Below are 144,179 nucleotides of genomic sequence, written 5' to 3'. Positions count from 1 at the left end.
CCAAAGTTTACCTATTTTGAAACTTTTATAACATAAAGTAGTCTTGGGTTTGAAGAGATCTGACAATCATGTAGTCCAACCTCACACAGGTCATGATGGAGGACACATATTACTTATGTTGAAAAGGAAATTATCCACAGCAAGAATACTTTGTGTGCTTGTCAAAGTCATTCTCCAGCTGTGTGGCGATATGTAGCCTCTGCACATTTGTCCTTGTTTCAGCCTCTGGCATTGGTAGCATGATGTAAGAAAAAGAAAAACCAGAGTCTAGTGATTGAGAATATAAGCACATCACTGTCTTTTATGATTCAGTTTCATAGATTCTGCAGAACCAGAGTTATCACTCAAAAGTAAAGTGGTTGGCTACCTCCCGGTTTTGACTGTCCTTAGATAGATATAAAGTCAGCCAGTAAATACTGAGTTTGAACAAGAATAAGTCCCTAGTCTTTATCTCTTCTCAGATACCTCTTCAACATCTAATAGTATCATATCCCTAGCGTCAAGTATTTTAAGTTTTAGGAGCAAAGAACACAGTGTAGGTACCGTGATGGATGATGAGGAAAGAAATGTCATCATATCTGAATGACACAAGCTTCCATGTAAAGATCATCAGGGATCTGTTAACCACACAAAACTTAGTTTATTAAGTTGACTGAACAAGGAAAAAGAGAACATTTACCAGAGTACCCATATTTCTCATAGAAAATTTAGCGAAAGGTACTGCTAGGTTTTTTGGTCGGGGAGAAGGTAGACAAAGTAGTTTTAGAGTAAAGTTAGTAAGCATGGTCTGGGCAGGTGTTGTTCAAAATTGATCAACAGGGAAATTAGTAGAATAGTCATAGTCTTTTCTTTGAAACACATGAGTTCAGACTGAGGGTATAGCCACTTATCTATGCTTTTATCTTGGAACGTGTGGGTCTGAATAAGATGACGTTAAAACATTTTGGGCTTAAATAATTTGTGTTGTATGTCGTGATTTAGTACAGTTTATACATTATGCAAATCATAGCACAGTTTGTTTTGTAAATTGTCATTTCTACTTTAACTTCTCAGAATGTATGTTTTTGCCTCACTGCAGTGGTAGCTTTCTAATAAAAGAGACTAAGAAAAAATATTTTTGTATTTGAAGGGAGAAATGCAAACTTTTATGTGAAAAAGCAATGCTGTTACTGCTTCACTCATTCCATCCAGGCTGCTTACTGGGAAAAACACATCAGATACAGACAGATTGAGGGTAGTTTTCATTTCTGGAATATATCAGATATATTTTCTTTTCTCTCTTTTTTTTCTTTTTTTTTTGAGACAGAGTTTCACTCTTGTTGCCCAGACTGGAGTGCAATGGCGTGATCTCGGCTCACTGCAACCTCCGCCTCCCGGGTTCAAGCAATTCTCCCACCTTCGCCTACCAAGTAAACAGGATTACAGTCATGTGCCACCACACCGGCTAATTTGTATTTTCAGTAGAAATGAGGTTTCACCATGTTGGTCTGGGTGGTCTCGAATTCCTGACCTCAAGTGATCCACCTGCCTCAGCCTCCCAAAATGCTGGGATTATAGGTATGAGATATTGTGCCCAGCCTCTAATACATTGTCATAAGAGATTTATTGCCAGGAACAACTAGCATTGTAAATGATTCAGCCATAGTTTATCATTCTGTTTCTTAACAATGTCATCAATGGCTGGAAATGCTGGCCATCCTGAATCTAAGTACGGTACCATAAGCATTCCAGAATATGATAGAAGCTATGACATACACATTGAGGAACAATATAAATAGAACTTTTTACTCCTAGTGCACTGGCAGGAGAACTTGAAATATTTCAGAAAAGAGGTAAGATAGGAAGTGGATGTAACAAAGACACTGCAATACCAGGGAATCCCCTAATTCCCTAACAATAACAACAACAAAAAAGCAGGAAACACGGAGATTTAGTTTGTGACTGAATCATCATAAACACCTCTGAGGAAGCTTGACTACAAAAACATGTCTATAGCTTTATTATAATAATCATATTAAAGAAAACTAATTGACCAGTCTCCCTACTCAGAAACTGTTGTTTCAGAGAGTAATTAAGTATATTTGGCCATAAGTATTTGAATAAACATACTACTTGCTGGCTTCAAATACCAGTAAAAACAAAGTATGATATTTACACAAAGCCCAACACAGAGGCAATTAGGATCATTTATGATTCCAAATCACAGCATAAGCAAAAATCTATTACTGTAGTTTATTTCATGAAGAGTATAACTTACCACTATTTCATGAGAATAATTGTTTTTATTTTTTTCTCTGTGGCCAAATAATGATTCAGGTGCTCTTTAGAGCTTACAATGAATTATATATTTATGACAGGGTCTCACTGTGTCACCCAGACTGAAGTACAGTGAGATGATCATAGCTCACTGCAGCCTCAAACTCCTGGGCTCAAATGATCCTTTTGCCTCAGCCTTCAGAGTAGCTGGGACTACAGGTATGGACCATCAGCCTTGCCAGATTCTTATAAATCTGATCTTTACAATAACCCTGTGAGCAGACATAATTACTTACATTTTAATCAAGAATATTTTAATTTCAAGAAACTTAACTCACACTATTTAAGAAAAAAGGGAAAATAATTAGCTCATATAACTAGGAAGTCCACCAGTGGCAGTTGCTTTGGGCATGGACAGATCCAGGGACTTAGATAAAACTCTCTTTCCTTCCCTTTACAGTGTTTTGTTTTGTGTTTTGGCTTCATGTTCATTCTTCACTGGCCACTGAAGCAGCCATTAGTCTATCTTACAGCTTCCCTCAAAAAGTTAGAAAATCACTTTTCTCTGACATGCTCATATCAGATCTCATAATAAGTCTCTGAATGGCCTTGCTCAGATTAATTTCTTATCTCTGAAAAGTTTCTATGGCTAAAGGGATGAAGCACCTTGATTGTCCACCCTGAGCCATGTGGTTATGCCTGTAGTTGGGGGATGGAGTGGTGATATTTCACAGTTGCACCATTACCACATGATATAGGGAAAGATTAATTCTTCAAGGAAAGCAATACTGAGCAAAGTAAGTTCAATACAACTTTCATTGTGCAAATGAGAATACTTCAGCCCAGAAAAATTAAGAAAACTAATGATGAAGACTAGATACTTTTAGCATCAAGTTTAACCTCCTTTAGTCAGGTAATAATGTTTATCATGATGTAACTCCAGATTATCTCTCTCTAAATTCACCTATTGTACTCTCTTAAATACACTCTTCAAACAATAAATATATTTTGGCTTTTCAGATCCCATAATGTCACTTGTCTTCAGATTTTCTACCTCTTTTCCACTGGAGTGTTCACACTTATCCATCAATTTTAACTTTTATGTCTCTTTGCCTTTCCTCCCTTATAGGGAGAAAACTAATCTAAAATGAGAGAACAGATACAAGGGACCAAAATAATCATGGCAGTATTTGAATCCCTAAGGTTGGGTCTTTCCAAAGACAGCTACACTCCTATCCTTCCTTTAACTTGGTTGTTTAATGTTTATTTGTATTCCATTAGTCAATAAAGTGATTTTCTTCTTTTGAATAAATCAGTGAGAGCTGGCTTTTTGTCACTTAGAAATTAACTATGACTGATGGTTGTTGAACTATTATAGCTTCTAGCAGATAGAGTATGAGAGAGAGTCCTTGAAGATAAGGACTATGTGTTTCTTCTGTCTGTAATCCTATCAAATTAGCCACAGGCATTCAGTATACCTAAGTCAAGCCATATATGGTCATGATTATTTGTTGGGTACATACTAAGCATATGGGACTGCGTTTATCATTAGGGAGATACCATGGCTGTCCTTATTTACTTCTTCAATCTCATCTCATAGCAACTTTAGTCTTTCTTCTTCAGCCACATTGCTAACTTCCATCTATGCAATTTGCAAAGGTTGGACTATTCTTTCTGACCATTTTTCCTCTTAACTTGAGAAATCACCTCACTCCTTCAGGGAAGCCTTTCCTTACCTTCTTGATTTGATCAGGTCTCCCATACACAAATAGATTCTCAGAGGACCATGCATCTGGTATCTTTAAATAGCATTGGTTAGAACTACACTTTGATATTTATTACATTGATTATTTGCTTAATTTCTTTTTCCTCCAGTAGTTTAAAAGCTTAAAAAGTATAAAGCTTCTGTTCATTTTCACACACTGTTACATCTCCAATGCCTAATAAAAATGCTTGGAACAGTAGAAGTCCAATATATATTGCTGGATGTTGTGAATAAGATTGGGTCCTACTTTAAAGAGCTTGTAATCAAGTTAGGAAGTTGACCTATACATGTTTTTTAAATGCCAGCATTGAGTCCTCTATTTTTATTTGCTAAATCTGGAAACTGTAGATGAGTCACAGAAACACTTAGAGGAAGCTTTATGAAGGAGACAGTACAAGAACTAAATGTTATTGCAAGAGTATCAACAAGTGTGTTAATCTTCTTTTGTTGCAATAATAAATGTTTCTATTATCTCAGTGTTTTATAAGAGCCAATATTTATTTCTTACTCGTATTACATGAAGGCTACGATATGGCTGTAGCTCCAATGAGTTCAATGCTGCTTGGCTAGGCTTGGCTCAGTTCAGCCCCACTTGTTTTCTCATTCTGGAATGCAGGCAAGAGGAATAACTAATATCTAGGATATACACAGGCAAAGTGAAATTATTATTACAGTCCAGCAAATTGATATATCCATCACACTCCCTAGACACCTTTTTCGTTGTTGTTTTTTGCTATTTATTTACTTATTTCTTACTGATTGATTGATTTGTGGATAGGAGTGTAGCTGTCTTTAGAAAGACCTGGCCTTAGGGATTCAAATACTGCCAGCATTATTTTGGTCCCTTGAATCTGTTCTTTCATTTTAGATTAGTTTTCTCCCCATAAGGGAGGAAAGGCATAGAGATATAGAGCCATGGAGACCTAAAAGATATTCTCTGTTTTAATGGTGGTTCTAGTGGGGCTAAGCTACATCATGCTTGCAAACTCTTCGCAATTCCATTAGTCAAGACTAGTCATGAGGCAAGTCAATAGGGAAGGAAACATACTCATCTACCATACAAAAGCCATTCATGAACTTTTTTCCCCCTTAAAATTGCTTTGGTTATTTGGTGTCTTCCTTAGTTCCATTTACATTTTATGATTTTTTTTTTCCTGTTTCTTTGAAGAATATCATTGGTATTTTTATAGAAATTTCATTTAATCTGTAGATCGATTTTGGCAGTATGGTCATTTTCGCAATATTATTTCTTTCAAACCACAAGATATCTTCCATTTTTGTGACCTTTTCAATTTCTTTCATCAGCATTTTATGGTTTTTCATGTAAAGGTCTTTCACTGCCTTGGTTAAATTTATTTCTAAGTATTTTATTATTTTGTAGCTCCTATAAATAGAATTCCTTTCTTGATTTCTTTTTCTGCTTCTCTGTGGTTGGTATATTACCGATTTTGTATGTTAATTTTGTTTCCTGCAACTTTACTGAATTTGTTTATTAGTTCTACAAGTTTTTTTGATGGGCCTTTTAGGATTTTCTATATAAAAGTATTATGTCATCTGCAAAAAGGGATAATCTGACTTCCTCCTTTCCAATTTGGATGCCCATTATTTATTTCTCTTGACTAATTGTTCTGGCGAGGACTTCTAGTACTATGTTGAATAAGAGTGATTAGAGTGGGCATTCTTGTCTTGTTCCAGTTCTTAGGTAAAAATCTTTCAGCTTTTCCCCATTTGGCATAATACTAGCTGCTAGTTTGCTATATGTGGCTTTTACTGTATTGAGGCACACTCCTTCTATACCTAGTTTGTTGATGGTTTTTATCATGAAGTGACGTTGAATTTTTTCAAATGCTTTTTTGCATCTATTGAGATGATCAGCTAGACCTCTTATGTCTCACTATATACAAAAATAAAATCAAGATGAATTAAAGACTTGACTTCAATGAAGACCTGAAACTCTGAAACTACTAGAAGGAAATATTGGGGAAACACTTCATATTATTGATCTGGGAAAAAGTTTTTTAGAAAAGACTTCAAAAGCACAGGCAACAAAAACAAAAATAGACAAATAGACAAATGCTATTACATTAAGCTAAAAAGTTTCTGTGCAGGAAAAAAAAAAACAACAGAGTGAAGAAACAACCTATAGAATGGAAGAAAATACTTGCAAATGATCCATCCAACAAAGAATTAGTAACAAAAATATACAAGGAACTCTAACACTCAATAGCAAAAAAAAAAAAAAAATCCAGTTACAAAATTAGTAAATAATCTGAGTAGACATTTCTCAAAAGAAGACACACATGTGGCCAACTGGCATATGAAAAAATACTCAACGTCACTAATCATTAGGAAAATGCAAATGAAACACACAGTAAGATATCATTTACCCCAGTTAAAATGTCTATTACCAAAAGGAGAAAAAAATAACAGATGCCGATGAGGATGTGGAGAAAGGGGAACTCTAGTATCCTACCAGTGGAAATGTAAATTAGTACAGTCACTATGGAAAATGGCATGGAGGTTCCTCAGAAAACTAAAATAAATCTACCATGTGATCCAGTAATCTCACTACTGTGTATATATATATATATATACAAAAAAAGGAAATTAGTATATTGAGGAGAAATCTGCATGCCGATGTTGATTGAGCACTATTCATAATAGCAAAGATGTGGAATCAGCCTAAGTGTCTATCAATGCATAAACAAATTATTTTTAAATGAGAAAGAGAGAGAGAGAGAAGGGAAAACAAAGAGAGATTGGTTAAAGCAAAACAGAAGGAATGAGTTCTAGTGTTCGATAGCACACTAGGGTAACTAACTACAGTTAACAATCATTTATTGTATATTTAAGAATAGCTAGAAAAGAAGATTTTAAATGTTCCCAACACTAAGAAGTAATAAATATTTGAGGTATGAATATTCTAATTACCCTGATTCGAGCATTACACATGCTATGCATGTATCAAAATAGCACATGCACCCTATAAATATGTACAATTATTATGTATCAATAAACAAAAGATCATGGAAAGGGGAATTGTAAATAGTAACAAGGACAAAAATACAAATGCAAGAATGTTCTTGTTAAAAACATGTTTGGGGACTTCAACTTATTTTTTATTAAACTTTCTATTCCATAGTTTGTTGGGATATCCTTGTATTTTACCCATTGTCTGTTCCCCATGACCAGGATCTTATCTAGGATATCATATATTTAGTCACTATGTCTCCTTGGGCTCCTTTAGGTTATAACAGTTTTTTCAGATTTTTCTTATTTTTGATTACCTTGTTTTTTAAAAGTTATTTTTCTTGTGTAACAAACCTGCACTTATACCCCGAACTTAAAAATAAAAGTTAAAATAAATAAATAAAACTTATTTTTCTTATTTTTTCTTATTTTTGATAACCTTGACTGTTTGGAGGTATACTGGTCAGGTATTTGTATAATGTCCCTCAGCTGAGGTTTTACTGATTTTTAAAAAACCATAATTAGAATAAAATTATGGTTCTTTTTTGGAAGAATGACCAAAGGCATGAAGTGCCATTTTCATCAGAGTACATCAAGGATACACAGGATCAAGGTGACTAATAACCATTAACATTTACCTTAATCTCTTCACTGAAATACTGTTTGTCATACTCACCATTATAAAGTTAATCTTTTCCACCTCTTTCCATACTGTGTTCCCTGAGAAAATGTCACTATGAACAGTCCACACTTAAGATGACAGTTATTCTCTATCTTTTTAAGGGTAGAATATCTACATAATTATTTAGAATTCTTCTGCAGGGGAGAGTTGTCTCCTCTCCATCATTAATTTGTTTTTTAAATAATTTGTGTCAATATGGACTCTATTTTTTTTTAATAAAATGTTTTATGAAGTTAAACTCTCAAATTTGATGCCAACTCAGATTATTTGGAGTAAAAATACAAGTAAATAAATAAATACACGTATACTTACATGCATGCATAACATAAAGTTTCTAGATATGCTAAGCTCTTATTTTGTTTATTTTCCTATATGTTTGCAAGGAAGGCTTCTCTAATAGCATATGAGCCTTTCTCCCCCACATATTGCAACTTTTTAAATAAAAATTGTATACAGTCATGGTATAGATATATATATACACACACACATATATATAATTTTTACAGTCAAGTAATGAATATATTAATGTCTTCACATAGTTACCTTTTTGCATGTTGTGTTGTTAGGGTACCTGAAATCTACTCTCAGCAAATTTCCAGTATACAATACAGTATTATCAACTTCAGCCATCATGCTGTACATTACATTTCTAGACTTATTTACTCTTTGACCAGAATATTCCCATTTCCTCCACCTCCTCGCCCCTGGTAACCATTTTACCCTGCTTCTATTTACTCATTTTTTTAGATTCCCCATGTACATGAGATGGTGCAGTATTTTTCTTTCTGTGTCTGGCTTATTTCAATTGGCATAATGTCCTCTAGGTTTATCCGTGTTGTCATAAATAGCAGTATCACCTTTCTTTGAAGGTTGAATAATATTTGTGTGGAACACCACTCTCCAAATGTCTTCCCTCAGTGACTTCACATGACACTTTAAAGCTCTTGGAGTTGGAAATTCACTCTTGGGAATTCTCTCTCTCTCTCTCTCTCTCTCTCTGCCCCCCCGCCCCCCGCCTTTTAAACAGAGTCTCACTCTGTTGCCCAGGCTGGAGTGCAGTGGTGCAGTCTCAGCTCACTGCAACTACTGCTTTCCCGGCTCAGGCAATCCTCATGCCTCAGCCTCCCAAGTAACTGGGATTACAAGTGTGTGCCACCAAGTCCAGCTAATTTTTGTATTTTTAGTGGAGACAGGTTCCGCCATGTTGGCCAGGCTAGTCTTGAACTCCCAGCCTCATGTGATCTGCCTGCCGCAGCCTCCCAAATTTCTGGGATTACAGGCGTAAGCCACCATGCCCACCCTGTCTTAGGAATTCTCTATGTCTTCTTCTATATTCATATTATCTTCCATTACCTACCCCCCCCAACACACACACAATCATAAGGAAAACATAAAGAATAGAGAAATAAAGAAAAGATCGTTTCTTCAAATGTCCAATAAATTGTCATATAGAAAAGGCATTAAAGCCTGTATCAAAATATCTAATGTACCCCATAAGGATATATACATCTACTATGTACACCAAAAAATTAAGAATAATTTTTTTAAATAACAAATAAAAATGTGAATAGCTAAAAAGAAAAGAAAAGGCATTAAAGCCACTATCTTTTGCTCCATAGAACTGAGATAGAACTGGTAGATACAATTTCGAAGTCAAATTTGGCATAACGTAAAAATAAAAAAATAAAAAATAAAAAACCTTAAACAATTTACTCAATGCATTCTTTAAATAAATATTTATTAAACAACTATTGCATGTTAACCATTCTTTTTGAAGTGGGAATATAACACTAAACAAGATGGAAAAGTTGCCTCCATATAGATTTTGTATTTTCAAAAAAAAAATTTGAACAATTAAACTAAAGGAAGTTTATTTCAGAGACCGCTAAGTGTTGTAAAGAGAATAAACAGACTTTTATAACAAAGTATATTGATGGAGAGGGCAGAAAGATCATTCTAGAAATGAAAACTTCTAAAACTAGTAAGAATCACCTATCAGATAATGAGCACTCTGCCACCGTAAACATTCATACTGTATAGTATCACGGACATTAATCGAGAACATCTATCTGCTCAGCGTTCTCCTAAGTGCTTCACAATTCATTTAATCTTCAAAAACAAGATAAAACAATACAAATTTAAGGAAAACTATCTTGTGGATACAACTATGGTTCTGATTTTACAAATGAAAAAATAAAAGAGTAGAAAAGTTAATGACCTCATCCAGTGTTACAAACTGGGAAGCAACTGAGCCAAACTGAACTCATATGGTCAGATTCCAGAGCAAGTGCTCTTTTTCATGACACTCAGAGGCCACTAGGTTTGTTGACCATAAGTATGGATGCTGTTCATTCATTCAACTTTCAACATTCCTATCCAGTGCCTGCTTTATGTCATCTGCAGAGCGCAACACTGGAAATAGAGCCCTGAACAAAGCCACCGTTAGTCCCAGCTCTCACAAAGCTCACAGTGTATGCTTTCAGGATGTCACTGGTTGGGTTCTCTGGGAAGATGACACTGAAGCAGAATCATAAGGGAAAAGGTTCATAAAAGTAGGAGACCTGTGTGAGGAAAAGGGAAAAAACATACTATAAAACAAATGGAAAACATCAGATTAAGCCTTGAGAGACAGACTAGAACCCTTCAGAAAGAAGCAACTCTTGCCAATAAATGAGATTTTAATAAAACTTATGTGCCTTATGTTGTATTTGATTTGCTAAACACTTTGATTTCTCAGAGACGCTGAATTTACTTTTATAACCATATTGCTCTCCTTTCAGTAAGGGTAAGGTTGAAAGAATCACTACTTCAGATTTGAACAACAACAAAAAAAAGCCAATGTTAAGATTCTCAATTCAAACAACTTAGTGCAGGTTGGTGAGAAGAAATATCAACTCTTTCCAAATCAAAAGATAAATACAATATTCCAAAAATCAGATTTTGTAAGTAATATTTGTGTAATGGAATTCATTTTATTGTGATCTTGTTGTACCCAAATGCAGAGGCTGGAAATGGAATGAAAATTCTCTTTGAAACCACTACTGGTCAAGAACACTATCCTGTGTTTCCAGACCTTAGAAATTTCCTGGGAAGCTTAGAGGAAGCTACTCAGACAGTGCAGGGCTAGTAAACAAATCTCATGGCACAGGTAAGCAGTATTTCTGCTGGAAGTTCCTCACACATGGAGAGGCAAGTGATGATGGTTTGTTCTGTCCGATGGTGCTGAGTACAGCCAATATGTACCCTTGACAGAGGTTATGTGTGGAAATGCCTATGTAAATAGCCACACTAGGACTACGAGGCTTATTGTGGCATCCATATGGCTTCCTGGCTGTTATGACTGATAGGCGCTTTAGAGTCTCTTGATGATAATTCTGCTTCTGTCCTCATACCATGTCCCCTTCCCCAGTGCTCCTTCTTCTTAGGCGCCTATGACTTCTTCCATGCTAAGTTTCTATCCAGATCTACCTGCTCTATTCCAGCTTTCCACGTAGGAATTTCATCTGGTCTCCCCCAGGAGTGGGGCTAGTCTGAGACTTATCATAAAAGAAAGAGCTAAGGTCATATGGTACAAACTTTCAGTTATTAGATGAACAAGTTCTGGGGATGTAATGGACAGCATAGAGACTGTAGTTATTAACATTGTATCAGATACTTTATATTTGCTAAGAGAGTGGATCTTAAGTGGTTTTACCACAAAGCAAAAAATGGTAACTACTTGAGGTGATGGATATGTTAATTAACTTGATTGTGGTCACCATTTCACAATGTGTATACATATGTCAAATTATCATGTTGTACACCTTAAATATATATAATTTTTACTTGTCAATTATACCTCATTAAAGCTGGGTGGGGGGAAGAGAGCTAAACTAATGAGTTTGGCCCACTGTCCATCAGAATTTGGCTTTACCAAGAAACATTTTGGTTGTTACGTATCTGCCTGTAGATAAGTTTCACTCAGATGGGTCTTCTATTCAAATGTCCCATGGGCTCATTCTTTTGTTAAGAGGTGGTGGGGAAAGTAAGCAGTGTAAGTGATAACCTAAAAGAGCTACTTCACTATAAACTTTGTAAATTATTGAGACACAAACATAAATGTCTTATGCTTGTGAGGAATACAGCCAAGGTAAAATTGGGAAAGAGATATTCTTCCCACTTCTCCATGAAGAAATGCCGCTCAATTTCAGTCATTGACTGAGGACCATAGTGAGATCGGTTGGGTGTCTCCAGGACTCTCACATAAAAGGGGTACCTGTACTCAATAGTGAGTGCCAGTTATACCCAGCATATCCAGGAACAGAGAGCTGGAGCATATGGGGAGAGGAAAAAGACTTGAATAGAGAAAATGAGGCTGTTGACCAAATACAATTTTGCAATAGAACAATGGTGGGGACTTTATTTGGAGACAGGCTGATGACAGGAGGTGAGGACAAAGGTGAAACACAGACTGCGGACAGGTGAATAGGAGAGATGAGCAAAAGATAATGTAATGAATCTTAAAATTGCAGATGTACTGAGACAATAACCAACAAACAGAACGCAAGTAGACATTCAATCACAGGGTAAATCTGGCCAAAATGGTCATATCGAGGGGTGATGTGGAATTAAGAAAATAATAAGTCTGAGTTTGATTGCTTGTGCTTGGCTACTGTTAAGACCTTTTGCAGAATGAACTTGCCAAAGATAAGATGAAACAACATAAAATTTAGTTTTCTGGCATGTACTGCCAACAGGAAGAAATAGAGGTGCTTTTAGGATGCTATCTTGATAACTTATGTTCCTGCCTGAGCTTGAACAGTGAAAACACAAAGGCAACAGCTTTGCCCATGAAGATGTACCTATTACAGAAGTGAAGCACAGGACATTGGAAGGCCAGGCGCAACCTCAATTCTCCAGGAAATGTGTATTCACTGCAAAACAACTATTATGGGATGTAGTATGTTCAAAGGGCAAGGATGTCTGCATGCATCATAGGAAGCTGAGTGTTTGGGATTTAAACGTGGACTTTGACTTGAGTTCTGATGATTCTACTTCCTGACTGTAAAAAGGGAAAAGTGTTCATCATTGTTTCCATGAGATGTGTCGTTAAAGTTCCTCTTTATTGACTGTAAGCTTGACATCTATTTGTAAGACTGCCTGGGGCTCCCAAAGTTAAAAATATTACTCTTAGTACTTTTGATTTTTGTGGCTCTTGAAGAGGTAGTGAAAATAAATTCTTAAAAGCCTCTTTTCATTAAAAACAAATAATGGTAGAAGGAGAGAGGAAAAATTGCAACTACAAAAAAGAAAGAAGCTGTTAATCTAACCTCTTGTGATGGTCGAGAGTGTTTTGCTTATGCGTCACATGTTTTGAGAGCACATAAGGATACCAGAAAATAGCAGAAGGCTATCTAGTGGCCAGGGAATTCTTAGAAGGCAGGAGGTGCAGAGATGAGAATAAGCAACAAGAAGACAAGTAGAGGAGAGATCTCATCATGGGTACCAGGAAGATGGCTTCAGTGGTTCTAACAAGGAAAAAAACATGACGGGCATGGTGGCACATGCTTTTAGTTCCAGCTACTCAGGAGGCTGAGATGAGAGAATTCGATTGCTTGTGCCCAGGAGTTCAAGGCTGCAGTGAATTATGATTGCATCACTGCACTCAAGCCTGGGCAACAGAATGAGATCCTGTCTCTTAAACAAATAAACAAACAATCCTATGCTGAAAAGCCTCTTTCTGTTCTGGTACTCCCAAGTAAGTTAACTCACAAAAAGCCAGGGACATCACAGCAAGGTTGTAGAGTCAGGGAAAAAATTAGGGGAGGGTATACATCAACTTTCCATATAATCCTCTGTGTTAATCATAAAATGTGTGGTTTTTGTTGATACATGCTGATCTTCCTCTGTTCCTATAGTACCTTATATATGTGCTGTATAAGAATGCTGCCTAATTTATGCACTGCACATGCACTACTAAAACACTTACCCAAAGTGAGATTATTTATAATATATGCTGTTTACAACTTTCAAAGTCATACAATGTGAGATAGAAGTTGCAAGCACAATTAAAATAGTCCCTCTGTACACTTTGGAAATTTGTGACAAGGAGCTAATATTTTACCCAAATTACTAGGTAAAATAAACTTTATTCAATATGTAGATATGTAACCAAACAAATGTATCAGTGGGATGCTACAGGATTAGTTCGCTGGGAAGCAGATTCTGAGAAGCAGTTTAGCTTGCAAGATGTTTATTAAGGAGTGCCCATGGAGTCCACATCTGTTGAAGGAACGGGAAGGAAGCAGGAAGCAGCAGGGAGAAGGTAATGGGCAAAGTAATCTCAACAGCAGCCTCCACCAACCCTAAGGGGAGCTCTGAAGCTATCAGGGCACTTCAGTGTTGTCCAGACTCGGGCCAACTTGGCCAGGCCCTCGATATGGAGCTGTCATTTAATGCAGGCCACCCCTATGGAGGGTATGTGCTTGGTTATGGCAGCTGTGCAGCTGGGGCAACCTCTGAAGGGGCTGACAACATTCTCACCTCTTAGAGCACCAAGTCCTTCATTATTGGAGGATCTGGGAAGCACATCAAGTGTCCACCCCATGGGATGTCTGTGTGCCCAGGACTACACCAGATGATATGGAGAAGATAAATTAGTAATGTATCTAAGATACAGTTATCTCTCTCAAGTGAAAGAGAAGGAAAAACCATATGTCACACACATTCAAGAGGAAGAAGAGCATATTTAATAGCATCAATTCTGACACTTGCAAGTTGTGTGAGCTTAACTCTTGTATGGCTCCAATTTTTGTTTGGAAGTTATAGATAATAACTTTACTAAATTGGTTTATCAGTTCTAGTAGCTTATTGGTGTAGTCTTTAGGTTTTTTCAACTATAAGATAACATTATCTGCCAACAAGGATAATTTGACTTTTTCCTTTCCAATTTTGATGCCCTTTATTTCTTTCTCTTTTCTGATTCCTTAGCTAGGACTTTCAGTACTATATTTAATAACAGTGGCGAAAGTGGACATCCTTGTCATGTTCCAGATCTCAGAGAAAAGGCTTTCCGTCTTTCCCCATTCAGTGTGTAAATACCTAAGGTTCTGTTGGATATGTCTTTTATTATATTGAGGTATATCCCTTCTATAGCAAGTTTTTTGTTAAAGACACATGAAAAAATAAAAAAGAAAACTGCAGGACAGTATCTCTGATAAATATTGATGCAAAAACCTTCAGTAAAATACTAGCAAATTGATTTCAACAACACATTAAAGAGATCATTCATCATGACCAAGTGGTATTTATCCCAGAAATAAAAACCGTATTAGTTTTCTATTGCTGCTATAACAAGTTACTACAAATTGAGTAGCTCAAAAACACAAATTTGGCAGGGTGCATTGGCTCCCACCTGAAATCCCAGTACTTTGGTAGGCCGAGGTGGGCAGATCACCTGAGGTCAGGAGATTGAGACCAGCCTGGCTAACATGATGAATCCCCATTTCTACTAAAAACACAAAAATTAGCTGGGTGTGGTGGTACACGCCTGTAATCCCAGTTACATGGGAGGCTGAGGCAGGAGAATCATTTGAACCCAGGAGGCAGAGGTTGCGGTGAGCTGAGATTGTGCCATTGCACTCCAGCTTGGGCAACAAGAGTGAAACACCGTCTCAAAACAAACAAACAAACAACCCACAAATTTATTTTCTCACAGTTTAGATCCATAGATCAAAAGTCTTGGCTTGTTTGCTTTGGGCCCCACTAGGCTGAAATCAAGGTGTCATCAGGGCTGTATTCCTATCTGGAGGCTCTAGAGGAGAATCCATTTCCTTGCTCATTTGGGATATTGGCAGGATTCAGTTTCTTGCAGTTGTAGGGCTGAGCTCCCCATTTCTTTGCTGGTTGTCATTTGAGGGCCAATCCTAGCTTCTAGAGGCCACCTACATTCCTTTGCTTATTGCCCCTTTGTTCATCTTTAAAGTCTGTTACAGTGGGTCTGGGCCTTCTTGTGCTTTCGATCTTTCCTGCAACTTCTTCTGTCACGTCTCAGATAAACAGTTCTACTTTCCTCTTCCACTTTTAAGGGCTCATGTGAATAGACTGAACCCACTCAGATAACTCAGGATAAGCTGTGTATTTTAATGTACATCACCTTAATTTGTACATTTTTTTGTCATGTTACATAACTACAGATTTCAGGGATTAGGGTGTGAACATCTTTGGGAGCCATTATTCTGCCTACCACAACAACTTCCAGAGTTATGTGAGGAGATGTGAAATGCCTATGTGGCTGGCATGGAGTAAACTCTCAATAAACAAAATTCATGTCTGGAATTTGGAAAAATACATTGAATAATAAGTGCTAGAGTCATCCTTAGGGCTTCATGGAAAAGAAGGGCTGAGTCTTGAAGGAAGGAAAGGACTCAGATAAAGGAAAGGACAGAAAAGAGGCTACTATGTCATGCAAATAATATAAACAAAAGAACAAATGCTTCAAGTTGTAGCAGCAAGACACAGGCCTTGATGAAAAATTGAACTGAATTCAAATGCTCACTCTACTTGTTATGAGGTTTGTTATCTTAAACATTTAAATATAACTCTCTGGGTCTCAGTTTTCCTGTGTTTATTTTTTTTTTTTTTTCTTATCCATTGAATGTCTATATTCTAGAAGAAAAGCAAGGCATTTTCATATCCTCTTTCTGGCCCCTCAGTTTGACTAGTTACTGTAAACTCACATTGGCTTCACAACCATATTCCTAGTTATTCCAGGAGGCTAAGCAGATTCATCTGTAATCTGCTCATGTCTTTCTAAAATGTTGAAGTGAATAGTTCTGCAAGGTTCAATGCTTCACCCATCAGAGAAAATTTTGGAAAATGTATTTATGATACATGAATAATGAATATGTGTTAATCTATTATAGTAAATATTATACTACATTAAATGATTATTCTTATATAAAAATGTTAATGTTAATATTTGTATTTTACATTGTAATTTATTGCTTTGCTTATATAGTCTCCAAAGTGATTTTGGAAGAGCAGTCTTCCTAAATCCAGTTCCGAATGCCAGTCTGTACTTTCTGACAAAATTTGTCTCTATAACACTTGCTCTTTGTTCATAACCTGATATATAATCCTTTCTTTTTTATTTGGTTAAATAACTATTCCAATATGGACCTAAAAGGGGTATGTTTGGTTTTATGGTAAAAGACTGAACTGAGGTGCCTTCTACTTAACGGTGCATAAAAAAGTATGCAGATCAAGAGAACTTTTTGAAACAGCCCAAAGCTGCTTCTGATCAAAAATTCAGTGAAACTTGTTCAGGAAACCCTGGAGATTAGAAGGGAAGGCAGTGTACGATCAGCTAAGTGTGCATTTTCCCTGAGGCAACCCCACCTGGCTGAAGCAGCTGGGTCTCAGTCCCCAGAAACTGCCAGGTGACCTGCCAATGTAGAGAAGAGAGTCCTTGGGAAGTTCCACCTGTGCCTTTTTCTTCTAAGAGAGTTGTTCTACGGGTTCAAGTTTCTTTTCTGAGGACAAGACTGCATCCTGCCTCCATTGCTTCTTGTCCCCCTTTGTCATCATCCAGTATGCCTCTGACTTTAATATTAGGATTGGATCCTTTCCTGAATCTCCCTCAAAGAACACTTACTCCTCCAATTTAAAATCTTAAAATTGCCCTATTCATACCTTCCCTGCCTCATTACAATACTAGTTCATAGGGTTTGATTTTGTAGAGCTTTGTTAAAGAAGTTTAGATTTAATACTTTTTAAATGAGTCATTGATTATTTTGTTCTAATAAATTAATATTTTAAAGTGATGTTCTTGTTCATGGATTGAACAAGCATGAAAATTGTGGCTGGAATTGATTGGGAGTAGAGAGAAGAACTCAGAGTTGTACTAGCCAATAATCCAGCCATGGTGTAATGAGATATTCACATGGCTCCCCTATCTATGTCCTTTTTTGGAATGAGAAAAGAAAAAGTTGTATCAGTGGTTTACAATATTGATGGTGGCTATCGGCAATGCACATTGAATGAGCAAACTGCTAGATGCTATTCTTCATTCAATGTGCTTGCTTAAGCAAATAATAAGAAAAATATATTTGAAAAGGGAAGACAAAGTTTGATCACAAATATATTCTTTCTGAATTTCTGTTTCTGGTCATGTAATTCACTTTGGGAATTACAAAGGAGAAGTGAAAGTAGAGTTAAATTATTAAGTAATGCATTATTAAAGAAGTCAGATGTGTCAGGTTGGGGATGTTCTGGCACATAGTTAAAAAATAACTTATGTCCTGGTCCTGGTGCTGGTACCAATTGACTGTGTGATATTTGGCAAAACACTTAGGTCTATAATTTTTTCAGCTATAAAAAAAGATATTCAATAATATAAACTTTAAGATTTCATCTTGTTCTAAAATTCTATGATTGTAAAATACATAAATAATGGCTGAATTTAGAGATAATTCATTCTTTCCTCTTGTATTCAAGCATTATGCATCATTCTTCAACTATTGTCAATTTTTCATGTGTTCTTATATTTTATTAATCTATTGCATATGTGAGCCTATCTCAAAGTCTGTTTAAGAGGAAGCAGCATATGAATAAATAGTTACTATATGGTATTTAACTGTAATACAGAATAAAATCAAAGTTAATAATAATCATTCTTTCTTAATAAAATGCATATGATCGAAATTACATTTTTTTTTCTGGAGTTGTAATATTGCAATGTTTTGAAAGCAATAAGATATTTTCAAACTAAAGAAGCCAAGTTCAGTGGTTTGTTGATAATTTGAGGAAGTACACATATAAGGCACATATAGAAGGCACAATTGTCTGCTATGGTGGACAAAGGCATTAGTATGGGGAATTCGAAAACAATTACGTTGTATCTTACTCTGAAGGGAGCTTTCAAAATTATGCTTAAACATGTCAGTGTTTAGTGTCTTAAGGACTAACAACACTTCAGATTAAATAATGGCATTCCAATCCAAGAACAGAAAGTGTCTAATTTCACATACAACCAAAGCTCTGAAGACATTGAAAATTATCACTTCTAATTACAAGCAAAGCTGACTTGCTTATTTCTTCAAGTTTGCTTTCTCTAAGCAATCAATATTTTCATTTAAATAATACTTTTTGTGGATTAGAGTAAGCTTGGTGTCAGAGACCTGTGTTTAAATTCTGACATCTTCTTTTGCTAGCCATGAGACATTGAACAAGGCCATAAATACTTTGAACCTCAATATCATCATTTGGGACGTAAAATTTATAATAGAGTGATAACTGTCCTATGTTCTTCAAAGGGGTATGGCTAAGATATAACAAAATTGTTAGTGTGGAAATTATTTTGAAAACTAAGTTTATAATCACTTACCAGGGATAAAATAAAACAAAACGTAACAATATAAAGAAACAAGTGACATCTACTTAATTAACTTTATATTAAATGCAAATGATATGAAGTAAACTGAATTAAGCAAAACAAAACATGACTTTACCTTCAAAGATGACATGATCTCCCTTTGAAAACATATAGGCAAGAACACCTAATATTCTTCAACTAACATCATAAAAGTTTGCATAAATCTCTAAAACTCTCTGGAGCTCAGTTTTCCTTAACTATAAACAGTGGGTATTGGTTTGGTAGTCCCTATGTTTTCTGGAAGTCCTTAACATATGATCTGAGGAGATGATTTGGAAGAAACCTGACATTTTTAAAAAGATTTGGCATTAATATAAGAAAACGTTGTAGTGTACCTTAATTGCGGAATCAAGAATTGAAAAGAATAGTATCTTTAAATCATGTCAGTCTCTAAGAATAGCGAGTAGATTGATTGACTAAATAACCTGCAAATGGATAACACTTGAGAGTGACTTGAATGTTTGTGATAACCATGACAACAAAACACCATGTTGCTAACCTATTAAGACTTTCTTTAAAAATGTAAAGTACCGTGAGACATCATGAAAAACTGCTAGGTTTTCAATTAGACTCTCAACTTTGGCATGTGTGCTTCGTAAGACCATAAAATGGGTACTGTACTTTGCACAGTGCCATGTGATTCTGTTTTCAGTAACCAGAGCACTAAAATTCTGCAAGTAGCATCAGTCCTAGGCTGTCAGGCAGAACAAGGCATGGGTGCCGAATCTTGAGGGAGTGGAACCCTGCATTTTCAAATCAAGCCTGTAATAAAAATGATCCTTTAGACCTTATAGTGCTATATATATATATATTCTCATGTGATGCTGCCAAGTAGGTACAATAGATAGAATTCTCCAGTTATATAGATGAGGGAAAAAAACACATGTGACTGAGGTTACATAGTAAATAAATGATAGAGCCAGAACTAGACCTTGCATTTTTTAACCTACAGTCTAATCTTGTGTTTTGTATGCTTGTTTGTTTTCCTGCTCCAGACTTGTCAACAATAATTATGGCTATTATTTTCCGAGCACTTAACTACGTGTCAGGCATAATGCCAAGTTTTTCAGCTACTCCCTTTCATGTAATCAATTTTCTGTCTTTGCTGCCACCTCTGTCAGAAAGAATAAAAAACTCATTATTTGCATTTAATAGGCAAGGAAACTGAAGCTTGGGTAGAAGAAACACAGCACCTTGCTGATGGTCACATAGCTACCAAGAGGTAGAGCCAGGACCCACAGTCATGTCTGCCTGGCTTCAGCTTTTCCTAACGCCTCACTTAGGCAGCTTGTGTGTCTCTGGCAGCTGCCATCTCAGAAGTTTCTTCCTCGAGGGGTTTTGTTTCCTTGAAACAAAAAAGCAATTTGACTTGGAAATATCAAGATAGTGCAGTGAAAGACCTTGCACTATTGCTCTTTTAGGTTCTGTGATATCTAAGATTTGAATGTGATATTATTTTATGTAACCTATACATGCTGAGTTTAAATCCCATGCCAATTATTTTGGAGCCAAGCTCTCTATAAGGCAGTTTTTCTCAACTTCTACCTTACTAAACATACTCAGTAACTATGGATAGGGTTCTATGCATATCTACCTTGGGTCTTCCTCTTGTTTCACATGCTCAGAAGAATTTTTCTCCTGGACATTGACAAATATTACTTCAAAACTTTCACATAATTCAGGATGCTCAAATATATTTTTCATTGTATTTGAGCATCTAAGAAACTAAGATACTCTTGAAAAACATTAATTCCATCTTCCACTACAAGCGCTTATTCTGCCCCTACTTTCTTTTTTCCTTCCTACCTTCTTTCCTCCCTCCCACCATTCCTGTCTTCATTCCTGCCTTCCATTCTTCCATGTAATAATAATTTAGTGTGGCTGCTAATCATGAATGTGACCTTTGAGAACTCACTGTCTAGCTGAGGCAAGAGCCCATACAGGTGTTAAACAACTAACGTATAACAGTAACAATGTGTCACAGAGCATACACAATGTATATTTTATGTCAACTCACAGAGATCATAAAGAATTGTTCCCGGCCGGGTGCGGTGGCTCAAGCCTGTAATCCCAGCACTTTGAGAGGCCAAGACGGGCGGATCACGAGGTCAGGAGATCAAGACCATCCTGGCTAACACGGTGAAACCCCGTCTCCACTAAAAAATACAAAAAACTTGCCGGGCGACGTGGCGGGTGCCTGTAGTCCCAGCTACTCGGGAGGCTGAGGCAGAAGAATGACGTAAACCCGGGAGCCCGAGTTGCAGTGAGCTGAGATCCGGCCACTGCACTCCAGCCCGGGCGACAGAGTGAGACTCCGTCTCAAAAAAAAAAAAAAAAAAAAATTGTTCCCTAAGAAACACCTGAACTGACTCGAGTAGAACCAAAATACGTAAAGAAGGAAGAGAAGAGAAGAAAATTTTGTAAATTTCAAAGAGAAATAAATAGATTAATATTAATTCAGTCTCACCTCCCAGCAAATCATTCCCCTCTCTTACTAAGCAGTAAGCACAGACCATATGCACTTCTCCTGTTTAATATGTAGTCTCAAACCTCTTTTTCTTTGCCTCTGCTGCCCCCTCTGCCAGGAACAGACTCCCAACCTCCCATTCAAACCCTCCTGACTATATTTGAAGGTCAGCTCAAGGGTAAGTCTACACCATCCTCTGTGAAGCCTGGCTGCCTTCCTCTAGCCTCCCGCTGTGTGTTGCACATAACTCCACTGTAACAGTCACCATTTTGCTGTGTAAATGCTTGTTCCTGCTCTCTCTGTGCCACACTGTGTTATCTGTTGTCTCAATCCCAGAACATCGACAGTGTGGAGCATTTAGTAAATACCTCAAGATATGTTTCAGGATTAAATAGTTCCATAAAAGCATGTGTCAACTTGTTCTATATAATAATTTGGGTGTTAGGATAGTGCCTCTAAGTGTTAAAGGCTCCATGTAATTCAGACTATTCTCAAAAATATTTACTCTGTGGTTTGACTCTGAGTAAAATAATGACAAAGAAAATGGCTGAGAATACAAGAACCCACACTACAGAAGGAACTACATGCAATGAAAATAGTTAACTGAAACATAAATATGCACAGAAAGAGATAAATGAGGCATTCATACAACAACAGTGTCTGAGTCTACCACAAGTGGGTTATGATTGCAGGACGCTGTGGAGCAGCATGAATAAAAGATTAAGTGGTGCGTATTTTAGGTAGGTGGATGGGTGAACATTGCAGAGAACTGGTTTTAAAAAAAGCAAGAATATTCAGATTAGGTATTCAGAAATACCTAATATAAATAATTCATTTTCCTCTGAGAGTGAAACCCCAAAATGACACAGTCACTAAAAGTATATTTACACGACACCTTAAACAAATTTTGTGTAATGTTTTTATAATTAAAAAAAGAAGCAATCTCTAGATGGAAAAGGTATTTCACACAACAGGTACCACCAATATACAGAGACTGTGTAGAAGTGAGAGTGACCACAAAGCTTTCCCCACTTCATGATAGGTCAAAACCTAACAGAGACTGTGTTTAGAATAGAATAGAATATGCAATAGGTGCTCATTATTCTCACTTACGCTGGCTTTCCAAATCATCCCTGGGAGTGAAGACCTCTGGCTACTTTCCAAGAAATTAGCAAAAGAAGGGAATAGAATCACCAGATGTTAGAGCTTGAAGGTTTTGAGGTTCTTTGGCCGCCTTTATTTTCAGATGAGGATATCTTTCACAGCCCAGAAAGGTAAAGAAATCTACCAGGTGGTCAAATATTTTTAAATGAGAGAATTGGAGCTAAAATCCAGGATTCCTGATTCCCGGTTCAGTGCTCTTTCTTACACACTAAGCTATGCCAAAATCCGCTCTAAAATAAAAACCTAAAGCTACTAGCCTTAACATTTATAAGGTGTTTCTACAAGGTCATAGGTTTTGCTCTATGCCTCATGTCAGGTCTTTGTTTCTTTCTTAAAGAAAGAGTTGCCTGGACAACAGTCTCATAGTGACATCTGGTGACTAAGTCAGGGTAATACAAAACATAAGAAGAAGAAAAATAAAGTATCAATGTGCTTTTGTTTGTTAAGATTTAGGTAGGACGATTAAATCCAAAACTTAGAGACATTGTAATGCCTTAAGATTGTATTTCATGGTTCTCTTCCTCTTTAATATGTGGTGATGTTTTATATTGATTATCTTTTGTAATAACAGTGAATTATTGCTGATCTTGTGGCATCTGAGTCTACATAAGCTATTCAACAAAGATTTATGAGAACCTACTATGTGACAGAAGGAGTTGTAGCTCCTGGGGACACAAAGCCTAGCTGTGGAATTAACCCAATACAGCGAACTATGAAATAATTTGATAAGAGCTGGAGTTAAGATATACATAAAATATACTGAGGAAAGAGTGAGTGATTGGTAAGTCAGAAATGCTTTAGAGAAAATGAGACCTTTTTAATTTCACATTTAAAAGTTATTAGGAGTCCACCTGACTTGAAAAAACAAAAATTCTCAATTCATTCTCTCAAATATAACAAAAAGCGTCCAAAATAAAAAATATTTTTATTTAAATTCATTCCATGAGTGTGATTGTCAGTGACATTGCTTCATTATTGATTAGCTTAGTCCTTGTAAAGAAAAAGTTTATGTTGCTGTTTCTGGTCAATAACACAGGTAGAGAATACTTAGTGTCTTCTATTTCCTATTTCAATTTCTGGTACAGAGGTCTGGGGAAGAAACCCTAGAGCTGCCTGCCTTTAAGTATTCAATTGTTACTTATATAAGGTCTTCCATATATCAGGTTCTCCTTATGGTGCTGGAAATGAAACAGTAAACAAAATCCATGCCTTCATTGTACATATATTCTAGAGGGGAAAGCAGTCAATACATAGCTACGTCACATATGTAGTAAGTCAGATGGCTATAAATAGGAAGAGAACTGTGCAGGGGTGGGGTTAGATAGTGCTGGGGGAGGAAAGTGTAATCTTAGATATGGTTGCCAGTGAAAACCTCTGGCAAATGAGAAATTGGCATTTGAGGAAAGGACTGAAGGATGTGATGGAAGAAGATAAGCAGATATTTTGCAGATATTTAAGGAAGAGATCTCCAAGCAGGGGGACAATCAGAACAAAAGCCCTGTGCTGGGAATGTGCTGAGAGTGGAAGCACACCAAGGAGGACAGTGTGGCTAATGAGTGAGGCCTGAAAAAAGTAGAAGAAATTAGGTCTAAAAAGAAGTGGGGACCAGATCGTGTAGGGCCTTGTTAGCCTTGATAAGGAGGGTGCTGGGAATTACTGTAGACTTTGGGACTCAGAGGTGACATGACCTGGTCTGACCCAGATGCTGTGTTCAGAATGGATAATAAGGAAGCAAGTGCTGAATCAGTAATACCAAAAGTAATGCATTGTATTTATCCAGGAGATAGCTGATGGTCATTTGAAGAAAAGTTAGCAGTGAAAGAGGAGTAATTAGATTCTTGACACATTTAAAAGGCATAATTAACACGATTGATGGATCAAATATGCATGGGGAAATGAGAAAAGTCGCTTCGAGAGTGACTCTGAATTGCTTAAGCAGTGGGAAGAAATAGACATTTAATGAGATAGAAAATGTGTAAGAGGACCAGGTTTGGAGGAGCAGGACATCAAGAGTCCAACTTAGGATATACTAAATTTGATATGTCTATTAATTGTGCAGGTAAGGATGCCTAGTAGGAGTTGAATAGAATCTCGAGTTCAGGGGAAATAACATTTGACCATCATCAATATTCGGATACTATTCAAAGGCTGTGTGATATCACCTTGTGAGTGAGTGTTGATAGAGAAAGGATCTAAGGGCTGAACCCTGGTGAACTCCAGTGGAGGGATGAGATAAACAAGTAAAGAGAGCTTGGGGAACATCTAAAGTGAATTGAAAAACTGAGAGTAGCTCCCAGAAGTCAAGTGAAGAAAGTATTTCAAGAAGGAGATAATTACCTACTGAATCAAAGATACTGAGAGGCTGATTAAGACAAAGAGTAAATTTATCACTGAATTTAGCACTATGGAAATCATAGGTAATCTTGAGAAGAGTTCTTTTTTCTTAGCGTGGTAAACCTTTTGAGGTAGATTCAAATGAAAATGGAAACAGAGAAAAGGGGGAGAAGCAACATAAGAAATCTCTTTTAAGGACTTTTGTGTGTAGAGAAACAGAGGAATCAGGTGATAGTTGGAAATTATTTTAAAGAAAATGGGTTATTTTAAAGAAAAAAAGTATTACAACATGTTTGCCCTATTGTGGGAATAATCAAGTTGAGACAGAAAATTATTTTTTAAAGAAGAGTCTAATTGCTTAAGTGAAAGAGAATGAGACCCTGTGCATAAGTGTGATCAGGTAGGATCATGTACAGCTCAAGTAAGAACAGGAAGGAAGAGACAATAAACATGTACAGATAAGATGGGCTGGTCGATATGGTGGTGAACAAGCATGTGAGTTATCCACTGATTAGTTCTATTTCCTCAGTGAAATAGGAAGCCAGGTTCATAAACCAAAATGAAGAGGAGCAAGGCAGTATTGGAGGTTCAGGAAAAGTAATAGGTGTAAAAATACATAAAGTAGAATTGCCAGGGAGTGTTAAGATACATTTCCAATTAAGGATGAAGAATGTAAGGTGAGGCCAGCCAACACCCCTGCTTTGCTTCAGCTACATCAGCTGCATAGAATCAGGCACAGAATACATGGAAAAATTGCATTTAAGTATGGCCTGGATTTTACAAAAGTAACACAATGAAGAAGAGATGTGCGAAGCTATTTGAGGGTGTTGTGGGAGAGTAAGATTGTAACATATTAGCTAAGTAAGAAGAGGACTGAGAATTTTGGAGTATAAACGAATGAGGAAAAGTGTAAATACAGTGGGGTCAAAGAATGTTTGGAGCCAAGGCACTAAAGGCAATGAGCTGAAAATTTAGGTGATTATCAGTTAGTGACATGGTTTAAATGAAAAGTATAGAAGGGGACAATCATCCATCATGAAAAGTTCTAGGGTACAGACAAGATCTGAGTAGCTGAAGTAGAATGGAAGTAGAATGGACAACCTTTCCACATCCGGGTTGAGTGACAGAAGAGGGATAGGCGACAAATTATCAACCACTTGAGAGAACATATCCCCTAAGTTTGTTATTGCTATTTTTCTTTCAGCACATATTTGCTGGAATGCCAACTATATTCAGTTCAATTAGTATGGGCTTCTTAAATAAGGACTCCAGCACTGGATAATCCTGCCATTTATTTTGATAAATTCCATCCTGCTGCTCAGATCTATTGGCATCTACAGCGTGTCTTTTGAGAAGACAGGCATTCACATCCCTATGTCCTAGCAAATTTCCAACTCAGAAAATCACATTAGGCTTCTCTGTATATCTTCCAACTATTTCAATGGAAAATACAATTCTCTGATTTCTTCCTATGGTATTTACCAGTGAGAATGTTGCCTACCAGTTCTAGGGTGGGGGAACCCAACACAAATCACCAAACTTTAGGTGACACCGTGTCTTTAAAGTGCTTTCAAAGTCTAGAGAGAAAAAGTTCCCAGTGGCTATAAGACCTAGGAGTTAAATCATGCATTCTAAGTAGCAGATCACTCGAATATAATTGGCTAGTGAGTTCATTTTACTCTTCTCTTCTTGGTCACATGTTACCGCCCTTGTACCCTGCATGTTCCTTTTCCCAGACTTACAAAGCATGTATTCTTGAATTTGTTCTCTTTTTAAATTCACACAGTCCTAATGATTCTTCCTTGACAAGAGTCTTTCACTCTTACAGTTCAATTCAAGTCATCCACATGCTTATTATGAGCAAGGGTCTGGGACCTAGGGGAAAAGGGAATAAAAAGATGAATGAAATTTGATCCCTACAGTCCAAGAGCTTGCTGTGAAGAAGGAAGCTTGGCTTACATTGCCTCCCTAATCCCTTGGCTAGGCAAGAACAGAATATTGTCTAAAACCTCCTCACGTCAGCAGTCCTCTGGGGTGGTGACTGGAAGCAGAATTTAAACAAAAATATAATTGACACACAATAATTGTGCACATTTATGGGGTACAACCTGATGTTTCAATATGTGTTTAAATGTGTGCATTGTGTAATGATCAAATTGAGGTAATTTATGCACAACCTTGAAGAGAGATTTTTGAATATTCTTATTACAAAGAAGTAGGAATTTTTAACAGACAACTGAGATGATTCTTGTGCACACTAGAGTCATTCCGATGATGGATTTACATTTCTTGTTTTGTTTTGTGTGTGTGAGAGAGACAGAGTCTTACTCTGTCACCCAGGCTGAAGTGCAGTGGCACAATCTCCACTCACTTCAACCTCCACCTCCAGGGTTCAAACGATTCTCCTGCCTCAGCCTCCTGAGTAGCTGGGATTACAAGTGCGTGCCACCACAGCTGGCTAATTTTTATATTTTTAATACAGATGAGATTTCACCATGTTGGCCCTGCTTGTATCAAATTCCTGGCCTCAAGCGATCTGCCTGCCGCGGCCTCCCAAAGTGCAGGGATTACAGGTGTGAGCCACCAAGTCTGGTACATTTACATTTCTTATCAGGATTTTTCTTTCAGTAAGTGCTTAGGAATCCTACTTCCCCCAATATTTTTTCCTATTTCAATTTTTTTAGCATGTATATCATGTTTCTACTCTGCAGACATTTGATTTTTTCTCTTTTGTTTACTGTAAAGTATATTTTTATATTCTTTGATTAGCAATGGAAGTATTCTAAAATCTCCCTGCAACCTCTCTTTCTGACTCTACATTTTAGGGAATAATTCTCTGCTATGGAATGAAAAAAAAGCAACAGAGCCTGTGGAGTCAGAGACTTCATTTCAAGTTATAGTTATCCCTAGGAATAAATCTGAGTGACAGGTGGTATGGTGTAATAACAAGTACAAAGATATGGTTAAGCAAAGCTCAACAACCTTATGTGTAAATTGGGATGACAACAGCCTACCTCAAAAAATGTGAAGGTAAACGACATAATGTAAGGCTGACACTTAGTAAGCATTTTTAAAAACCCCAAAAAACTATCATTGCCATGATTACTCTAGTTATTCTATTTCTCTGTGCTCCAGGCAAATGGACTACTAATGACCCAGGGTTCCTTCCCCATTCTCTTCTTCACAAGGAAATGTTCTCTCTCTGTGCCTTTTATTAAAATCTACTACCCCTTTTAGACTGAGCTCAAGTGCTCTCCCTTAGAAGGCTTTCCAGATCATCCCATGGCCAAGAATGATCGCTGCTTCCTCTTCTTTACATACAGATGTTTCTCTCCTTCTTGATAATTATTTTTGTGCAATTATTTTCTTTTTACCTGTGTTTTAATGTACCCCCACCCCACCATTTTCCAGACTGTTTGCTCCATGAAAGAGGAGACCATCATCTCTGTGCTTACCGTTGTATGACCAGTATCCTGAGGAGTGGCGGTTACATAATTACATCAGGCACTCAATAAATATTTGATGAATAAACACTGGATTTTAAGGCAGGTATCATATCTTACATAGTATATCATATCTTACATTTTATGTCCCTCACACAAATACCACGGAGTGAAGTATATGACAGGTAAGGTCATTTCTCTTGATGAGTACATAGTCCAGTCTGAAACAGATATGCCAAAAACCAAAACCAAAACAAAACAAAAACTGGAGTAAACAGGTGAATTGTTTTAATAAAGGCACTGTATTAGTTTCCTAGGACTGCCAGAACAAATCACCTCAAACTTAGTGGCTGAAAACAACAAAAATTTATTGTCTTACGGTTATAGATGCTGGAAGTATAAAATTAAGATGTCAGTAGGATTGGTTGCTTGTGGGGGCTGTGGGTGAGAATCTGTCCCAGGCCTTGCTCCTTAACGTTTGGATGACCATCTTCTCTTTACATCTCTTTACATTATCCTCACTCTAAATGTCTCCAAAGTTTCCCTTTTGTATGAAGACACCAGTCATATTGGATGAATGCCTATGCTAGTGACCTCATTTTAACTTGATTATCTATGTAAAGATCCTACGTCTAAATAACTTCACATTGTAGAGTAGAGTACTGGAGGGATAGGACTTCACCTTGTTCTATCTCAGAGAGAGAGGAGCCATTTCTTGTGAATTGGGAAGAGGGATATATTGAATCCATAATAAGCACATAAAGAGTTGGCTGATTTATAGAAGTGACACGTTTCCCGCTCTAGTAAAAAACAAATTGAAGTGGCATATAAAAAGGTACAGAGCATGACATAATAAACAATAAATGAACAAGAATATAGAGAGGATGTGGTAAATTATCATGTTTCCCTAATATGTTATTGGACACTAAATGGTACTAGAATTATTAATCAATAATAATTCTCAACTGTTGCAATTGAAAGAATATATTAAGTGGTGTTATATGAGAAGTGCCAGGGCATCCTCATTTCTGTCCAATGGGAGAAACATTTTCGTTTGAGACCTCCATGAATAATACAATCTTTTAGTTAGGAGAGCTGCATTTTGAGTGGTGCAGGCAGAATGGTGATCTCTCACACACAGACACTAAGAGAGAGAAAGAGAGAGAGACAGAGACAGAGACAGCAGAGAGAGACAGAGAAAGGAAGTACAGGTACTCACATAGAGATAAGCTATTTCTTGACATTAAGAAATAAAGTAGAATCCAATGGAGGGAAATAAAACCACGTCAGGAACATAGTTAATTCACATACACATGCAGGTAAACACACACTGCTTGATACTTACTGTGGACTTTGAAAATTATGAGTGTGTGTATGTGTATACATTTGGCTCTCTGTATCCACGGATTTTGCATTCATAGATTCAACCAACCATGAATTAAAAACATTTGGAAATAACAAACATTAAAAAATAATGCAACAATAAAAAATAATACAAATAAAAAATACAGTATAACAACTATTTACCTAGCATGTATGTTGTATTAAGTAGTATAAGTAATCTAGAGATAACTTAATGTATACTAGAGGATGCATAGGCTATATGCAAATACTATGCTACTTTAAACTAATAAGAACAGATATAAACTTCATCTTGCCAAAAGTCAGAGAAACGATATAACTATGCCATTTTCTATAAGGGACTTGAGCGGAGCATCCTCAGATTTTGGTATCTTTGGGGTTCCTGGAAACAATTCCATATATATATATATATATATATATATATATATATATATATATAAAATAGCTACTGAGTGACAGGTGATATACCATACCACTTGTCACTCAGTAGCTATCCTATATATATGTGTGTATATATATGTTTGTGTGTATATATATACACACACATATATACAGGATACCTAGGAAAGACAGCATATATATACACACACATATATATGCACATATACGTATATATACATGTGCGTGTGTATATATTTCACCTAAAATAATGATATCCAGTTCCATTCATGTTGTTGCATATTTCTTCCATGTGTCTTTATCTTCTGTTCTGGTACCATACCCATCTGTGTTCAATTTTTTTTGTACTGGAAAGTACACAGGGAATTGGATATATACACACACACACACACACACACATATACATATATATGCTGTCTGTCCTCGGTATCACAGGGAATTGGAGAGACATATATGTATATATATGTGTGTATATATATACTTTTCAGTACAAAACAAATTTGAACACAGATGGGTATGGTATCAGAACAGAAGGTAAAGACACATAGAAGAAATTTGCAACAACATGAATGGAATCGGAGATCATTATTTTAGGTGAAATAATCCAGGCACAGAAAGACAAACATTATTTTATTTCAGGTAAAAGACAAACATTTTATTTTAGGTGAAATAATCCAGGCACAGAAAGACAAATATTGCATGTTCTCGTTTATTTGTGGGATCTAAAAATCAAAACAATTGGATGCATGGAGATAGAGAGCAGAAGGATAGTTACCAAAGGCTGCAAAGGGTAGTGTAGGCTATGAGGGTGAGGTGGGGATGGTTATTGGGTACAAAAAATAGTTAGAAAGAATAAATAATACCTAGTATTTAAAAGTACAACAGGGTGACTATAGTCAAAATAATATAGTTGTACACTTTAAATGTGAAATTAAATATATATACCAGACTAGGACACCGAGTTGAATTACCCCAGCATGCAAAACCCACATTGATCACCATGCTTGCCTCACGGGAAGCTGTACAATGTCTGGCTCATCCAACACCCCATCATTTATCACTAGCAATCTGTTGTCCATAATCATGTTTGAATTAATAGCATTTTAAAAGTACAAAGATTTTATTTTTAAAAAACAAATAATTATTTAATTTGCCTTTTAAAAACTTTTTGAAAACTTTAAAAAAAAACTTTTTGAAAACTTTAAAAAAAAACTTTTTTAAAGTCCTGAGGAGTATTTTCGTTAAAGTGCTGAGTTATAAAACTCCATATATTGGGCTATGATAGCCTTACCTGATTCTTGCCAAGAATCTAGTATTCAGAAAATGCAAATACAAAGTAAGCAACTCAAAAACAAACAAATAAATTGGAGCTATGCTACCTGTTGAAATATGACCTAGCGCAAACACCTATGGCACTTGCTTGTGAATCACACAGGTTTTCGGTGTCCTGAGTTTTGATTGAATGAACGAGTTTACGCTGGACCACAAGGAGCTCCCTCTGTCAATAACATACTCCATTTATGTATTAAGTCAATAATGAAGAGAAAAGAAACATCGATGACCCCAAGTCTCTTTAACTGAATGGAGGTAAAAGGGAAACAATGAATGAGAAAAGTACTCTGCCCTTTTAAGAATCTTGGATTCACATTCCTGATGAAGTTATTTTTCCTTCTTTCACTGATTCCCATTTCACTCTATTATATAGCACCATGTTCCCCAGAAGCTCCTGAATGAAGGGCATCACTCAGCTGTGTTAAGTATCTGCAACAATAAATATACTAGTTTCAATGTCTAGGCTATGGATATTCCTTTTTACTGAAGGTAAGACATATAGCTGCCCCGGTTTGACAAAATTAGTAATAATAATAATTAATAATGGCAAATTTTTATTCTATTGAGTTACTTGGCTTGACTTGTAGAAATAGCAACATTCATCTGAAATGCCCCCTCCTACACTTATGTCTAAGGGCAAAGCATACCAGTGATCCCACATACACCACAGATAACTTCATTTTACGTATTTTATTCTGTTACCAACTAAATTTTTATCACATAGATCTACCATCATACTTTGTTGCTCACTGAACACTTCAGTAATTCTCAGCATCCCATGTAAAGCATTAAGCACAGTCCCAATGCAGAGCAAATAAGCAATAACTGTTAGTTATTATAACTCCATATGTCTTTTCAGTGCATTAAACCACTGCTCTGATTCCTAGCCCAACATTCTATTAAACCACAAAATCCAGTTGAATAATATATAATATAATAAAACGGCGATAAGTGCTAAATACTCAGATAGTAACACAGATGGAATCAGACAGCTTTCCCACAAAATAGAGAAAATAGTAGACAGGAGATATAGTCCTGAGCACTCTAAGCAGAAGCTAAGTTATCACAGGATATCCTGGCAATCTGTGGCATGTGAACACTTTTCTTCTGGAGTCTGGAACTATGTTGCAACTCTCACCTTCTCCCTTTCTAGAGACCCAGTTTGTTCCCTTGTGATTATCAGCAGTTGAGAAATCCTTAGACCATCCGAAAGGACTACTTTTTATATGTATGATGAACAGAGTGTAAAGTGTAAAGGATTATTTTGAAGAGAAACTCCTGGTTCCCACTTAAAATCCTTTCTTGTTTCTGAGTTTTTCAAATGGAGCCCTCTTTACCAGCTTGCCCCCTCAGAGATAAGCTGTTCCCCTACTTATTCAGATCGGAGATTTGAAAACATTCCTTTTCCTGTGAATTCAGCTAGGACAAAGCCGGAGCTTTTTGAAAAAATTTGAAAAACACATTTTTTAAAGATGAAAATTTTTAAAAATTAAAAAAAACACATTTATAAAAAGAGACTTCTAATCCAAATTTAACTTCTCAAAATATGTTTTGACCGGTTAGTACAATGTTTCAGTCTTTCCGGAGAATGCCCCTTGAAACTGTTTTCTTCTACACAACTTCCTCCTTTCCTTTGACTTTCCTGCTCTGGAAGGGAAGAACTGGAGCAGGACAGATCAAATTGCTCACGAGGAAGGACAAGAAATAAGGAACTGAATTATCAACAACTGGAGAAAGAAAGCTGATGTCAGTATCATTTCAAATATGATTATATCAGAGTCAGGTGGATAAGCCAATCCTGTTGAATAGCATACTTTTCCTGCTACTCCTGAAGCGTAAAGAGGTCTTTCTCTTACAAAGCCGTCCTAGCTAGTAATCTTACAGGACACAAAGAGCTTGTTTTCATGTTATTTCTTAGTAACTCAAAATACCTCTAAAGTTTTGCATATTATGAAAGTACTATAGTCACAGTGCTGAGAAAAGGAGTAAATAAGACAATGTATATAAAAACACATGGCTCAGTCCCTGGCTCTGTGGTTGATAAATATTAAGTTAGTATTAATTATTATTATAATATCCAAAGAGTCCATTGCAAGATATAGAAGAATGGAGGCAGCCATAACACTAAGAGAAAAGTCCATTATCTCCAACGATTTATCCTCTAGCCCAACATAATTGCCATTAGGATGAAAGAGCAACTTTAACAAAAATTTTAAGTTGCAGTAGATGTTCAACTTTAAATCCATCCCACAAAACTTTCTAACCAAAGGAACATAGAAGATTTAATCTTATTTTCTAGGTAGTATACTTAATTGTAAGAACAAAACAAAAACTTCAGGAAACGTTAGGGAAGAGAAATAAGAGGTGTGAAGAGCTGATTATTACAATTCCTTCTTTCCCTTCTTGACTTTTATTGCTGATGGGTCATAAAATATGCAAAGAATGTGCTGAAAAATAACCTAAACAAATAGGCCAGTATACCACGAAGATCATTTAAAATTTAAACAATTAAAATAAGATACCATCTGCTAAAATAATAACTGGCAGGGCTAGCACACTTTCTTCTTTCATGTATTTCTTCCTTCATTTGAAGAATAGACATACAACTGTGTGTCAAATCGTGTAGTATACTTGAGTCATTCAGAATTAATTGGGCATCATTCCTGCCTTTGAGTCAGTCTAATGAGGAAGAAAATCTTTCAATAATGATTTCATGTCCTTCATGTCATTACAGATGGGTAGATACAGTACTATGACAGCACAAAAGATAAAATAAAAATATCTTCCTGCAGTAGGTCCAAATAAGTCCAATGCAAAGGTGATATTTGAGATGAGCCCTAATGTATGCCTAAAACATTTCCAGAAAGTTAAGTGGCAGTTAATATCACAGGCAAATGAGACAGATTTTTTTAAATCCTAATGCCTCAAAATAGCCAACAATATTCTAGAAACCATTTGAAGTTCTATGTATCCAGTTTTCATATGTGATGGCAGGAGGGAATGGGGGAGTACTAGTGAATTAGAGATGAGGCTGGAAAGCTTAATTATTCAGAATTCTATACAATAGGTAAAATAAACCAATTCCAGTTGTCTTAAGCAAAAAAGAGAGGGATTAAGGGTGGTAGGGGCTTATTATAAAGACACAAGAATGTCTCACAGAAGCCAAAGGTAGAAATGACAATAGGTCTCAGAAAACGCAGGAATTAAGGTCTTGGAGATTATAAATTGAAGGAGTGCTCCATTTCTAATATTGTTTCTGCTACTCTCTGGGCCCTTGCTTTATTCTGCTTTCTACTTAATCCTGCTTTCTTTGTTATTCAATTCATATGGGAGGTAGAAGCTGGCTAGCCACTCAGGTAATGCTTCCAGTCACTTTAAATTTTTAATTCAACAACTTAGTGCAAATATTCTCCAAAGCTGAATCAAATATCTACTCTTCATCAATTTCACTGTGACCAGGGGCATGAGGTTTTCAAGGTAAAAGTTCATCACAAGACTAGATTTGTATGAGATTCTGAAAAGATTTATACATCTCGATGAAAAGTTTAAACTTTGTTTTGCAGAGAAAAATAAAGAATAAAGGCAAAGGTTTACAAGGAAAATATGACTTTTTTTTTCCTTTTAGCACTAAGTAGAGGTAGCTGTTGGTTATGAGTAAAATAGTCAAGAGTGATGGGATTTTAGCCTGAACTGCAGTGAAGAGTGGTGTCATCATTTATCCAGGTAGGACAGCGAGGGAAGTCTGGCAATAGGCTAGGTTGGTATTGGGGAGGCACAAAGTAAATTTGTTGGACAGTGGGTTGTAGAGCAACTTATCTTTCACTGTGTGAAGTTTGAGCTGTCTAATAGGCTTCCAGTTGGAGACTTCAATTAAGCAATTACACATTTAATGCTGTATCTCAAGGGAGAAGTCTAGGTTGACAACAAATATGAATAATGCGGGTCTCAATCAAGATCAGAAGTGTTTAGTGCACCAGCTTCTGTACCAAATCAACCCACTCGGTTAAAAAAAATAATGTATTCTTTTATTGCCATAAAGTTTATTTGGGTGTTATTGATTGCGCCTAGCAATGATTCAGTAATCTGGGCTATTTCTGTCTGTGTCTGTATCATTCTCCAGGGCCTCTGAATCCTCTGCTGGAGCCTCTGTTCCAGAAACCATTAAGGTAAACAATGAGAGGGAAAAATTGTATAGGAGGTTTTGGAGGGGGGATAAGCTTGGAAGGGGCATATATCACTTCCTCTCATATTTTATTAGCTCTTACACAATAATGAGGACACCCCTACTTTTAAGGGAGACTGACATGCAGCCTAGCTGTATTCCCAGAACAACAGGGAAATGTGATTGGTGAACCTCTAGCCAGTGGCAGTCAGATACAGATGGTACTTAACTTTCTAGAAGTTACGTCATGATTATAGGCAAGTATGCTATAGTTATACATTACAGGCAAGTATGCTGGAAGTTAAGTCATTATTATAATAATAATTAATACTAACTTAATATTTATCAACCACAGAGCTAGGGACTGAACCAAGTGTTTTTATATACATTGTCTTATTTACTCTTTTTCTCAGCACTGTGACTATGGTACTTTCATAATATGCAAAACTTTAGAGGAAGTTATTCGTGAGTTTGAAATCACCTCAAGAGACACTAAAGAATGAAAAGAGTAGGGCCAAAGGGAGAGCCCTGGGACACTCCAACATTTAAAGGTCTGGTAAAAAAAAAAAAGATGGGCTGGCAAAGGAGACTGAAAAGGGACGCCAGTCAATTTCAGAGGACAATGGTGTCACACAGTTTGGAAGAGAAAGAGTTAATGAGGGAATTAGCAATTAACTTTGTTAAAGTCTCTGAGTGTGTGCACTGACTTTTTTTATATTCTTGAGGACAGATTTATATATAGAAAACTCTTCAGAGTTTTACTTTAATTTTTATAATCAATATTTAAATAATTTTTATAATCAATATTTAACTGATTGAACCTAGATAAAAAAAAAACTCTGTTCTTTAGCTTCTTTATGTTCAACATACATACTTATCTACTCTATTTAGAAATCTAATAAATTTTAACAATAACTTACAGGATATTTCATAGTCTTCATCTTATTTTACATAGTTAATTAAATACTGTTAAGCATTTTAAGCAACATTTATAAATGTATTCTATTAATTTTTAATTTTTAGGTAGTTCAATGGTCTGTCCAGCAAATATTTCTAAGTACTTAAAATTAATTCTTGTAAGTCTAATATATTTAATTTATAATTATGAGTAATCTTAACTTATTTTTTCTTTTCTTTCTTTTGTTTATTTTTTTTGTTTGTTTTTGTTTTTGTGTTTTTTTTTGAAACAGGGTCTCACTCTGTCACCCAGGCTGGAGTGCAGTGGCTTGCACTCAGACTTACTGCAGCCCCAACCTCCCAGGTGTGAGCTATCCTCTCATCTCAGCCTCCCCAGTAGCTGGGACTATAGCCGCAAGCTGCCACGCCCAGATAATGTTTCCATTTTTTGTAGAGACAGGGTTTCACCATGTTGCCCAGGCTGGTCTGGAACTCCTGAGCTCAGTCAATCTGCCCACCTCAGCCTCCCAAAATGCTGGGATTGTAGGAGTGAGCCACTGTGCCTGGCCCAATTTTAACCTCTTTTCCATATTCCAGTCACAGTGCATATAAATACAGTAAGTACTTTGAATTTAAAACCCAAAAGGTGGCCGGGCACGGTCTCTCATGCCTGTAATCCCAGCACTTTGGGAGGCTGAGGCGGGCGGATCACAAGGTCAGGAGATCGAGACCATCCTGGCTAACACAGTGAAACCCCGTCTCTACTAAAAATGCAAAAAATTAGCCAGTCGTGACGGCAGGCGCCTGTAGTCCCAGCTACTTGGGAGGCTGAGGCAGGAGAATGGCATGAACCTGGGAGGCAGAGCTTGCAGTGAGCCGAGATCACGCCACTGCACTCCAGCCTGTGCGACTGAGTGAGACTCCGTCTCAAAATAAATAAATAAATAAAACCCAAAAGGTGAGCTCAACTACTTAATTTATATAGCTTACATTAGAAACAAATTTCACTGAATAGTCAATATTCTTTTGAACAGTACACATCATGTTTTCGAAATACTAAATATGCTTAAACTTATTTTAACTAATGGGTTTAATTACCCCAATATTTCTATGTTACTTTAAATATTTTAATGGTAAAAGTAGGCTTTCCCACAAAGGAAACAACAGTGTTATCACAGTCTTTAAGGATACTCTCTTAGATAGTTGGAATATGCATATTTGCCTTAGATACTGACCAGGGACTCTGGTATCTGTTATTGTGATAGAACAAACTCAGTCTTATCTGTAGTTACCGTATCAACTCACTCAGTGGTCTTGCAGATCTTATAGCCCAGGTACATTACATGCTTCAGTTTGGATTTCACCTGTAATATTTTTTCTCACAGAACTCTGCAAACTCATCCAGTGGTTACATCACTGGATATAATTTTCTTCGGCTTTTATATTATTTAAAATATCTTATTTCATAGGTCAAAATACCTTTGATCTTGATGGAAACCTACACCTTTGTCATGTTTTCCCTATTTGGTAAGAATATATGTTCTTATGGGTCTAAATAATTCTTATGGCTATACCATGTCACATGATTCAGTCATTCCACTGAAACACAAACACACATACACACACACAAAACAGAATCAAAGAGAACTGATCACTGCCTTTGACAAGACGTAGACCATTGGTGTAAAGGTAAACTGAGGCTGGAGCCAAACCGGGAACGAAGACACAAGGCAAATGGCAGTGAGAATAGCCTTTATTAGGACTTGCGGGCGAGGTTCCTCGATCCAAAGGTGCGGGCCGAGGAAGTCACACTGAGGGAGGAGGGTAGGGGCTTTTGTATAGCCCGAGAGGTAGGGAAGCTGGTTGTAAAAACAGGGCCTGGGGGGTCTTGAAACTACTAGGGCAGGAGTCGAGTAAGGGTCATGAGGAAGGGGTCTTTGGAAACTGTTAACCGAAACTGCTGTTTAGGAACTTGTGGAATGCAGGTGAGCTGCAGGTCATGGGGGAGTATGGTTGCCCAGCCGGAACCTCTGACCTATGCAAGTCTGCGGCTGTGTACACAGAGGAAGGGAAGTCTTGAACAAAGGGCCTGCTACGCCGGGTGGCGCCGCCATGTCGGGTCTAGATCCCTGCCTAACAATTGGTAACTTTGAGAAGAGCCGTTTTCTGGGAACGGTAAAGATTATAGATGAGGTAAAATTGAGCAATTTGCCTATATTTGCATATATGAGTTACTGACATAAATTTAACATCAGGTATGTATGATTTCATACACCTAACCCATTGAACATTATAACTGAACCTCACCTGATGTAAACATCCAGAACACTTACATTAGCCTACAGTCAAACAGAATCATCTAACACAAAGCCTATTTTATAATAAAGTGTTGAATAGCTCGTGTAATGTATTGCATACTGTACAAAAAGTGAGAAAGCAAAATGATAGCATGAGTACTTGAAGTATGGTTTTTGCTGAATGTGTATCACTTATGCACCACCATGAAGTTGGAAAATCCTAAGTCAGATTATCATAACTCAGGGAGCATCTATTAAATTCTTGGTGAATCAGGTATATGTAAAAAATTTGTTTTAAGTACTCATGTGATATTACCAAGAAAGTGAAAAGACAACTATAACATCAGAGGAAATGTTTGCGAGTCACATATTTGAGAAGAATTTTGATTTGAATAACATGAAATACCCCATTTTTATGTCTATTCTTTGAAATATTATAAATATAATATTCTATAAATATTACAAAGTGACAAAATGAAAAGCTAGATCTTTTATATGCTCATGTGAAATTCTGCCTTATGGAATAAAATAAATTACAAAATTAGAGTCATAATATATACAAAAACTCCTACAAATCAAAAAGAAAAAGGCAGAACACCCAAGAGAAAATGGGACAAAACACCTGGTCAGTGCAAAAAAAGAAGGGTGCAAATTAGCAGCAACCACAGAAACAGCTGCTCCATTTTAGTTGTCATCAGTAAAATACCAGTTCATTGGCACGAAAAGAGAGAAACTGGAATTCCACATACTCCTCTAGTATGAGTAGTACATAAAAGCCTTAGAAAACTCTAAAAGTTTCTGCTAAAGCTGAACATATACATACCTATGACCTCTAGATAAATACCCACAAAAATAAATACATATGACCTCCAAAACATATGCACAAGAAAGTTCACTGAAGTGCAATTTCTAATAGCCAAGAAGTGGAGAAAATCTAAAAATCTATCAAGGAGAGAATAGATAAATAAACTGCAAAATTTATACAATTGATAAATCCACAGCACTGAAAATGAGTGAACTATTGCTACATGGAAAGACATGGAGTGTCCAGTGGTGTGCTGAAGCCTGCTTCTGCCAGCTTACAAAAGGCAATTATGGCCATCCCTTCAGACTGCACATTCAGTAACTTCTTGTTGTTTCCTTGAAATCTGCCATGGTGGGAATATTTGCATCACATAAATCAGTAAATGCTGCAAACCAAGGCTTTTCCCTTTCTTTAGAGCTGATTTACTAGCACACTACTAATGTATTTCACAAGCATAATTCCTAGGGAAACAAGCCAAACACAGAAATATAAATACTGCATGATTCACAGCCAACAGACATATGAAAAAATGCTCATCAACACTGGCCATCAGAGAAATGCAAATCAAAACCACAATGAGATACCATCTCACACCAGTTAGAATGGCAATCATTAAAAAGTCAGGAAACAACAGGTGCTGGAGAGGATGTGGAGAAATAGGAACACTTTTACACTGCACTGTTGGTGGGACTGTAAACTAGTTCAACCATTGTGGAAGACAGTGTGGCAATTCCTCAAGGTTCTAGAACTAGAAATATCATTTGACCCAGCCATCCCATTATTGGGTACATACCCAAGGATTATAAATCATGCTGCTATAAAGACACATGCACACATATGTTTATTGCAGCACTATTCACAACAGCAAAGACTTGGAACCAACCCAAATGTCCATCAATGATAGAGTGGATTAAGAAAATGTGGCCCATATACACCATGGAATACTATGCAACCATAGAAAAGGATGAGTTCCTGTCCTTTATAGGGACATGGATGAAACTGGAAACCATCATTCTGAGCAAACTGTCACAAGGACAGAAAACCAAACACCACATATTTTCACTCATAGGTGGGAATTGAACAATGAGAACATTTGGACACAGGATGGGGAACATCGCATACCAGGGCCTGTCCTGGGGTTGGGGAGGGGGAAGGGATAGCATTAGCAGATATACCTAATGTAAATGATGAGTTAATAGGTGCAGCACACCAACATGGCACATGTATACATATGTAACAAACCTGCACATGTACCCTAGAATTTAAAGTATAATAATAATAAATATGAATAAATACAAATAAAGTACAGGCAAAATAAATAAATAAATGCTGCCTAATTCCAATTACAGAAATTTCAAAACAGGCAAAACTAAACATTAGTGTTAGAAATTAGAATAGGAGAATAGTGGGTATCCATCAGCATGAAAGATAGTGATGTAAAGGTGACTGGGGCTTGTGGAGTTCTGGTGATACTGTATCTCTTGATCTTGATGCTGAATGACCAGTGTGTTCATTTTGTAAAAACTCATCAAGCTGTACACTTAAACCTTGTACATTTTATGTATGTATATGTTAATTAAAAGTTTTTTTAAAATAAAAATAAAGGCATAGCATGATTTCATTTTTCATTTGAAGTATTGTGTGTATTTGAAGAAAAATGTCTCAAATAATTACTACCAAAATGTTGATGGTATTCACATCTGGATGGTGATATGTTAAGGGAAAGGACAGAGGGGTATAAAATGGTACTTTATCAGGAGAACCCGCTCCCGATGTTTAACATGGGTTCTTTTCTATTTCCTAAGTATCTTGGCTGGGTTGAGAAATAAAGGCAAAGAGCACAAGAGAGAAATTTAAAGCTGGGTGTCCGGGGGAGATATCACATGTCGGCAGCATCCGTGATGTTCCCTGAGCCCTAAAACCAGCAAGTTTTTATTAGCGATTTTCAAAAGGGGAGGGAGTGTACGAATAGAGTGTGGGTCACAGAGATCACATACTTCACAAGGCAATAAAATATCACAAGGCAGGGTGAGATAACAGGACCACCGGATGAGGTGAAATTAAAATTGCTAATGAAGTTTCCAGCACGCATTGTCATTGATAACATCTTATCAGGAAACAGGGTTTGAGAGCAGATAACCTGTCTGACCAAAATTTATTAGGTGGGTATTTTTGCCCACCTGATAAGCCTGGGAGCACTATAGGAGACCGGGGCTTATTTCATCCCTTCATCCCATGGGCTTGGACCATAAAAGACAGGACACCTGAAAAGGGGCTGTCTATAGGCCTGCCTTCAGGGTGCATTCTCTTTCTCAGGGATATTCCTTGCTGAGAAAAAGAATTCAGCGATATTTCTCCTATTTGCTTATGAAAGAGGAGGAATATAGCTCTGTTCTGGCTGGCTCACCGGCGGCCAGTTCAAAGTTACCTCTCTTATTCCCTGAACATGGCTGTTATCTTGTTCTTTTTTAAAGATGCCCAATTTTCATATTCAAACACACATGCTCTACAATTTGTGCAGTTGACACAGTCACGGGGTCCTGAGGCGACATTCATCCTCCTCAGCTTACAAAGAAGATGATGGGATGAAGAGATTAAAGTAGAGCCAGACATAGGAAATCACAAGGATATTCATTGGGGAAGTGATAAGTGTCCATGAAATCTTCACAATTTATGTTCAGAGATTACAGTAAAGACAGGTGTAAGAAATTATAAAAGTATTAATTTGGGGAACTAATAAAAGTCATGAAATCTTCACAATTTATGTTCTTCTGCCGCGGCTTCAGCCGGTCCTTCCGTTGGGGGTCCCTGACTTCCCGCAACAGTACTTGAGCTTCTTACTTTTTATACTTCTGTATACATCAAAAAATAAGTGTTTTGGCCAGGCGCGGTGGCTCACGCCCATAATCCCAGCAATTTCTGAGGCCGAGACAGGCAGATGACGAGGTCAAGGAGATCAAGACCATCCTGGCTAACATGGTGAAACCCTGCCTCTACTAAAAATACAAAAATTAGCTTGGTGTGGTGGCACACACCTGTAGTCCCAGCTACTCAGGAGGCTGAAGCAGGAGAATCGCTTGAACCAGGGAGGCGGAGGTTGCAGTGAGCCGAGATCATGCCACTGCACTCCAGCCTGGGCAACAGAGCAAGACTCCATCTCAAAAAAAAAAAAAAAAAAAAAAAAAAGGCCGGGCGCGGTGGGGCAAGCCTGTAATCCCAGCACTTTGGGAGGCTGAGAGGGGGAGATCATGAGGTCAGGAGATCGAGACCGTCCTGGCTAACACAGTGAAACCCCGTCTCTACTAAAAAAAAAAAAAAAAAAAAAAAAAAAAAAACTAGCCTGGCGTGGTGGCGGGCGCGTGTAGTCCCAGCTACTCTGGAGGCTGAGGCAGGAGAATGGTGTAAACCTGGGAGGCAGAGCTTGCAGTGAACTGAGATCCGGCCACTGCACTCCAGCCTGGGCGACAGAGCGAGACTCCGTTTCAAAAAAACAAAAAAGAAAAAAAAGTATTTTATTTCAGTAATAAAAATTAACAGAGGAAAAAATATATTTTATTTAAATATTACAAGCAATTTTTCCTAAAATATGTTCAGTTATTACTCCACTTCATCATTAAATTGGGAACAGTATTACTACATTTTCTATTTTTCAAAATTCCAAAGCAAAGAAATTTGTCTACAGAGTTCCCTCTGCAAATATTCCCCTACTTTAGGTAAAGTTAGCTTAAGGAGAATGATAATTAATTACTTTGAAGCGATAGAATTCAGATGAACCATTAGGGAACATTCTTATTTATCTATGGCCCTATCTTTTTGTTTAAATCAATTTTAAAATTTATACTTTATATACAATAAAGTGCACATATTTTTAACGTATGACAAAAATAATTCAACAAATATAAATGCCTATGTAATCACTCCCAATTTAAAAAGATTGAAATTTTTAAAAAATCAAATTACTTGGAGAAATAAGTTAGAATTTTTATCTTCTAGAGCTGTGTTGTTTAGCATGCAGTTTAGAGTTCAAGAATGTTATATTTACAGATCACAGAGTAGCCAAGGAGGCTGGGTATAGTGGCTCATGTATTTATTCCCAGGGCTTAGGGAGGCTGAGACAAGAGGATTGCTTGTAACCAGTTCACGATCAGCCTGGGCAACACGGCAAGACCCTGTCTCTACAAAAATTTTTTTAAAATGAGTAAGGCATGGTGGCTGGTGTTTGTAGCTTCTGCTACTTGGCAGGCTGAGGTGGGAGGATTGCTTGAGCCCAGGAGTTTGAGGTGACAAAGCCAGATTTTGACTAATAATTTATTTATTAAATAATACATTTTTAAAATTTATTATTTAATAATTTATTTAATAAAGAAAGAAAGCAGCCAGTGATTTTTCTTGACTAAGTATTTTTCAAGGCAAATATGTGTAAAAGGCTGGAAATAAGAGGAATTAAAAATATTTTAACTTTTTCCAGAACACACCTCATAGATGAATATAATACTTTGATTTAATTCATGTTTGTTTCTACAAATTCTGACATGAAGAGTCATCTTCAATCTTTTCCCAATAGTTAAAGAAGGAAGTATAGTATGGCCTAATGCTTATTGGGGGGATTCAGAAAACAAACATCTGCCAATTGTTTTCTTGAGAAAGTTGTCATGATCAACAACTGTGTGAGGCTGGCATGCAGATAGTAAAACAAGTTTATCTTAATACCAAGACAGTAATGGGTTTAGAAAGACATATTTATTCAGAGAAAAGGGGAGACACATTGCAAGGGAGCAACTGGCCAGACAGCAGAGGAAGGTTGTCTGCAAAGAGGCAGGGACTAGAGTGGAGTTTTATAAGGGTGCTCCTTAGGCTGAATGTTTGCAGACAGGATGGTTGGGTACAGATGGGCTGTGAGCTGGGTGCTTGTAACAGGATGCTAAGTGAACCATTTGCAGTTGACCCTATTCTTGGAACATTCATTCCCATCTACCCCTGTTTCTGTTCCTGCCAGCTAAACTCATTTTTCATTTTTCTTTTAACTCCTTAGCACTCCACAAAAGTTAATCAGTTTCTCTAAACCTCAGTTTTCTTATCTGTAAAAGGTAAATAATAATACAGGGTGCAACAGAAAAATCTAGTGTGGTTTATATAATCATGTGTTAGAGATTTTAAATTATTTCAGGATAAGTCATGAGAATTAAATGAAGTAATGCATATAAAGCACATAGTATAGTGTCTACCATATAGAAAATGCTCAGTATATTGGTTATTAACTACTTGTTGAAGGTTTATCTTTTCCACTAAACTGTAAGTTCCACAAGGCTTACAATATGTGACAGATGTTCATTCGTTGTCTGAATTCTTCAAATATATCCTCTTCACCATAGTGTCTTATTAATTCAATTATTAATTGAAGAAATTCTATTGTTCAAAAATCACTTTTATATTTAACTGAAATTTGCTCACTTATAATCACATCTAACCTTCAAAGAAAACACATTAACCAAATGTACTGGGTAATGTTACTGGGTGATCCCACGTTTTACAAATGAGGAGATATATTCTGGTAAGTTGAATACTTAGCACCCAAGGGTACACAGCTTGGATAGGACCAGGTCCAAAGTCTGTTAAGAGTCTTCTGGCTCCAAATCCAGTGTTCCCTCCAATGCCACAAGCAGACTCCATAAAGGTATCATGTGCTGAATAGAGGCTGTAGAGTGGTACAAAGTAAGACAGACATCATATTAAGTTTTAGCTTTGTGACTTGGAATGATTTACCTAATCTTGCTAAACTTCAGTTTTACCAAGTGTAAATCGGGAAGAGTAATAGGACAAACCTTGCAGGGTACCAATGGTGACTAAATGAGGTGACATACATAGCATGCATCACTCATAATAAGTGCTCTTTAAATATTAGTCACTCTTATTAGCTATCTCTGACGAGATTTGACAATAGGAACATTAGGAAAGAGATAGTACATTCAGGATTTTGTTAGAAAGACATGAAGAAATTCCCTTCTTTCCTGCTCTAGGTCATCTAGGAGTTGTCATGGTTCATTGACAAATTAATTTTCCCTAATTTTTCACTTTGCTCAGAAAGTCTTCATCGCAGGACCCAAGACTGTACAATCTATCCCATCTTTCTCCACTTAACTCATAGCGTGCTCTCCCTTTCTCAAAGCAAACTGTTTGCTATTCCTTGAATATACCTCGAGTTTTCTTCCTTTGCCTACTCAGCTGGCCCCCGGCCCTAGTGTTTCTTCTCATCTCCACTGGGTCAAATTCTACCTGTAGCTCATGGTTCTGTTAAAAGCAGTGCTTCCATAAAGTACTCCTAGTCAATTCACGGATTCTCTGACGGATTATAAGAACACAGTTTATTTTAAAAAGCATGTAGTTAGTCTCTCCCTCGAAATATCATTATTATTATTAAGAATTTATGGCAGGGATAGAATTTTGTATGATTGATTTATCTGGTTAATTCAACCAAGATTGATTTTATGTCTATTACGTAAGACAGTAGCCAGACATAACTGGGATATGAAAATAAAGTTCCTTCCTTCCTTCCTTCTTTCCTTCCTTCCTCCCTCCCTTCCTCTCTCTCTCTCTATTTCTTTCTTTCTTTCTTTTTTTTTTTTTTTTAACAGAATCTCACTCTATCGCCAGGCTGAAGTGCAGTGGCGCGATCTCGGCTCACTGCAACCTCCGCCTCCTGGGTTCAAGCGATTCTTCTGCCTCAGCATCCTGAGCAGCTGGGACTACAGGCGCCCGCCACCACGTCCAGCTAATTTTCTTATTTTTAGTAGAGACGGGGTTTCACCATGTTGAGCAGGATGGTCTCGATCTCTTGACCTTGTGATCTGCCCGTCTCGGCCTCCCAAAGTGCTGGGATTACAGGTGAGCCACCACGCCCAGCCTGTTTCTTTAAAAAATTGTTTTGTAATGTAAGTGGAAGATAATACCCTACATATTTATTAACAACAATAATAGTCATTGGGAAAGAGGGCGTGGTGGTGATTTACGCTGATGACAACCATCCCTCACTATAGAAAAAAGCGAGGCTTTTTCTGCTCTACTTTTATTCAGTAGAGTATTGTAAAGATTTTACAGAATGTCAGAGCAGGATAAAAGTTCCTCATAATTATAGGAGTGGAGAGAGGAGAGTCTCTCTTTCTTCCTCTCATTTTTAAGCAAGAGCTGTACATTTTCCAAGAAAGTTTTGTTGTTGTTGTTGTTGTTGTTTTTTAGGCGCCTCTCAAAAGGGGCCGGGTTTCCTTCTCCTGAAGGCAGATGTTGCCTCTCTAGCGCTCCGATTGGTTCAGCGCACTCTAGAAACACTGCTCCCGGGGAGTAACTGAACCCCGGGGTTGGGAGCGAATTCCAGCCTCCAGGGCTGATAAGCGAGGACATTAGTGTGAGAGAGACTTTACCCCGCCGTGGTGGGCGGAGGGCGCGCAGTGGAGCAGTAGCACAGGCGCCGGGTCCCAGGAGGCCGGCTCTGCTCGCGCTAAGATGTGGAATCTCCTGCACGAAACCGACTCGGCTGTGGCCACCGCGCGCCGCCCGCGCTGGCTGTGCGCTGGGGCACTGGTGCTGGCGGGTGGCTTCTTTCTCCTCGGCTTCCTCTTCGGTAGGGGCGCCCCTCGCCGAGCAAACCTCGGAGTCTTCCCTGTGGTGCTGCGGTGCCGGCACTCGCGGGTCGGCTGCGGAGTGGGGTCCAGTTGCTGGTCTTCCCCAGGGGCGGCGATTAAGGTCGGGGTAATGTGGGGTGAGCACCCCTCGAGTTAGGAGGAGGGTAGCTGGGAACGGTGCAGGGCTGAGTTCTAGACAAGCTGCTTGTAGGACAGTCACTCAGGTTGAAGGTAGGACAGAAGGAACCTGAAACTGGGCGTAGGAAGGTTCCACGTGCTGGAACCCTGCAAGACAAGGCACTTTTAAGGGTTTAGGACGAGCGCCAACCTCTGAGGGCTATTGAACCAGGCCGCCCAGGGAGCTGTGCACCAAGACTTGTTTAAGGTTTTTACCGGGTCGTACTGTTTCAGGTGTACGGTAGAATTCAGGACATTGCTGCAAAGGAAGTTGGTTTTTTTTTTTTCTCTCAGTGCATTCTTTCTTCCTTGGAAGTAACAGAGGCAAGTTTGGGAACTGTGTGAACCAGGTCAGCGATCCGGACAGATCTCTACCAGCAGGTCTTTTGCGGTTTTTCCTGTGTACTGATTTGCAGACTTAATCCTACTTTCTAAAAAAAAAAAAAAAAAAAAGCATAACAGCACAGGCGAGCTCAGACTCTTATTAAATTCCAATTTTGACTTTGCCCCTTCTTAGTGACCTTGAACAAGTTACCGGGTCCCTCTCAGCATTAGTTTCCCTATTTAATGATGAGGATAACATTATCTGTAAATTATTGATAATAGTAAAGAATATAGCACGTAAATCTCCTAGCACAGTACTGGGATTTTCGCCACTTTATTTCTTCTTTTACCAAGATGCTCCTCATTGGACCTTAATGCACAGGACTAATCTAAGGTATCATCAGGTAGTTCACTCCTGCTCGGAATTCTTGACCCTCTTTTAGGATTTAGAAGAACAGGGCATGGACCAGATGGGTTTAAACAAATTCAATCTCTTCCACCAGCTTCACCTTGGGGTTGTTAAAAGATTTTTAAACCACACACTGTGCTCATAACATTCTTCATCTCTTAAAAGGATTTTACTCTTCCTGGTATTGCCCTCACTTCCGTCCCTGTATTCCCTGCTCATTGGCTGACACAGAAGAGTTCTTTATTGATGCCCGCCCCGCACCCCCTAGGATTCTCTGCTCTCCCCTCCCGCTACAGGCCTCCATTCTCTTTATCGTGTTCATTTTTCAGATCTCAGTTTAAGCATCTCATCCTCAGTGTGTTGTTTCTTGATCCCTCACTCTAATCCAAGTCTTTTTGTTTTATGCACAGGTGGAATCTTATTTCCGTTTGTGTCCAATCATGTATTTTAATATGCATGTGTATATGCATGTCCATTTGTATGCATGCGATTAAGAACTAGCATAATTATAATTGGAAAGCTCCATGAAAGCTGGTTGGGTGCTAATTTTGTAACTATTTTATTCCCAGATCCTGTAATTTCTCTAAATAAACCCTGGAATATTGCCTTATCTCCTTTAGGTTAAAAGCCAACTGTAAGGTCTAATGATTGCAGGATCTAGCTATCCATTGCTTCTGGCTGCTTATGCATGCACTGGATGTCTGGCAGAGAGGTTGGGTAAATTGTAGTTTCATTGTAGCTGTCTGAACTTGGATTTCTCAAGCCTACTTCACTGGAAACACAAACTCTCACAGCAGTTTGTCGTAGTTTCAGAAACAGGGAAAATTAGAAGTCTGAATTGCCTTCAACACTTGGAAATAATTTATATATTTGAAATATATTCATGGTTAATTCATCAATAAAAATGTATCAAATGCTTATTCTGAGTCAGCAGAGGAAGATAGAAGCTTTATGAAGGTAGGTGGATCTCCTTTTTGCCTTCATTTTCAGAAGATCTTGTTCATACCCATTTGTTGAAACATTAATGTCATTTTATTTTGGTACTCATTATCTCATAAAACATTTCTTAGAACAACAGCAATACCTATCATTGATGTTAGATAAAAAATATTTTTCATTTGGTTTGTAACTTAAAAATCTGTTTGCATGATTTGTTTTTCAGTGAAAGTAAGCAAGAGAAATTAAATTTCAGGAAAACCTCAATGTCAGAAGTAATGTTGATAATTTGTGTTTTACAAATGATACATACAACAATAATGAATAATAAATCCTTTCTATAGGCTCATATCTCATGCCTATTTTTGGATGTATTTTTCAGGATGGTTTATAAAATCCTCCAGTGAAGCTACTAACATTACTCCAAAGCATAATATGAAAGCATTTTTGGATGAACTGAAAGCTGAGAACATCAAGAAGTTCTTACAGTAAGCACTTTCTCGAAAGTTTATATGGACAAGTTGTTAGAAAAATTTATCATTCTGTTTTGGTCCAATATTTTATATAGAGGAACTGGCCTTTTTTCCTTAAAGTTTTATTTATTAAAGATCTTGTATCACATTTCATCTGAGGAGGACTATACTTTCAGCTAAAGTTTGTCATTGCAGAGGTTTAGAGCAGGAGTCAGCAAACTTTTTCTGTGAAAGGGCCAGCCTTTGTAGGCCAGCTGATCTGTGTCACAGCTAGTCAGCTCTGCTATTGCAGCACAAAAGAAGTCATAGAAAATACATAAACAGTTTGTCAGTTCTGATAAAACTTTCCTTATAGGCACTGAAATTTGGATTTCATATAATTGATGTGTCAAAAATATTATTATTTTTAAAACCGATTTAAAATATAAAGACTATTCTTAGCTTATGGACTATACAGAAACAGTTAGTGGGCCAGATTTGGCCAGTGGAACCTAGTTTGCTGATTCATGCTTTAGAGAAAGATAGTGCATTTCAGTTAAAAAAAAAAAAGGACTTTGAGTTAGAATTGAGTTTGAACTCCATCTTTGCCTATTGATACTTTGGATGAATACTTAACCTTTCTGAGCTCTCTTTTCCACATCTGTAAAATGGGAATAATGATCTTATTATGATATGAATGAAGTCAAAGGGCATATATTTGGCATATTTTAAAAGCCATCTCCCTACTTCCTGAAATAGCTATTTCCAGTGTAGAACAAAAGAGATAAATAAGTAAATTGAAAAAGCAACCGAAAAGAAAATACTTATATAGAATTACTATATATAATTGATTAGAATACTTTTCTTTCTTTCTTCCTTTCTTCCTTTCTTCCTTTCTTCCTTTCTTCCTTTCTTCCTTTCTTCCTTTCTTCCTTTCTTCCTTTCTTCCTTTCTTCCTTTCTTCCTTTCTTCCTTTCTTCCTTTCTTTCTTTCTTTCTTTCTTTCTTTCTTTCTTTCTTTCTTTCTTTCTTTCTTTCTTTCTTTCTTTCTTTCTTTCTTTCTTTTTTTCTCTCTTTCTTTCTGTCTTTCTCTCTTTCTTTCCTGACGGAGTTTTGGTCTTGTTGCCCAGGCTGGAGTGCAATGGCGTGATCTCAGCAAACTGCAACCTCCGTCTCCGAGATTCAAGTGATTCTCCTGCCTCAGCCTCCTGAGTAGTTAGGATTACAGGCATGTCCCACCACACCCAGCTAATTTTGTATTTTTAGTAGAGATGGGGTTTCTCCATGTTGGTCAAGCTGGTCTCAAACTCTCGACTTCAGATGATCTGCCCGCCTTGGCTTCCCAAAGTGCTGGGATTACCAGTGTGAGCCCCTGCACCCAGCCCAGAATACTTGTTTTTTTCAAAGCATGAGATCCTTTTGTGAATTTTTACAAATTGACTTAGCTCATGTGTCAAAAAATACTTGAAGTCCTTCTAATGATTGCAGGATTCCCTGGTGAATAAAGGTTGTAATTCTAAAAGACCATTTTACACACATACACATAGGTGTGCGTAGATGTGCACACATTTAATCATACAAACACATATGTATTTGTATTAATTACAGCAGAATTAAAAGTATAAATAAAAATTGATAGGATAACTCTGAGGTCTTTGAAAGGACCTTTTAAATGTGAGACTCTGAAGCTCGAACTTCTTTATCTTTGTGGAAACCCCTCCTCTGCCTGTTGCACTTTTTCCACTATAATAATGTATAGTAGGTATAATAAAAGTGGAGGTCTGGCAAGGTATGGTCTTTACTCCTGGACAGAGCTGCTGTTCCAGCTTTCTTCCTTTCCCAATGTTAGTGGTGGAAGAGATGCAAGTTACTCCAATTTACCGGTAGCCTATCCATAAAGTCGGTAGCAACTTCAGTCCTTGCTTCTTCAGAAGAAGGAATTCAGCTGGGGGCAAAAGCAGAAAAAGAGACTGAGGCAAGTTCCAGAGCAGGAATGGAAGTTTATTTTAAAAGGTCTTACAACAAGAAAGAAAGGAAGGTACGCTTGGAAGAGAGCCAAGCAGGCACATGAAGGTGAGAGGGCAAGTGCCCCACTTAACTGTGATCCTAGGACTTTTTTAAGCTTGCCTCTTTCCCATGATTCTTCCCTTAGGTTGGGCTGCCCTCATGTGCAGAGCCCTGCTAACCCTTGGGAAGTGAGCACCCGCAATGTGTGTAGGAAAGTATACACAGGTCCATCTGAGGCTCTCTTCCTTTTTCTGATGGAGTGTACCCGGAAGATTATACTATATCATTTTTGTCTCTAACACTCATGCCCAGGAAGTTGCTTCTCCCTGGAGTCTGCATTCAATTAACAGTTTGGTGTTAACTGGTGGGGATCATCAAGAACTGGCCTCTCCCTGGCACTGCTGAATCATTTTTAGAGACAATGCGATAATTATTGAACCGAGCAACACAATGCGATAATTGCTGAACCGAACAATCACCTGACATTCTAGTGGGTCCAGGGGAGAGACCTCTCCTGCCTTGCTCCTGTCTAACTACCTGTAACACTAACTTGTGACATAGATTGACCAACAAAGAAGAAAAATAAATGCCTTTCTTTATTTCTCTTTTTGGACCGTCAAGCAAGATTAAGCACTCAGCTTCTTGTTTATTCTCCATGTCCCTAACCAAGCTCCTCTACCCGGAGGATATTCAGCATAAACACACAAAATAAAGAAATTGAAAGAATTCCCTCTCATTCCTCCAAGGACCACAGAATCTTCGAAGCCTCCTAAACTCTCTAGATTTCCAATTTGCCATTTGTCCATCAGAGAGCTTTTAATTAAAATATACCCATGGGTCAGGGACTATTAAAGCCTCTGACCTTCCATCTTGTCCCTCTTTATAATCCTTTGTTCTGCTCGTAAAAGCCCCCACTGTCTCTGAAATATCTGCCTCAGTAGTGAATGGAAGGATTAATTAGGAGCAGTTTTTTTTTTTTTTTTTTTCATTCTGCCTTGAGATACAGGGTTGTATGTGTTTTCCCTTCTTTGAAAACACCCAGTTGAATTCACAGATCTGTTTACCATTTTGCATCTCTAGAGGAATTTTTCCTTTTCCACCTTGTTTTGCAAGATAAGATTGTTTTAAAACGTGTTTTAGACTTTTGGTCTCAGAATTTTACTGGTCTGTATTTGAATACAGATATATAGGCCCAATGAAATCACATATTAAACTATACTTCTCAATTTTTTCATCACTTGAGATGTGTGTCACAAGTCATTTATTGATACTAGAATATCAAATTGTGTTAAAAAAAAAAAAGGTAAGAATAAGAATTTACACATTTTCCAGAATAGCGAAAATCCATTAGTAGATAGATCTCTGTCAGACTGGTTTAAATATGTTCCAAGTATTGTCTTGTCACATATCTCAATTATTATTATTATTATTGTTATTATTTTTCAGACAGGGTCTCACTCTGTTGCCAGGCTGGAGTACAGTGGCACAATCATAGCTCACTGCAGCTTGGAGCTCCAGCCTCCCTAGCAGGTAGCACTACAGGCACATGCCACCATGCTTAGCTAATTCCACCTTTTACTAAATGCCTTCAAGTCATCTTTAACTCTTGGAAACATTGCCAAATTATTTGTAAACAAGATGAAATGTACTGAAACAGAAATAACAGTAGCTCTCTTTAAGAACTGAGAAAATGTAGTCGGGCATCGTGGCTCACCCATGTAATTCCAGCCCTTTGGGAGGACAAGGCAGGCAGATTCCTTAAGTTCAGGAGTTTGAGACCAGCCTGGACAACATAACGAGATTCTGTCTCTACAAAATATTTTTTTAAATTATCTGGGCATGGTGGCATGTGCCTGTAGTCCTGTCTACTCAGGAGGCTGGAGTTCCAGGTTTTAGTGAGCTATGATTCCACCACTGTATTCCAGCCTGGCAACAGAATGAGACTCCGCCTCTCACCAAAAAAAAAAAAAAAAAAAAAAAGCAAAAAAAATTCAGATAATGTGACAATACTAGAAACACATTTAAACCCAGCCTTACAGTGATATATAAACAGAATTTGGTTATTTGGGAAAATCTGTAAATTCGCATTTTTTTATTATTATTCTTATTTATTTATTTATTTTTTGCAAAATTTGATATTCTAGTAGGTTCAACAACTTATGACACAACATCTCAAGTGATTAAAATCATTGAGAAGTGCTATTTAATACACAATCTAATTGAGCCTCAAGTCTTTGTGAAGTAATGAGATAGTGATGTTCTCACCATATATAGATGAGAAACTCAAGACACAGCTGGGGTTACATACTGAGTTAATGACAACACCTGTATAAGACCACTTACAGGATTTATGCTAATTAATTTATTTAGTATTTGCAATGGATCTTTTTTTCGTACTAATGTTTTCCAGGACGTGTTTTGTTCAAATGAGTAAGTCCCAACCCTGATAACAGCAAAATGTTGTTTCCTAGTTGGTAGTGACAAGACTGTTACAGAAAAATTCACTTACAGTAGCATAGCCTTATAATGATTTTCTCCCGCTTTTTTGTGCGTAGGTTCACGATTCCCCATAGTAATTCCTTTTGCTTGTAGGGACAGAGGCATAGCTGGCACTTGGGGAAATCTGCATCCTACATTAGTTACATTGCAGTTTGTGATCTTTGTAATATTCAAGAAAATAGTGACATGTTGGCTGTTTTTCTGTTTTCCCTGCAGGTGCTCACTGATAAGGGATAGAGACTCCTTAGCTGCCTCTTGTGTTTGTGCTCTTTTTGTTACAATATTTTCCATATTAGAAATTCTGTGTAAGATAGTTTGCCCCTAAACATTTACCAAATGAGGATTTTAATACTATTTTTATAAATACTATTTAAATAACTTTAATATAATTATTAAAGTAAATAAGTTACAGGAAATTCCAGTTTTAAAAAATTGAGTTACTTTAATTCATTGTTGATTCCCCAAATGAAAAAAATTAAAACACATGTCAGAATGAAACTTGAAACTGGGATTATCATAGCCGTGTTCGTTATTAGTTTTTTTTTTAAATCATCATAAGGATGGAATTATGTTGATTTTATAAAACTACATATTTAAAACTAGAAATTTATGAAGTTCCAAAAGTTTATGAACTATATATATATATATATATATATACACACACATATTTTCATGCTACATAATATCTTGTCACATATTTAAGGGCTTAAGTTAAAAATACTAACCAATGAGCTCTTCAGGGAAACAAGAAATTTCCCAGGAGGGAGAAATTTAAAACAATCAAAAGCACCAGACTCTAAATATATTAAATGAGAAATTAGTCTACTGAAAATATTCCTGGTAGCCAAATTTTGGCCACATAATTTCTTTGTTAAAGATATTACTCTTCAGATTAATTATTGTCATTGATTTTAAGTGTGTTACTCTGTATTATAGATGAAGTGCAAGAGATTCATTTTGAACTTGTGTCAGTATGTTCAGATTATTCTTTGATGAAGATACTTTATAAATGGTTGCTAGTCAAAAAGTTTATCGCTTGTCTATAATTCTCACTATTTAAATAAATGTAATTATTAGTAATTCTTGCCACGTCACACCTTGGTCTTTGGGATAAAATATTTTTGTCTGTTTCAATAATTTACACAGTGATATAGACAGAGAATTCCATGTAAGTTCCAAGAAGTATAGGTCTTAAGAAAGAATATGACACTTTATTAATCTACCATATGAGGTTATAGTCATAGGATTACGCATAATGATACAAAGATCAATTTCTCCAATTTTTCTCTTGATTTAGTACAAATTAGAACATAAAAATTTCAAAGCAGACTTTGAAAATCTATTTCATGCAATAATAGTACTACTTTAATGTTTTAACATATCACATTTCAAAGTATTTTTGTGTAACTCTGCTTTATTTTGTTGATTTGGAATAAAAGTTGATTAAACATTAATATCTAACCAGTTTCAATTTTTGTTCACCAGTAATTTTACACAGATACCACATTTAGCAGGAACAGAACAAAACTTTCAACTTGCAAAGCAAATTCAATCCCAGTGGAAAGAATTTGGCCTGGATTCTGTTGAGCTAACTCATTATGATGTCCTGTTGTCCTACCCAAATAAGACTCATCCCAACTACATCTCAATAATTAATGAAGATGGAAATGAGGTAATAAATAAATAAATAAATAAATAAATAAAAGAAACATTGCCCCTATTTATTCTTTTTCAAATACCTCTATGAAATAATGTTCTATCCCATCTCTAAATATTAATAGAAATCAATATTATTGGATCTTGTGAATACCTTTAATATCTCATTATCCATGTCAACTAATTTCCTATGATGTTTGAGTTTAATGTGTTTTAGAAAGATTCTGAGAAATTAATGCTTGATAACAGTTGCTTTTTTTTGTTTTTAGTACTACACACTAATATCAAATATGATATACTTGTAAACTTACAAGCATAAAAATATACTTTATAAAAGAGATTCTTTTTTTTTTTTCAGATGGAGTTTCACTCCTGTCGGGCAGTCTGGAGTGCAGTGGTGCCATCTCGGCTCACTGCAACCTCCACCTCCCATGTTCAAGTGATTCTCCTTCCTCAGCCTCCTGATAGCTGGGATTACAGGTGTGTACCACAACACCCAGCTAATTTTTGTATTTTTAGTAGAGATGGGGTTTTGCCATGTTGGCCAGGCTGGTCTCGAACTCCTGACCTCAGGTGTCCACCTGCCTCAGCCTCCCAAAGTACTGGAATTACAGGCATGAGCCACCACGGCTGGCCAACAGATACATTTTTGATATGTTTAATTTATAAAGACACTGCACAGATTTGGAGTTGCTGGGAAATTCAGGGATCCAGTATGCAGTTTGACCCAGCAAGTTTTTATTGGTACTTAATGATTATGTCTCAATTGATCAGGTTGAGCTCTGTGCGAAGAATTTGTGTGTGGACATTTGGAGAGGACAAGTTTGGAGGCAAAGTCTTTAGCATGGTATTTAAAGAATTTGCAATCTTGTTTGCAAGTTGGGGCATATACTTAAGAAACAGAAGACAATGCAGATAAATTGATATATTTATTATTGTGATATGTTCAATATGAAAGATCACAAAATATAACATACATTCATCCCTATTTAACATACCTTAGTTTTAGAGCTACCGTATGTAGAAGAGTCCATTTCAATTTAGGTAACTTCCTTTAGTCCTTTTATTACTGGGCACTCTTAATTACATATAGCTTGAAATATGTCCAGTTTAATCAGTGAACTGAAAATGTCATGTGATATAAGTACATATTTAATTTTTTTCATTATAGGTCAATAACCTCCTTTTGTTGACTAATGAATCAATCTCTTCTTAATGATAAATATGTTGTTATGTTTTACAGTCAGTGATATAATTCCATACTTAATTTCCTAACGTGATTGGAGCTTTTCATATTAACTGCTGTTCTCGATTATAGTAGTTAACTATATAACTTTAAAAAATATTATTAAGCCAGGCGTGGTGGCATGTTCCCCTAATCTCAGCTACTTGGGAGGCTGAGATAGGATAATAGCTTGAGTCAGGAGTTGCAGACCAGCTTGAACAACATAGCAAGATTCCACTTTAAAAGAAAAGAAAAAAAAAAGAGAAACAAACAAAAAACCCCTAAAATATATTATATTTAAAATGGAATACCATTACACATCATAGAGACTCAGGTTGTTAAATAAGGGTTGGCATATCTATAGTGTTAAATACCAAGGGGTCTTTAAAATATGTTCAGAAAAAATATTTAAAGATATAAAATATTGACAATGTTAAAAAGTATATATATGCTTAAGCCTCTGTTTTGATGTATCAGATTTGGGAATTGTCTAGGTACAATGCAGAAAAGAGCAAACATATAATATATTTTAGTTTATTTTTTTAAGGTGAAGTCTTGCTAATGTTGTCGTTTTTTCTTCTTTTTTCCTTCCTCCTCACTTTCCAGTTTTGACTGTATCATTGATTATTTTATTTCATTATTTATTTTTGTATTATGAGCATTCATAATGTTTTTTTTTTTTTTTTTTTTTTTTTTGAGACGGAGTCTGGCTCTGTCGCCCAGGCTGGAGTGCAGTGGCCGGATCTCAGCTCACTGCAAGCTCCGTCTCCCGGGTTTACGCCATTCTCCTGCCTCAGCCTCCCAAGTAGCTGGGACTACAGGCACCCGCCACCTTGCCCGGCTAGTTTTTTGTATTTTTTAGTAGAGACGGGGTTTTACTGGGTTAGCCAGGATGGTCTCGATCTCCTGACCTCGTGATCCGCCCGACTCGGCCTCCCAAAGTGCTGGGATTACAGGCTTGAGCCACCGCGCCCGGCCTATTCATAATGTTACCAAAGCCTTTCAGAGAATACAAAATGATTCATGTAAAAGTTTCATTTGGGAAATTTTCCGATAGTGTTAGATACCTAGTTTCTTAATTTTTTAAAATTACATCATTAGTTTTTTTATTTTTATCCAAGTTATGTATGTACATAATCTCACAATGTGCATATATATATATATACTCATAGATGCACACAATTCTCCTGAGTGCCTTGCTTTTTCTCTGTTTTCCTCTTTCCAGAGGCAATCATTATTCAACTATAAGTTCATTCTTTTGATATTTATATCTATTTCTGTAAACTACATGCGTATATGCTTTTATTTCAGATGCAGGCATTATCTATTGACATTGTGACAAGTCAACTCCCTGCTCATCCCTTGGCCCCAACCACCAGGTTCTCTTACTATCTTCCATCTCCCAGTATAATTTAATTGGTATGAATAAAAATTCACAGCTGAGCTGTGTGGTAAACTGTGATTCCTTTTATACTCCTACACAAAACAGACAAGTTCTCCATCCTATAGGCAACAAATATGATTAGTATTTTTTTTGAGACGGAGTCTCGCTCTGTCTCCCAGGCTGGAGTGCAGTGGTGCGATCTCGGTTCACTGCAAGCTCTGCCTCTCAGTCTCACGCCATTCTCCTGCTTCAGCCTCCCCAGCAGCTGGGACTACAGGCGCACGCCGCCATGCCCGGCTAATTTTTTGTATTTTTAGTAGAAACGGGGTTTCACCGTGTTAGCCAGGATGCTCTCCATCTCCTGACCTCGTGATTTGCCCACCTTGGCCTCCCAAAGTGCTGGGATTACAGGCGTGAACCACTGCTCCCAGCCAAATATGATTAGTATTTTGTGGATCCTATCAGAATTTTTTATTTTTTATTTATTATTATTATTATTATTATTATTATTATTATTATTTGAGACACTGTCTCGCTTTATCGTCCAGGCTGGAGTGCAGTGGCGTGATCTCCGCTCACTGTAAGCTCCGCTTCCCGGGTTCACGCCATTCTCCTGCCTCAGCCTCCCCAGTAGCTGGGACTACAGGCGCCCGCCACCGCGCCTGGCTAATTTTTTTGTGTTTTTAGTAGAGACGGGGTTTTACCGTGTTAGCCAGGATGGTCTTGATCTCCTGACCTCGTGATCCGCCCGCCTAGGTCTCCCCAGAAATATTTTTAATGTATACAGAGATATTGTTTCACCTTTGATTATGCAGAAATAACATACCATAAAGATTGAACTATGTATTGACTTAATGTCACAAAATGTAAATAGAAATCGTAAACTAATATTGTTTTAGTTATACTCAGAATATATAATTTGAGGCTACTAGTGCATTTTGAAAAGTAAAAAATACTCTAAGACTGAAATAGAATCTATCTTTGATAAAATCAGCCAAAAAGTCATTTCCTTGACATTAAAAAACTTTTCTTGTTAGAATAGCTCATAAACTTGCTTTAAAATTCAGTGTGGCATAGTGTTGCTGCAAAATTGGTTACCATAAAGGCAAATCAAGTGAGACAAGTTTGAATATTCCCTTGCCTGAAAGACATGCTTATATAACGACTTTGTTCCTTTATTGATTTTTATTGCACCTCAGCATAATATTTCTTTTAATCTTACCTAGTGATTCAGATGAGTTCATATGTGAATCACAGAAAAAACATGGGAAATTCAGAAGATGTGGGGATTTGGCAAATAGTAGTTGATATGGTTTCATTTTAGCTTCTATCAGTCGCAGAAGAGGGAAATAACTACTGCTCTAGTTAGTACAATGTAAAATCTGCCCAGATCCATTCCTCATCTCCAAATCCCTCCCATTTGTATTACTGCACTGGGCAAGACTTATACAGTATGATGTTGAAAAGAAGTTTTGATACCAGATATCCTTAACTTTCTTCTGGTCTTGAAGGAAATACCTTTAATTCTTTTTCACTGTTAATTATGATATTTACTGTTTTATTTTTCTGGTTATCTTAAATGTACATCCTTTCCATGTATACTAAAATTTTTTGCCATACGGATTTATATTAAACACATTTATCTTTGAGATCAGCATGCAATTTTTCTTTCTGGATCTGAAGATGGCATTCAGTGATATTGTAATGTTAGAATAATCTTACATTTTTTGAACTTATAATATTAGCATTAGAGTTTTAAATTCATATATTGATATATATTCTGTTTATACTCATAGCATGTTTAGTCTGTGTGTTTGCAATCTATTTGTTGGGGTATAATTTCAATATTATACTTGCCTTCTAAAATGAGTTGGGTTTTTAATATTTTCTGAAATAGATTTTGTTGTAATTAAATTATCTTTTCCTTTAACCTTTCCAACTCAAGGAAAACCAGTTGGCCTTGACTCTATTTATGGAAAAATTTAAACTACTGGTTTAATTTCTTTATTGGTTGTTATATGACTATTTTATGTTATATAACAATTTTTATTGTTTGTTAAATTGCTTTATTGTTTGTCATATGATAATTTTGTGTCATATAACAATTTTTATTGTTTGATATATGACTTTATTGTTATATGGCTAGACAACTTTACTTTTTTTTTTTTTTTTTTTGACTGAATCTCACTCTATCACCCAGGCTGGAGTGTAATGGCATAGTCTCGGCTCACTGCAATCTCTGCCTCCCCGGTTCAAGCGATTATCCCGCCTCAGCCTCCCAAGTAGCTGGGACTGCAGGCACGTGCCACCACACCCGGCAAATTTTTATATTTTTAGTCGAGACATGATTTCACTATGTTGGCCAGGCTGGTCTTGAACTCCTGACCTCATAATCCACCAGGCCTCGGCCTCCCAAAGTGCTGGGATTGTTACAGGCGTGAGCCACTGTGCATGGCCGATTTTCTAAAAAATGTATTCTTATGTCAGTTTTCGTAAGTTTTATTTAAAATGCATTTTCCATTTCATGTAAGCTTTCAAATGTGTAGTATAGTTGTTCCTAGTATTTTCTTATCTTTTTTAATATGTTCAGCATCTGTAGATGTGCCTCTTTTTGATAATTGATATATTTATTTGTGCTTTTGCTATATTATTTTCTTATTGCTCCTGAGAGGGATATGTCGAATTTACTAGTGTATCCAAAGAATAAAATTTGGCTTTGGCAATCTTTTTTCATCTATCTTTGCTTTATATTTTATTAATTCTGTTCTTGTTTTATAATTACCTCTTTTATCTTCTTTGTGTTTACTTTGCTGTTCTTTGTAACATCAATAGAATGCTTAATTTACTGATGTTGAGTCTTTCTTCATTTCTAATATGAGTATGTAGAGCCATAAATTTTCCCTTTAACTTCCCTTTCCACTTCAACTACATTTCACAAATTTGGATTAGGAGTAGTTTAGTTATGATTAGCATCTAAATATTTTTTAATTTCTGTATTTTCTTCTTTGATCCTGAAACTATTTACAAGTCCTTTTTTTTTTAATTCTGAATGTAAACATTGTTCTTGTTGTTTGTTTGATCTGATCTCTAAATTGAATATATTGAGATCAAATAATGTGGTTTGTAGGACACTAATCCTTTGACAATTGTTGAGGCTTCCTTTGGAGCCTAATATGTGCTCAATTTTTATAAATGTTCTGTGTTTCTTTGGGAAAAACATGTAATTTGATGGTTGTTTGGGGTAATATTTTATATTTGTACATTAGTTTGAGTTTGTTTATTATTTGGCTGAAATCTCCATTATCCTTAACGTGCTCTCATTTTGTCTGCTTCCTTTATTAATTAGAAATAAATGTTAAGTTATCTCACCTCACTATAGTGGTGTCTATGTTATATTATATATATAACTTATAATTTCATAAATTTATGTTATCTATAATTTGGGGACCTATTGTCATATGTAAACAAAATTAGAATTGTTGATAAAGTGACAGACTTACACTTATGTAGTAGCCTTCCTTATCTCTTCGTAATGTTATTTGACTTTGCCCTAAAATTTTTTTTTAAAGCTAATATTTGTTTGGTATTTCTTTTTCAGTTTTGTCACTTTTAAACTTGCTTAGGTTTATTTCACTCCTTGTCAGCTAGTACACAGCTGATTTTATTTAGTCTGACATGCTATGCTTTTTAATTATTCTTTTTTCCATTTTCATTTATTATAATTCTGATATACAATATTTAGGTCACTTTTACCGTCCTCTAGTATGAATTTTACTCTTCCTTTTTTCCCCTAAAGCTTTGGTGTCATAATTCAATCAATATTTCTACAGTATATAAACCTTAGAACACTTTCACTTTCGTTATATATTACCAATTTATATGCATAATTTTAATTCAATCTTGTTTCATAAACTTGAAAAATATGTTTGTTACTATGATAGTAATACATTATTATTATCATATACAGTCCTCATTTAATTTTTACCACACATTTGCAATATCTTTCCTTTCTGATTCTCTTGCATCATTTTAGAAATTATTTTAGAGGCTTCATTTGTTGTATGGTATTGTTTTGTTTATTGAACAATATTGTTTACAAATGTTCTTTGTTTTAAGTGAACACCTGTTGACCCAAAACTGTTAAAATTTGGTGGAAAAATGTGTTTTTCATATTCATTCTCAAAGGAAGAATGATTTTGTAGTACACAAATTTGCAGTTTGACAGTAATTGTTGCTCAAAACCATGGAGACAATATTCTACTGAATTACGGATTCCATTGCTACTGGTTTTTTTTGGTGTTTCTTTTTTCTTTCTTTTTTTTTTTTTTTGAGACAGAATCTCTCTCTGTCGCCCAGGCTGGAATGAAGTGGTGTAATCTTGGCTAACTGCAACCTCTGCCTCCCAGGTTCAAGTGATTCTCCTGCCTCAGCTTCCCAAGTAGCTGGGACTACAGGTGTGTGCCACCACACCTGGCTAATTTTTGTATTTTTAGTAGAGACGGGGTTTTACCATGTTGGCCAGGCTGGTCTTGAACTCCGGACCTCAGGTCATCCACTGGCCTCAGCCTCCCAAAGTGCTGGGATTATAGGTGTGAGCCACTGCGCCCAGCCTCCATTGCCACTGTTGAGAAGTCAACTGCCAATCTAATTTTTGTTCTGCTTGGGTAATCATGTATAATCTCTCTTTTGCAATTTTTATCATTAAGTACTATATTAAGTTTTGCAATTTTATTGTAATGGGCTGGGTAAAGATTATTTTTATTCATCTTGGTCAAGATTCACTGGATCTCCTGAATGTGAAATTATGGAGGTCATGATTTTTGGTAGTTTTGGAATGTTTTTAGTCGTTCAAATTTAGGCTTTCTAAATTCTTTCTCTTCTCTTCCTTTGTAATTCCATATGTATCCCACACCTTCTCATTTTGTTTTTTAGGTCTTTAATATTTCTTTCATATTTCTCTTTTCTATGATTCTGTGCTACATTCTGAATTATTTCTTTAGATTTACTTCCTAAAACAATCTCTATAGCTTTGTCTAAATATTTTTTATCCATACATTATTTTACATTTTTCATTTAGTTTTATTTATTTTATTCAATGTTCACAATTTGCATTTGGTGCTGTACCTCTGTATTTTTATTTTATTTATTTATTTATTTATTTATTTATTTTGAGAGATGGAGTCTCGCTCAGTTGCCCAGGCTGGAATGCAATGGCGCAATCTTGGCTCACTGAAACCTCCACAGCCCAGGTTCAAGCAATTCTCTTGCTCAGCTTCCTGAGTAGCTGGGACCACAGGCACATACCACCACACCTGGCTAATTTTTGCATTTTTGGAGAGGTTTTGGTAGAGAGGAGGTTTTGCTCTGGAACTCCTGACCTCAAGTGATCTACCTGCCTTGGCCTCCAAAAAGTGTTGGCATTACAAGCACAAGCTACCGCACCTGGCCTTAACTTTTCTTTCTTTTTTTTTTTTTTTTGAGACGAAGTTTTGCTCTTGTTGCCCAGGTTGGACTGCAGTGGCACGATCTTGGCTCACGGCAACCTCCGCCTCCCAGGTTCAAGTGATTCTCCTGCCTCAGCCACACAAGTATCTGGGACTACAGGAGCACCATGTCCTGCTAATTTTGCAATTTTAGTAGAGACAGGGTTTCCCCAGGTTGGCCAGGTTGGTCTTGAACTCCCAACCTCAGGCGATTCACCTGCCTTGGCCTCCCAAAGTGCTGGTATTACAAGGCATGAGGCACCGTGCCCAGACTGGCTTTAATTTTTATTTAAATTTTACTTCAATATCATGTGTATGATACATACCATAAATACAGTCTTTGCAGCTGTAATTTTACTCTGTTCTTTCTGTTGGCTCTTTTCCATAGTACTTTGGAGGTGTTTGGTGATTTTGTGGCTCTGAGTTCTTCTCCCTTAGAATTTGGAAATTATTTAAAGCTAAGTTGAAGACTGATTCCTCCTGATCATTTCTCTTAGGCCCCAGGGAGCACTACAATCCTGGCACTGCTTTAAAATAAATATTTTAGCTTGAGGCATACTGTATAAATAGTGAATGAAAATTTGCAGGGTTATGAATTATCTGGAACCCTTTTTTCCTGGTTTACCCTAAGCCATTACTTTCCATGGAGCAAGTTTATTTTCAATTTATCCTTAACCCTAAAGGATTTTATTATTATTATGATTATGTTCTTTTTTTTTTTTTTTTTTTTTTTTTTTTTTGTCATCCAGGCTGGAGTGCAGTGGCGGCAATCTCTACTCACTGCAAACTTGCCTTGCGGGTTCAAGTGATTCTCCTGTCTCAGCCTCCTGAGTAGCTGGGATTACAGGCACCCGCCACCACGCCCAGCTAATTTTGTATTTTTAGTAGAGATCGGGTTTCACCATGTTGGTCAGGCTGGTCTCAAACTCCTGACCTTGTAGTCCGCCCACCTTGGGCTCCCAGTCTCCCAAAGTGCTGGGATTACAGGCGTGAGCCACCGCACCTGGCCAGGATATTGTTGTACTTAGACCAGCTTTATGCACAGTCTTCTGCTAGATTCCATTATGTGAACCAGTTTTAGACTAACTCCTGAATCCTTTTCATGGGGCCATAGGCTTTGATAGATCCACCTAAGGCAAAGCCAACTTCCATGCTGCCTCTGAGGATTCTTGCTTTCATTTTATTTTTTCGCTTCTGAATATTCCTTACTATTTTTTCCAATTTAATTATAAACTTAAAAAGACATATATTTGGTTCAGTGTTTTTCATTCTTTTCAGTGCATATGCTGTTCAGAGAATCTAGATATGGCCATTTGTGGATTCCCCAATCATGTACTTTTTTTAAGTAAATTTAATATTTACTTTGTTCCTAGGTAATTATCTAAGCACTATTATAATGATTGAGATTACCAAACAAAGTTACTTTTTATTTGGGGATTAAAATTTTTCTCCAAAATCAAAAGCTAGTCCTTATAAGTTCTCTCAAGAAATTCATGAAGTTAATTTACTTCTAACCTTCTGTGAAGCAATTACATATTTAGGCTTTTATTAACACTAGCTTGGTATGTATGCCACTTACAAAAAATCAATTTCTAATTCTTCCTTCTATCAGTATACAGGTTACAATACACAATATTCCTTTCGGAAGAGTATCTTTTTACCTCTTCTGAGCTTTTCTTTCTACAATGCTTACTTATTTTATGATTGTTGTTTTTTGTTTGGTTGATTTTTAGTTATTGGTGGGGGTTTTTAGCTTTGTTTCCTTGAATAGATCTTACCATTTTGAGGACAAAATCTGTGATTTATTCATCTCATGAATTCCTCACAACTTCTAGCACAGTGCTGGGTATCTGATATTATCATCAGAATCCTGAAGGATTCATTCACTCTCTACTGACATAAAAGATAATATGCATTTGTTTATGTTTGATTATAGTAATCAAACTTTAACTGATTTACTTTTGATTATAATATTTTGTTTCTCTAGATTTTCAACACATCATTATTTGAACCACCTCCTGCAGGATATGAAAATGTTTCGGATATTGTACCACCTTTCAGTGCTTTCTCTCCTCAAGGAATGCCAGAGGTAAAACACAGTGCAACAAAATAAAAATGACAAAAAGAAGCCTTCCTTCACTTCATACGTTCAGCCAATAATTAAAGGGTTATAAAGGGACTTTTGATGTAATCCAATTAATTTTTTCCACATTTAAGTAATGAGAATGTCTTCGTAAGAAGGAGGAATATTGATTATATTTTATTCATAGTATTTTTAAAGATACAATTTACTGCAATGAGATGCACAAATCCCAAATGCACATTTATTGATTTTTGACAAATGCCTACATCTGGATGATCTGCACCCCATCAATGTACAGAATATTACTTTTACTTCAGAAAATTCCCTTATGCTTCTTCTTAATCAGCTCTACACACACCAGATATCTTTCTTTGACATTTTTGCCACCATAAGTTAGTTTTGCCCATTCTAATTTTTCATTTTTTTGTTTAGTCTGTGTTTTCCTTTGTTGAAAAGAGATTCTTAATTTTGATATTGTCAAATTATTTTCATTATGTTTTTGCACTTTGGGCTTTCTTTATTAATATTCTCCTTGTTTATTATTTACAGTGATATAACTGCATCACTTATGTATCACCAAAAATTAACAATAATTTTTTATTTAAAATAGTATTAATATTACCAGATTGAAGCTAAACAGAAATTACCAAATAATATATGATAGCAGAAAGTATAATGAATCAATTTAATTTAAAATAGCTAAAAAATATAAATTATACTTTTAAAATCTTAAATGAATGTGATCTCTTGAAGAAGTTGAAGTGTGAAGTGTGAAATTGAAGAACACTAAAATGTATTGAGCAGTGAAAATATTATGTATAAAAAAACAGGTTGACCAGGTGTGGAGGCAGGTGGATCACCTGAGGTCAGGAGTTTGAGATCAGCCTGGCCAACATGGTGAAACCCCATCTCTATGAAAAATACAAAAAAAAAAAAAATTAACCAGATGCGTTGGCACACACCTGTAGTCCCAGCTACGCCAGGAGAATGGCGTGAACCCGGGAGGCGGAGCTTGCAGTGAGCCGAGATCGCGCCACTGAATTCCAGCCTGGGCGACAGAGGGAGACTCCATCTCAGAAAAACAGAACAAAACAAAAAACAATTAAACTGTTTACGTTTCTGGATGAGAAAACATCATGTTATAAGGAGAAGATTACACCTAAATTAGTTTGTAGGTTTACTACATACCCAATTAAAATCTTCCAAATAATTTTTGGACTTTGACATTACTATTAATCATAAGAAAGAGTTATAAAGATCATTGTCTCTTATTTCCTTCAAATAGACTTAAAATCTTCCAGATCAATGGCTAAATAGAAAGAGCACACATGTTGTATGGGTTTGCTGTTTATGTTCAAATATCAGATGAGTTTGCTGATCGGTGTTCCTCACTGGATCATCTGTAACCCAGCCAGTGGAGTGTTAATTCAAAACTATGTGTGTCCGTATGTGTGTTTAAAACATTTCACCGGCTGGGCACGGTGGCTCACACCTGCAATCCCAGCGCTCTGGGGGCAGAGGCGGGCAGGATCATGAGGTCAGTAGATCGAGATCATTCTGGCTAACACGGTGAAACCCTGTCTCTACTAAAAATACAAAAAAGTTAGCGAGGCGTGGTGGCGGGATACTGTAGTCCCAGCTACTCGGGAGGGTGAGGCAGGAGAATGGCGTGAACTCGGGAGGTGGAGCTTGCAGTGGGCCGAGATCGCAACTCCTGACCTCAGGTGATCCGCCTGCCTCCGCATCAGGCCCACCTGTTATTTTATACATAATCTTTTCACTGCTCAATACATTTCAGTGTTCTTCAGTTTCACACTTCACACTTCAACTTTTTCAATAGATAACATTAATTTAAGATTTTTAAAGTACATTTCATATTTTTTAGCTATTTTAAATTATTATTTAAATGTATGGACTTCAGCCTGGGCGACAGAGCTAGACTCCGTCTCAAAAAATAAATAAATAAATAAAAAATAAAAAAAAATCACGCTTTCACGATCAGTAATCTTTGAATTTACATCTGAATCCCGTGAAATAGGAAATATGGGACTCTGCTTTATGATGTTTAAAATTAGCAATTTGCAGTGTTGATAAAATATAGGCTATTCTAGTGGTTCTCAAGCTTTAGTGTCTGTCACAATAATCTGGATGGCTTGTAAACACAGATTCTGCTTTCCACTTCGTAAGTTTAATGGGGTGGAGCCTTAGAGTTTGTGCTTGTAACAAGTGTGATATTGTTTCTGACGGTTCAAGGACCATCTTTGAGAATCACTGGTTTTGCCTCCCAATTCTATCTCTATAAATAAGAGTTGGGGAGATGGAAGCTTAAGGAAACAAAGAAAATTCCAGGCTAAGAGGTGCAAGATTCTATTTATTCACAGTCATAGAACAATGGATGGTACAGTGTAAATTGTACAAGAAGGTCTTTGTCTAAAAACAAAGCTCTTTGCTATCTCACAGTGACAACTTGCATTTGAGAAGTGCTGAGAGGGAATATCTGTCACACTTGTTTTCATTTTCAAAGTTTACTCTCATTTTTAAGCTAATATCTTTTTCAGTTTTCTCTCCCTCACAATTTGTTTTGTGAGAATTGCTGATATATCAAAGGACAGCCATATTTAGAGACATTTAAAGGTATAGTCTCCTCAAAGTTATATTAAGGGTAAATTTCATGTAGGATACTTACACTAAAAAAATTATTTTGCTTAAATCAAATTGGTTAATGACTTTGTAGCCACAGTTAAAATAGAATAAGAGTGTGTTCCAGAGAGGGCTAACAATGATAAATCAGAAATATAGTGTTATGATTAATAGTGCATTAATATTACATTGGTCTTAGGAAGAAATACAAGAGCTAAATGTAATCCTTTTACAGAGGCAAAGATTCAAATGTCAGTTTCCCAATTAGATTCACATTTTATTTAATATTACACCCACTTAAGCTCCAGTTGACCATTTGTATACTCTATTTAAATGCTTTTTTTATACTACTTATCACCTTTTAATATAATGTATGCTTTGCTTAGTTATTAAATTTAATGCTCATTATCATATTATCCCATCCACGTTACAGGAAATCCCCAACTTAAGATGGCTACTTAAAATTTTTTGACTTTATGATGGTGCAATAGCCATACTCATTCAATCCACTTCTCAACTTACCATGAGGTTGTGTCTGGATAAACCCATTATAAATTGAAAATATCCTAAGTCAAAAATACACTTTAGACGTATAATTATTTTCAACTTAGGTGAGTTTAATAAGACTTAATCCCATTGTGACTGAAGGAGGACCTGCTGTGTCAGTTCCTTCAAGGGCAAAGATTTGTTGCATTACATAAGGCGCTACCTAACACATAATACATCTTCACCAATTTGTCAAATGAATCCTAGAAACAGCTTGGAGACGATTCTATTTTAATATCTCATATATATTTGTTGTGTACATGCTATGAAAAATGTGGTCAAAAAGGGAAACAATAGCCAAAATAAAATGATAGGATTTTGGAAATCATCTGGGACAGGGTTTTCAAACTGGGCTGTGTAAAGACTTTCGAAAGGCAAGCATGACAAGGTTTTAAAGAGATCAGTTTCCAGATCATTAATTACCCTGTGTACTTTTTCACGGTATTGAAAGCTAGCCTGTCATGTGGTCCTGCTCCCTATTTACAAGCATTTTCACCTTATTTTACAAATGAAAAACATCTCCCACCCATTCTAAGTCAATATGAAGCATTTCTCTGTGTTGTAAAAATCTCTGGGGCTCCAAAAAAAAGAGACAATTAGAAATATTGTTTTCAATGTTGAGATAATGAATGATTCTAATAGCTGGGTAACAAATTCTTAGCAATTCAAAGTTTACAATTGAGCAAAATTAAAAGTAAACCCAATTGAGTTTCCAGCTAATATCATTAAAATACACTTGTATGAAAGATCAATTTGTGATTTCAAGTTATTTGATTATAACTTGAAAGAAGTTTAAATAAGTTAGTGACAATTCCATAACACATCTTTCATTCCTATCCAAGTTTTCTCAGAACTTACTATAAAAACAAGAAATATAAATTGAACTGTTGTTGCTGATCCATCTCATTCTAGCAATAATTTGTTCACCTACTGAACAAATGTGTTAAGATAATGCTTCACTGTCCCATTCATTGAATTAAGATATATTTCTAATCAAATATTAGGGTTATGCATTATTTCTAAGAATTGCAATGATGTTGTTAGATTTAATTTGATACTACTAGTAATTACAATTATAACTATCTTTTTTTTGAGACCAAGTCTTACTCCGTTGCCTAGGCTGGAGTGCAGTGGTATGATCTCAGCTAACTGCAACCTCCACCTCCCATGTTCAAGCAATTCTCGGGACTCAGCCCCCAAGTAGCTGGGATTACAGGCGCTTGCCACCATGCCCAGCTGATTTTTATGTTTTTAGTAGAGATGGGTTTTCACTATGTTGGCCAGGCTGGTCTTGAACTCCCAACCTCAAGTGATCTGCCTGCCCCAGTCTCCTAAAGTGCTGGAATTACAGACATGAGCCACCATGCCTGGCCTATAATTATAACTTACTCCTGAAGCTGTTTCTTAACACAATCTATCACAAAAATAAATATTTTTTTAAAAAAATTGACTTATATAGATATACTGATTCAAGGAAATTTGACAGTGATTAATAAAAGACTTTCAAGCATACTCATATTTAAGGTAATAGATTCTGGAATTAAATCTAGAATGCTAGTTGATAATTATGGCGTGTTCTCTTGGGATCAACATCTGTGAGAAGGAAAGCTGGATTAGGCAGAGGGAGAAGTCACTCTGCAATGCCAGCTCAAGGATAGCCCTGGCTAAGCCTATAAGGAGGTCTGGAATAGTTTCTCAGAATTATCCTATGTTAGACTGAGATGTCCAGGTCTCTATACCCTCACATCAATCAGTCACTGAATGTGTAGCATTCTAGGAAGGGACATGACCTTGAGCAAGGGGGCTGTCTACAGCTGAGGCAATCCTTGAAGGGGCTGACAGATGAAAGTTGTCTGCAGAGAGGCTTCCCTGAAGCTGGAGCAAAAAGTCCCTCATTGACCATGAACCTGGACAGCTCATCCTAGTGCCCAGTACAAATATATTTTACTTTACAGTAAAATTCTGTGGAGGAAGGTGGACAATATACAAGTTCAAAAAAAAAAAAAAAGAGATGACAAAATTTTGACTGTAAAGAAGAGCATGTTCATGTATTTTTTAAAATTGATGATGTTGAATAGCAAATAAATATAGTTTTTAAATTCCTTTGGATTGATATAAAAGTTATATACAATTTCATCTAAAAATGTTAATATTTATAGTAAGCTAGATATTGCATGCTTTGCAGCTACTTAATGGTATTATAAAACATTTAAAATTTTAGATGAAGGGGTACACTGCCAACATTAATTTAGGGAACAGGTGAGCAAAAAAAGCTTGGAAGGTCACTGATTTAATCTAGCAGGTCATTTAGCAAATGAGAATATTGAGACTCAAATATGAGCTAAGATTTGCACATCATCACATTAATGATTGAAATTAGACCTTCAAACCAGTGATGTTACCTGTCTATTTTTCTTTACTTGGTAGTTGTTAAGAAGCATTAAACTGCTCCCTGTGAACACACTCTGAAGAAAGGAAAGATCTCATTAAGGGCTTCTTAGCCTAGGGTATCTGGACCCCTTCACATTGCGTGCTGCAATGTGTTTATGTTTAATACTTTTCTGTGGGAGAGTGCTTCTGTAGCTTCAGCTTCATAGCCACTAAATGTGGGACAAATACAAACAGATATTACTTAATTTATATGCTCTAGCCCATCTAATTTCATTCTCAATTTAAATTCATTTTTCCCTTGAATCTCTTCTTTGGAGCTCATGCATTTCTGACCCTCTTGTGTGCTCTAACCTCTTCCCTCTTTCAAAAACGTCCAACAGTCCCCATGCAGAAAAACCTCCTTGTTTTACATCTGACTTACATGAAGTCATTCCTGATCTCAACAGGGCGATCTAGTGTATGTTAACTATGCACGAACTGAAGACTTCTTCAAATTGGAACGGGACATGAAAATCAATTGCTCTGGGAAAATTGTAATTGCCAGATATGGGAAAGTTTTCAGAGGAAATAAGGTAAAAAATCATCTTTTTTTTCTCTCCCTCATAGTGGGTTTTACATGTGTAGAATCATTTTCTTAAAACTTTATGAATACCATGATTTTCTTGTGTTCTGTGACGTGCCCATGTTACAGACAGGTGGGCATAAAGCTTACATTTACTAGGTTATATCCCAGGGTTAAATTTGATCATTGGAATTTGACCAGTGCAGATGGTTAGGGTGAACAGAACAAATTTTTCTGTGCTTACAGGTTATGCCTGTGGCCTATGAAGAAACATGCACTGGGTTTATTATTAAGTTTTAGTATTTCTGTTTTAAATATTTTCTACAAAAATATTTACTAAATTAAATTGTAGTATGAATTGTTATAAATAATGAGGGAAAACAGTTTACACATAGCAAATTTAAATATTACTCTCATTTTATTTGTTAATAAATATATTTTTCTTTTTAGTGGGAAATTAAATTTTAAAAAATTCCCTTTCGACTATAGAACAATAGGAATCTGGCCTGTGGGATCTACTTGCTTATTATACTTCTAAGCTAGAGGAAGGAAAAAGCAAATACTCACTACCCCTACTAAGAACATTACCAAATCTGACGCTCTGAGGATTTTTGGAGCTTATAGCAGCAAAAAGAAAAGAGAAATTCTCTCTGAGAGATCCTTTGTTGTAGGCCTAATGACAAAAGTTTGAAGATAACGTTCTACTACTCATTTAAGTGTAATATTGAAAACTGATATTACCGAATCTGAAACAACCAGTTTAAAATAAGGAAAGAAAGACACTGTGTTTTCTAGGTTAAAAATGCCCAGCTGGCAGGGGCCAAAGGAGTCATTCTCTACTCAGACCCTGCTGACTACTTTGCTCCTGGGGTGAAGTCCTATCCAGATGGTTGGAATCTTCCTGGAGGTGGTGTCCAGCGTGGAAATATCCTAAATCTGAATGGCGCAGGAGACCCTCTCACACCAGGTTACCCAGCAAATGGTGAGTGATCAATCCTTGAATATAACAGGAAACTTAACATTTGAAAGAGACTTTATTATAGAATTTCCTTTGGCACAATGGACTAAGCATGTCTTTTTTTATTCTCTTTGCATTTAAGAATGAAAGAATTTTGAACTCTAAAATGATTGGTTCAGGTCCCTTATCCCCTTATTTGGAAACTTGGGCCTGGTGGGTTTTCGAATTCAGACTTTTTCAGATATTTAAAAAACATTATGGTGTTACACATATACCATAACTTGCATAACAGTGACGTAGGGGCCTGGGACAGAATATGAGGAAAAAGCATATAAATATTTTTGCTGCAGAGTGTATGAATACTTACACTAAGTAGTAAGTGGGGGGTGGGGAATAAGGAATATAAACAGGCTTATGTCTGCTCAAGTCGAATTTTCCTTTCAAATGAGTTCAGCTCAGATCAGGTTTTGCTGTTAAATAAACTCCCCCCAGATTTACAGATTTCACAGTGTTTTTGGATTTCACAGTTGTGGGTAAGGGACAGGAGAGCAGAAGTTCTGTAAACTTGTTAAATGGCCAATTTAGGATATAGAGCCCAGGAAATGCATATTGCTTCATTGCTATAAGGTAACAGAGATAACTTTAAAAGAATGTTTCCTAAATGGCAGCATTTTACTTGCATTAACAACCCTAAAGCTAGGGGATGTTATTATGTCTTATTTGACAGGGGAGGAAAGTGAGACTAGAAGTCAGCCCAAGATCACCCCTCCTCTAAATGAGCAGTTGGATTCAAATTCAGACAGTCTGGCTCACAGAGTCCACATACTAGTCCTATGCTGAAAGGCTCCCCTGTAAAACATTAACAAAGGGAGCTAATTTATTTTGAATGTGCTCAACTATTTGATAATGTTTACAAAAATCTTTGATCATTAAGTTTGTGTGGTTTAAAGCTAACTAAATTTTTAAAACTTGTGTGAAATACTTTGCCAAGTTATCTGTGACATTTACGTCTTCATCTGGTTTTACTCTTAAATCATAGACTCCTGTAAAGGTTATATATGTTTTTTTTTTTTTTTTTTTTTTTTTTTTTTTTTTTTTTTTGGCTTTGTAAATCTTAGAACATTATATATTGTCAGAATTTTTTTTCTTTTTTAAAAAATGATACATATTACCCTATAGTAAAATTACACAAATATACCTGAACTTTATTTACTCCACCTTTTTATTTCCAAGTTTTAAAAAATGCAGCTTAACCTAAGCTTTATTAGTTATGCAAAGTCAAAATAATGAAAATAAAATGAGATTAACTGGAATGTTTCTGTTGATTTTCTTCAAATTTGAATGATGGTATTTTAGGGGGAAAATTATGTTATTTCTATGAGACCAATGTTTATTGAATTATTTTTTTGTGCCCTATACATTTTCATTTTCCTTCTAATTTTACTTTTTATTATGGCATAATTCTAACATATATGAAAGTAGAGACAGTTATCAACATGTTGTCAATCTTGTTTTATTTGTTTATCATTCCAATTTTTTGCTATTATTCTAGAGAATTTGAAAACAAATCCCACACAACATATCATTATGTCATTTTATGCATAAAAAGAATAAGGATTTGCAGTTACCTAAGTTTCTTTTTTTTTTTTTTTTTTTTTGAGGTGGAGTCTTGCTCTGTCACCCAGGCTGGAGTGCAGTGGCGGGATCTCAGCTCACTGCAAGCTCCGCCTCCCGGGTTCCCGCCATTCTCCTGCCTCAGCCTCCCAAGTAGCTGGGACTACAGGCGCCCGCCACCTCGCCTCGCCCGGCTAGTTTTTTGTATTTTTAGTAGAGACGGGGTTTCACTGTGTTCTCCAGGATGGTCTCGATCTCCTGACCTTGTGATCCACCCGTCTCGGCCTCCCAAAGTGCTGGGATTACAGGCTTGAGCCACCGCGCCCGGCCCTAAGTTTCTTATTAGATTGTTTTAAAAACATCAGAAAAAAAATGGAAAAACAGCTCTAACTTTTCTTAAATCTAAAGAAATGATAGAATGTGTGTGCTTATTTTGAGGTAGAGTTTACATGCAATGAAATACATAGATCTTAAGAGTTCAGTTCAATAAATTTTGCAAATTGCATGTGTTTATGTTACTAAAAATAGGATATAAGGGCATTTCCATCACTCTGGAAAGTTCTTTTGTACCCTTTCTGGTCAATTTTCTCTGTGTCCCCTAGAAGCAATCACTTTCTAATCTCTAGCATCGTGTATTAGTTTGCCTGGGTTTGAACTTCAAGTAAATGGAATCAAACAGTAGATTTTTTTTTAAAGCTTTGTTATTTCAGTGTAGTAATTTGAGATTTTCCATCACATTGTATGTATTAGTTTTTTTCTTTCGATGATTAAGTAGCATTCCATTGTGGGATTATACTATGGATTGTTTATTCATTCTTCTGTTAGAAACCTGGACTTTGTCTAATATTTGGCTAATATAAATGTGACTGTTATGAACAATTTTGTACACGTCTTCTTGTGGGCATGTGCTCATCCTTCTAGAGTAAATACCCAGGAGTGGAATTGCTGTGCCATAGTGTACATTTCTGCTTGACATTGCTTTTCAAAAGAGTTATCTTAAGTGATTGTGTAATTTTAGACTAGATTCACACAAGCAATGTATGGGGATTTCAGTTGCTCCACATTCTCGCTAATATTTGAACTGTTAATCTGTTTTACTTTAACAATTCTAGCAAATGTGACATTAGAATGTATTTAATGTGATTTACAGAGAACCATTTGAATGAAACTGAGTTTTTACTGGAAGTATGGCAATTTTTTTTTCTCAGAATATGCTTATAGGCGTGGAATTGCAGAGGCTGTTGGTCTTCCAAGTATTCCTGTTCATCCAATTGGATACTATGATGCACAGAAGCTCCTAGAGTAAGTTTATAAGAAACAATGGATGGCTGTTTGGGTAATTTTCATTATTGATAGTTTTCAAATGTTAGCCTTTTATCTCCATTTTTTAGTACTTAAATTTTCCAACATGGGTGCTGCTTATAATTTTATCACTATAAAATAGAGTAGTGCTTCTGTTCTGGAATTTAGTATATACATGAGTATCTAGTGTATGACAGCCATGAAAATGAGCCTTTCAGATATGTAACTGCAGGGAGCCTAATTGATCAATTGCTCCAGACGCTGTGCTTTGAAACCCCACTCTATTTGTGTCAAGACCATGCTTCCTGTAGTTCTTCTCAGGCAATGACTGAGTGTGGCAAGGATACTACTACAGGCCTGTTTCTGGAATGCACTGGACTCCTCTGATGCAAAAGTTTAACCCAGGGACTCCCTGATAGCCTGGCTCAAATAGATGCTGCACCCAACGCTCCTCTTTCTTTTCCTCCTCCCTTTTTCCTTTATTCAACATTAGACCTACCTTGCAGTCTAAGGGTTTTCTCAGGGTTCCCTAGCTCTCTCCTCATTTTCCACACATGCTTTTCCCTAGTAAATCTCTTGCTCATGTGTTCCTCTGACTAAGTCTGAGAGGACCCAGAATTATACACTATGAGAGCCGCTTCCATTTTGTTTATATCTCTAGTCTTCTTCTCCTTCTGCTTTCATTATCGAAACTTTCTGCTTTCATTATCAAAACTTTCCCAGATTTGTTCCGCTTAACCTGGCATTGGAACTGTTTCCTCTTTCCTGTGCTTCTTTCTCCCATTGCCATGCCCTTTTTTTTTTTTTTTTTTTTGAGACAGAGTCTCACTCTGTTGCCCAGGCTGGAATGCAGTGGTACAATCTTGACTCACTGCAACCTTCACCTCCTGGGTTCAAGCAATTCTCCTGTCTCAGCCTCCTGAGTAGCTGGGATTACAGGCGCCCACCACTATGCCCAACTGATTTTTGTATTTTTAGTAGAAATGGGGTTTCACCATGCAGGTCAGGCTCGTCTTGAACTCCTGATCTCTGGTGATCCGCCCGCCTCAGCCTCCCAAAGTGCTGGGATTACAGGCGTGAGTCACCGCGCCCAGCCACCATTATTCTTTAGAGGTGAGAGAACACTGGCTTTTCGAAAAAGTGAAATTGATAGATACCAAAGCATCTGGCCAGTTAGTCCCTTTTCTTCTTTGAGTTCAAGCATTTCTGAATCATTTTATTCCAATATGTATGAGGAAGCACTTTTTGACCTAGGACAAGGCACTCAGTTTCAGACGTGAGGAGCCGGACATCTGGGGAGTAGGACGCATCTGTTCAATTTAAGGGCAGATTGAGAAAGTACCCTGGTCTTTCTTCCTTGGGGCTATAAACTTTACTACATTGTTTAAGATTCAGGACACAGGCACAACTTTTGATAGCACCATAGACTGTACATTTGCCTAAAAATATGTATAAATAAAGACTAAATATTCATGATATTTAAAAGATAAAACTGATTTTAGCATTAGTTGTAATAGTGGAAAACTGTAGACAACACAGATCTTCAACAATTGATATGTACTCAAATAATACATTAATGACTATGATAGTAAATGAAGTGATTAAAAGATATTATATGTTGTACCAGAATAATTAATAATATAGAAAAATGCTTATGATATACTATTGAGTGAAGAAAAGCAAATTTCAAAACTATATATATAGAGAGAGTATTATCTCAGTTATATAAAAATTTAAAACATGGCGCTGGGCTCTGTGGCTCATGCTTGTAATCCCAGCACTTTGGGAGGCCGAGGCGAGTGGATCATGAGGTCAAGAGATGGAGACCATCCTGGCCAACATGGTGAACCCCGTCTGTACTAAAAATACAAAACTTAGCTGGGCATAGTGGTGATTGCCTGTAGTCCCAGCTACTCGGGAGGCTGGGGCAGGAGAATCACTTGAACCTGGGAGGCAGAGATTGCAGTGAGCCGAGATCGCACCACTGCACTCCAGCCTGGGCAACAGAGTGACACTCAGTCTCAAAAAAAAAAAAAAAAAAAAAGTAAAACATGAACCTGTATTATCTTTGTAATTAGAAAAAAAGGATGCATAATATCATGGAATTAGATGTGAGATTTATTTAAATGTTTACAATTTGGTCTGGTTCACTAGGTCAATATCAGCTGTGCTCTGATTGTATAATGGAATTACCTGATTGAAAAATTACAAATGTAATTCATCTGACATTACTGTGTCAGCCTCTGTGAGCCATTTTATAAATACAATCACCGTTAATAACATAACTTTCATGGAAAAGTGCATTTTACATTCAAAATTTCATAATTAAAAATAGGCATTTCTATTTATCCACTTTCTAAGCCATAATGAAATAGTCCATATAAGTGTAATTTAGTTTTTAAAAATTGTTTAAAGAACATATGGTTTGCTTATGAATTTCACTGTGAAAATTTACTCTCTTTGCACATGTACCTTGGGAGTGTGCCAAGCTACTCAACTCTCAGGTTCTCTCAAGTGGGTAGCAGTTTAGCATTGTGCATTAAATAGAAAAGACAGTGTCTTACAAATGGAATATATCATGAAATAAAAGTTTATTAATACACGTGTGAGAAAATAAGGAGAGATATAAAGTTATATAATGACCCAAGAATGCTGACAACTAAAATAAAAAATTGATGAAATGTGAGTGATGGTAAAAACTTTATGTTGACTTGAGTGGGAGAAAGGGGACACCATGTATGTTTTTTCCTATTTTTCTTTACATATATACCAAACACAGTGTGATTATGCAGTTTTAATTTGCCTTCTAGAGTAACTTCTAGGATGATAATTATAGTGCCAATAGTAACAGTAATAGCAGGTATCCTGGATGGAGTGCTAATTACGCTTTAGCACTTACTGTTGTGCTAAATGCTTTACATACATCTCCTTAATTAACGTATAAAACAACTATATGAGTTAGTATTGTGATACTCATTTTAACCAATGTTCAGAGAGTAAGTGAGAGAGCCAGGACCCAAATTCATGTCTGATGCAAAAGACACTTTGGTAAACACTATTTACTCTCTACTCAACTAAACAAGCATTTAGTAGCCACCTCTATTGATTATGGTGTTATCTCATTCTTATGCCTCTGCTCAGGAGACCTTTAATGGCTTCTCACAGCCCACTACTCAAGGAACATTTATAGAATGACTTTTATATTTCAGGCACTGCGGTAAAGGTAGGAATTAGGTAAAGACAGTAGTAATGTACTCTCCTGTATTCTTGATTTTAGTAATTACAGTCTTCCCTTTTTAACTTGGTCAGTCTAACTAATGGTTTGCTAATTTTGTTAATTTTTTTAAAAATTTATTATTATTATACTTTAAGTTCTAGGGTACATGTGCACAATGTGCAGGTTTGTTACATATGTATACATGTGCCATGTTGGTGTGCTGCACCCATTAACTCATCATTTACATTAGGTATATCTCCTAATTCTATCCCTCCCCACTACCACCTCCCCACAATAGGCCCCAGTGTGTGATGTTCCCCTTCCTGTGTCCAAGTGATCTCATTGTTCAATTCCCACCTATGAGTGAGAACATACGGTATTTGGTTTTCTGTTCTTGCGATAGTTTGCTGAGAATGATGGTTTCCAGCTGCATCCATGTCCCTACAAAGGACAGAAACTCATCCTTTTTTATGGCTGCATAGTATTCCATGGTGTATATGTGCCACATTTTCTTAATCCAGTCTGTCACTGATGGACATTTGGGTTGATTCAAAGTCTTTGCTATTGTGAATAGTGCCACAATAAACATACGTGTGCATGTGTCTTTATAGCAGCATGACATATAATCCTTTGGATATATCCCCAGTTATGGTATGGCTGAGTCAAATGGTATTTCTAGTTCTAGATCCTTGAGGAATCGCCCACTGTTTTGCACAATGGTTGAACTAGTTTACAGTCCCACCAACAGTGTAAAAGTGTTCCTATTTCTCCACATCCTCCCCAGCACCTGTTGTTTCCTGATTTTTTAATAATTGCCATTCTAACTGGTGTGAGATGGTATCTCATTGTAGTTTTGATTTGCATTTCTCTGATGGCAAGTGATGATGAGCATTTTTTCATGTGTCTGTTGGCTGCATAACTGTCTTCTTTTGAGAAGTGTCTGTTCATATCCTTTGCCCACTTTTTGATGGGGTTGTTTGTTTTTTTCTTGTAAATTTGATTGAGTTCTTTGTAGGTTCTGGATATTAGCCCTTTGTCAGATGAGTAGATTGCAAAAATTTTCTCCCATTCTGTAGGTTGGCTGTTCACTCTGATGGTAGTTTCTTTTGCTGTGCAGAAACTCTTTAGTTTAATTAGATCCCATTTGTCAATTTTGGCTTTTGTTGCCGTTGCTTTTGGTGTTTTAGACATGACGTCCTTGCCCATGCGTATGTCCTGAATACCTAGGTTTTCTTCTAGGGTTTTTATGGTTTTAGGTCTAACATTTAAGTCTCTAATCCATCTTTTTAAAGAATCACTCTTTGTTTCATTGATTTTCTCTATTCTCTATTTTATTATTTCTCTTTCAATCTTTGTAATTTCCTTTCTTATGCTTTCTGAGTTTAGTTTAGTTTTCTTTGTCCAGTTTCTTAAGGTGAAAGTTTAGCTTACTGATTTGCGATTGTTCTATATAGGTGTTTACATCTATGCATTTTCCTTTAAGCACTGCTTTTGCTGCATCTCATAAGTATTGGTACGTTGTGTCTTCATTTTCATTCATCTCAAAGCATTTTTAAATTGTATTTCAGAGAGTTCATCTTTGACCCATTGGTTATTTAGGAGTTAGTTGTTTAATTTCCATATATTTGTGAATTTCCTAAATTTACTTTTGTTATTGATTGCTAAATTCCTTTTATTGTGGTTGGATTAGTAAAAGAAGTATATGAGTAATAAAATGATTGTATAATTTCAACCTTTTAAATTTATCCAGACTCATTTTACAGCCATGATTTATTATGAAAAGTGTTCCATGTGCACTTGAGTTACACTATTTTTCAATTTCTTTCTCAAGGAAACTTAGCCATTTTATATCCCAGCCAGAATAGTCATCATGCCTTACACTTGCTCTATGCTTGCCCACCTCTGTGCCTGGAATGCTCTTCGCCCTCATTTTTCCATGCCCGGCCCTTATTCGTCCTTTAAAATCCAGATCAAGTGAAACCTTCTTTAGAAAGTAATTCCTGATCTCACAAGCTGAATCAAGCTTTCTTTTGTCCACAGTTTTTAAAACTTTACCTTTGATCTGTCATGTTCTGTTTTATATTATGATTGGTTTTATATGTATTTTCTTTTGAGTGATTTATAAACTCTTTGGTGGAAAGACTGAGTCTTGTATATATTTATATTTTTTAGTGAATAAAACACAGTGCCTTAAACATAGTAGACAACAAATCTTCTCCAAATGGTCAAATCAAAATTGATATACTACAAGATACAGAATTATAAACAATACTGTCTATACATTAATTACTGGGCATCTACAGTCTACCAAATATGTTCAGAGACATTTTGTGGTTTGAAATTTTTATATTCAACTTTTAAATATTTGTGGAATTTATTTTTTATTTATAAAGTGAGAAAAGGACCTAAAGAGATTTATACCTCAGTAACATTTTTCAACTGAAACTTCTATTCTCCATGTATGTGTATTTTTTTTTTGTTGGTATATTAGATTCTTATATCTAACTATTATTATGTTCTCTTCTAGTCATTTGTTTACCTGTCCTTGTGGAGACACTACAATCATGGCTTTATATTGTATTGTTTTATGGGAATATGGACTATTAATTTTTATTTTGAAAAGGAAATACATTTACAAAGTTCACAACTCAAAGGGATTTATAGTAAAGTTTTCCTCTCATCCATTTACACCCCCAAAGCAACTGATGTTATTAGTTTATAGTATATTAGCATAGCTCTCTGCTTCAGAGAGAGGTCCTGGAAAAAAGTATGCTGCTGGTCCACTGCAAAATGCAGAGGGTTTTATAGATGAGATGTGAAGAGGTGATGTCTGATGTATGTAAGTCATGGAAAAACCGGTTAGACCAGGTGTGCCATTTGCATAGGGTGTGAATTTCTGGTAGCCCCACCCTAATCTTTTATTATTCAGGTAAGTTTTCTGCCTGAGCTGCGCCATGTTGCTCATTTCTCTGTTACTGTGCATGTGGTAACAAAAACAGGGAAGATGGACCCTCCATGTGTACATGCCTGGCCCCCAGGTAATAGCCTTTTTTTTTTTTTTTTTTTGAGACAGAATTTTGCTCTTGTTGCCCAGGCTGGAGTGCAATGACATTATCTCGCCTCACCGCAGTCTCTGCCTCCCGGGTTCAAGTGATTCTCCTGCCTCAGCCTCCTGAGTAGCTGGGATTACAGGCGTGTGCCACCACCACGCCCAGCAATTTTTTTTTTTTTTTTTTTAGAGACGGGGTTTCTCCATGTTGGTCAGGCTGATCTCGAACTCCCGACCTCAGGTGATCCGCCCTCCAAAGTGCTGGGATTACAAGCGTGAACCACCGCACCTGATCGCAGGTAGCCCTTTTCTATTGGCACAGCTGCCGGCATTCCCCTGCACTTTCAGCTTGCTAATCTACGTTTGCAGCTACATTTTTCAGGCTGCTTTTTGTTAGAAAAAATAATAATAATTTCTTGGGCTGCTTTTCGTTAGAAGGGAAACTCTGCCAAGGACTCTGTTGCCCCCATTATCTGCTTAAATAATTTCTTTCTACCTCCTGTGTCAATATTTTATGTATAATTAAGTGTATGTATATTCTTTACTTGACTTTTGCAACTTTTCTGTATATTTAATACTCTGCTGTTTTGACTGTATTATGCTTTCTACCAATGTAAAATGCCTCTTCATGTTGCTTGATGCTTTATACGTGGCATTTTATTGTAAATAGTTTAAATAAATTTTATAATACATTACTTGAAATTATGTTTAATATCCAAACTCCTTAGTGAAAAAGGGAAAAGAGAGAGGGATTATTTACACGTTGATAGAGCATTTTAAAACGAGATATGAATTCTAATGAATTTTACATGAGAAAGTGATCTTATTGCTTGTTTTCTTATTGCATGTGTAGTAGATTCTAGGTTAAGTTGAGCTATGCACATTTCCTCAAACACATAGACAGGGAACAAGCACCTATGTACAGGCACAGAAGAAAACAGGACACAGCAGAAGCGTGCTCCACTGCACAGCCTGGAGTGCACAAGGGTGTGTGACCACAGAGAAAGCCATAAAGGACAGATTGAAATTCTCCACTTTCGATTTCAGAACTAAACATCTCAGTATAATATCAGATAATGACATTTATTTTTCCAGGCCATTATTTATGTGGAGCTCAGTTTAAGGTGTGGAATATTCATTTAACAGGAACAAAATGCCCGTGGTAGGCCCAAAGAAGTCTGTTTTTGCCTTACAGCTGAATTTTTATAAAAATGTAGTTACAATTAAGGTAGAGATTATTCAGTTTGAACAGTCTTTTAAGTTTGTCTGGAAACACATTTGTCTCTCAGTAGCTATTTAGTAAAAGTATATTGTTTTACATGCCCCAATCAAGAATGAGTTAATCCAACATCTTAATACAGTAAAGGCAGATATGTTGAAGTGAAACTACAAGAACCCCACCATTTCATAAACATTACCATGTTTTCTTTCTCAGTCACCTGCTGACAGATAACCAGGGACCATGACATACACTGAGTGGTGTGCCCGAATCTTTATTTCTGAATTTTAAAAAATAGCGTGAAGTTTTTAGGGGCTTCTGAAATGAAATCCTTTCAAAAGAAAGGATCTTCCTGTCTTCTTAGTAGATGTGTATGAAAGTACTTTGTAAAAAATAACTATATACCAGTGAGACAAATAACAATGGAAAATTTCAGAGAGTTAGACATCAAGCTCTTTCTTCAGCACATGTCTGGAAAGCACGTTTAGATTTACTGGTAACACAGATCAAATTCTTATCAATAATTTGAATCTTAATTATACCATTTACTAGTTGCATGACTTTGGGCATGTTATCTAATCTGTAAGCCTCCTGTGCCCCATCTGTGAAGTGGAGGAAGCAATTCCTCAGAATAGTGATAAGGTTTAAATGACATATTATATTCAAAGCACTTTGCACTCATTAAAGATGTTATGAGCAGCTTCTCAATAAAGTGAATCCATTAACATTTTAATGTGTTACTTCAGGGTTTTTTTTTTTTTTTGTGGCTAATCATGTTTTTTTTGTGTCCAACAGAAAAATGGGTGGCTCAGCACCACCAGATAGCAGCTGGAGAGGAAGTCTCAGAGTGCCCTACAATGTTGGACCTGGCTTTACTGGAAACTTTTCTACACAGTTAAGAGACTATTTTAATTTTAACTCTTTTAAGGCAGAGCCTTAAAGAAAAAATTACTCAGCCGGGCGCGGTGGCTCACAGCCTGTAATATGAGCACTTTGGGAGGCCGAGGTTGGAGGATCACGAGGTCAGGAGATTGAGACCACCCTGGCTAACACGGTGAAACCCCGTCTCTACTAAAAATAGAAAAAAATAGCCGGGCGTGGTGGCAGGCGCCTGTAGTCCCAGCTACTCGGGAGGCTGAGGCAGGAGAATGGCATGAACCCGGGAGGCGGAGCTTGCAGTGAGCTGAGATCACCCCACTGCACTCCAGCCTGGGTGACAGAGCCAGACTCCATCTCAAAAAAAAAAAAAGAAAGAAAGAAAGGAAAAAATACTATAGAGGATAACAGAAAAAGTAAAGTTTATGTAATACCAGCAGGAAACAAAACTGCAAGTTAGAACCAGTGTAATTTTTGCCTGTGAACAATTAGACATCTTTAAACAAGATTGAAGATTTAAAAATTATGGGTGTTGTTGGAACTCAGAAAATGGATAACCCGAAGTATGGTGTTCTGGCATGCTGAGCACTTTGATCTAAAGGATAAAAGTCCTTAGATGCAGCTTCAGAATCAATAGTTCTGACCTCCTACTTCACCCTACAAGAGCTGAGTGGAAGTTTCTCTCTGAAGTTCCCTTATGTGAAGCCCCTGCAGAAGGAAGACAATGACTTTTCTTCCCCTCCCTGAAATTTTACTGACCAGGGAAGATTGAACTCATATAATAGGAAGGAAGACTGAGGTATACCACTTTATCTACACAGGCCTTGTCACAAGCTGTTGACTGTTCCCTAGTTCCATTCAAGTTCCAAAGAGAATTGTTTATAAACTATTGCCTGCTCTTCCGGTCCATTTAACTCTCTTGAAAACCATTTACCACCCCTCAAAACCACCTGCAGTCCTCCACTTCCCCCTCCCCTGTGAAGAGGGTGCCAGTTAAACTTCAGCTATTTGGCCTTTGTTTGAGTCTCACATTTTGTTTGGCTCCTGTATACACTGGTGTGTTAATAAGTTTGTATGCCTTTTCTCCTGTTAATAGATTTTCAGTTTATTTTACCAGATTTGAACCTTCAAAGGCAGAGGGGAAATTCCCTTAACCCTTATAGTGTTAATCTGTTAACCAGTTTTTTTTTTTTTTTTAAAGAATGTCTTTTATCTTTGCATTAGAAAAGTCAAGATGCACATCCACTCTACCAGTGAAGTGACAAGAATTTACAATGTGATAGGTACTCTCAGAGGAGCAGTGGAACCAGGTAAAAGAATCATTTGCTTAGCAAATATTGATCAACTAACTGTTATGTGCTGGATACTGCCAACCTCTGGGAGTGCAAAGTGAATCAAAACAAACAAACAAACGAGCAAAGAAAACCAGTGGAACTCACCTAAAAACAAAATAAATAAATATGAAATAATTTTGTATTGTGGTACAGGTGGTGAAGAAAAGTGAATGTTTGGTGCTAGGCTGGGCAGATGACCAAGGCGAATGATAAATTGTTCAGGCCTCAATTAAAGGATCAAGGGAAGCAGGGTAGGGAAAGATGTGTTTTTTTCTGAGTTTTCTGAATTTTTTTTTTACTATATATTTTGCATAGGGAAATATCTTCATGATAACTATAGACATCTATATAAAAATCACACTCTTAGAAAATTAAGGTAATCTTATATTAATGAATCCTTTGCATAGTTTTATTTTCCACAACTAAAGCCACTGATAAAATATATGGACATATAATTTCCATAGAAGTTCAGATGATCTACTAATTAATACATTTTATACATAGTCTTAGTTCATGAAGCCTCAGTTTCTTATGAACTATTTGGTTCTATATTTCTTACCAAAACAGATACTATTAAATGTATGTTAAACATATTAAATGCATGTTTCTTACAAGCAGTGATTTATTTTAGATCAAGAATATTGATATCCTTGTTGTTTGCATATTCTAATGAGTACTAAGTAGTATATAAGTGGCTATTATTGAATAATACTGAGTACCTATTTTGTGCCAGCTCTGTGATAAGCATTGGAGATGGGGAGACAAAAGAAGACACAGACCCGAGACAAAGAGCTCACAGTTTGTGAAGGGAGCCATATACTTAAGGGTGATCAATGCTTTATTACTCCTGAGAGCTGGGTAGGCAGAGAAATTCCCTTTTCTATAGAAAATAAAAAAGGTTCATAGAGGGAGAAAATATTTGAGCTATACCTTAAAAACTGAATAGAAAGAATAGGAATTGGAGAACTTCTTATGTGGCCACTATGTTCCTTTATTTTGAATATATTAGAAAGTGGTAAGTTAGGTAAGAGAGGAGTAATAGAGAATTACAAAAAATGTGAATAAGGGTAACATTCAGCTTAATTACTTATATGTAGTACTTATAATCATAGTAATACATTGAAATATATATTTGCTTTATCACATTTATGCTTTCTCAGATAGCAGAAACACATATTAAAATCAGAAATAATATATTTTCACAAATCTTAGGGAATCTAGCCTTTTTTTTTTTTTTTTTTTTTTGAGTAATGAGTGCTTTGTATTTAGATGCTATTGAGTTATTTGCAATTTACTCTTTTATTGACCCAAAATGACAAATAGTCTTGTATCGATGCTTTCTAGACAGATACGTCATTCTGGGAGGTCACCGGGACTCATGGGTGTTTGGTGGTATTGACCCTCAGAGTGGAGCAGCTGTTGTTCATGAAATTGTGAGGAGCTTTGGAACGCTGAAAAAGGAAGGTAATACAAACCAACAGCGAAAAAGCCAATCTATCTGAGTCTCAGTTTAGTCTTCGGTAAAGGGAGTATAAAAATACTACTTCAGCCATTACATGTGTTTGGTAAAAATACCAATATAATTTTTAATATTGGTTGGTTAATTATATTATTTATTTTTTTATTTTATTATTATTTTTTTTTTTTTTTTGAGACGGAGTCACTCTGTCGCCCAGGCTGGAGTGTAGTGGCTGGATCTCGGCTCACTGCAAATTCCGCCTCCCGGGTTTACGCCATTCTCCTGCCTCAGCCTCCCGAGTAGCTGGGACTACAGGCCTCTGCCACCTCGCCCGGCTAGTTTTTTTGTATTTTTTTAGTAGAGGCAGGTTTCCCCGTGTTAGCCAGGATGGTCTCGATCTCCTGACCTCGTGATCCGCCCGTCTCGGCCTCCCAAAGTGCTGGGATTACAGGCTTGAACCATCGCGCCCGGCTAATTATATTATTTATTTTTGCATTTATTTATATAACATTTATATTATTGATATTTATTTATTAAGTGATAATCTGAAATAAAGGAATTATACTGTTAATGGTTTTTCTTTGCAACTAAGAAGATGCAGATAGGTTACATCACTAGAGAAAACACACTGAAATTAGATTATAAGCCAAAGCTTCCTAGTTAGAGACTGTAAGCAGACGTTCCTCAGTCTCTTCTAACCCCAGACCTCAGGTTAAATGTATGGAGTAATTAAGGAGATAGATGTTCTGTTCAGAGAAATACTGGTCTTAGGTGTAATGGGATTCTGTCAAAAGTTTGGAATCTGTATTCTCATACCCTGAGCACTGGTGTGCTCTCACCAAAATTAGGTTTATACTCATAACATCATCACTTTAGCCATTTTAGAATCTTCATATGATAGCCAAAGTAAAATTTAGTTCAAATGTTTGCTCTTTAACATAATAATTACACATTGAGAGCAGGAAGTTCATTCTCTTTATTGACCCTGCAAACAAGGTGTCTGGGGGCTGTAAAATATAATCTATATATTTGTAGCTACAATAAAAACAATAATATATGTTGTTTGCATAGTATTTACTTTTTTTGAGAAACTGTTTTTATATGTCCTATGTACTTTGAAGTCATAGCAACTAGGGAGAGGACATATTTGTTTATCTTCTCATGTAACAGATAAGTTAACCAAGGTTTAGAGAATTCGGTAGTTTCCCCAGGATTATGTAGCTAGCATGTGGCAGAATAAGAGAATCAGGGTTTAAACTCAAATTTCTGACTACCAGTCCACAAAACCATGATGTCTCTATTTAAAATGAAATGTAAAGGTGCTCAGTTCTTTTTTCTACACAGCTATCTTATATTTGAAAAAAAAAAACAAAAAACAAAACAATGGAGACCTAAATTTACATAATTCACGAAGTAGGTAGTGTTCAATTTTATTACAAAAATGTTTCATGATTTTGCTAGGAAATCCCTGTGGTAACTATACAAAACATCACTGTGACAATTACAAAATATGCCAAAGAAATGGAATGCTGATGAATAATAATAGGAAATTTGAATAACACTATTGACAAAAACAAAAGACTAGCGTCAACAGCTATAGTATATACATTCTTAAGCACACATGAATATTTACTAAGATGATGAGTACTCACAATTTTTGGGGCACCTACTCAGTGCTTTCTAAACATTATTCCATTTAATCCTCCCACAATCAAGTGGTGTCTTCATCTTTACTCTCTTGTTCCTGGTATACAGATGAAGAAATGGAAGTTTAGTAGGTTTGAATAACTTTCCCTTAGTCGTGCTGCTAGTGAGAGAACCAGGGTTTGAAACAAGATCTTGCCTTAACTCCAAGGTCAGTGTTTATAACCTCCAAGACACATCACCCCTCTATTGAATTATGTGGTTTTCAGCAACAGCAAACATTGCTGTTGCTAACTGAGCCCTTATTGATTAATTCTGGCAGAGAATGGAGTGAAATCATATGACCAGCTGATATTGAACAATTGTTTATTTGATGTCAGAACAATAGGAAAGAATTTTAAAGGATTTTCTTTCAGTTATATCTGCTTTCAGAAGACCGAACACATCTAGAAATTTCTTTCTTTGTTCTAGGCAGTTGCAGACCACCAATGACTTCCTATGCATAGCCAATTATTATAAACCTATTAGATTGTTTTATGATCTTGCAAGATCTTTACTGTCACATTTCCCCCCATTTCTATGTAATTGTACTATTTTGTATTGACAACTTTTAAAATCTTACAAAAGAAAATTACGTAAGTAAAGATTTTTACCACAATTCGCCCTTCCCAAACAATCAATGACTTTTTTTTGTTTTGTTTTGTTTTTTTCCATCTGGGCTTGGTAGTGTCCTGGGTACATTATGAATTTTTTTCTAGCATTTATATATACACATATATTTTAGGGTGGAGACCCAGAAGAACAATTTTGTTTGCAAGCTGGGATGCAGAAGAATTTGGTCTTCTTGGCTCTACTGAATGGGCAGAGGTTAGTTGATAATTTGCTATAATATAAATTTTTATAAAATAAATTAGCCAGGACTTATTTGCCAAGCACGTAAAAATATGAAATGAATATAATAAGAAAATATTCAAAAATTTTTTTCCCCCAAAACCTGAAGCAACATATTCTTGTTCAAAAATCAGCAATAAAAATCTCTTGCTAAAGAACTAAGTTTTGTTTGAACTTTTAAGAGCCACTTAATGTCAATTGTCAAAATTATCTTTATTTCCTGGGAGTATGAGAGTAAATAAGCAGATATGCTAGAAACCAAACATCAAAACGAGTCAGTTTCTTAACCATACTGCAGTTTGTTCTTCAAAATATTGTCTTAGCAAACATGAACGACCTAACAGACTTTTCCGTGAATATCTTCCCATAAACATGCCATTTAAATGGAGACTCTTCTCTGATTCGAAGGGAATGAAACTATTTCACATTTATGAAAAATATGAAGTTAAATTGTCTCTATTTCCTGACCACGAAGTCAAATTCTCCTGTATCATGTTTGATTTCTATCATGATTCTATTACACTTTCCAAAATATCTCCTAAAGCTAAATACCTTTTTTTCTTTTTTTGAGATGGAGTCTCACTCTTGCCCAGGCTGGAGTACAGTGACATGATTTCTGCTCACTGCAACCTCAGCATCCCTGGTTCAAGCGATTCTCCTGCCCCAGCCTCCTAAATAGCTGGGATTACAGACCACCACACCTGGCTAATTTTTGTATGTTTAGTAAGATAGGGTTTTGCCATGTTGGCCACGCTGGCCTTGAACTCCTGAGCTTAAGTGATCTGCCTGCCTCGGCCTCCCAAAGTGCTAGGATTACAGGCGTGTGCCACCACGCCTGGCTGTGAGGTATCCTTTTCATTTATCTTTCTTAATTCATAATGACTCTCTCTATATTAAATTATGTTAAAAGTAAGGCAGAAATTTCCACCACCGAATATTTACTAAGCCCTTTGAAAAGTACTTTTACCTGCATGTATTGTTGGCTTTATATAACAGAAACATTAGCTATAAGGTAAATATATGCAAGGTCAATATTTATTCCATTAATTTCCAGTCATGCTGTAAATACTTATTGGCTCCTGTCATGCTCCAGATACTGTGTGAAGCCCAGTAAACTTTAATTTTCTTTGAAAAAGTAAATGGTGTTCTTGTAGACCTAGTCAAAGTTTTATAAGAAAGAATTATGCCAATATCTGGAAGAACCTAAATATTTTGATGGTGTGATTTGTGTCTTTCAAATTGTTTTTTTCACTTACAGTGCATTTTTTTCATTTTTTATCTTATAGTCAGAATGCTTAGGAAATTACATATTTTAAAGACTCAGAATCCACAATGATATCTCAAAAAAACTTTTGCTATGTGTTATTTTAAAAATGTGCAATTACCAATATTGACCAGGAGATGGTGCCATCCTACAGGAGAACCTGACTTCGTGGTCAGGCGATGACTTAAGTTCACTTATTTTTCATAATATGAAATTTAACTTGAAATTTCATAAACTTAAAATACCTTCATTCTATATGAACCAGATAAGATTTTCTGCTTAAATAATGAGATGTTTATAGAAAGATCTTCACTGAAAAGTCTCAAGTCATTCATGTTTGCTAAGAAAATTTTTTGAAGGATAAACTACAGTATGGTTAAGAAATTAACTCCTTTCTACTTACCATAAGTATATGGACAGTTTCATCTTAAATATTAGTTTTTAACAAGTTTTGCTTGTTGTTTCCTACCAGTAATCTTGATTCAAATTCTTTCAAAGCAGCTCTTTTATGAGAATTTCTTATGTCAAATTTGTCATTAATATGGATCAGCTCAATTAGAAGTCTACATGCGTTAAATTGTTAAATGTAGATGTGCATTTTGTGGAGGAGGGAGAGTGGGTTATAACTTTATCGTTTTCCTTTTTATTATAGGAGAATTCAAGACTCCTTCAAGAGCGTGGCGTGGCTTATATTAATGCTGATTCATCTATAGAAGGTGAATATTGTTGGTCTCATAAGAAAAGATGTGATTAAACTAGGAGCAGCAGTCTAGTTAATAAATTATGCACTAACAAGGAAGGCTATGTATTAACATGTGGTTGGGGAGTCTACTGCAACCTCTGACAGAAAGCAGTGTGTGAACCCTAGTTGAGAGTTGGGTGAGGCCTAGGTGAGCAAGTTTTTCTTTTCTTCTTTCCTTTCCTTTTCCTTTTGTTTTCTTTTCTTACTTTTTTTTTTTTTTTTTTTTTTTTTTTTTTTTTTTTTTTTTTTGCTTTGAAGTATAGAGTACTAATTCAGAAAAGCAGCATTCTTTGATTAGCTTCATCTGGCCGATTTCTTTTTATATATGGCAGGAAATTAGTAAGTATCTGTTGAATGATTAAGCCAGGGACCTAAAGGTTCTATAATTTAGAATGATGTAGGAAAAAGTATCATTTGTGGGGTGCGGTGGCTCACACCTGTAATCGCAGCACTTGGGAGGCTGAAGTGGGTGGATTACTTCAGGTCAGGATATCGAAACCAGCCTGGCCAACGTGGTAAAACCCCATAGCTATTACAAATGCAAAAATTAGCTGGGTGTGGTGGCACACTCAGTATAGATAATATACAAAATCAATCTTGAATTATAATTATATGCAGGTACTTTAGAAAGGGTAGGATCAAACCACTCTGGGAGTTCAGAGGAGAGAATAATAGAAACTTCAGAAAAGGCTTGAGAAATGGGATAGGCATTTGAGGCTGACTTTGAAGAATGGAAATATTTTTAATAAGCAAAGGACCAAACTAAAGGAAATCTCAGATTGATTTCCATGAAAATGAAAGAGTCCATTGTCACTACAGTCCAGCTCCACTAATATGTCTGTATCTTGACCACATGCAACATCCCAGCCATTGCACTCCTGTTCTCTACACTCAGATTGCTCTGCAACACCTCTTTACCTGTTTAATCCTTATCGTTAGACCTTCCTTTGAAATGTTGCTTTTTCAGGGAAGACATGTCTTTGTGGCACTCATAACTGTCATTATTAATTATTTGTTTTACAAGTAATAGACTGTATTCTTTAACAAGGAACAGACAGTATCTTGCTGATTCACTCCTGGATTCCTAATGTCTTATTAAATAAATATTTGTGGCACGGTTGCAAAAAATAAAGGACTAAATGAATGAAGGGGGGATTTTTTAGAATATTTTCTTTAGTGTATTAGTAAATTTGCCATGTCAACACTTGGAGCGTGAGACCTTGATGGAGTTACATTGGCATTTACATTTTCCTTTCCTTTTTCTGTTTTTTTCTTTGTTTGCTGGCTTGTTTTGAGTCAGGGTCTCACTCTGCAGTCCAGGCTGGAGTGCCTGGAGCAATCATGGCTCACTAGTCTTGACCTCCCAGACTCAAGTGATCCTTCAACCTCAGTCTCCTTGGTAGCTGGGACTACAGGCAAGTGCCCATGTCCAGCTAATCTTTGTATATTTTTTTATTTTTATTATTATACTTTAAGTTCTAGGGTACATGTGCACAAGCGCAGGTTTGTTACATATGTATACTTGTGCCATGTTGGTGTGCTGCACCCATCAACTCGTCAGCACCCATCAACTCGTCATTTACATCAGGTATAACTCCCAATGCAATCCCTCCCCCCTTCCTCCTCCCTCCTCCCCATAATAGGCCCCAGTGTGTGATGTTCCCCTTCCCGAGTCCAAGTGATCTCATTGTTCAGTTCCCACCTATGAGTGAGAACATGTGGTGTTTGGTTTTCTGTTCTTGCGATAGTTTGCTGAGAATGATGGTTTCCAGCTGCATCCATGTCCCTACAAAGGACAGAAACTCATCCTTTTTTATGGCTGCATAGTATTCCATGGTGTATATGTGCCACATTTTCTTAATCCAGTCTGTCACTGATGGACATTTGGGTTGATTCCAAGTCTTTGCTATTGTGAATAGTGCCGCAATGAACATACGTGTGCGTGTGTCTTTATAGCAGCGTGATTTATAATCCTTTGGGTATATACCCAGTAATGGGATGGCTGGGTCATATCGTACTTCTAGTTCTAGATCCTTGAGGAATCGCCATACTGTTTCCTGTAATGGTTGAACTAATTTACAATCCCACCAACAGTGTAAAAATGTTCCTATTTCTCCACACCCTCTCCAGCACCTAATACCATAAAAACCCTAGAAGAAAACCTAGGTAGTACCATTCAGGACATAGGCATGGGCAAGGACTTCATGTCTAAAACACCAAAAGCAATGGCAACAAAAGCCAAAATTGACAAATGGGATCTAATTAAACTAAAGAGCTTCTGCACAGCAAAAGAAACTACCATCAGAGTGAACAGGCAACCTACAGAATGGGAGAAAATTTTTGCAATCTACTCATCAGACAAAGGGCTAATATCCGGAATCTATAAAGAACTCAATCAAATTTACAAGAAAAAAACAAACAACCCCATCAAAAAGTGGGCAAAGGATATGAACAGACATTTCTCAAAAGAAGACATGCATACAGCCAACAGACACATGAAAAAATGCTCATCATCACTTGCCATCAGAGAAATGCAAATCAAAACCACAATGAGATACCATCTCACACTAGTTAGAATGGCAGTCATTAAAAAGTCAGGAAACAACAGGTAATCTTTGTATTTTTATTGGAGATGAGGTTTCACCATATTACCCAGGTTGGCCTCAAACTCCTGGGCTCAAGCTATCTAACCATCTTGGTCTCCCAAAATGCTAGGATTACGGGTCTGAGACACAGCTCCCAACCTTCATTTTCTTCTTTGTCAGTGCCTCTGAGCTACACTGTTCTGAAAGTTAGTTTACACGGTGTATTTAGTTATTCTTTTCTCCTTCTCTTAGGGTAGTGGCTAAGAGCCTACCTTTGGCGTCAGATGCCTGGATTCATTCCTGGCCGTGCAACTTCCTATTTGTATGAACCAAATTACTTACTTTTTGTGCCTCAGTTTTCTCACTTCTAAATATAACTTCTAAGAGCCCCTATCTCAAAGACTCCTGTAAGGGCAAAAAAAAAAAAAAAAAAAAAAAAATCATTTGCAAATCTCCCAGACCTGTGCCTTGCACAGAGTAAACATCAAAAAAAGTTAACTTAGATTAATATCATTATACCTACTTAAAACACATAATAAGGTCAAATATATATATATATATATATATATATATATTTGCCCACCAAGAATAAATACTCCAAATATATTTTCTTGAAATGTAGAATAACCTTGTCTTTATTGATAGTTTTTTTGTTTGTTTGTTTTTTCTTTTTTGTTCTTGTTGTTTTGAAATGAGATCTTGTAGTATTGCCCGGAGTGGTTTCAAACTCCTGAGCTCAATTGATCCTCCCCCCTCAGCCTCCCAAGTAGCTGGGACAACAGGTGTGTGGCACCATACTTGGCCATAGTTTTTTAAGATTTGATAATTTAATGTATTTTAAAAGCTCATTAAGCTTTGCTACTTATGTCATCCCTGGCTTGAAATTGCTTCATTGTGTCTCTATAATTTTCAAAATCGAGAACAAAGGACAGGAGGCACTATATGATTGGGACACCATTCATTTCACTTTGTTTTATATTTTTACATTGTATTAATGTTTCTTTCTCAAATAATACCAATAATCATATATTCTGAAATTTCTAATGTTAAAATGTAAAATTTACAAATAAAGCAAAACTCCCCAATGCAAACTACTCTCAAACTTAGTCCTCTCTCCAAAGGTACTACTGTACTCAGTTTTGGGCGTTTCCATCATGTCGGCATTAATATATAGAATTTAGCTCCACAAAGCACCAAGAGTGTAGTGGGTGCTATCTCAGATGCTTTACATGTACAAAAATTATTCAGTAATCACCATAACTCTCTGAGATAAGTAGGTAAATACTTTTATTACCTCTTTTGTATAAAAGAAGAAACTGACACTCAGAGAAGTTAAGTAACTTTCCCAAGGTCACACAGCTAGTGAAGGGTTGAGCTTAGACTCAAATCAGACTGGTCTGTTCCAACTTTACCCTTCTAACCACTACACTCTTTTGTCTCTCACCACCTTGTACAGGTATTTGGTATATATTACAGCTAAATGGTTCTACAACTTGCATTTTTCATTCAGCAACACGTTATGAAAAGCTTTCCATATCAGCACATATCTGTTTCACTTAAAAAACGAACACTACCACCAGACAAGAAAAATCTACATTGTATTTAATAGGACAAATTCTGTATCAATTCTCTAGCTGCTGGACAGATTGTTTCAGTTTGTTGTAGTTAATATTCTTTTATTTGCATGATTTTTCTGTATAATGTGAGGAGAGAGTGGAGAGCTACAAGTATATTTATTTGGTTCTAGGATATGTGCATTTAAATTGTTATAAATGTTGCCAAACTATTCCCCTCCCCATTTCCACTCTTATAAGCACTTCTGTTTTAAAAATCACATTGGCTGTTTGTAGATATTTATTCTTCCAGATGAATTTTAGAATTCTAATATCAAATTTTTAAGTTCCATAAACAAGTCTGCTGAGGTGTCACTATTTTAAAAGCCTCAACTTTTACTGTTCTCAAGCATGGATCTTAGGCTTTGAGATAAAAGCTAGTTGCCATCCTCTGTGTGTTTCATGTGCTTTTACATTTCTGGGCATTTGCACAGGCTATGCCCTTAGCTGCAAATACCATTCCCCCCCACCCCCACCCCAACTGTGTCCCGGTTCTAGAAAACCCAGTTCAAGAGTCCGCTCTCCAAGTTTGTGATGCTGTCTTGACTTGCCTCCCCCAAAACTCCTCCTAAGTCAGCAACCCCTCCCTGTGCTGTCTTGGCTCCCCAAGAACACCTCTCCTGGGTGCTTCACTTGATTGTCACAACCACGAGCCCTTGACCTCCTGAGGAATGGGGACTGAAACTCTAAGAAGAGCACCTGGTTCACAAATTCATTGTCCCAACAAATATTGATTGGTCAAATGCTAAATTCTAGGATTGTTCTAAGCACTGGGGTATGGCAGCAAACAAAAGAGTGCACCTTCTCCCAGGGGACTTATCGTCTAGTTGGAGGGCCAATGAAAAAAAGACAAGTACTTAATATGTTTTATGTTAAATAGATGAGTAATATGGAGAAACATGAGCCAAGGTTAAAAGAGAGAGTGGCTAAAATTAGGGGGTAACAGAGTGCTATTTTAGGTAGGGTGATAGGGGAAATCTCTCAGAAAACGTGACATTAGACCAGAGGAGGACTAAGTCATGCAGATATAATTCAGAATACTGTTCCAGGCTGAAAGGGTAGTGTGTCCAAAGATGGTGAGGAGTATTCTTGGGCAGAATGTAAAATGCAGATTTTGAGAGGTGACCTGGGGTTTCATATATGGCACTGTGGGCTTTGGTGAGGATGATGGAATTTACAGAGTTAGGTGGGAAGCCATTGGAGAGTTATAGTTGAAATCTGGTTTTAAAACAACATTCTGGCTAGGAAGTTAGCAGTGGTCTTTGAAGAAAATAATAACAGAAAGAAATTAAATTTTAAAATCTATTCTTATTTTTCAGGAAACTACACTCTGAGAGTTGATTGTACACCACTGATGTACAGCTTGGTATACAACCTAACAAAAGAGGTATATAAGTTCTACGAGTGATGTTTTCTTGAGGTATTATCATGTTAAACATTGGTGTTGTTTTATAACTTATTGTCTTCTTTTCATATAACAAATATGACATCCCATCTCCACAGACCATCACATCTAGTAAACTGTTTATACAGATTGCCTTATTTCTCACCACACCACTGTGAGGTAGCCCATGAGTAGCATCATGTCTACCATCTCCATTCTTAAAACAGTGAAACTGAGCTCAAAGAACACTGGCCACCAAAGTCACACATAACTTGTACAGTAGCCGAACCAAGACTTGGTCCTATGGCTCAATTCCTTAATTTAAAAACTTGTTCATACTCTTCAGTATAGTGATACCAATTAATTCAGGACACAGGAATCATTAAATGTTCTAAATGATTGAGAAAGAATATTCATAAGAATACCGGGTGCTGGCTTCCAGGAACAGAGGCTAGATGAGACCACAATTACTTTTTTTCAGATAGGGATTATAAATAAAATTTAAATGCCATTAAGCTTTGGTTTCAAAAGAATGGAATGGAGGAGTCACCAAGATGACTGACTAGAAGCAGCTATGGTGTGTGGCTCTCACAAAGAGAAAGGGAAGGGGCAAGTAAATACAGCACCTTCAACTGAAATGAACAGGTACTCGCATTGGGACTAATCAAGGAAACAACCCAACCAAAGGAGAATGGAGAAAAGCAAGGCACAATGACAGCCTACCCGGAAATGACACAGAGTCAAGGGAACCTCCCCCATCCAGGAAAATGATGAGTGAATGTGCAACCCCAAGAAACCATGCTTTTTCCATGGATCTTTGCAGCCCTTAGGTCAGCAGATACCCTTGTGAACCCACCCCACCAGGGCCTTCAGTCTGACACACAGCTGCATGGAGTCTTAGCAGAGCAGCCACTCAGGCATGCATGGAGACACAGGAGCTTTAGATATTCCAGCTTTCCAGGCTTCATGGCAAAAGCAGCTGCAACTCCAGCAAAGCAGGAGGTTAGACACTCATACATACCCATAAAAAAGAAGCTGAATTCAGGGGCCTGAGCCGCAATGGTCTGCAGGCCCCAGTTCTACAGCATCTCACAGGATAAGACCCACGGGCTTGGATTTCCAGCCAGCCACAGGTAGCAGTGTTGCGCCTACCTGGGAAAGAGCTCTTGGGTGGTGGGGGGAGCTGGGAGTGGAGATAGAGGGGTGGGCTGCCATCTTTGCTGTTTGGGTGGCTTAACCATTCCAACCTTTAGGCTTTGGAGAGCCGAAGATGACTAGGGGTGGAAGCAGTACCCCAGCACAGCACAGAGGCCCCACAAAAATGTGGCCAGACTGCTTTATAAAGCAGGTCCCCAGCTGCGTTCCTCATCAACGGGTGGAGCCTCCCAACCAGGGTTTCTGGCTACCCCCACTGGTGTTCTCTGGCTGAGAGAGGTTTTAGGACACCCCAGGATGGAGCTCCCAGGAGGGGCAGACCACCATCTTTGTTATTTGGGTGACTTAGCCATTCCAGGTTTCAGACTTAGGAGTGTCCAAGACAACCAAGGGCTGAAGTGGACCCCCACCACAGCATAGTTGCTCTACAAAAATGTAGCTAGACTACTTTTTTAACTGGGTCCCTGATCCTTTTCCTCCTGTCTGGGTAAGACCTCCCAATGGGGTCTCCACCAACCTCCTACAGGTCTGTTCAGGCCGGCAACACGTCTATGACTCTCTGGGATGGAGGTCCCAGAGTAAGGAGCAGGCTGCATTCTTTGCTGTTTCATAGCCTTCACTGATGATTCCTCCAGGTACTGTAAAATCTAAGGCAACTAGGGATTGGAGTCAAACCCCCAGCACAACAGAGCAGCCCTGCAGAAAAGTGGCTAGACTGTTTAAAAAAGAAAAGAAAAAGCTCCATCCAAAGGTCACCAACCTCAAAGATTGAAAGCAGATGAGCCCACAGAGATGAGAAAGGATCAGTACAAGAACACTGAAAACTCAAAATGCCAGAGTGCCCTCTTTCCTACAAATGACTGCATCACTTCTCCAGCAAGGGTTCGGAACCGGGTTGAGGTGCCTGAAATGACAGAAATAGAATGCAGAATATGGATAGAAACAAAGTTTACTGAGCTAAAGGAGTGTGTTATAACCCAATTTGAGGAAGTTAAAATTCATGTTAAAATATTGCAGGAACTGACAGTAAAAAAAGCCAGTATAGAAATGAATACAGCTGAACAACACTACAGCAACTTCACAATGCAATCACAAGTATTAATAGCAGTGTAGACCAAGTGAAGGAAAGAATCTTAGAGCTTTAAGACTGTTTTTCTGAAATAATACAGGCAGGCAAGAATAGAGAAAAAGCAATGAACAAAACCTCCAAGGAATGTGTGATTATGTAAAGAGACCGAATCCTATGACTGATTGGTGTACATGAAAGAGATGGGAAGAATGGAACCAGCTTGGAAAACATATTTCAGGACATACTCCATGAGAACTTTCCCAACATAGCTAGACAGGCCAACATTCAAATTCAGGGAATGCAGAGAACCTCAGTAAGACACTCCTTGAGAAGATGATCCCCAAGACACACAATCATCAGATTCTCTAAGGACAAAAATGAAAGAAAAAATGTTAAAGGCAGCTAGAGGGAAAGGCCAGGTCACCTACAAAGGGAAGCCCATCAGACTAACAGTGGATCTCTCAGCTGAAACCCTACAAGCCAGAAGAGATCGGGGGCCAATGTTCAGCATTCTTAGAAAAAAGAAATTCCAATCCAGAAATTCATATCCGACCACATTAAGCTTTATAAGTAGAGGAGAAATAAGATTCTTTTAAGAAAAGCAAATGCTGAGGGGATTTGTTACCACCAGACCTGTCTTACAAGAGTTCTTGACAGAAGCACTAAATATGGAAAGGAAAGACTGTTGCCGGTCACAACAGAAACACACCGAAGTATACAGACCAGTGAGACTATAAAGCAATCACGTAAGTCTGCAAAATAACCAGCTAACATCATGATGACAGGTTTGAATCCAAATATATCAATGCTAATCTTATATGTAAATGGGCTAAATACACCAGTTAAAAAACATAGAGTGGCAAGCTGGATAAAGAACCAGGACCTATTGGTATCCTGTCTTCAAGAGACCCATCTCACATGCAATGACACACATAGATCAAAATAAATAGATGAAGGGAAATCTACCAAGCAAATAGAAAACAGAAAAATGCAGGGGTTGCAATTCTAGTTTCTGACAAAACAGACTTTAAACCAACAAAGATGAAAAAGGACAAAGAAGGGCATTACATAATGGTAAAGGCTTCAATTCAACAACAAGAGCTAACTGTCCTAAATATATATGCACATAACACAGGAACACCTAGATTCATAAGGCAAGTTCTTAGAGACCTTCAAAGAAACTTAGACTCCCACACGATGATAGTGGTAGACCTTAATGGCCAATTGAAAATAGTAATTAATTTTCAAGACATAAAATTAACAAAGATATTCAGGACCTGAACTGAGTACTTGATCAAATGGACCTGATAGATATCTACAAAGTTCTCCACCCAGAAACCACAGAATATACATTCTTTTCATCAGCCCATGGCACTTACTCTAAAATTGATCACATAATTGGAAGTAAAACACTCCTCACCAAAAGCAAAAGAACTGAAATTAAAAACATCTCTTGTACCGCCATGCAATCAAATTCAAAATCAAGAGTAAGAAATTCACTCAAAACTATGCAATTCCATGGAAATTGGATAACCTGCTCCTGAATGACTTGTGGGTAAATAATGAGATAAAAGCAGGAATCAAGAAGTTCTTTGAAACTAATGAGAATAAAGATATGACATACCAGAACTTCTGGAACACAGCTAAGGCAGAATTAAAAGGGAAAAGTACAGCACTAGATGACCACATTAAAAGTTAGAAGTATCTGGTCGGGCGCGGTGGCTCACGCCTGTAATCCCACACTTTGGGAGACCGAGGAGGGCAGATCACAAGGTCAGGAGATCGAGACCATCCTGACTAACATGGTGAAACCTCGTCTCTACTAAAAATACAAAAAACTATCCGAATGTGGTGTGGTGGCACGCGCCTGTAGTCCCAGCTACTCGGGAGGCTGAGGCAGGAGAACATGTGAACCTGGGAGGTGGAGGTTGCAGTGAACTGAGATCATGCCACTGCACTCCAGCCTGGGCAACAGAGCAAGACTCCATCTCAAAAAAAAAAAAAAAAACTTAGAAAGATCTCAAGCTAACAACCTAATATCAAAACTAAGTGTACTAGAGAACAAAAACAAACCCCAAAGCTAGCAGAAGACAAGAAATAACCAAGACCGCAGCTGAACTGAATGTGGTAGAGACGTGAAAAACCCTTCAAAATATTAATGAATCCAGGAGCTGATGTTTTGAGAAAAAATTAATAAAATAGAGTGATAGCTAGACTAATGAAGAAAAGAGATAAGATTCAAATAAACACACTCAGAAATGATAAGGGGGAGTATTCCCACTGACCCCACAGAAATACAAACCTCAGAGAATGTTATAAACACCTCTATGCACATAAACTAAAAAATCAAGAAGAAATAGTAATTAGCTGAGTGTGGTGGTAGGTACCTGTAATCCCAGCTACTAGGGGGGCTGAGGCAGGAGAATCGGGTGAACCCGGGAGGCAGAGGTTGCAATGAGCCAAGATCGCGCCATTGCACTGTAGCCCAGGTAACAGTGCGAGACTCCATGTCAAAAACAAAAAAAAGAAAAGAAAAAGAAAAAAGGGGATAAATTCCTGGACACTTACACCCTCCCAAGGCTGAACCAGAAAGATTGAATCCCTGAACAAACCAATCATGAGTTCTGAAACTGAGGCAGTAATAAATAGCCTTCCAACCAAAAAAAGCCGAGGACTAAATGGATTCACAGCTGAATTCTACCAGAGATACAAAGAAGGGCTGGTACTATTTCTATTGAAACTATTTCAAAGTAATTAGGAGGAGAGACTCCTCCCTAACTAATTCTGTGAGACCAGCATCATCCCGAAACCAAAACTTGGCACATACAAAAACAACAAAAAAAATTGAGGCCAATATCTTTGATGAATACTGATGCAAAAATCTTCAACAAAATACTGGCAAACTGAATCCAGCAGCACATTAAAAAGCTTATCCACCACAATCAAGTAGGCTTCACCCCAGGGATGCAAGGTTGATTCAACATATGCAAATCAATAAATGTGATTAATCACATAGGCAGAACTAGAAACAAAAACCACATGATTATCTCAATAAACACAGAAAAAAAGCTTTCAATAAAATTGAATATCTCTTCATGTTAAAAACTATCAATAAACTAGATATTGAAGGAACATACTTCAAAGTAATAAGAGCCATATATGACAAACCCACAGCCAACGTCATACTGAATAGGCCAAAGCTGGAAGCAGTCCCTTTCAAAACTAACACAAAATAAGTATTTGTTCTCTCATCACTCCTATTCAGCATAGTATTGGAAGTGCTGGCCAGGGTGATCAGGCAAGACAAAAAAATAAAGCTCATTCATATAAAAAGAGAGGAGGTCAAACTATCCCTATTTGCAGATGACATGATTCTATATCCGAGAAATTCCATTGCCAAAACCCAAAAGCTTCTTAAGCTGTTAAGCAACTTCAGCAGTCTCAGGATACAAAATCAATGTGCAAAAATTGCTAACATTCCTATACACCAACAACAGACAAGCCAAGAGCCAAGTCACAAATTAACACCCATTCACAATTACCACAAAAAGAATAAAACACCTATGAATACAGCTTACTCAGGAGGTAAAAGATCTCTACAAGGAGAACTGCAAACCACTGCTCTTAGAAATCAGAGATGACATATATTCAAATGGAAAAACATTCCATGGTCATGGATAGAAAGAATCAACATCATCAAAATGGCCATCTTGCCCAAAGTAAATTATAGATTCAGTGCTATTCCTATTAAACTATCATTGACATTCTTCACAGAATTTGAAAAATCTATTTTAAAATTCATATGGATCCATAAAAGAGCCCATATAACCAAGGCCATCCTAAACAAAAAGAACAAAAAGCTGGAGACATCAAACTATACTATGAGGCTACAGTAACCAAAACAGCGTGATACTGGTACAAGAACAGACATTGCAGTTTATTGTATATTATTGAATAACTTTGGCAACTCTACTGGCAGGAAACAATATTAAATTGAATACTTTCCCTTAACCAGCTTGCTTCTTTTTATTTTCTTTGTTGTGAGAAGATAAATTGTTTTGATTGTAGTATCTTTTAATTCAGAAAAATAGACAAAAAGATCATACACTATGCCATTCATCTAAAGACAGTGGCTTGGTATGAATTTGGTGTAGCATGTTTATGCTATGCACTTCATACATTTATTTTTATAATATAGTTCACCTATATATAATAACATGAGTATTTTCCCATTTGTCAGAAACTTATAATTCTTGATGACTGCTAATGTATGGATAGCATCCCTTGTTTTTGCTGCATTGTGGCTTATTCACTTCTGGTTAATGGACATCTAGTTTTTAATATATCTGACTTATAAGTATTCTCTTTTTTTCTTCTAATTTGTGTAGCTGGAAAGCCCTGATGAAGGCTTTGAAGGCAAATCTCTTTATGAAAGTTGGACTGAAAAAAGTCCTTCCCCTGAATTCAGTGGCATGCCCAGGTAAACAAATGAATGAAATTTCCACTGAATTCAGTGTGGGATTGTTTTGAAAATAAAAGCGTATTTTCTTTCAATTATGAAGTGAAAAATTAACTTTAAAAATGGTCTAAAATCTGATAAAGGAAAAGCATTCCTTTGGTTCACAAATAAAATATTACAGTGTGTTTTGTAGTTAAATCTGCAGGACATCAAAACATGATTTGTCTTTAGAATATGTAATATATACATATGGAACATTTCAACAGATTATATAGATTGGTCATTTCTTATATGAAATGTGTGGGATGAGAAGTATTTTGGACTTTGGATTTTTTTTTAAGATTTTGGAATATTTGCATTATACTTACTGGTTGAACATCCCTAATCTGAAAATTCGTAATCTGAAATGCTTCAGTTAGCATTTCCTTTCAGTGTCATGTAGGTGCTTAAAAACTTTTGGATTTTGCAGCATTTTTAAAAATTTTCTTATCTTTAATTTTTGTGAGTATGTAGTAGGTGTATATATTTTTGGGGTGCATGAGATATTTTGATACAGATTTTGGATTTTTGGATAAGGGATGCTCAACCCCTGATAGAGATAATGGTGAAAAGTAATTCTCATTTTTTCTGTCACCTCATCACCTTGTAATTATTCTTTTTCTGAATATCATATAGTTAACAAATATTTTTCTTACTGTAATAAAAATGCAAGCATCACTTCAACATTGGTTGTATCTTCACAAGCAAGGGAAGAAGAATAAATATCTCAGTACTCTGAGTTTATCGATGTCAACAGCACAAATTATTTATATCATAAAGGGCAAATTTATGTCCAAATTATCTGAAAAATATTTGCTTTTCACTCTCTTATGTACAACAGATAAAGATGATAAATGGAATGAAATAATCTTAAGGAAAACGTTTTCCAACTTCAGAAAACTTTAACAAAATGTGACATAAAATAGTCATTCCTACACAAAATAGTCTCATAGAAGGAGATATTTTGTGATGAAAATTAATATTCTTTTCATGTTTTTGCTGCATGTCTAAATCTGTATGTTTAAAATTACATTTATAATAGAATGGAGTTTAGTTTAATGAACATGTAATCTGTACTTAATGAACAAATTACTTTGAAATAATTCTGTCGTTTTATCTCTAAAAGGATAAGCAAATTGGGATCTGGAAATGATTTTGAGGTGTTCTTCCAACGACTTGGAATTGCCTCAGGCAGAGCACGGTATACTAAAAATTGGGTAAGTGAATCTAAATTATTCAAGATTATTTATGAATATGTTGTAACTAAACAAATAATTCTGACTCCAAAAAGTGACTCAAACATTAGTTGAAAGCAAAGAGAAGTCTCAGTGGTTGACAGTATCGCTACTACATAGGATAACTCCTGTATCTGGTATTCCTACCCTAAATTCAAGTGTCAGTTGGTATCAATACTCATGTCTGCAAATGTGAACTTCCGTGTACTCCCTTAAACATATTTTCTGTTTCATTTGGTGGCACTGCATTCACTCAGTCATTTAAGTTGAAAATGTAGGAATTGTCTTTGATTTCACCCTCCTCCTTATTCAAAATTAATCAGTATCTCCCCATTATCATTCAAAATTAATCAGTGTATTTGAATTTCCATCTCTTACTATATCTCTAATTATTAAACAAATAACATCATTAAACAAATGAAAAATTTGTTTAAGAAAGAACAGACTATATATATTAGTCTGTTCTCCTGCTCCTAATAAAGACATACCCGAGACTGGGTCATTTACAAGGGAAATATGTTTAATTGACTTACAGTTTCATATGGCTGGGGAGGTCCCACAATCATGGCTGAAGGCGAATGAGGAGCAAAGTTACATGTTACATGGCAGCAGACAAGAGCGCAGGTGCAGGGGAACTTCCCTTTATAAAACCATTAGATCTCATGAGACTTATTCACTGTCAGGCGAGCAGGGCAGGAAAACGTCTCCCCCATGATTCGGTTACCTCCCACCGGGTCTCTCCCATGACACGTGGGGATTATCATAATTCAAGTTGAGATGTGGGTGGGGACACAGAGCCAAACCATATCAGTATAATACACTTTGAACGTGTAAAAGTCATGATTCCTTTTCTTCTGTTGTAGATTATATATATATATATACACACACACACACACACATATATATAGTTTTCATTTTCTTCAAAGTAAAATGGGTACATAGTTTATAAAATGTCAAGTGGTTTTATAAGAACACTGGTTTATTTATTTATTTATTTATTTATTTATTTATTGTTTTTACCACTACAGCAACAGTTTCCTTGCTATTTTTATAACCAGTGCTTATGCAGTCTTGGTTTTCTATAGCTCTCATAGAGACTGCAGATAAAATGCAAATGTTTTACATGAAATTGCAACTTAGTGAAAACCACTCTGTCAGGAGCTGAGCTAATGACATCTGTGTAGCTTTCAGGTGATCTGCTAGAAAATGGAGCCTAAAATACACAGGGGCATGGATTTATATCATACCCCTTAGACAGTCTTCCTTAAATATCACTTCTTTCAGATGGAATTTTGTGAAGAGTTGGGCAGTAATCAAGGCCCCAAGTTCTATAATATCTTCTATACTCTATTCTGAGAACACTGGTTTATAATTAAAAACAGTTGTTTCTTATTTCCATTTCATATTCATACCATCCCTGATTTCTGTTAATCAGATGAAACCTTTGTCAGCTTTTATGATATGTCCATATTTATAAGTAATATTTTAATCCTGATATGTCTTCATTTTTAAATTTTATGTTATAAAGAAAAATCATTCTCACACTTATAAAAATGGTAAGGAAGAGTTCATTCAAAACTGTTCCAATAAGAATATTGCAATAATAAGAGATTTAGCTCAATTCTAAATACAGAAAAGACATTTGGCGATTTAGAGTTGACATTAAGTTTCTGTAAGTCTTTCCTCACAGGCTATTCTTCCCAGGTGGAAAATCTTCAATCTCCTGTCTGTAAGGTAGGAAGTTAGGCAGAGTTATATGGGAGCTGATAGTGAGGATAAATGTTAATATTGTCTACATTTTACTATGAAAAACATTACAACAAAGAAAAGTCAGATGACCACCTAAAGTTTTTGGTAGTAAGTCCTGAAGCCTAGATTCAAACCCTGGCAGGGTAATTCCAGAATCCCAGTCTCTTCAACACATCAGTACATAAAATGTTCTTTTACATTAATAATAAAAAATAAGCATCTTAATGGTCGAAAGTGATAAACCAGCAATTCACAATTTGAAAAGTTGTTCCTTCTACCTATACTTTTGGTTTTCCTGACACCTGTCTGGGCCTTCCTTCTCTCTCCTTAGTGAGACTTTAGATCCACTACTGCACTCCTCACCACTTAGACTCTCTAGCCTTCAGCACACTGTTTGTCAGACAATCATTTATCCATGGAATTTTACTGATTAAACAATTTAGTGTCTTCTCCTATATAATATTGTGTAATACTTATTTACTTGCCTTTAACAATTTCTCTTATTTTTACCCAAATGCAAGATTGTCTTGTCTTGTTTTTTCAGATTCTAAGAATGCAATCTTCTGCATTCTTAGAGGCAAGCCCGTTTGGTCCCTTTGAAATATTTTTTAAATAGTATTTGTTATATCATATACACATATTTTAATTGGTACAAGCCTGGAGTGTGTTTACTTATCATAATATTAGCTGTTTAGTAAGTAGCTTATTGAGATGCTTAAGTACGTTCCTTGATCCATCACTGACCAATCTTACTAATACTAATAGTAAATATGGTGCTAATCATTTTATTGTACGCTATCCTATAAGAGATATGTTTTGTTATTTTTTCTGTAGGAAACAAACAAATTCAGCAGCTATCCACTGTATCACAGTGTCTACGAAACATATGAGTTGGTGGAAAAGTTTTATGATCCAATGTTTAAATATCACCTCACTGTGGCCCAGGTTCGAGGAGGAATGGTGTTTGAACTAGCCAATTCCATAGTGCTCCCTTTTGATTGTCGAGATTATGCTGTGGTTTTAAGAAAGTATGCTGACAAAATTTACAATATTTCTATGAAACATCCACAGGAAATGAAGACATACAGTGTATCATTTGGTATGTTACCATTCCTTTTTCAAATTCCTCATCTGTATGGTTCTATTAATCTCCAAAACATAATGGGCTATCTTAGGTCATTTATTATTGATTGCTATTTCAAGTGATCCAATATTCTGTTTATGTCTATAAATGTGTTTTTCATTTTATGGATGCTCACATCTTATAATATAAAAATATAAATATCCTGTAAAACACAAAAGATGATGGCTTCTATATTGTTCCTTTTCTTGAACTATAGAACAATGCCATTAGAAATTACTGTTCTTTAAGCATTTGATGATCCCGATTTCTATTTCAGATTCACTTTTTTCTGCAGTAAAGAATTTTACAGAAATTGCTTCCAAATTCAGTGAGAGACTCCAGGACTTTGACAAAAGCAAGTACGTTCTGTATCTATATCTATCTATATCTGTGTCTATATCTACACACACACATATATATTTAAAAGGAAACTAACATCGCTGTTGCTGAACTCGCTTTGGGAATTTCTTGCTGTTTTCTGTTTTTTTTTTTTTGTTTTTTTTTTTTTTTTTTTTTGAGGCGGAGTCTCGCTCTGTCGCCCGTACTGGAGTGCAGTGGCCAGATCTCAGCTCACTGCAAGCTCCGCCTCCCGGGTTTACGCCATTCTCCTGCCTCAGCCTCCCGAGTAGCTGGGACTACAGGCGCCCGCCACCTCGCCCAGCTAGTTTTTGTATATTTAGTACAGACGGGGTTTCACCGTGTTAGCCAGGATGGTCTCGATCTCCTGACCTCGTGATCCGCCCGTCTCGGCCTCCCAAAGTGCTGGGATTACAGGCTTGAGCCACCGCGCCCGGTCTGTTTTCTGTTTTTTAAATTTGTTTTACTTTAAGTTCTGTTTTTTAAATTTGTTTTACTTTAAGTTCTGGGATACATGTACAGAACGTGCAGCTTGTTACATAGGTAGACAAGTGCCATTTCCTGCTGCTTTCTGTCTTTCCACTCTAGCACATCCTATGTAGGGCTGCCCTATCTCAAAAGACCTACTTTCGACATTTGGAGTGGCAATTGTGCTGCTGAGAAATGTCAGTCCTTCCCTCCTGCCATTTGATCAGTTACAACATACTCTGCTTAACAATGAAGGGCCTTCACTGTGTGACCCCAGCTGTTTCCAGTTTTATTTCTTGTTTTTTCAGTATCTGTACATCATAACTCAGCCAGACTATTTAATTTTCAAAGCGTGATTTCTTTCTGCCTCTTTTTTTATTTCATTACCTCCACATAGAGCTCCTTATTTCCACTTCCATCTGGCAAAATTCTATTTATCCAGAATAGCAAATATTGTGAAGTCATTAATTTTGGAAATGTTAAACATTTAGGATTAATTCTGTGTAAGATTACACAAGTACAACACAATTTGAACAAAATTTTAAGATGTCAGGAAAAATACTTGGTGAGAATACTAAGGTAATTTTTTTAAAGTAGAATTTTGAGGGCACAGATATGTGTATTAAATATAGTATCGTGATGTAAATATCAAATCCCTAGGAGCTGATGTAAGGATACATAAAAAGATCAGAGTAGATGATGTAGAAATAGGCTCAGTGATATATAAGGAAGTATTAGTAATAAACGATACAGCAAAAATCAATTGGGAAAGATTAGTCAATCATAACATTGTATAAACTATGTTAGTACCTGCTATAAAATTAAACTCAGAATCGCACGTCACATTGTATGCTCACATACACAACAGCTGTAAAGAATTTTTTAGTAAAAATGGAAATTTCTTGAAAGACAGATGCCAAGTTTAGAAGCAGTGGGGAAATGATGCAATCATATTTGAGATCATTAAAATGGTTCAGAATATGAAAATTAATATTCAAAAGAAAAGTTAAGAAAGTTGAAAACTTATTTTCTAGCAAAAATGGAGAGTAATATATACATTATAAAAATATTTTTTGAAAATTAATTTAAATAGTCCAAAAGAACAAACTGAAAATATCGGTAAGAAACAAGACAAATAATTATAAAAATGTTGTCGAAGAAACACCTGTAAAGAAACATAGCAAAATATTGCAGTTCACTAATGCATAATTAGAAATACAAATGAAAGTAACGTGACGTTATTTTTATAACACATTAATACCAATTTAAACCTTGGTTGTGCCCACTGCTGTAGCTGGTACACTGAAGCATATGGTCTCCATGCTTTTCTGATAGCATTATGAATTATTTTAGCTTTTTTGAAAAAGATAGATAGATATTGCTAACATGTTCAAGAACTGTCACAGAGTCCTGTGCTTTGACATAGGTTTTCCATTTCTTGAATTATTTCTTAGGAAAAAGTCTCTGTTTTGGAAAAGAAAGACTGCCCGGAGAAAGATTTGAAGTATAAAATTATAATAGCCAGTAATTCAAAGTAACCTAATGCCTAAGAGAAGATAAATTACTAAAAAATTTGATATTCACCAGTGCGAACATTTTATAATCCTTAAAATGGATTATTAGAAATACAATATAATAGAAGATACTTAGAATAAAATATGAAGTAAGCAGAAAGTTTATAAAATTGTAAATATAGTTTGATTAATTTTTACTTAACAAATATAGGAAAAACTTAAAGGGAATTTAAGGAATTATTTTGATAATTATGTTATCCTCAGGGAATATTGGAAGAATTGTTTTCCTATTCTTTCCAATTCTTTATAATTTTTGTATGTGGGTAAAAAAGTCAACAATGAGAAATATGTTTTAAGGAGATCCCAAACACCATGTATTCTATAAAACTGGTTTTCTTTTTCTATTTAAAAGAAAAAATGTTTTCTCCCACTGACAAAATGCCTTATGGTTTGAATTCTGGTTTGTTTAGGACACTTGTTGTTTAGCACACTCAGCTTCCCCTTCCTTTACTATTTCTACAGTTGTTTTATTTTCTCTAAATGATAGTAAAGATCCACTCTGTTCCCTATGTATTTACAAATTCTGAAACACCTGCACAGTGCATTGCACATAATAATAGTAAATTCTAACTAAGTAAATTAAACTGAATGTTGAATTTCTCAACCAAAACTTTGAAATCTAAGGAAGAGACATGTCTTCATCCTGCTTTTCTTGTATTACTTCTTGGCCCATCAAAGAATATAAGATGTTGACAGAGGATACAGAGAAAGAGAAGTGTGTGTGTGTGTGTGTGTGTGTGTGCGTGCGCGCGTGCGTGCATGCATTTACATGTGTGTAGCCACATGAGTTTTTGTACTTGTAGCAATGCTTTGTGAATTTGATTCTGAAACCCATAGCATCTTATTGAAATTATCCTTCATTCGATTGTCTCAACTGTTTATGGGAGCTGCTAACAGGTATTCTGTGTTTAATTTACCTTTATACTATCACAGAATCTGAATTCATGATGCTAAATACATAAATATTAAAAATAGCTCAAATCCAAATTATGGGGATTTAAGTTGTTCCTGTTTTCCTTTTGTCAGCAAGGTGCAGTTGAAAGAACAATACCGACCTCCTATTTCACTCTAAAACTTGCTAGTGTGAATTTAGGCAAGTTATTTAACTCATGATCCTTTGTTATCTCATCTACAAAATGGGGCTATTACCCTGCCCACTTTGCAGAATCGCTCTGAAAATTAAAAATCACATTTTGTATAAACATTCAGAACAGTAATTGGCACATAGGAAATGATCACTAAATGCTAACTGTTAGTAAAACAAAATTATAAAAAGCAAGAGGGAAATTAATGAATAAGATGATTTATGCTTTCTTATTGTAATGATTTTTTCTCATTAGTTAATTAAATTATGAAAGAATTGGTATATTAAATTCAGTAACTCATTGTTGAAGTATTCAGGGCTTGCTGATAAGCTTTCAATTATATTGAATCATTCTTACTACAAAACAACCTCAACACTCCTTTTGGAATGTAAGTTCTGTAAAAGCAGGGAGTGTTTGATACATAGGAGGTATCTAAATATTGTTAAAAGGCTGAAGTAATCATCATCTCTTGTGTCCATAATAGGTTTAGCTTTAAAAATGAAAGGAATATTGTTAGTTATCACTTGGCAAATAATTCTAATTTGCCAGGCATCTTACTAAACATTAGCAGGTCATCTTATTTTAATATTGATATTACTTCAGTGAGTAGATTACTAGGATACCTAAGGTGAAGAAAATCTTGCCTTATTATGCCAATGTAAATAAAAATCACTATTATTTTTTCCATTGTCACATACAGCTGTTTCCTGTGCTTTTATAAGCCTCAGCAGTATTTTATAGGATTTTAAAATGTGATAGCCATGTATTGTATTGTTCTTAATTTGCATATTACAGAATGTTAAAATTTGCAATTGACATTTGAACAACAGTGATTTGAACTGCACAGGTCCACTTATACATGAATTCTTTTTTCCATTAATATAGTGAGCCCTCTCTATCCATAGATTTCATTAGCAAGCAAATGCAGATGGAAAATTCAGTATTATTCACTGTAATCCCAGGTACTCAGGAAGCTGAGGCAGGGGGATTGCTTGAGCCCAGGAGTTTGAGACTATAGTGAGCTATGATCAAGCCACTGCACACCAGCCTGGGCGACAGAACAAGACTCCATCTCTTAAGAAGACAAAATAAAATACAGTATTGATGGACTAAAACCCACATATATGGGGGGGGGGACCGACTATTCTTGTTATTTTTAAATATGGAAAACTTTTTATTTTGCCAAATTAAATCTTTTATTTTCAAACTTACATTTGAAAATATTAGCATTGCATACAGAAAATGATTTTGTTAGATATCTAAAAGTAGGATGGACATGAATCTAGAACAAAAGTATTTTAGGTAAGTAAATTCATTTATATGGAAAAAAAATCTCAACAATCATCTTTCTTTTAGCTTTGATATATTAGAACTTTTATCACTGAATGATGCTCACTCTGCAGGCTTGAATCTGAGAACCTCAGATGTAGCTAATGAGAAACTAATGAAAAATATAAAGTAAGAGAATTATAGAAACTTATAAAACAACTGTTACATTCCGTTTAAACTACTAGCCATGTGTTCCGTAAACATTTTCTATTTTATATAATTGCCTATCTCATTGTCTTAACAATATGAAGACTAAGATGTCAAAGAGGGATTAAGCATGTGATAAGAGTTATACTGGGGGCAGCTAACCCAAGGGAGATCAGATGTGGCTTCAGATTCCACATACACAGCCTACATTTCCTCATTGAGGCAGAACAAGTTAATCCAGAAAGTCATATCACACTCCAAGAATGCTGTACTTAAACCATTCTGAAAATCACTTGAAATGATACAGTTTTAAGTAACTTTTAGATTTAAAACTGGATCATTATACCAAGAGATCAATTTAATTTCTTTTATAGTTTGTTCATTCTCACCCTGTTAATTCCACAGAGGAGGAGGGCCAACTTTTCATATACATGTGTCTTCCTTGCAGGACTTTAGTATGCACAAATTTTGGTGTAGGGGGTGGGCCTAGAAGCAATTCCTGGAGATAACTAAATTCAGTTTTGTTCTGAAATTTTTATTTTCTGCATAGAAATATATTTTCATGAAGTTATAATTATATTCATTTTCTTTCTCAGCCCAATATTATTAAGAATGATGAATGATCAACTCATGTTTCTGGAAAGAGCATTTATTGATCCATTAGGGTTACCAGACAGACCTTTTTATAGGTAAGAAAAGAAAGTATGACTCCTTTCTATAATATCACTGTTTCTTGTAATTATTTTTATTTTTTTCATTGTGGAAAGATATTGTAGTTGATTTCTTGCAAGCAAATGGAAAATTTCACAATATGTGTAGGAAGTTATAGTGGTATTATTTCTTCATATAATGTAATATGATTTTTGCATATCTTTATTTTGAGTATCTTTGTTCTGATTATAACAGAACATATGTTTATTTTAGAAAATATAGAAGATCCAGAAAGCCACAGCAGGAAATAAAAATCTCCCCAATTTTATCAGAAAAATATAAAATCATGGTTATATTCTTGTGTGCATAATTTTAGCTCCTTTCCTATATAATATATAGGAAATTTTAGCTCCTCTCTCTATATAATATATACAATAAGTTTATATTTATTTATTCTTTTCTCTAATGTTGATATTTAGAGATTTTATTTCCTCCTAAATCCTGACAGTTGAATTTTTTCCTGCCAAACATTGACTGTGCCCTAGGTTGATTTTCTAAATATTGCAGAATGAAATAGATCATTGGACAGCCAGAAATGGCCCTAACTTTCTTTCTAGGGATTATAAAAGGTTCTGGCTTGGTAGTAAGAGCATCTTCAAACAGGTTGACCTGGATCGCCAATGGCAGTATTTTTTTTTTTTTTTTTTTTTTTTGAGACGGAGTCTGGCTCTGTCGCCCAGGCTGGAGTGCAGTGGCGCAATCTCGGCTCACTGCAAGCTCCGCCTCCCGGGTTTACGCCTATTCTCCTGCCTCAGCCTCCCGAGTAGTTGGGACTACAGGCGCCCGCCATCTCGCCCGGCTGGTTTTTTGTATTTTTTAGTAGAGACGGGGTTTCACCGTGTAGACCAGGATGGTCTCGATCTCCTGACCTCGTGATCCACCCGTCTCGGCCTCCCAAAGTGCTGGGATTACAGGCTTGAGCCACCGCGCCCGGCCGGCAGTATATTTTTATCCATTCCCCACGCCCTTTTATTTTCCTAAGAGACAGGGTCTCACTCTGTCTCCCAGGCTAGAGTTCAGCTGTGCAGTTGTAGCTCACTGCAGCCTCAGACTTTTGGGCTCAAGCAATCTTCCCACAGCAGCCTCCCAGGAAGCTAGGACAACAGACACATGCCACCATGTACCAGCTAATATGTGTACTTTGGTTTGTAGAGACAGGGTGTCCCTATGTTGCCCAGACTTGTCTAGAACTCCTGGCCTCAAGCAATCCTCCCACCTCGGCCTCCCTAATACATGGGATTACAGGCATGAGCTACTGCTTCTGGCCTTATCTACCTCTTTACTTTGGAGTTTGTCCTTCTCTTCTATGGGCTATTACATGAAATGTCTTAGCCCATTCTATAAAACATTTTCTACCTTGGTCATGTGGAACATTACAAAATTGTTTTTGATGATTCTTCAAACTCTATGTTAAGTATTCTAACATGATAGTGTGGATTTTTTAAAAATGACAAACACAATATAGGGTTGGCTGATCACAAACAAGGCTGTAATGATCACAATTGTGCTATAATGTAGGAGGTAGCATGATATATTAAAAAATCAGCACTTGTCATGTGTTTTGAGACAAATCATTTAGTTACTTGATCTCTCAGACCTCAGTTTCCTCCTCTGTGAAATACTAATATCAACTGTGTAGAGTTTATTTCTAATCATTAGAAAAATTGTAAGTAAACATTAAATACCAATACCAAAGATGATTGCTGTGGTTACTATCATCATTTTTACTTTTGTAGCACTGAACCACTTTAAGTTATTTGTTTGAAATAAAAATATAATTAATTACTATAGATTTCACACAATAGTCTTCAGAGATGATTGAACTTGGAAGTTCAGTTGACAAGTGGCTTGTTCAAATTGTTATAGAAATATGCAATCCAGGAATTGCAGAGTGCTCCTGTGTTTCTCTTGTATGTCATTTAGGTACCTAATAAACAGCAAATGATTTTATCAACAGGCATGTCATCTATGCTCCAAGCAGCCACAACAAGTATGCAGGGGAGTCATTCCCAGGAATTTATGATGCTCTGTTTGATATCGAAAGCAAAGTGGACCCTTCCCAGGCCTGGGGAGAAGTGAAGAGACAGATTTCTATTGCAGCCTTCACAGTGCAAGCAGCTGCAGAGACTTTGAGTGAAGTGGCCTAAGAGGATTCTTTAGAGAATCCATATTGAATTTGTGTGGTATGTCATTCAGAAAGAATCATAATGGGTATATTGATAAATTTTAAAATTGGTATATTTGAAATAAAGTTGAATATTATATATAGTTATGTGGGTGTTTATATATGTGTGTTTATATTGTTTCTTTTGTCTTGTCCCTATGGATTAAAAATTAAAAATTGAATTTCATAATTATAAGAGGTTATTCTGAAGTGGAAAAATTTAACTCAGTATTAAATCTAAGGATAATGGCATAATACAGTAAAACTCGCATCTGGCATTATCAGGTAATCAAGTCTAATCTATTCATGTCATTTCACACATAAGAAAACATCAGTATGTCATAGAGCACACTGGGGAATATGCACAAGACTATTCCAAGCCAGAGGCCTCATGGCCTGCCTGGTCACCCAAGGCTGAGAAGATCACTATCTCAGCACACTAGTTGGGAAATGGATCAAATTACACTTTTAGTAAATGTAATCACTCTATAGTATAAGAAATAATTATTTTTTAAATAGTATAACATATATGTATAGTAATTAAATGAACATTTGTGAACCTAATAGCCATATGAAGAAAATAACATTTCCAATATCTTTGGATGCCCCATGTACTAATGACAGTTATGCCTTTCCATTTTCTTGAATTTTATGTTTATTTATCTTTCCTCCATTATTTATAATTGTACCACACATGGCTGTATTCTTTACATGTTTTGGCATTATGCATTTTTGAACTTTTTATAAAGACAGTCATACTATGTGTATTTCTCAGGTACTTGATTTTTTTCATTGGCTTTTAAGGGTTCAAATATATTATCACTGTGGCTATAGTTTGCCTTATTTTGCTGATATAGAACATTCATTCACATGAGAGTAAGATCCAGGGTCCATCAAGACAGAGAAAACATACAGTAATGTGAATAGGGAAAGTTAGTGTAAAGAATTATTAACTGTTACAGCATTGGAGCAATGAAATATTGCCTAGTAATATGTAAAGAGACGTTTCAAGAATATGTGATGAGCAGATATAAGGAATTGCTCTTATCTCCATGGTGAATTTGGAGCAGCCAACGAAGAGTGCCCTCACACTGTGGCCTCGCTCAATGTTAAGAAGTTGCTATGGTGTTGCCCTTGAACCTGCTTCAAATTGATACTTCAGAACTCCCCAGAAACTTGTCTTCTGGGCCACTGTGTGAAGCTGTTTATGAAGAACTGTCAAGCCAGAGGGGCTTTACTACAAATTTGGCAAAGGACAGTTTCAGGAGAAGCTCTTGGCCACTGGGTTCTCCTGGCCACCATGAACTTCAGGAAGTGGGTGCCAGAGCAGCAGCCACAGAATCTGGGCACTGGTGTCGGCCTGTATGCCCTCCGTGTCAGATGCTGGAGATGTCATTTACATTGCCAGAGTTTGCCAAGGGTGCACACAGAAAGCAGATTGGAAAGCACCTTCTTGGAACATCTCTCCAATGCCTTCTACTCACGAAGTTTAACATCATAACACGTGACAAAGAACAACCATTTAATGGGCCCAGATCTATTTATGAAGACAATCAAGAGTGAGTTTGGAGTGGATAACCCAAATTTGGATAACTGGTGAATAATAAAATATATTTATTCATTTTCTGCTGGTATATATTTGGAATGTTTTATATGTTTTGCTTCTGTGAACATGTATCCTAACGCAAATATTCAAGAGAATCTCTTTCCTGACAGTATCTACCTATAGGTTGAATGTCTGTGTTGTAAAGTTTGTGCATCTTCAATTTTACAATGCCAAGCTGTTTCAAAGTGATTTTATTTATTTATATTCCCACTGGCAAAGTAATCATGTTATTCAAGATAAAAAACAAGTATGGAAGATTGTGTCATGTTAAAGAAATACAAAGAACTCAGTGTTATCAGAATCCAAGGGATTTGTGGGAAGAACAATCCATACATTGAGCACCAAAACAACACAAGGCTTAGAAGACATCCAGAGGAGTATAACTACTTTCCTGTAGTTTATCAAAAGCCCATAATAAGGTTAAGCAGGATAGGGATATGGGCATATTTGCATTTCAGAAAGCATTCTGGCCTAGATGGATTAGAAGGGCATCAACCCAGCAAAATATAAGAACTTTCTTTTTTTTTTTTTTTTTTTTTTTTAAATACAGGGTCTCACTCTGTCACCCAGGCTGGAGTCAATGGTACAATCCCAGCTCAGTGTAACCTCTGCTTCCTCGGCTCAGGCGATCCTTCAGCCTCAGACTCCCAAGTAGCTGAGATTACAGGTGTACACCACCATGCCTGGCTAATTTTTGTATTTTTTTGTAGAGATGGGGTTTTACCAAGTATCCCAGGCTGGTCAAGAACTCCCTGGCTCAAAGTATCAACCCTCCTTGGCCTCCCAAAGTGGTGGGATTACAGGCAGGAGTCACCATGCCAGGTCCCAAAATATTTTCTTATGACAACAGTTGCCATGTAGACTTTATCCCCAGAAAAGATAAGACTACCCACATCCTTCAGGTCTCAGCTTACATGTCATCTCTTCTAGGAATACTTCCAGAATGACTGCCCCTTCCCTTATATTCCTTACTAGACCATAAGCTCCTCAGAGACTGAGTCTTGTTTTTTATTTTGGCTTCAATCTCTATCAGTATGGAGAGTCCATAGATGGCACTCATTTTGTGAGTAATCAGAGTAGCATGCATGTGAGACTTTCTGAGACATTCTGTGCTTTGAAAATAAAAGCTGCACTGCATACTAGGATTTCCACAATGCCTTTGTTACAGGGTTTGGCTGAGCATGCTAACAGGCTTTTTGTCATGTCATTGTTAGAGAGTTGGACAATATTGTAGATGTAGGATAAGGTGAATAAAACTATTCTAAAAAATGGACCAAAACCTACATAATACTTGAAAGCTTTGTCAACTTTCAATCGATTCTGCAAGCATGCAATAAGCATCCCCCCAAATTATTATATGTAATTCGGTGGCTTAGGAACATACTTTGGCAACATATTTAATGTCACTGTCATTCATAAGAGGTATTGCAATGACAGGAACACAATTGTTTTGTTTTTGTTTTTGTTTTGAGACAGGGTCTCTCTGTCACCCCGGCTGGAGTGCACTGGCGCGATCTAGGCTCACTGCAACCTCTGCCTCCTGGGTTCAAGTGATTCTCCTCTCTCAGCCTCCTGAGTAATTGGAATTACAGGCACCCGCAGCCATGCCCAGATAATTTTTTTGTATTTTTAATAGAGATGGGGTTTCACTAGGTTGGCCAGGCTGATCTCGAACTCCTGACCTCAGGTGATCAACTGCGTCCACCTCCCAAAGTGCTGGGATTACAGTTGGGAGTCACCTCGCCTGACCAGGAACAGAGTTTTTAGAGACAGACTGCTTGGGGTCCAACCCTAGTTCTCCCACTTACTTACAGTATGGCTATGGGCAAATTATTAAAGCTTTCTGTTACTAAGAAAGTCAATGGTAGCTTGATGGCGATAGCATTGAATCTATACATTACTTTGGGCAGTATGACCATTTTCACAATATTGAGTTTTCCCATCCATGAGCATGGGATGTTTTTTCATTTGTTTGTGTCCTCTCTTATTTCCTTGAGCAGCGGTTTGTAGTTTTCCTTGAAGAGGTCCTTCACATCCCTTGTAAGTTGCATTCCCAGGTATTTTTTTCTCTTTGTAGCAATTGTGAATGGGAGTTTACTCATGATTTGGCTCTCTGTTTGTCTATTATTGGTTTATAGGAATGTTAGTGATTTTTGCACATTGATTTTGTATCCTGAGACTTTGCTGAAGTTGCTTATCATCTTAAGGAGATTTTGGGCTGAGACGATGGGGTTTTCTAACTATATAATCACTTCATCTGCAAATAGGGACAATTTTACTTCCTGTCTTCCTATTTGAATGTCCTTTATTTCTTTCTTTTGTCTGATTGCCCTGGCCAGAATTTCCAATACTATGATGAATTGGAGGAATGAGAGAGGGCATCCTTGTGCCGGTTTTCAAAGGGAATGCTTTGAGTTTTGCCCATTCAATAAGATATTGTCTGTAGGTTTGTCATAAATAGCTCTTATTATTTTGAGATACCTTCCATCAATACCTAGTTTATTGGGTGTTTTTAGCATGAAGAAGTGTTGAATTTTATCAAAAGCCTTTTCTGCATCTATTGAGATAGTCATGTAATTTTTGTCATTGGTTCTGTGCATGTGATATATTATGTTTATTGATTTGCGTGTATTGAACCAGACTTGGATCCCAGGGATGAAACCAACTTGATCATGGTGGATATGCCTTTTAGTGTGCTGCTGGATTTGGTTTGCCAGTATTTTATTGAGGATTTTCGCATTGATGTTCATGTTCATGTTTGGCCTGAAATTTTCTTTGTGTGTGTGTGTGTGTGTATCTACCAGGTTTTGGTATCAGGATGATGTTGGCCTCATAAAATGAGTTAGGGAGGAGTCCCTCTTTTTCTATTGTTTGGAATAGTTTCAGAAGGAATGGTAACAACTCCTCTTCGTGCCTCTGGTAGAATTCAGATGTGAATCTATCTGGTCCTGGGCTTTTTTTTTTTTTTTTTGGTTGGCAGGCTATTAATTACTGCCTCAATTTCAGAACTTTTTATGGGTCTATTCAGGGATTCCACTTCTTCCTGATTTAGTCTTGGGGGGGTGTATGTGTCCAGGAATTTATCAATTTCTTCTAGATTTTCTAGTTTATTTGTGTAGAGGTGTTTACAGTATTCTCTGATGGTAGTTTGTATTTCTGTGGGATCAGTGGTGATATCCCCTTTATCATTTTTTATCATGTCTATTTGATTCTTCTCTCTTTTCCTCTTTATTAGTCTGGCTAGCAGTCTATCTACTTTGTTAATCTTTTCAAAAAACAGCTCTTGAATTCATTGATTTTTTTGAAGGGTTTTTCATGTCTCGATCTCTTTTAGTTCTGCTCTGATCTTATTTCTTGTCTTCTGCTCGCTTTTGAATTTGTTTGCTCTTGCTTCTCTAGGTCTTTTAATTGTGATGTTAGGGTGTAGATCAATTTTGGATCTTTTCCACTTTCTCATATGGCCAATTAGTGCTATAAATTTCCCTCTAAACACTGCTTAGCTGTTTCCAGAGATTCTGGTACGTTGTGTCTTTGTTCTCACTGGTTTCAAAGAACTTATTTATTTCTGTCTTAATTTTGTTATTTACCCAGTAGTCATTCAGGAGCAGGTTGTTCAGTTTCCATGTAGTTGTGCAGTTTTGAGTGAGTTTCTTAATTCTGAGTTCTAATTTGATTGCACTATGGTCTGAGACACAGTTTGTAATGACTTTCATTCTTCTGCATTTGCTGAGGAGTGTTTTACATCCAATTATGTGGTCAATTTGGAATAAGTGTGATGTAGTACTGAGAAGAATGTATATTCTGTTGATTTGGGGTGGAGAGTTCTGTAGATGTCTTTTAGGTTCACTTGGTCCAGAACGGATTTCAAGTCCTGAATATCCTTGTTAATTTTCTGTCTCATTGATCTGTCTAATATTGACAGTGGGGTTTTACAGTCTTCCATTATTTTTGTGGGGGAGTCTAAGTCTCTTTTTAGGTCTCTAAGAACTTGCTTTATGAATCTGGGTTCTCCTATATTGGGTGTATATATATTTAGGGTAGTTAGCTCTTCATGTTGCATTGATCCCTTTACCATTATGTAATGCCCTCTTTGTCTTTTTTGATCTTGTTAGCTTAAACTCTGTTTTATCAGAGACTAGGATTGCAACCCTTGCTATTTTTTGCTTTCCATTTGCTTGGTAAATCTTTCTCCATCCCTTTATTTGGAGCCTATGTGTGTCTTTGCACTTGAGATGGGTTTCCTGAATACAGCACACCAATAGGTCTTGACTCTTTATCCAATATGCCAGTCTGTGTCTTTTAATTGAGGTATTTACACCATTTACATTTAAAGTTAATATTGTTACGTGTAAATTTGATCCTGTCATTGTGATGCTAGCTAGTTATTTTGTCCCATTACTTGATGCAGTTTCTTCGTATTGTTGATGGTCTTTACAATTTGGCATGTTTTGCAGTGACTGACACTGGTTTTTCCTTTCCATATTTAGTGCTTCCTTCAGAAGCTCTTTGAAAGGCAGACCTGGTGGTCACAAAATCCCTCAGCATTTGCTTGTCTGTATAGGATTTTATTTCTCCTTCACTTATGAAGCTTAGTTTGGCTGGATATGAAATTCTGGGTTGAAAATTCTTTTCTTTAAGAATGTTGAATATTGGCCTCCACTCTCTTCTGGTTTGCAGAGTTTCTGCAGAGAGATCCACTGTTAGTCTGATGGGCTTCCTTTGTGGGTAACCCGACCTTTCTCTCTGCTGCCCTTAACATTTTTTCCTTTATTTCAACCTTGGTAAATCTGATGATTATGTGTCTTGGGTCTGCTCTTCTTGAGGAGTATCTTTGTGGTATTCTCTGCATTTCCTGAATTTGAATGTTGGCCTGTCTTGCTGGGTTGGGGAAGTTCTCCTGAATAATATCCTGAAGTGTGTTTTCCAAATTGGTTATATTCTCCCCATTACTTTCAGGTACACCAATCAAACATTGGTTTGGTCTTTTCACATAGTCCCATATTTATTGGAGGCTTTGTTCATTCCCTTTTATTCTTTTTTCTCTAATCTTATCTTCACATTTTATTTCATTATGTTGATCTTCAATCTCTGATATGCTTGATTGATTCAGCTATTGATACTTCTGTATGCTTCACAAAGTTCTCATGCTGTGTATTCAGCTCCATCAGGTCATTTATGTCCTTCTCTAAACCGGTTATTCTAGTTAGCAGTTCCTCTAACCTTTTATCAAGATTCTTAGCTTCCTTGCATTAGGTTAGAACATGCTCTTTTAGCAAGATAATTTCCTGAAATTGAAAGTAAAAGTACAAGAGAAATCCAGATGGTTCCTAGGTTTTTTGACATTTAGAAAAAGGTAAGCAGGTTTTGTCAGGGAAGTTGGGGGTTCTGATTTTTGAAATGCCCATTACCTATCCCAGTGCATATAAGAATCTGGAGCCCAAATAATAGTTTACTACTCCATAATATGTATTACATTTGTTTGGTTCTGTTAAAAAACCAAAATGATAACCATTAACTTAAAGATACTAATTGGCTTTATCTGTGATTCCAGAAGTTGGCAACACTTTATTTCATAAAATAGAGTAAGTGTTCTTATGAGCTGAGAAGAGCATGGTTTTATATACAGAGCTGAAGAAAGCAGAAGCAGAAACAATGAATAGAAACCAAGCTGGTCATTTCAAAGTTATGTTGCTTGTAAGGCAGGGACAGGGAGAAAGAGTATAGAAAAATAACTGCTTGGTTAATATTGGAATACTTCAGGTTATCTTTTTAGTAAACATTAAAACTGAGAGAACCTCAATATCATGCTGTCTGAAACTACCCTGTTTGGGAATTTACTTGTCATCGTCTCTATCTTCTGATTTATATTAATAGGACACTCAGAAATCAACCCAACAACCAAAATTTAGTTTTGGTTTGATGATGTAGAACTTCAGTATGGGAAACTTCATTCTGGTTTTTAGGCTGCTCTGTTGGGGCCTAGCACAGGAGTTTAGTCCAAAACAAGGACCCCTATAATTTTTATTGAACAGTTTAGAATCTAGAACAATGCCTTGCACTCACATTTAGTGAGTAAATATTGAATAGATGAATACATCAGTGAAGTATAACTTTGGGTAACTGTTATCAGGTATTAATTAAAGCATCAGACCATACGACACTAATTTTGAGCATAATCAAGGAGGGAAAGGTAGCAAAACTGAGCACTTGGACAGTCTAATAGTTGGATATGAAACAGAGAAGATGGAGGCTTCCAAAAAGTCTGCTAAAGGGTGTTCTCTGAGGTAGGAGGGAAGTCAGATGAATGTAAATTTTGTCTGAGAATCTAATAAAAATGACTGTTTTCAGAATATGAAGTTATAAGAATAAAATGAAATCAAGAAGAAATAAGTAACCAACAGTAATATTGAAAAGAGAGTGATTAAAAGGAGGTTAGAGATAGGGTATTGTACCTAACAACGTTGAAGTGGATGGTGACTTAAACAATCCAATGGAGTAGACATGATTGAAGGCTGTAGAGTTGGTTGTAGAAGGAAAGGTAAGAAAATTTAAGGGTTAATTTAGAAATATTTTATCAAAGGGGCTATTTCATGAACTGTTTTTAGTAAAAGTGGATTTTTAAGGGCTGCTCATTTTAAATAATATAATCCACAGACATTTGTAAGAGTTTATTTAAAGTTCCAGGCACTGATTCAGACATACATAAATTGATCATTATCTGTGTGGTGGAATCATTCGTACCCCAAATCTCAGCATCATGCAATATACCCACGGAAAGAACCTGCATATTTACTCCTTGAATCTGAAATAAAAGTTGAAATTATAAAAAATAAAAATTAAAAAAAGAACAAATCATATATACACAAAATCATGATGAATCTCTAAAACATATTAAATGACACAAAGGATTGTATATTGAATGATTACATGCGTAATATTTAGACAGGTCAGGTGGGGTGCCTCACACCTGTAATCCCAGCAGTTTGGCAGGCCAAGGCAGGAGGATCACTTGAGCCCAAGAGTGTAAGACTAGCTTGGGATACAGAGTGAGACCCTGTCTCTACAAAAAATTAAAAACTAGCTGGGTGTGGTGGTGTTTGCTTGAAGTACAAGCTATACAGAAAGATGAGGAGGGAAGACTGCTTGAGCCCAGGAGGTTTAGGCTACAGCGAGCTGTGATAGTGCCACTGCACACCAGCATGGGCAACTTAGCGAGACTCTTCTTTAGAAAGCAACAACAAAAATAGCAACAACAAAAACAAAAATCTTACAGACAAAAAGCAGAGCAGTGGTGCCTTGAAGACAGGGATGTGAGTAGAGATTGACTATAAAAGGGGAGAAGAGATGTTTTTGGAAGATCAAAAGTGTTTTAAAAGTGGATATGGTGATCGTGCATAAAATGAATTTAAGAGCAATTTATTAACGTCATTAAACTGCATACATTAACTAAATTTTATGGTACATAAATTATACCTCAGTTAAGCTGATAAAATAATTGAGAGTCTCCACAAGGTCTTGTTGATGTGAGTTTTTTAATGTCAAGATATGCCATATTAGAAATTAAAGCTGAGAAAAATAAATATCTATTTATTAATAATTTAAAATAACAATTATAAAACCATAACTGGTAACATAATATTTCTGTAAAAAGTAAGTATACTTCCCAAAACCATAAAAATAAATAAAAGAGTGGCTTTGATTACATGTTTATAAATCCCTTTAATGTCTGGCTTAATAGAAGTCATCTGGATTCTCATATCTGCTTCTCCATTCAATCTTTTGTGATATTACGTGTCATGTAGCCCCTGGGAAAATCTCCTGTATACTCATGTGATAATAAAATTTTGAAGGACAATTCTTCATGCACCCTAAAAGTATTCACAGCCACACATTGTGAACCCCTGTAGTAAGGGCCCATTTCCTGATTACGTACTAGTTGTAAGGTTGGGGTAAGGAAGGGAACTGTCGAAAACTAGGGCTGCCTGGGACCCTGGACATTGGGTCTATATCTTGTTCCTTGAGCTCCTAGACCCTGAGAAGCAAGAATCCTGCACTGTAGCCTTCCCACAGTGCTGTGGTTGTATGGGCAAAAGGGGATGCATTTCCTACCATTCTTTTCACCTACCACAAACCACAAGAAGCTACAGTGGCAAGTTTACATCCTGGACTTCTATTTTTGTGCTTTCCAGATAGATTTTTAAAAATTGTCCATCCTTGTACGACCTAAACATATCATCTTTTATGAATATTGGGTAAATCAGAGATTCTCAAAGTATGGTTCAGGGACAAGCAGCAGCCTCTTGCAAGTTGCCTAATACTCAAACTCTCTGGCCCCAGCCCAGACCTACTGAATGAAGAACACCCATGGGTAAGCCTCAGCAATCTGTGGCCTCAGAAGCTTTTCAGGTGATACTGATGCACCAACTAAGCTAACTCATCAGCCTGGCTGTAAATCTAAGAAGGATGCCTTCTCAGAGAGGAAACAAAGCACAGCTGGTAATGAAGACTTTAGCCCTCTTCCATCTCCTTCTCTTCCTGGATCTGGACAGTGCGGGCAGCTACAAAGCATCAGTTCTGAGTGGTGGGGCAGGCAGGATAAGACAACGGAGGTTCCTTGAGGAGAAGCAACAACTGGAAGGTGAGAAAAGTGAGCTGCATGAACTAGGCTACCTGGCTTCTGGTTACTGTTTGCTTTTCTTTCTCCGTAGTTTTCAAGGAGGCTTTAATAAAGCCTTTAACCAAAGGTCCAGTCGCATCTGTTCCCTATGTTTCAGAATAAATTGAAGCTGAATTCAACAAGCATATTAATGTTGAAAAGCCCCATTTGTGGTCACCTTGATGGTGGCAGTGGTTATTCAGAAAGCTTTTAAAGGAATAGAACTGGAATGAGAACCACTCTCTGCACCTGGAACCACCCCTCCTGAGTGCCTTAACAGGTTCTGGACTTTTTATGTTAAAAAGTTTGGTTATTGCTAATTCAAAAGCCTATAGATATTGTACCGATACCTGTTTACTTTTATTCTCCCAATTCAACTGTGCACATATACTTTTGCTACTTGTAAAAAACTTTCAAAATGAAAAATAGCATAAAAATAAATTACATTAAATTATTTTAATTCATGATACATAACTAGTCTTTGTCACTATTATGTTAATATTCATTAACATAGTTGGTATAAATTATTTTAAATGTTGTGTTTCAGTGGGAGAAACATTAAGAAAATTAAACAAAATATCATCAAATTCACTGCAAAGGGTGCTTTTATGTGTATTGAGAGAGGCAGAGACTGAAAGAAAGAGATCTGGTGTGAAATCACTTTCACTTTTAATATAGTGCTTGGGGAAAATGCATGGTGAGCAAAACTCCTAGGAATTAAAAGATGTTTTAAAATGTAGTTTTTCTTCTTCAACGTTTAAGTTCAGGAGTACATATGCAGGATGTGCAGGTTTGTTACGTAGGTAAACGTGTGCCATGGTGATTTGCTGCACAGATTACCATCACCTAGGCATTAAGCCCAGCATTTAAGCTTTTCAGGTGATACTGATGCACCAACTAGGCTAACTCATCAGCCTGGCTGTTAATCTAAGAAGAATGCCTTCTCAGAGAGGAAACAAAGCACTTTGTTCTTCCTGATGCTCTTCCTCCTTCCACCCCCTACCCTTGACAGACCTCAGTGTGTGTTGTCCTCCACCATGTGTTCATGTGCTTTCATCACTCAGCTTCCACTTACAAGTGAGAACATGTGGTGTTTGGTTTTCTGTATCTCGCAGTTTGCTGAGGATAATGACTTTCAACTTCACCCATGTCCCTGTGAAGGACATTGTCTCATTCCTTTTCATGGCTGCATAGTATTCCACGGTGTGTATGTACCATATTTTCTTGATCCAGTCTATCATTGATAGATATTTAGGTTGATTTCATGTGTTTGCTGCCATTTTTCCGTCCCAGCCAGTAGCACAAGAAGGGAAAATTTCCCTTGATTCTTCCTGGTTTTCCCTGTGAGAGCCTCTTGGCATTTCTGTTGGAAAGGCCTGCCCCTTGGGTGAGGATTCTTCTATGTCTGTGACCCTAAGGGTCTCTGCACACTAACTCTAGCCCAGCTTTGGGTTTTAGCAGTAAATAAAAACCATTTGGTTTATCTTCTGTTTTTATGGCCTTTTGGTAGAATCTGCCCCAGATAAACATATGCATGGGTCCTGTTTTTCTCAGTGCTGTACCTGTCTCTATCCAGAACTGATTAAGATGTCTTATTACCTCTGTTCTCTAATGGTTTACAAAACAAACAAACAAACTAAACTTCATTAATCTTTAGTTTCTCTTGCACTTTTTTTCTTGCAGGGAGGCAGCAATAGTATTTTCATCCTTCTCCATTTCTGAGCTGCAACCATAAGACCCTATTAGGTTTTATGATATCCCTGAATATCCTCATAATGTCCTAATTGGCTGTTACTTTTTTCAAACCAGGTACAAATCGATGATACTATAATTATATCATAGTTAATTTTTATATTTCTTTTAGTTATCTTTACTATATAGCTGTTTCCAAACATTTTCTCCTTAGAAATTAAAATTATTTTAATAGGCCAGCCTTATTTTTTGCATAGTGTTTTTCAAATGCATTTATCTAATTTCCTCCCATGGTTATATGCTGGTAAAATCTTTTTGGCAAAAATACTACAGATGTGTTGTGTGTCCTTAGTCATCTACCTGTTTGTGTACATTAAATTATACACTTTCACTTATCTATTATGCTTCAATAACACTGTGGATAGAGCTGGCATGTGGGGTAGAACTTTGATAATATGTAAATAGGTTCTTTCACAAAATCTATGACTTAGTTATTTTATTATCCATTAATGATTCTTGCCTGATTCAGTTATTTTTATGGCATCTGTAAAATGATGATTGTCCACCATTCCTTCTATTGCATTAGTTGGCCTCTCCAGAATTATGTAATTAGTGTTCCTATTGTATTATTAAAGATGCAGGTTCTTTCCGCCTTTCTGTTTTCCTTAGAGTATTGACTTTTGTCTTAGATTAGTTTACTATGAGTCCACAAAATGGTTACACAAGCAAATATTGTATCCAAGTAATGTCCAGAGACAGAAAAAGCAATAGTTTCTTCCATGTGTCTCTTCTGTAGCAAGAATACCTTTTACAGAATTCTCCTACGAAGTCTACTTTCTTGTTCTCTTGGCCAGAATTGGAGTACATGTCTTATGATGACCAATCAGAGAGAGAGAAAAAAAGGGGGAAATCTTGATAGCTTTGGACAAAATAATGACCTACTGCCTGTGGCTACAGATGAGCCCAGGACCTGTGATTTTTATGTTTTTGTAGAAGAGATAACAGACATGAAAAATATTGGATTTCTATTAGGGAACTGGAAAATAGTGCTATAGGCCAAGGTTGTCAAGAAAGAGGGCATGTGATCAATCTGTTGCACTGTTTGTGCCTCTCCATCCTATTTTAGTCATTCAGAAAATAAGGCCTGTCCTGCTACACTGCATACACAAATTAGTGAAAAAAAAAAAAAAAGGTCTTAAGCTCATTTCATATGCCTTGGGGGAAAAAATGACACTTTCATTTTATTTTCTCAGAAACATGGCTTCTGCTATCACGCAGTGTTCTACCAGTGAGCTCACCTGCTCGATCTGCACAGACTATTTGATGGACCCTGTCACCATTTGCTGTGGTCACAGATTTTGTAATCCCTGTCTCTGCCTCTTGTGGGAAGATACACTTACTCCTAATTGCTGCCCTGTGTGCAGGGAAATATCACAGCAAATGTACTTCAAACGCATTATTTTTGCTGAGAAACAAGCTATTCCTACAAGAGAATCAGTCCCCTGCCAGTTATCAAGCTCTGCCATGCTGATCTGTGGGAGACACCAGGAAATCAAGAACCTCATCTGTGAAACTGACAGGAGCCTGCTGTGTTTTCTCTGCTCTCAATCCCCAAGGCATGCTACTCACAAACACTATATGACAAAGGAGGCTGATGAATACTATAGGGTAAGTAAATGCTACTGATTACACTTTGAAATGTGAAGAACCCTGAATCCTACAGGTAATAAGGAAAGATATGCTTATCATTATTATTAATAATAATTTTATGCAATAAACAGAATTGCTGATGAGCATAAATTAGACACTGTTCTAGACACTGAGATAAAGCACTGAAGAAACCAAACATCCCTGCTCGCCTGAAATTTAAATTTTCTTGGGATGAGGGAGAAGAATGATGATAAAGTTGATGAGCATTAGGGTTCTAGTATTTCAGTGTAAGGAGCTCTATATTAATCACTAGTTTCGATGATAGTCATTGGCTAACACAGTCATGATTGCAATGAATCTATTATAGAAAATTCTAATAAATACTGGTCAGTATGCTCCAACAGTACTATAGAGAAGTTGAGGGCTGGCATTTTAAAATTAAATATAAAATAATAATTACTTCTGAAAATTGACGAAGTTGTATCAGTTTCAGTGCCAGACTTCTAAGATAATGGGTATTGTTTTCCAAATTTGGGAATTCTACCTTTGATTTCATTGGCCTCTCAGACTTGACAATCAGTGCCCTCAAGAAAAGCCCCTGCATGTCTGCATTCTGCACTCTTTATTTGTCCCATGTCTATACCTCTTTTGAAAGTACCTGAGATATGCTATATTTTCTTTTCTAGTGCTCAGATTTATAGTTTTGTTTTTCAGAAGAAACTCCTGATTCAAATGAAGTCCATCTGGAAAAAAAAGCAGAAAAATCAAAGAAATCTAAACAGAGAGACCAACATAATCAGAACATGGAAAGTAAGCAGTAAGCTCATTTCTCTCAGAACCAGTTTGGAATAGAAAATGTGACTTGTGGGTGAGTCAACCATATGTCCCCTGAATAGGATGATCAGAAAAAGGACCTACATGTGTTTCTCTACAATATAACTTAACCTTTAGAGTGAGATTTCATGTTGAATCCAATATATAACTAAAAATATCCCGATTTTTCTGAATAAAGCAGTATCTACCAATAATACATCAGCAGTGATAAGAAATGTGCTAAAAACGGCATGTAAGATCACTAGCATGAAGGTAAAAATGTGGTTCTACAGCAGTTTAGCAGACATGAAATGCTAAAAAAAAAAAAAAAAATAGCTTCTAGGTGAAAATTAATCTGATGCTAATGTTTTAGTAAAATTCAGAAATTTACTGATGATAATGTTGGAAGGATTTTAGGAATAAGAAAGCTGAAAGTTAGAAAAGTGGTAAAATTATTTGGACATGTGAGTAACTCCTCTTGATTAGTTCATGAAAAAGAGTCAGGCAGCAATGAGAGATATGGCTATAAATGTAATTATGGCCAGGTCTAGAATGTGAATGCTTAGCTAAGAATTTAGGATTATATAATCCATTCACAAATATTAATTAAGTACCTAAAACTGAATAAGTAAATCAAACAACATTTTTATTCTCAAAGATCTCAAGCACTTCTGAAGGTGTCATATAAACAGGGACTAGTAGAGAATAATAATAATTGATACATGATACTGTGAGAATGCCAAAGGGGAGCAACAAAATCATGTTGATCACTTCAGATGGATTTTCTGAGGAGTCCTGCATTCTCACGAGGGCCTATCATGTGTTGCTCACTGCTCTAGGCCAACAAAATGATACAGATGTGGACAAAAGAAGAAATAGATTACTTACCCTAGGAGACTATAATCTAGTGGTGAAATTCAATCTACAAATTAAAATGTAAACTTTATAATAAATAATGTTCATGAAGTGCTTCAGGGAAAAATAAAACAGAACGGGTACAAAGAATCCAGGTTTGTAGAATCTATGCTGGCCAAGAAGAACCCATTTTCAGGGATAAGAAGGTACAGAAGAAACGAATCAGTGGCTTTGTAAGAATGTATTTTTCTGTGGCAGGAAAAACAAGGTATGGTTAAAAAGAATAAGTAGACAATAGTGTCAAATGCAGAATGAAAGTGAATTCTAGGACTAAAGCATAATACTTGAATTTAGAAAAAAGAAGTTCTTGGTAAGTTGTAAAGTTTGGTTCAGGAAAGAGTAGGGAATAGAAGTAAAGGGGTCATTAATCACACACATGAGCACAGCAAGTTTGATCACATTTGATCAATAAATTTAGCTTTGATAGGGATAGAAATGTTTTAGCAAGAGAAGCTAGATGAGGTAATTGGGACAATAATATTTTCATTTTTTTTCCAAAGTAATTTGCAAAATTTGCATGTGTTTAAAGGTGGTGTGGAAGGAAGGGAAAAATTGTGTGAAAAATTAATTGAGGTCAGGCGCGGTGGCTCATGCCTGTAATCCCAGGACTTTGGGAGGCCGAGGCGGGCGGATCATGAGGTCAAGAGATTGAGACCATCCTGGCCAACATGGTGAAACCCTGTCTCTACTAAAAATAAAAAATTAGCTGGGCATGGTGGTGCGCACCTGTAGTCCCAGCTACTCGGGAGGCTGAGGCAGGAGAATCACTTGAATCCCGGAGGCAGAGGATGCAGTGAGTTGAGATCATGTCACTGCACTCCAGCCTGGGTGACAGAGCAAGACTCTGTCTGAAGCTAAATAAATAAATAAATTAATTAATAATAATTAATAAATCAAAATTAAAAAACAAAAAGTAATTGAGTAGCCTGGCATGGCGGCATGTGTCTGAAGTTGCAGCTACTCAAGAGGCTGAGGTGGGAGGATCTCCTGAGTCCAGGAATTCAAGGCTGCAGTGAGCCATGACTGTACCACCGTACTCCAGCCTGGGTGACAGACTGACACCTTGTCTCAATAATAATAATAATAATAATAATAATAATAAATTGTGTGAAAGAGAGATGGGGGAAATAAAGACACAGTGACAGAAAGACAGAGACAGAGAAAATCAAAGACAGGCCAGAGAAAGAATGAGACAGAGAAATGGAGCCAGTAGGAAAGAATAGGCAAACAATAGGGACAGAGACAGGAAGACAGAGGCAGGCAGAGGAAAAGAATGAACATTATAAGAGAGTAATCTAGAGAAGGGGTGGCTAGAGATGAGTAGTCTTAGGTAATAGGCAAGCATAGCCAACGACTGGTAAAAACACCGAGTGTTTTGGAAATGGAGGTAATTAGAAAGATGCAGCAATGTCTTATGTTCTCTATTTTCCTGAGGAAGTAAATTGTTATGAGTAGGAGTATTGAGAAAAATAGAATACAATTTAGATACAGTGATGAAGAGGTTAGAACATTATATAAGACAACATCAATGTGATCTTAATTTATTTTTAAAATGAAAATATGGAGGTTTGAGGGAAAGTAGGTGGAGCAATGCATGGAAATGGAAGGGAGGAAGGGAAGGAGGAAGAAAGGAAGATTTATGCTGTATTTGAAGTGGAAAGACATTAAACTGTATTTAGTAGAATAGCACAAAACATGAAACAAAGCAGAATAGCTGATAAGGAAAGAATAAAACCACTTAGACCCGTGATTTAATTAACCCAATGTCACTACAGGTTTTTATACATTTGCGGAGCATGATGATCAGCGCTGAATATCCTAAGGTGTGTCAATACCTCCGCGAAGAGGAGCAAAAGCACTTAGAGGGCCTGGCAAGAGAAGGCAGGATAGTTTTTCAGCAACTCAAGATCAGTCAAACTAGAATGGCTAAGATGAGTGTACTCCTGAGAGGAATGTTTGAGAAACTGAAGGAAATGAGCTGTAAAGCAGATGTGAACCTGCCTCAGGTAAAAACTGAAGGAGGATCAGGGTGCTGAACACCACCCTGCTTGGGAATCGTATCTACTAGAGTCTATATGCTTTTTGATCTATATTACTTTTCTGGTTCTAAATATTCAGATTCTGCCTCTCCTGACCTTATGGTGGCACATTTCGCTCCTCTGTAGACCCAGTCTCACTCTTTCTTGTCCCATAGAGGAGAAGGAAAACTATTTGGAAAGGTTCTAGTAACAAATTCAAGAAAATTCTCTTCTAAAATTATCTTACTACACCCACTGATTCTTAGTAGTTGCAATAGAGCAGCTCATGAATACATGACTCAATTTTGTATAAGGATGTGTCAATAAGTGAAAGTGTGAGATTTATGACATTTATTTACTCTTTTAGTTTTGAAGTCCTCGATTTGGGCCCACACATCCTTGTAAGAACTTTGTGGAGACCTCTATCAATCTTGTTACAGATGTTTGTACAGCAGCATGTCTTCCCTTCCTCTTCCCCTTTGTTCAACCTCAGTCCATCTGACTATGTTTCATCAAGGGTGCAATTTTATAGACTATAAAATGTAGATATCAGACTGGGTTTCATATTTATAAAGAGAAAGAAAATGAAAACTGCCTTTACCCAAAGAAGGAAAGTGAAAGACATTAAGTTTTCCAATTCAGTTCATATCCTCAGATTGCACTGGACTAGAGAACCCTATTGTGCTGCAAACTAAGCCATCTTCTCTCTCTTTATAGGATTTGGGAGACATAATGAAAAGGTAAGTTTGCCCCTCTATCCAAGTACTGGTAATTGTGACAATAATCAGGCTGTTTCTGCTGGGATCAACCCACACTTTGAGTGAGGAATTTCTGTCTGTATTTATTCCTTTCTTTTCAAAGATCATCCAGGCTTTATATATTGACTATTTCAGATGAAAGTGAAGGATAGGAGCAGTTTTAATTGCAAGACCTAATGTAGAAGTTTCAATAAGACAACTATTTTTCCAGCCTCTAATTTTCTACATCCTAATTATTTGAAGGTTATTCCTAGGTTGTCAATGGGAAAGGCAAATAATCTCAGAGAGGTAGCAGATGGAAAGATGGTGAAAATAGGAGAAAGGGAACATCACCAATAAGGAATGTAGTATAGAGCTGAGGCTCCATATGTAGCAGGTGACATGCTCCAAAAATTTGACACCTATCAGATTTCAGAAATTAAATGAGGATTTCTGCATGGCTCACCTAGGGAAGCTGCAAAGGTGAGAACTGATATAATTATGACTGAGATGACATATTCTACTGGCATAGAGATGTTAAAAGCAGCAGAGCACATCATAAAATACAGTTACAATTGCAATATGTCTTCCTTCTTGAGTTCAAGTCACGCTCTTCAACCTAATTGTGAGGATTCTGATCAAGCATCTTATTATGGATTGCTAATGATTCCTTTGGGACTGGCAGTAAAAAGTAGGTATTTTTCTTTGCAGGAATGAGTTTCTGAGGCTGGCCATGCCTCAGCCTGTGAACCCACAGCTCAGTGCATGGACCATCACTGGGATGTCAGAAAGGCTTAACTTCTTCAGAGGTAAGAGTGTGAACTGCACTAACGTTTCCAACATAAGTATTTTTATATGGGTGGCCTATATTCACTTCAGTCTATATTCACTTCTCTGTATTATTATTTTCAGTGAACAAGCAGGCAAATATGGAAACCTTTTTAACCAATTTTAAAACTGTTAATAAACTTTCAGGAAAAGCTAACTGAAGTCTGGAATAAATAAACAAATAAGAATTACAGTGCATAACATGATTATTTTAAGTGAGTAAAAAAAAAAAAAAACAATTAAAGGCCTGGAGGAAAGCTATAAATAAAGCATTAATTTTTCAGTATAGCATATAAAACTGCATATTCTTTCAAAGCATTTCAACTCTGGTTATATTTACATGATCCGCTTCTTAGGAAATATCTTAATGTTGTTATTCAAATATTTACCGAAAGATTGAAGTTTTAAAGAATACATTTGAAAAACCACAGGATTCTCAAAAGCATAAAAACAAGTTTGTAAACAATAGGTACAACCACAAAGCAGTCTGAAGGAAAATCCCTTCACTGTGTAGAGGACTACACAGACAAATGGAAATGGAGGGGGAGTCTGGCAGATAGAAGAGAGGCAGCCATGGGATGAGATGAAGAGAATTCTGATTTAATGATGTCCGAACCAGAAATTCTGGGAGAGAAACAACCTTTTTTTTTTTTTTTTTTTTTTTTTTTTTGAGATGGAGTCTCGCTCTGTCGCCCGGGCTGGAGTGCAGTGGCCGGATCTCAGCTCACTGCAAGCTCCGCCTCCCGGGTTTACGCCATTCTCCTGCCTCAGCCTCCCGAGTAGCTGGGACTACAGACACCCGCCACCTCGCCCGGCTAGCTTTTTTTGTATTTTTTAGTAGAGACGGGGTTTCACCGTGTTAACCAGGATGGTCTCGATCTCCTGACCTCGTGATCCGCCCGTCTCGGCCTCCCAGAGTGCTGGGATTACAGGCTTGAGCCACCGCGCCCGGCCGAAACTACCTTTTTAAAAAGGCACATATAGATTTTTAGTTTATTTCACTTTTGCTTGCTTAAGTTGTGAAGCCCTCATTACTTCTTGGCCTTTTGGCTAAGATCAAGTGTGAAGCTCTCCCATCTTAGGCAAAGTGGTCATGGTTTAGAACTAATGATAATAATATCATAAGTATAATTAATATGTTTATTATTTTTAGTATGTTTATTTTATTTTGTGAAAATTGGTTAATAAGGAGGCTTAAATAAAGGGCCATTTTGATGTTTTCTTGGCATCTTATGAATGAGCTGGCAAATTTTTAATGGTCTAGTAAAAATTAAATCAGAGCTTGACATCCTATGTCTTTATGTTTTCTCTAAATTTTCTTTCATCTTAGTTGCTTGATTAAAGATTAATTTGCCCTGCAAATGAACAAGAAGCTGTTGCTGAACTGTCTCGATAATTCATCTGATATACTCTGTATGCCACTTGTGATAGAGTGGTGTGCCAGAGCCAGTTAGTACTGACTCATGAGAGCTAATTGTTAAATGTTTTGAATTTTTTGATTATTAAATTGTTGGTAGCTTGAAACTGGCCTTAGTGAGATGGAAATATTCTTAATAAACAAAACAAACCAGTTGCTTTTGTTTGTTTGTTTTCAGGGATTGGTTGTTAACTATTTGCCAGACTGCCTCTGCACCTGTACCTCCAAACTTTTAAACTGTTTTTTTGCATTCACTGTTTTATTTTGCTACAGTGTATATCACCTTGGATCATAAGATATGCAGTAATCACAAGCTTCTCTTCGAAGACCTGAGGCATTTGCAATGCAGCCTTGATGATACAGACATGTCCTGCACTCCAACAAGTACACAGTATACTTCTTCATGGGGAGCTCAGATCCTCACCTCTGGCAAACATTACTGGGAGGTGGATTTGAAAGACTCTTGTAATTGGGTTATAGGACTTTGCAGAGAAGCCTGGACAAAGAGGAATGACATGCGACTTGACTCTGAGGGTATCTTTCTACTTCTGTGTCTTAAAGTGGATGACCATTTCAGCCTCTTATCTACTTCCCCACTGTTACCTCACTATATTCCAAGGCCCCAAGGCTGGCTAGGGGTGTTCCTAGATTATGAATGTGGGATAGTGAGCTTTGTTAATGTTGCCCAAAGTTCCCTCATTTGTAGTTTCCTCTCTCGCATTTTCTATTTTCCTTTGAGACCTTTCATTTGCCATGGATCTAAATAATCAGGGACAGGTCAAAAACCTGACCAAGGCCTTGGTAATTCTAATAGCAGAGGAAGCTCCTATTCTGGTTACTTTCTTAATGGGGAAAATCAGGCATATCTCATTACCTTTTACTTAATTTTACCTCATGGATATATATTTATTGTATCATTTTTAAAGTGTTAATAATGTATAGTATATACATTTGTCATTTCTATTTTATTTGAATAGATGTAATGTCTTTTATTATATTGTATAGGATGCATGCTCTTTTAACTTGTTATCAAAGCTTACTGGAGGTGAAAGAATACATGAGCATGAAAACCCAGCTAACTGAGTCAAATTAAAGCACAGACAAGTTGCCTTCCAGATAGCCCTTATGTAAAACTCAGTGTCAGCCTAAAATTCTCTATTCCCTCCCTTCATCTGGATAAACCCTTTCCCTTCACCAGTTCCCAGCTTTCTGAACTAGATAAGGTCTCAGATGTCAAGAACAGCTCATACATTTCCTTTATAAAACTCCTAATAGAATTTGGGTCTTTTTTTCAACTTTATAAATTACAAGAAGGGAAAGTCAATGACAGTTCTTCTCATTCATTACAGGAATAAGAAACAGTCTGATGATATGAGAGATATTCAAGAAATAGGTAAATAATTAAATGAATAATCATGTAAAAAGTTATTAAAATCAAAAGCTATAGAACCAACAAAAATATACTACGATATAGCCATAATTAGCAAGACAGAACAGGTTGAGAAATATCATTACATAAAGGATACATAGATATGGTACTATGGTACTTAAGCCTTCTTGTTGAACTGAACCTTTATCATTTTGTAATGATCTTCTTAATTGTTTTTGTTTTAAAGTCTTTTTTATCTTATGTAGGAATAGATGCTCCTGCATTTTGTTGTTGTTGTTGTCGTTTTTATTTGCATGGTAGATCTTTCTCCATCCTTTACTTTGAGCCTGTGGGTGTTATTATATGTGAGATGGATCTCTCAAGACAAATACACTTGGGTCTTGTCTTTTTATTCAGGTTGCCACTCTGTGCCTTTTAATTGTGGAGTTTAGATCATTTACATTTAGGATTTGTTTTGGTATGTGAGATTTTGATCCTGTCATCTGGTTGTTTTGTAGAGTTGATTATATAGTTGCTTTATAGTGTCTGTTAACTATATGGTTTACTCAATATTTTGGTCTCTCTCAGTGGGAATGGAGCTTTCCGGTTGCATCTATTTGGCCATCTTCTGTTCTTTTTCAGCTGAGTGGCTTTTCATACCTTGAATATACCACATTTTATTTATCCAAACACCAGATGATGTGCATCTGAATTGCTCCCAGTTTTAGCAACTATGATTTATATTTCTATGCAAATCAGCCCACATATCTTTCATTTATTGTGGGTAGCTACTTGGGGTGAAGTACTGAATTATTTAGTGGATTTTTTCATCATTTCAGAACTTGTCAAAATACTTCTTTTGAAAGTGACTATACCATTTCACATTGCCACCAGCATCTTGATAAGAGTTCTAATTCCTCTACATCCTCACTGACGCTTAGTATTTTCAACCTTTATTACATAGGCCTTTTTATTTTTTAGTGTGTAGTAATAGCTCATTGTGGGTTAATTTGCATATATGTTACTAGTGATTAATGATGTTGAGCATCTTTTTTTTTTTTTTTTTTTGAGAGAGGATCTCCTTCTGTCAACCAGGCTGGAGTGCAGTGGCAACATCATAGCTGACCTCAAACTCCTGGGCTCAAGGTATCCTACCACCTCAGCCTTCCAAGTAGCTGGGACTACAGGCACACATCACTATGTCCAGCTAATTTTTAAAATTGTCTGCAGAGGCCGGGCGCGGTGGCTCAAGCCTGTAATCCTGGCACTTTGGGAGGCCGAGACGGGCGGATCACGAAGTCAGGAGATCGAGACCATCCTGGCTAACATGGTGAAACCCCGTCTCTATTAAAAAATACAAAAAAAAACTAGCCGGGCGATGGTGGCGGGCGCCTGTAGTCCCAGCTACTCGGGAGGCTGAGGCAGGAGAATGGCGTGAACCCGGGAGGCGGAGCTTGCAGTGAGCTGAGATCCGGCCACTGTACTCCAGCCTGGGCAACAGAGCGAGACTCCGTCTCAAAAAAAAAAGAAAAGAAAAAAAAATTGTCTGCAGAGATGTGGTCTTTCCATGTTGCCCAGGCTGGTCTGGAACCACTGGCCCTAAGTTATCCTCCTGTCTTGGCCTCCCAAAGTGCTATAATTATAGACATGAGCCACCACACCTGGCCTTGAGCATCTTTTACTATCATTAGTTTCCATCCAAGTATCTTCTTTAGTGAATCATCTGCTCAAGTCTTTTAGGTTGTACAATGATTTCGTTGGATAGTTTGTCTACTTGCTGAGTTGTAAGAGTTCTTATTGATACAAATCCTTTATCACATATATGTTTTGCAAATATAATTTCTGCCAGTCTATGGCTTATATCTTAATTTTATTGTCTCCTTGGAAGAGAATAACATTATTTAATTTTAATAAATCCAGTTTGTCATTTTTAATGTTTCTTTTTTTGATGCCACATGTAAGAAATACTTGTCTAACACAAGGTCACTAAATTTTTTTATAAGACTACTTCTAGAAGTTTCATAATTTCAGCTTACATTTAGGTCAGTGATCCATTTTGAGTTAATTTTTATGTACGGTGTAATGTGAGTTTGAAGTTCATATTTTTTGCACCCGAATTCCAAAAATTTAAGTACTATTTGTGGAAAAGATTATCCTTGAATCTTTTGAATGATCTTAGCACCTTTGTCAAAAATCAATGGACCATATATGTGTTATCTACTCTGGACTCTAATTCTGTTTTATTGTTGTACATATTTATTTATCTCACCATACACCAATATACCTTCTTGATCCCTACATACTTATAGCACATCTGGATACAGATAATGTAAATCTTCTCATTTTATTCTTTTTTGAAAAGTACTTTGGCAATTTTATAACTTTTATATTCCTCAGTACTTTCAACAACTTCATTGAGATATAATCTGTATACCATAAAATTCTCCCACGTAACATTCTCCCATATGTAACATTCAATAAATTTTAGTATATTTATTGTTTTCTGCAACTGTCACCATAATTTAGTTTTTGAACATTATCATTACTCCAAAAGAGGTGCCTTGTGCTGGTTTACAATTAATTTCACCTTCTACCCTAGTTCCAAGAAATCAATTATCTCTTTCTAGTGTTCTGCCTCTGAATGTTCCATATCTATGAATTGTACAATATGTAGTTTTTACTGTGTCTTTTAATTTGGCATAATATTTCCAGTATTTATCCATATTGTAGTATAAATCAGTATTTCATTATTTATTATTTTTCTGATTAGCTTTTCAATGTATGAATAGTTCACATTCAGATGTTCATTGAAGAGTTGATCAAGATTTGGATTGTTTTACCTTTTTAGCTATCATAAATAATGCTATCATGTATATATGAGTTTAAGTCTTTGTATAAACATATTTTTATTTCTTTTAGGTAGATACTGAGGAAAGGGATTCCTGGATTTTCTGGTACATTTATGTTTATTTATTTATTTTTTTAAGAAAACAAACTATTTTTCAAAGTGGCTGTGTTATTTTACATGCTTACCTGGAATGCATTAAAATTCCCATTTTTTTCATAACCTTAACAATGAATATTATTGTCTGTGTTTTTTTATTATAGCTGTTGTATTGACCTTATAGTGGCATGTAATTGTGGTTTTAATTAAAATATTCTCAATGACTATGATGTTGAGTATCTTTTTTGTACTTATTAGTTATATTAGACATGTTCAATTCATGCACCATTTATAAAATAAATGTGAAAGGTCTTAACTTACCTATTAAAAGATAAAAAATACTTTTATAAGCTCAAATAAAATTCCCAGCTATGTCCTATATACAAAAAAAGACACCTAAAGTAAAATAATTCAGAAAGATTGCAAGTAAAGAGAAGGACAAAATTATGCTAGAAAGATGGAGACATTAAGAAAGAAGGATCTGAGAATCTAATAAGAAAGTAAGTAGAATTTAAACCAACAACTTTCAATGTGACAATTTTATGCTATCAAAATTTGCAATAAAAAATTATAAATTATAAATAGCTATATACCAAATGTATAGGAACCAAAGTTGTAAAGTTAAAAGTTAAAACAGATGCTAGAAACCTTAGGTAGAAACACACTCAATATAGAAAACATTTATATAGGACTTTTAGTATCAAATAGATAAGCCATTAATATATATGGAATCTTTATATACATATATACACACACACACACACACAAACACACACATATATATTGAATAAAAGACCTTAAGATCATAATCAATATAGATCTTATGTGTATTTTAACACCGTGGAATTTACTAATATTTTCCTTTAATTTATGGTTATGGTTATTTGGTTTACAGAATATTCTATATTATTTAAAAATTGTATTTTCTATGATCAGGTTAAATAACTACACAAACATACACACAGATACACGAAACAGTTCTGATTAAGCCTCTGTTACAGGCAGATACTGTATCTCTGCGACTTGTGAATGGGATCTTCTCAGTGATCTTGCTCTGCCTTCGGTTCTAGGTCTTAATCTAACACATATTTATGCTATTTCTCATCTTTTAGTTCCTTGTTCCCATCTATGAGCTGGAACAAATTTTTACCAGTACCTTAAGGGAAGCTATGTTTCTCGATCTTCCTGCAGTGGTTTAGACTTCTGTTATAGTGCGGAGATAGGGAAGAAGAGACAGGGAAGGTCCAGGTCTTTGTGTGTGACATAATGTCTAGATACATTGAAAAGAAGTAAAGAAAAAAGTGGGGAAAAAGAAGAAAAATCTTTAGATAGAATAGAACTTGTCTGTTGTTAATATTTAATATTCTTCAATATTAAATATTCTTTAAGAATAAGTTTTGTCCAGATTCGTTTCTTAAAGTGATGTTTGATATTCTTTAATTTTGTTGCAAGTAGTGAGAGTTCATTCTTTTTCTTTGCTTCATAAAATTTATTTGCATGAATATATCACAGTTTATTTAGGCATTCTACTAGAGATAAACTTTTTAACTTCAATTTTAGTATACTATGAACGGCAATGGTATGAAGAATGTTGTACTGTTGTACACATATTTTAATTAATACATGAATGCAGCCTGTAATTCCAGTACTTTGGGAGGTCAAGGCAGGCAAATTGCTTGAGCCCAGGGATTTGAGATCAGCTTGGGTAACATAGTGGGACCCCATTTGTACAAAAAAAGACAATGTATATATGTCGGATGTATATTTAGGAGTGGTCACAAGGAATACTTTATGTAGATTTCCCAAAATGTTTTCAAAGTGGTTGTATAACTTTACATTCCACCGTGTATCACTGAAATTTCATTCGTTCAGCATCTTTGTCAATACATGGTAATAAATCTCTCAGTAAATTCTGGTCACACTTACGGGTGATTACTGGTTCATCTTGTGATTTTAATTTGCCTTAATCTAATGATTAATAAGCACTTTTTCACATAGAATAGCAATACGATATGCATCATGAGTGATGATTTCCATAAAATGAATAAGTACTATATACAAGCACATTTTGAAAAGTATAAATAGGCCAGGTGCAGTGGCTCACACTTGTAATCCCAGCACTTTGGGAGGCCGAGGCAGGCAGATCACTCGAGGACAGGAGTTTGAGACCAGCCTGGCCAACATGTTGAAACCCTGTCTCTACTAAAAGTACAAAAAGCAATTAGTCAGACATGGTGATGCTCACCTGTAATCCCAGCTACTGGGGAGGCTGAGGCCTGAAAATCACTTGAATACAGAGGGCAGAGGTTCCAGTAAGCCGAGATTGTGCAACTATACTCCAGCCTCCAACAGAGCAAGACTCTGTTTCAATAAAATAAAAGTATAAGTATGTCCAAAAATGTCCAATAGTATTACAGTAAATGTGCTTTCATTAAACTGGAAGGAACTTAATCAAATATAAGCCATGCATCTTATGTGAGAAGACACACACACTAGAAGGGCTCTTTCAGGTACTTCTGTTACTCCGTAGATGGACAATTTCCTGATTTGTTTCTGGTCAGAAATGATTGCAGTAAAAGACAGGCCTGACAAAGAGAAGGAGTGCTATATAAAAGGAAACTGAACAATATTAACAAAGTTCACAGTTCCACTTCCATTAACTAGAAATTCTTCTGACTGAAAGACTGTGGCACATATTGAAATAAAAGTGAGGAAGTGGTAAATAGATTGTAGTGAAAGTTCTCTTTAACAATCTAAGGAGAGAATATCTCTACATCATTTATCTCATTATTCCTATTCTTCCCTTTCTAGTCATAATTACAGACACCAAAAGCCCAATTTCAAGAGTCTCTCATCTCCAAGTAATGTCTGCCAAAAGTGAGACATTGAGAACATCTGAATTCTCACTGAAGAAAACACTTAGATCTTGGAGTTGTACATGGCAGATCTTGAGGATAACGTCCAACATTCACACTTCGCAAATCTCCAAGTAGGAGGATATGGCTATTAGCTTTGTCAGGATACAGAGTAACATTCATTGCAAAAAGAAAAAAGATACATGCATACATATACATACATGAATAATGGGATCTTATCTCCCCAGAAAAGTGTATAAAGTGTATTTCTTCTCAAGATATTATATAACTGAGCAATATGAGATCAAGAGACCAATGACAATTCTGTTTAAATTATTTAATACAGGATTACTAATACATCTGCAGAACAAATAAATCCCTAACCACAGACATTAACCATTTTCTGAAAATTCAAATAATAAAAATCAAATATAGGACTAATATCTTTGAGTTCAATTTTCACAACCAAATGCCCTATAAATTATCTGCCATTAAGTCCCTTCACCTATCAGAGATGGCTGAAAACATTTGTTAGTTCTAAATAATAATTTCCAGAAAAACATTTCTTAGTTCTAAATAACAACATCATTTACCAAGGATGTGAAGATTTGCCATTTATTCAAGTTCTTCCCTAGAAAACAAAAGAAAGTCCACTTATGTTGTTTTTTGAAGTGAATATATATATATGAACATTTTAGAAGTGTTATTTACAAATAATTTTTTTAGA

The 144,179-nt window shown here is 36.5% G+C and overlaps 2 protein-coding genes across 7 annotated transcripts; both read left to right on the top strand.

The window, feature by feature from the left end:
- The first annotated feature begins 46,987 nt into the window (after positions 1–46,987).
- Positions 46,988–116,056, top strand: FOLH1B (folate hydrolase 1B). 5 transcript variants are annotated; one of them, XM_010384319.2, is made up of 20 exons: positions 47,054–47,363; positions 48,895–48,991; positions 49,593–49,698; positions 55,653–55,839; positions 65,903–66,004; positions 72,022–72,147; positions 72,933–73,119; positions 75,918–76,011; positions 84,292–84,390; positions 85,597–85,682; positions 87,051–87,170; positions 89,594–89,676; positions 91,617–91,680; positions 97,224–97,291; positions 103,901–103,992; positions 105,137–105,227; positions 107,829–108,093; positions 108,395–108,476; positions 113,674–113,766; positions 115,746–116,056. In XM_010384319.2, exons 2-20 carry the CDS (start codon positions 48,919–48,921, stop codon positions 115,933–115,935), a joined length of 2,208 nt encoding a protein of 735 aa, XP_010382621.1. In that variant the 5' UTR covers positions 47,054–47,363; positions 48,895–48,918; the 3' UTR covers positions 115,936–116,056. The 5 variants fall into 5 exon arrangements, with proteins under 5 accessions (XP_010382620.1, XP_010382621.1, XP_010382623.1 ...); XM_010384318.2 differs by lacking the exon at positions 48,895–48,991 and having other exon boundaries at positions 46,988–47,363; XM_010384321.2 differs by lacking the exon at positions 113,674–113,766.
- A 13,107-nt stretch (positions 116,057–129,163) lies between these two features.
- Positions 129,164–137,051, top strand: TRIM77 (tripartite motif containing 77). Of its 2 annotated transcripts, XM_010384316.2 has the most exons (6): positions 129,164–129,574; positions 130,271–130,366; positions 133,060–133,290; positions 134,020–134,042; positions 134,751–134,848; positions 136,558–137,051. In XM_010384316.2, the coding sequence occupies exons 1-6, from the start codon at positions 129,164–129,166 to the stop codon at positions 137,049–137,051; spliced, it is 1,353 nt and encodes a 450-aa protein (XP_010382618.2). The 2 variants fall into 2 exon arrangements, with proteins under 2 accessions (XP_010382618.2, XP_010382619.2); XM_010384317.2 differs by lacking the exon at positions 133,060–133,290.
- The last annotated feature ends 7,128 nt before the right edge of the window (positions 137,052–144,179 follow it).

Source organism: Rhinopithecus roxellana, chromosome 15 (assembly GCF_007565055.1).
Source record: "Rhinopithecus roxellana isolate Shanxi Qingling chromosome 15, ASM756505v1, whole genome shotgun sequence".
NCBI classification, from domain to species: Eukaryota; Metazoa; Chordata; class Mammalia; order Primates; family Cercopithecidae; genus Rhinopithecus; species Rhinopithecus roxellana.
This window is presented reverse-complemented; position numbering and strand designations above follow the sequence as displayed.

Excerpts from the sequence above, each read along its gene's own strand:
- TRIM77 (XM_010384316.2), top strand. The coding sequence starts at position 129,164 with ATGGCTTCTGCTATCACGCAGTGTTCTACCAGTGAGCTCACCTGCTCG. Across the intron at positions 129,575-130,270 it reads AGGCTGATGAATACTATAGG|AAGAAACTCCTGATTCAAAT; the intron begins GTAAGTAAATGC and ends TTTGTTTTTCAG. Across the intron at positions 130,367-133,059 it reads ACATAATCAGAACATGGAAA|GTTTTTATACATTTGCGGAG; the intron begins GTAAGCAGTAAG and ends ATGTCACTACAG.
- FOLH1B (XM_010384318.2), top strand. The coding sequence starts at position 47,246 with ATGTGGAATCTCCTGCACGAAACCGACTCGGCTGTGGCCACCGCGCGC. Across the intron at positions 73,120-75,917 it reads ACCAGGTTACCCAGCAAATG|AATATGCTTATAGGCGTGGA; the intron begins GTGAGTGATCAA and ends TTTTTTTCTCAG. Across the intron at positions 89,677-91,616 it reads GCTCTACTGAATGGGCAGAG|GAGAATTCAAGACTCCTTCA; the intron begins GTTAGTTGATAA and ends TTTTTATTATAG.